Consider the following 144179-nt stretch of genomic DNA (forward strand, 5'->3'; position numbering starts at 1 on the left):
TATTTCTGTGGAATCTGAGAACAGATATTTCGGATCCCTTTGAAGACTATAGGGCCAAAGGAAATATCCTCCGATAACAAAGAGAAAGAAGCTTCCTGAGAAACTTCTTTGTGTTCTGTGAAATCATCTCACAGAGTTACAGCTTTCCCTTCAAGAAGCCTTTCGCTAAGACAGTTTTTGTGAAATTGGCCAAGTGATATTTGGAAGCCCCTAGAGGTCTATGGTGAAAAAGGAAATATCCTGAGATGAAATCTGGAAAGAAGCTTTGTGAGAAACTGCTTAGTGTTCTGTTAATTCATCTCACAGAGTTACATCTGTATTTCGTGGATCTCTTTGCTAGCCTTATTTCTGTGGAATCTGAGAACAGATATTTCGGATCCCTTTGAAGACTATAGGGCCAAAGGAAATATCCTCCGATAACAAAGAGAAAGAAGCTTTCTGAGAAAATTCTTTGTGTTCTGTGAAATCATCTCACAGAGTTACAGCTTTCCCCTGAAGAAGCCTTTCGCTAAGACAGTTCTTGTGGAATTGGCAAAGTGATATTTGGAAGCCCATAGAGGGCTATGGTGAAAAAGGAAATATCCTCAGATCAAATCTGGAAAGAAGCTTTCTGAGAAACTGCTCTGTGATGTGTGACTTCCACTCACAGAGTTACAACTGTATTTCGTGGATCTCTTTGCTAGCCTTATTTCTGTGGAATCTGAGAACAGATATTTCAGATCCCTTTGAAGACTAGAGGGCCAAAGGAAATATCCTCCGATAACAAAGAGAAAGAAGCTTTCTGAGAAACTTCTTTGTTTTCTGTGAAATCATCTCAGAGAGTTACAGCTTTCCCCCAAGAAGCCTTTCGCTAAGACAGTTCTTGTGGAATTGGCAACGTGATATTTGGAAGCCCATAGAGGGCTAGGGTGAAAAAGGAAATATCCTCAGATGAAATCTGGAAAGAAGCTTTCTGAGAAACTGCTTAGTGTTCTGTTAATTAATCTCAGAGAGTTACATCTGTATTTCCTGGATTTCTTGGCTAGCCTTATTTCTGTGGTATCTGAGAACAGATATTTCGGATCCCTTTGAAGACTATAGGGCCAAAGGAAATATCCTCCGATAACAAAGAGAAAGAAGCTCGCTGAGAAACTTCTTTGTGTTCTGTGAAATCATCTCTCAGAGTTACAGCTTTCCCCTCAAGAAGCCTTTCGCTAAGACAGGTCTTGTGGAATTGGCAAAGTGATATTTGGAAGCCCATAGAGGGCTATGGTGAAAAACAAATATCCTCAGATGAAATCTGGAAAGAAGCTTTCTGAGAATCTGCTCTGTGATGTGTGAGTTCCACTCACAGAGTTACATCTGTATTTCGTGGAACTCTTTGCTAGCCGTATTTCTGTGGAATCTGAGAACAGATATTCCGGATCCCTTTGAAGACTATAGGGCCAAAGGAAATATCCTCCAATAACAAAGAGAAAGAAGCTTTCTGAGAAACTTCTTTGTGTTCTGTGAAATCATCTCACAGAGTTACAGCTTTCTCCTCAAGAAGCCTTTCGCTAAGACAGTTCTTGTGGAATTGGTAAAGTGATATTTGGAAGCCCATAGAGGGCTATGGTGAAAAAGGAAATATCCTCAGATGAAATCTGGAAAGAAGCTCTGACAAAATGCTTAGTGTTCTGTTAATTCATCTCATAGAGTTACATCTCTATTCCGTGGCTGTCTTTGCTAGCCTTATTTCTGTGGAAAAAGAGTACAGATATTTGGATCCCTTTGAGGACTATAGGGCCAAAGGAAATATCCTCCGATAACAAAGAGAAAGAAGCTTTCTGAGAAACTTCTTTGTGTTCTGTGAAATCATCTCACAGAGTTACAGCTTTCCCCTCAATAAGCCCTTCGCTAAGACAGTTCTTGTGGAATTGGCAAAGTGATATTTGGAAGCCCTTAGAGGGCTATGGTGAAAAAGGAAATATCCTCAGATGAAATCTGGAAAGAAGCTTTCTTAGAAACTGCTCTGTGATGTGTGACTTCCACTCACAGAGTTACATCTGTATTTCGTGGATCTCTTTGCTAGCCTTATTTCTGTGGAATCTGAGAACAGATATTTCGGATCCCTTTGAAGACTACAGGGCCAAAGGAAATATCCGCCGATAACAAAGAGAAAGAAGCTTTCTGAGAAACTTCTTTGTGTTCTGTGAAATCATCTCACAGAGTTACAGCTTTCCCCTCAAGAAGCCTTTCGCTAAGACAGTTCTTGTGGAATTGGCAAAGTGATATTTGGAAGCCCATAGAAGGCTATGGTGAAAAAGGAAATATCCTCAGATGAAATCTGGAAAGAAGCTTTCTGAGAAACTGCTTAGTGTTCTGTTAATTCATCTCACAGAGTTACATCTGTATTTCCTGGATCTTTTTGGTAGCCTTATTTCTGTGGAATCTGAGAACAGATATTTCGGATACCTTTGAAGATTACAGGGTCAAAGGAAATATCCTCCGATAACAAAGAGAAAGAAGCTTTCTGAGAAACTTCTTTGTGTTCTGTGAAATCATCTCACAGAGTTACAGCTTTCCCCTCAAGAAGCCTTTCGCTAGAACAGTTCCTGTGGAATTGGCAAAGTGATATTTGTAAGCCAATAGAAGGCTATGGTGAAAAAGGAAATATCCTCAGATGAAATCTGGAAAGAAGCTTTCTGAGAATCTGCTTTGTGATGTCTGACTTCCTCTCACAGAGTTACATGTGTATTTCGTGGATCTCTATGCTAGCCTTATTTCTGTGGAATCTGAGGACAGATATTTCGGATCCCTTTGAAGACTATAGGGCCAAAGGAAATATCCTCCGATAACAAAGAGAAAGAAGCTTTCTGAGAAACTTCTTTGTGTTCTGTGAAATCGTCTCAGAGAGATACACCTTTCCCCCAAGAAGCCTTTCGCTAAGACAGTTCTTGTGGAATTGGCAAAGTGATATTTGGAAGCCCATAAAGGGCTAGGGTGAAAAAGGAAATATCCTCAGATGAAATCTGGAAAGAAGCTTTCTGAGAAACTGCTTAGTGTTGTGTTAATTCATTTCACAGAGAAAGAAGCTTTCTGAGAAACTTATTTGTGTTCTGTGAAATCATCTCACAGAGTTACAGCTTTCCCTTCAAGAAGCCTTTCGCTAAGACAGTTCTTGTGGAATTGGCAAAGTGATATTTGGAAGCCCATAGAGGGCTATGGTGAAAAAGGAAATATCCTCAGATGAAATCTGGAAAGAAGCTTTCTGAGAATCTGCTCTGTGATGTCTGACTTCCACTCAGAGAGTTACATCTGTATTTCGTGGATCTCTATGCTAGCCTTATTTCTGTGGAATCTGAGGACAGATATTTCGGATCCCTTTGAAGACTATAGGGCCAAAGGAAATATCCTCCGATAACAAAGAGAAAGAAGCCTTCTGAGAAACTTCTTTGTGTTCTGTGAAATCATCTCAGAGAGTTACAGCTTTCCCCCAAGAAGCCTTTCGCTAAGACAGTTCTTGTGGAATTGGCAAAGTGATATTTGGAAACCCATAAAGGGCTAGGGTGAAAAAGGAAATATCCTCAGATGAAATCTGGAAAGAAGCTTTCTGAGAAACTACTTAGTGTTGTGTTAATTCATTTCACAGAGTTACATCTCTATTTCGTGGATCTCTTTGCTAGCCTTATTTCTGTGGAATCTGAGATCAGATATTTTGGATCCCTTTGAAGACTATAGGGCCAAAGGAAATATCCTCCGGTAACAATGAGAAAGAAGCTCTCTGAGAAACTTCTTTGTGTTCTGTGAAATCATCTCACAGAGTTATAGCTTCGCCTTCAAGAAGCCTTTCGCTAAGACAGTTCTTGTGAAACTGACAAAGTGATATTTGGAAGCCCTTAGAGGGCTATGGTGAAAAAGGAAATGTCCTCAGATGAAATCTGGAAAGAAGATTTCTGAGAAACTGCTCTGTGATGTGTGACTTCCACTCACAGAGTTACATTTGTATTTCGTGGATCTCTTTGCTAGCCTTATTTCTGTGTAATCTGAGAACATATATTTCGGATCCCTTTGAAGACTACAGGGCCAAAGGAAATATCCTCCCATAACAAAGAGAAAGAAGCTTTCTGAGAAACTTCTTTGTGTTCTGTGAAATCATCTCACAGAGTTACAGCTTTCCCCTCAAGAAGCCTTTCGCTAAGACAGTTCTTGTGGAATTGGCAAAGTGATATTTGGAAGCCCATAGAGGGCTATGGTAAAAAAGGAAATATCCTCAGATGAAATCTGGAAAGAAGCTTTCTGAGAAACTGCTTAGTGTTCTGATAATTCACCTCACAGAGTTACATCTGTATTTCGTGGATCTCTTTGCTAGCCTTATTTCTGTGGAATCTGAGAACAGATATTTCGTATCCCTTTGAAGACTATATGGCCAAAGGAAATATCCTCCGATAACAAAGAGAAAGAAGCTTTCTGAGAAACTTCTTTGTGTTCTGTGAAATCATCTCACAGAGTTACAGCTTTCCCCTGAAGAAGCCTTTCGCTAAGACAGTTCTTGTGGAATTGGCAAAGTGATATTTGGAAACCCTTAGAGGGCTATGGTGAAAAAGGAAATATCCTCAGATGAAATCTGGAAAGAAGCTTTCTGAGAAACTGCTCTGTGATGTGTGACTTCCACTCACAGAGTTACATCTGTATTTCGTGGATCTCTTTGCTAGCCTTATTTCTGTGGAATCTGAGAACAGATATTTCGGATCCCTTTGAAGACTATAGGGCCAAAGGAAATATCCTCTGACAAGAAAGAGAAAGAAGCTTTCTGAGAAACTTCTTTGTGTTCTGTGAAATCATCTCACAGAGTTACATCGTTTCCCTCAAGATGCGTTTCGCTAAGACAGTTCTTGTGGAATTGGCAAAGTGATATTTGGAAGCCCATAGAGGGCTATTGTGAAAAAGGAAATATCCTCAGAAGAAATCTGGAAAGAAGCTTTCTGAGAAACTGCTGAGTGTTCTGTTAATTCATCTCACAGAGTTACATCTGTATTTCGTGGATCTCTTTGCTAGCCTTATTTCTGTGGAATCTGAGAACAGATATTTCGGATCCCTTTGAAGACTATAGGGCCAAAGGAAATATCCTCCGATAACAAAGAGAAAGAAGCTTCCTGAGAAACTTCTTTGTGTTCTGTGAAATCATCTCACAGAGTTACAGCTTTCCCTTCAAGAAGCCTTTCGCTAAGACAGTTTTTGTGAAATTGGCCAAGTGATATTTGGAAGCCCCTAGAGGGCTATGGTGAAAAAGGAAATATCCTGAGATGAAATCTGGAAAGAAGCTTTGTGAGAAACTGCTTAGTGTTCTGTTAATTCATCTCACAGAGTTACATCTGTATTTCGTGGATCTCTTTGCTAGCCTTATTTCTATGAAATCTGAGAACAGATATTTCGGATCCCTTTGAAGACTATAAGGCCGAAGGAAATATCCTCCGATAACAAAGAGAAAGAAGCTTGCTGAGAAACTTCTTTGTGTTCTGTGAAATCATCTCACAGAGTTAGAGCTTTCCCCTCAAGAAGCCTTTCGCTAAGACAGTTCTTGTGGAATTGGCAAAGTGATATTTGGAAGCCCTTAGAGGGCTATGGTGAAAAAAGAAATATCCTCAGATGAAATCTGGAAAGAAGCTTTCTGAGAAACTGCTTAGTGTTCTGTTAATTCATCTCACAGAGTTACATCTGTATTTCGAGGATCTCTTTGCTAGCCTTATTTCGGTGGAATCTGAGAACAGATATTTCGGATCCCTTTGAAGACTATAGGGCCAAAGGAAATATCCTCCGATAACAAAGAGAAAGAAGCTTTCTGAGAAACTTCTTTGTGTTCTGTGAAACCATCTCACAGAGTTACAGCTTTCCTTCAAGAAGCCTTTCGCTAAGACTGTTCTTGTGGAATTGGCAAAGTGATATTTGGAATCCCATAGAAGGCTATGGTGAAAAAGGAAATATCCTCAGATGAAATCTGGAAAAAAGCTTCTGAGAAACTGCTCTGTGATGTGTGACTTCCACTCACGGAGTTACAACTGTATTTCGTGTATCACTTTGCTAGCCTTATTTCTGTGGAATCTGAGGACAGATATTTCTGATCCCTTTGAAGACTATAGGGCCAAAGGAAATATCCTCCGATAACAAAGAGAAAGAAGCTTTCTGAGAAACTTCTTTGTGTTCTGTGAAATCATCTCAGAGAGTTACAGCTTTCCCCCAAGAAGCCTTTCGCTAAGACAGTTCTTGTGGAATTGGCAAAGTGATATTTGGAAGCCCTTATAGGGCTAGGTTGAAAAAGGAAATATCCTCAGATGAAATCTGGAAAGAATCTTTCTGAGAAACTGCTTAGTGTTCTGTTAATTCATCTCACAGAGTTACATCTCTATTTCGTGGATCTCTTTGCTAGCCTTATTTCTGTGGAATCTGAGAACAGATATTTCGGATCCCTTTGAAGACTATAGGGCCAAAGGAAATATCCTCCGATAACAAAGAGAAACAAGCTTTCTGAGAAACTTCTTTGTGTTCTGTGAAATCATCTCACAGAGTTACAGCTTTCCCCTCAAGAAGCCTTTCGCTAAGACAGTTCTTTTGGAATTGGCAAAGTGATATTTGGAAGCCCATAGCGGGCTATGGTGAAAAGGAAATATGATCAGATGAAATCTGGAAAGAAGCTTTCTGAGAAACTGCTTAGTGTTCTGTTAATTCATCTCACAGAGTTACATCTGTATTCCGTGGATCTCTTTGCTAGCCTTATTTCTGTGGAATCTGAGAACAGATATTTCGGATCCCTTTGAAGACTACAGGGCCAAAGGAAATATCCTCCGATAACAAAGAGAAAGAAGCTTTCTGGGAAACTTCTTTGTGTTCTGTGAAATCATCTCACAGAGTTACAGCTTTCCTCTCAAGAAGCCTTTCGCTAAGACAGTTCTTGTGGAATTGGCAAAGTGATATTTGGAAGCCCTTAGAGGGCTATGGTGAAAAAGGAAATATCCTCAGATGAAATCTGGAAAGAAGCTTTCTGAGAAACTGCTTAGTGTTCTGTTAATTCATCTCACAGAGTTACATCTGTATTCCGTGGATCTCTTTGCTAGCCTTATTTCTGTGGAATCTGAGAACAGATATTTCGGATCCCTTTGAAGACTATAGGGCCAAAGGAAATATCCTCCGATAACAAAGAGAAAGAAGCTTTCTGAGAAACATCTTTGTGTTCTGTGAAATCATCTCACTGAGTTACAGCTTTCCCCTCAAGAAGCCTTTCGCTAAGACAGTTCTTTTGGAATTGGCAATGTGATATTTGGAAGCCCATAGAGGGCTATGGTGAAAAGGAAATATCCTCAGATGAAATCTGGAAAGAAGCTTTCTGAGAAAGTGCTTAGTGTTCTGTTAATTCATCTCACAGAGTTTCATCTGTATTTCGAGGATCTCTTTGCTAGCCTTATTTCGGTGGAATCTGAGAACAGATATTTCGGATCCCTTTGAAGACTATAGGGCCAAAGGAAATTTCCTCCGATAACAAAGAGAAAGAAGCTTTCTGAGAAACTTCTTTGTGTTCTGTGAAATCATCTCACAGAGTTACATCTTTCCCCTAAAGAAGCCTTTCGCTAAGACACTTCTTGTGAAATTGGCAAAGTGATATTTGGAATCCCATAGAGGGCTATGGTGAAAAAGGAAATATCCTCAGATTAAATCTGGAAAGAAGCTTTCTGAAAAACTGCTCTGTGATGTGTGACTTCCACTCACAGAGTTACATCTGTATTTCGTGGATCTCTTTGCTAGCCTTATTTCTGTGGAATCTGAGGACAGATATTTCGGATCCCTTTGAAGACTATAGGGCCAAAGGAAATATCCTCCGATAACAAAGAGATAGAAGCTTTCTGAGAAACTTCGTTGTGTTCTGTGAAATCATCTCACAGAGTTACAGCTTTCCCCTCAAGAAGCCTTTCGCTAAGACAGTTCTTGTGGAATTGGCAAAGTGATATTTGGAAGCCCATAGAAGGCTATGGTGAAAAAGGAAATATCCTCAGATGAAATCTGGAAAGAAGCTTTCTGAGAAACTGCTGAGTGTTCTGTTAATTCATCTCACAGAGTTACATCTGTATTTCGTGGATCTTTTTGCTAGCCTTATTTCTGTGGAATCTGAGAACAGATATTTCGGATACCTTTGAAGACTACAGGGCCAAAGGAAATATCCTCCGATAACAAAGAGAAAGAAGCTTTCTGAGAAACTTCTTTGTGTTCTGTGAAATCATCTCACAGAGTTACAGCTTTCCCCTCAAGAAGCCTTTCGCTAGGACAGTTCCTGTGGAATTAGCAAAGTGATATTTGTAAGCCAATAGAAGGCTATGTTGAATAAGGAAATATCCTCAGATGAAATCTGGAAAGAAGCTTTCTGAGAATCTGCGTTGTGATGTCTGACTTCCTCTCACAGAGTTACATCTGTATTTCGAGGATCTCTATGCTAGCCTTATTTCTGTGGAATCTGAGGACAGATATTTCGGATCCCTTTGAAGACTATAGGGCCAAAGGAAATATCCTCCGATAACAAAGAGAAAGAAGCTTTCTGAGAAACTTCTTTGTGTTCTGTGAAATCATCTCAGATAGATACAGCTTTCCCCCAAGAAGCCTTTCGCTAAGACAGTTCTTGTGGAATTGGCAAAGTGATATTTGGAAGCCCATAAAGGGCTAGGGTGAAAAAGGAAATATCCTCAGATGAAATCTGGAAAGAAGCTTTCTGAGAAACTGCTTAGTGTTGTGTTAATTCATTTCACAGAGAAAGAAGCTTTCTGAGAAACTTATTTGTGTTCTGTGAAAAAATCTCACAGAGTTACAGCTTTCCCTTCAAGAAGCCTTTCGCTAAGACAGTTCTTGTGGAATTGGCAAAGTGATATTTGGAAGCCCATAGAGGGCTATGGTGAAAAAGGAAATATCCTCAGATGAAATCTGGAAAGAAGCTTTCTGAGAATCTGCTCTGTGATGTCTGACTTCCACTCAGAGAGTTACATCTGTATTTCGTGGATCTCTATGCTAGCCTTATTTCTGTGGAATCTGAGGACAGATATTTCGGATCCCTTTGAAGACTATAGGGCCAAAGGAAATATCCTCCGATAACAAAGAGAAAGAAGCCTTCTGAGAAACTTCTTTGTGTTCTGTGAAATCATCTCAGAGAGTTACAGCTTTCCCCCAAGAAGCCTTTCGCTAAGATAGTTCTTGTGGAATTGGCAAAGTGATATTTGGAAGCCCATAAAGGGCTAGGGTGAAAAAGGAAATATCCTCAGATGAAATCTGGAAAGAAGTTTTCTGAGAAACTGCTTAGTGTTGTGTTAATTCATTTCACAGAGTTACATCTCTATTTCGTGGATCTCTTTGCTAGCCTTATTTCTGTGGAATCTGAGTTCAGATATTTTGGATCCCTTTGAAGACTATAGGGCCAAAGGAAATATCCTCCGGTAACAATGAGAAAGAAGCTTTCTGAGAAACTTCTTTGTGTTCTTTGAAATCATCTCACAGAGTTATAGCTTTGCCTTCAAGAAGCCTTTCGCTAAGACAGTTCTTGTGAAATTGGCAAAGTGATATTTGGAAGCCCTTAGAGGGCTATGGTGAAAAAGGAAATATCCCCAGATGAAATCTGGAAAGAAGATTTCTGAGAAACTGCTCTGTGATGTGTGACTTGAACTCACAGAGTTACATTTGTATTTCATGGATCTCTTTGCTAGCCTTATTTCTTTGTAATCTGAGAACAGATATTTCGGATCCCTTTGAAGACTACAGGGCCAAAGGAAATATCCTCCCATAACAAAGAGAAAGAAGCTTTCTGAGAAACTTCTTTGTGTTCTGTGAAATCATCTCACAGAGTTACAGCTTTCCCCTCAAGAAGCCTTTCGCTAAGACAGTTCTTGTGGAATTGGCAAAGTGATATTTGGAAGCCCATAGAGGGCTATGGTGAAAAAGGAAATATCCTCAGATGAAATCTGGAAAGAAGCTTTCTGAGAAACTGCTTAGTGTTCTGTTAATTCATCTCACAGTGTTACATCTGTATTTCGTGCATCTCTTTGCTAGCCTTATTTCAGTGGAATCTGAGAACAGATATTTCGGATCCCTTTGAAGACTATAGGGCCAAAGGAAATATCCTCCGATAAAAAAGAGAAAGAAGCCTTCTGAGAAACTTCTTTATGTTCTGTGAAATCATCTCACAGAGTTACAGCTTTCCCCTCAAGAAGCCTTTTGCTAAGTCAGTTCTTGTGGAATTGGCAAAGTGATATTTGGAAGCCCATAGAGGGCTATGGTGAAAAAGGAAATATCCTCAGATGAAATCTGGAAAGAAGCTTTCTGAGAAACTGCTTAGTGTTCTGATAATTCATCTCACAGAGTTACATCTGTATTTCGTGGATCTCTTTGCTAGCCTTATTTCTGTGGAATCTGAGAACAGATATTTCGGATCCCTTTGGAGACTATAGGGCCAAAGGAAATATCCTCCGATAACAAAGAGAAAGAAGCTTTCTGAGAAACTTCTTTGTGTTCTGTGAAATCATCTCACAGAGTTACAGCTTTCCCCTCAAGAAGCCTTTCGCTAAGACAGTTCTTGTGGAATTGGCAAAGTGATATTTGGAAGCCCATAGAGGGCTATGGTGAAAAAGGAAATATCCTCAGATGAAATCTGGAAAGAAGCTTTCTGAGAAACTGCTTAGTGTTCCGTTAATTCATCTCACAGAGTTACATCTGTATTTCGTGTATCTCTTTGCTAGCCTTATTTCTGTGGAATCTGAGAAGAGATATTTCGGATCCTTTTGGAGACTAAAGGGCCAAAGGCAATATCCTCCGATAACAAAGAGAAAGAACCTTTCTGAGAAACTTCTTTGTGTTCTGTGAAATCATCTCACAGAGTTACAGCTTTCCCCTCAAGAAGCCTTTCGCTAAGACAGTTCCTGTGGAATTCGCAAAGTGATATTTGGAAGCCCATAGAGGGCTATGGTGAAAAGGAAATATCCTCAGATGAAATCTGGAAAGAAGCTTTCTGAGAAACTGCTTAGTGTACTGTGAATTCATCTCACAGAGTTACATCTGTATTTCGTGGATCTCTTTCCTAGCCTTATTTCTGGGGAATCTGAGAACAGATATTTCCGTTCGCTTTGGAGACTACAGGGCCAAAGTAAATATCCTCCGATAACAAAGAGAAAGAAGCTCTATGAGAAACTTCTTTTTGTTCCGTGAAATCACCTCACAGAGTTACAGCTTTCCCCCAAGAAGCCTTTCGCTAAGACAGTTCTTGTGGAATTGGCAAAGTGATATTTGGAAGCCCGTAGAGTGCTACGGTGAAAAAGGAAATATCCTCAGATGAAATCTGGAAAGAAGCTTTCTGAGAAACTGCTTAGTGTTCTGTTAATTCATCTCACAGAGTTACATCTGTATTTCGTGGATCTCTTTCCTAGCCTTATTTCTGTGGAATCTGAGAACAGATATTTCGGATCCCTTTGAAGACTATAGGGCCAGAGGAAATATCCTCCGATAACAAAGAGAAAGAAGTTTTCTGAGAAACTTCTTTGTGTTCTGTGAAATCATCTCACAGAGTTACAGCTTTCCCCTCAAGAAGCCTTTCGCTAAGACAGTTCTTGTGGAATTGGCAAAGTGATATTTGGAAGCCCATAGAGGGCTATGGTGAAAAACGAAATATCCTCAGATGAAATCTGGAAAGAAGCTTTCTGAGAAACTGCTTAGTGTTCTGTTAATTCATCTCACAGGGTTACATCTGTATTTCGTGGATCTCTTTGCTAGCCTTATTTCTGTGTAATCTGAGAACAGATATTTCGGATCCCTTTGGATACTATAGGGCCAAAGGAAATATCCTCCGATAACAAAGAGAAAGAAGCTTTCTGAGAAACTTCTTTGTGTTCTGTGAAATCATCTCACAGAGTTACAGCTTTCCCCTCAAGAAGCCTTTCGCTAAGACAGTTCCTGTGGAATTGGCAAAGTGATATTTGGAAGCCCATAGAGAGCAATGATGAAAAAGGAATTATCCTCAGATGAAACCTGGAAAGAATCTTTCTGAGAAATTGCTTAGTGTTCTGTTAATTCATCTCACAGAATTACATCTGCATTTCGTGGATCTGTTTGCTAGCCTTATTTCTGTGGAATCTGAGAACAGATATTTCAGATCTTTTTGGAGAATATAGGGCCAAAGGAAATATCCTCCGATAACAAAGAGAAAGAAGCTTTCTGAGAAACTTCTTTGTGTTTTGTGAAATCATCTCATAGAGTTACAGCTTTCCCCTCAAGAAGCCTTTCGTTAAGACAGTTCTTGTGGAATTGGCAAAGTGATATTTGGAAGCCCATGGAGGGCTATGTTGAAAGAGGAAATATCCTCAGATGAAATCTGGAAAGAAGCTTTCTGAGAAACTGCTCTGTGATGTCTGATTTCCACTCACAGAGTTACATCTGTTTTTCGTGGATCTGTTTGCTACCCTTATTTCTGTGGAATCTGAGAACAGATATTTCGGATCCCTTTGAAGACTATAGGGCCAAAGGAAATATCCTCCGATAACAAAGACAAAGAAGCTTTATGAGAAACTTCTTTGTGTTCTGTGAAATCATCTCACAGAGTTACAGCTCTCCCCTCAAGAAGCCTTTCGATAAGACAGTTCTTGTGGAATTGGCAAGGTGATATTTGGAAGCCCCTAGAGGGCTACGGTGAAAAAGGAAATATCCTCAGATGAAATCTGGAAAGAAGCGTTCTGAGAAACTGCTTAGTGTTCTGTTAATTCATCTCACAGAGTTATCTGTATTTCGTGGATCTCTTTGCTAGCCTTATTCCTGTGTAATCTGAGAACAGATATTTCGGATCCCTTTGAAGACTATAGGGCCAAAGGAAATATCATCCGATAACAAAGAGAAAGAAGCTTTCTGAGAAACTTCTTTGTGTTCTGTGAAATCATCTCACAGAGTTACAGCTTCCCCTCAAGAAGCCTTTCGCTAAGACAGTTCTTGTGGAATTGGCAAAGTGATATTTGGATGCCCATAGAGGGCTATGGTGAAAAAGGAAATATCCTCAGATGAAATCTGGAAAGAAACTTTCTGAGAAACTGCTCTGTGATGTTTGACTTCCACTCACAGAGTTACATCTGTATTTCGTGGATCTCTTGGCTAGCCTTATTTCTGTGGAATCTGAGAACAGATATTTCGGATCCCTTTGAAGACTCTAGGGCCAAAGGAAATATCCTCCGATAAAAAGAGAAAGAAGCTTTCTGAGAAACTTCTTTGTGTTCTGTGAAATCATCTCACAGAGTTACAGCTTTCCCCTCAAGAAGCCTTTCGCTGAGACAGTTCTTGTGGAATTGCCAAAGTGATATTTGGACGCCCATAGAGGGCTATGGAGAAAAAGGAAATATCCTCAGATGAAATCTGGAAAGAAGCTTTCTGAGAAACTGCTCTGTGATGTGTGACTTCCACTAACAGAGTTACATCTGTATTTCGTGGACCTCTTTGCTGGCCTTATTTCTGTGGAATCTGAGAACAGATATTTCGGATCCCGTTGAAGACTATAGGGCCAAACGAAATATCCTCCAATAACAAAGAGAAAGAAGCTTTCTGAGAAACTTCTTTGTGTTCTGTGAAGTCATCTCACAGAGTTACCCCTTTCCCCTCAAGAAGCCTTTCGCTAAGACAGTTCTTGTGGAATTGGCAACGTGATATTTGGAAGCCCATAGAGGGCTATGGTGAAAAAGGAAATATCCTCAGATGAAATCTGGAAAGAAGGTTTCTGAGAAACTGCTCTGTGATGTGTGACTTCCACTCACAGAGTTACCCCTGTATTTCGTGGATCTCTTTGCTAGCCTTATTTCTGTGTAATCCGAGAACAGATATTTCGGATCCCTTTGAAGACTATAGGGCCAAAGGAAATATCCTCCGATAACAAAGAGAAAGAAGCTTTCTGAGAAACTTCTTTGTGTTCGGTGAAATCATCTCACAGAGTTACAGCTTTCCCCTCAAGAAGCCTTTCGCTAAGACAGTTCTTGTGGAATTGGAAAAGTGATATTTGGAAGCCCATAGAGGGCTATGGTGAAAAAGGAAATATCCTCAGATGAAATCTGGAAAGAAGCTTTCTGAGAAACTGCTTAGTGTTCTGTTAATTCATCTCACAGAGTTACATCTGTATTTCGTGGATCTCTTTGCTAGCCTTATTTCTGTGGAATCTGAGAACAGATATTTCGGATCCCTTTGAAGACTATAGGACCAAAGGAAATATCCTCCGATAACAAAGAGAAAGAAGCTTTCTGAGAAACTTCTTTGTGTTCTGGGAAATCATCTCACAGAGTTACAGCTTTCCCCTCAAGAAGCCTTTCGCTAACACAGTTCTTGTGGAATTGGCAAAGTGATATTTGGAAGACCTTAGAGGGCTATGGTGAAAAAGGAAATATCCTCAGATGAAATCTGGAAAGAAGCTTTCTGAGAAACTGCTTAGTGTTCTGTTAATTCATCTCACAGAGTTACATCTGTATTTGGTGGATCTCTTTGCTAGCCTTATTTCTGTGGAATCTGAGAACAGATATTTCGGATCCCGTTAAAGACTATAAGGCCATGCGAAATATCCTCCAATAAAAAAGAGAAAGAAGCTTTCTGAGAAACTTCTTTGTGTTCTGTGAAATGATCTCACAGACTTACAGCTTTCCCCTCAAGAAGCCTTTTGCTAAGACAGTTCTTGTGGAATTGGCAAAGTGATATTTGGAAGCCCATAGAGGGCTATGGTGAACAAGGAAATATCCTCCGACGAAATCTGGAAAGAAGCTTTCTGAGAAACTGCTCTGTGATGTGTGAGTTCCACTCACAGAGTTACATCTGTATTTCGTGGATCTCTTTGCTAGCCTTATTTCTGTGGAATCTGAGAACAGTTATTTCGGATCCCTTTGAAGACTCTAGGGCCAAAGGAAATATCCTACGATAACAAAGAGAAAGAAGCTTTCTGAGAAACTTCTTTGTGTTCTGTGAAATCATCTCAAAGAGTTACAGCTTTCCCCTCAGGAAGTCTTTCGCTAAGACAGTTCTTGTGGAATTGGCAAAGTGATATTTGGAAGCCCATAGAGGGCTATGGTGAAAAAGGAAATATCCTCAGGTGAAATCTGGAAAGAAGCTTTCTGAGAAACTGCTCTATGATGTGTGACTTCCACTCACAGTGTTATATCTGTATTTCGTGGATCTCTTTGCTAGCCTTATTTCTGTGGAATCTGAGAACAGATATTTCGGATCCCTTTGAAGACTATAGGGCCAAAGGAAATATCCTCTGATAACAAAGAGAAAGAAGCTTTCTGAGAAACTTCTTTGTGTTCTGTGAAATCATCTCACAGAGTTACAGCTTTCCCCTCAAGAAGCCTTTCGCTAAGACAGTTCTTGTGGAATTGGCAAAGTGATATTTGGAAGCCCATAGAGGGCTATGGTGAAAAAGGAAATATCCTCAGATGAAATCTGGAAAGAAGCTTTCTGAGAAACTGCTTAGTGTTCTGTTAATTCATCTCACAGTGTTACATCTGTATTTCGTGGATGTCTTTGCTAGCCTTATTTCTGTGGAATCTGAGAACAGATATTTCGGATCCCTGTGGAGACTATATGGCCAAAGGAAATATCCTCCGATAACAAAGAGAAAGAAGCTTTCTGAGAAACTTCTTTGTGTTCTGTGAAATCATCTCACAGAGTTACAGCATTCTCCTCAAGAAGCTTTTCGCTAAGACAGTTCTTGTGGAATTCGTAAAGTGATATTTGGAAGCCCGTAGAGGGCTATGGTGAAAAAGGAAATATCCACAGATGAAATCTGGAAAGAAGCTTTCTGAGAAACTGCTTAGTGTTCTGTTAATTCATCTCACATAGTTACATCTGTATTTCCTGGATCACTTTGCATGCCTTATTTCTGTGGAATCTGAGAACAGATATTTCGGATCCCTTTGAAGACTACAGGGCCAAAGGAAATATCCTCCTGTAACAAAGAGAAAGAAGCCTTCTGAAAACTTCTTTCTGTTCTGTGAAATCATCTCACAAAGTTACAGCTTTCCCCTCAAGAAGCCTTTTCCTAAGTCAGTTCTTGTGGAATTGCAAAGTGATATTTGGAAGCCCATACAGGGCTATGGTGAAAAAGGAAATATCCTCAGAAGAAATCTGGAAAGAAGCTTTCTGAGAAACTCCTTAGTGTTCTGTTAATTCATCTCACAGAGTTACATCTGTATTTCGTGGATCTCTTTGCTAGCCCTATTTCTGTGGAATCTGAGAACAGATATTTCGGATCCCTTTGAAGACTACAGGGCCAAAGGAAATATCCTCCGATAACAAAGAGAAAGAAGCTTTCTGAGAAACTTCTTTGTGGTCTGTGAAATCATCTCCAGAGTTACAGCCTTACCCTCAAGAAGCCTTTTCCTAAGTCAGTTCTTGTGTAATCGGCAAAGTGATATTTGGAAGCCCATAGAGGTCTATGGTGTAAATGGAAATATACTCATGAAATCTGGAAAGAAGCTTTCTGAGAAACTGCTTAGTGTTCTGTTAATTCATCTCACAGAGTTATTTCTGTATTTCGTGGATCTCTTTGCTAGCCTTTTTTCTGTGGAATCTGAGAACAGATATTTCGGATCCCTTTGGAGAATATAGGGCCAAAGGAAATATCCTCCGATAACAAAGAGAAAGAAGCTTTCTGAGAAACTTCTTTGTGTTCTGTGAAATCATCTCACAGAGTTACAGCTTTCCCCTCAAGAAGCCTTTCGCTAAGACAGTTCCTGTGGAATTGGCAAAGTGATATTTGGAAGCCCGTAGAGAGCAATGATGAAAAAGGAATTATCCTCAGATGAAATCTGGAAAGAATCTTTCTGAGAAACTGCCTAGTGTTCTGTTAATTCATCTCACAGAATTACATCTGCATTTCGTGGATCTCCTTGCTAGCCTTATTTCTGTGGAATCTGAGAACAGATATTTCAGATCCCTTTGGAGACTATAGGGCCAAAGGAAATATCCTCCGATAACAAAGAGAAAGAAGCTTTCTGAGAAACTTCTTTGTGTTCTGTGAAATCATCTCATAGAGTTACAGCTTTCCCCTCAAGAAGCCTTTCGCTAAGACAGTTCTTGTGGAATTGGCAAAGTGATATTTGGAAGCCCATAGAGGGCTATGGTGAAAAAGGAAATATCCTCAGATGAAATCTGGAAAGAAGCTTTCTGAGAAACTGCTCTGTGATGTGTGACTTCCACTCACAGAGGTACATCTGTTTTTCGTGGATCTCTTTGCATGCCTTATTTCCGTGGAATCTGAGAACAGATATTTCGGATCCCTTTGAAGACTACAGGGCCAAAGGAAATATCCTCCGATAACAAAGAGAAAGAAGCTTTCTGAGAAACTTCTTTGTGGTCTGTGAAATCATCTCACAGAGTTACAGCCTTACCCTCAAGAAGCCTTTTCCTAAGTCAGTTCTTGTGGAATTGGCAAAGTGATATTTGGAAGCCCATAGTAGGCTACGGTGAAAATGGAAATATCCTCAGATGAAATCTGGAAAGAAGCTTTCTGAGAAACTGCTTAGTGTTCTGTTAATTCATCTCACAGAGTTACATCTGTATTTCGTGGATCTCTTTGCTAGCCTTATTCCTGTGGAATCTGAGAACAGATATTTCGGATCCCTTTGAAGACTATAGGGCCAAAGGAAATATCCTCCGATAACAAAGAGAAAGAAGTTTTCTGAGAAACTTCTTTGTGGTCTGTGAAATCATCTCACAGAGTTACAGCTTTCCCCTCAAGAAGCCTTTCGCTAAGACAGTTCTTGTGCAATTGGCAAAGTGATATTTGGAAGCCCATAGAGGGCTATGGTGAAAAAGGAAATATCCTCAGGTGATATCTGGAAAGAAGCTTTCTGAGAAACTGCTTAGTGTTCTGTTAATTCATCTCACAGAGCTACATCTGTATTTCGTGGATCTCTTTGCTAGCCTTATTTCTGTGGAATCTGAGAACAGATATTTCGGATCCCTTTGAAGACTATAGGGCCAAAGGAAATATCCTCCGATAACAAAGAGAAAGAAGCTTTCTGAGAAACATCTTTGTGTTCTGTGAAATCATCTCACAGAGTTACAGCTTTCCCCTCAAGAAGCCTTTCGCTAAGACAGTTCTTGTGGAATTGGCCAAGTGATATTTGGAAGCCCATAGAGGGCTATGGTGAAAAAGGAAATATCCTCAGATGAAATCTGGAAAGAAGCTTTCTGAGAAACTGCTCTGTGATGTGTGACTTCCACTCACAAAGTTACTTCTGTATTTCGTGGACCTGTTTGCTACCCTTATTTCTGTGGAATCTGAGAACAGATATTTCGGATCCCTTTGAAGACTATAGGGCCAAAGGAAATATCCTCCGATAACAAAGAGAAAGAAGCCTTCTGAGACACTTCTTTGTGTTCTGTGAAATCATTTAACAGAGTTACAGCTTTCCCCTCAAGAAGCCTTTTCCTAAGTCAGTTCTTGTGGAATTGCAAAGTGATATTTGGAAGCCCATACAGGGCTATGGTGAAAAAGGAAATATCCTCTAAAGAAATCTGGAAAGAAGCTTTCTGAGAAACTGCTTAGTGTTCTGTTAATTCATCTCACAGAGTTACATCTGTATTTCGTGGATCTCTTTGCTAGCCTTATTTCTGTGGAATCTGAGAACAGATATTTCGGATCCCTTTGAAGACTACAGGGCCAAAGGAAATATCCTCCGATAACAAAGAGAAAGAAGCTTTCTGAGAAACTTCTTTGTGGTCTGTGAAATCATCTCTCAGAGTTACAGCCTTACCCTCAAGAAGCCTTTTCCTAAGTCAGTTCTTGTGGAATTGACAAAGTGATATTTGGAAGCCCATAGAGGGCTATGGTGAAAATGGAAATATCCTCAGATGAAATCTGGAAAGAAGATTTCTGAGAAACTGCTTAGTGTTCTGTTAATTCATCTCACAGAGTTATTTCTGTATTTCGTGGATCTGTTTGCTAGCTTTATTTCTGTGGAATCTGAGAACAGATATTTCGGATCCCTTGAAGACTATAGGGCCAAAGGAAATATCCTCCGATAAAAAAGAGAAAGAAGCTTTCTGAGAAACTTCTTTGTGTTCTGTGAAATCATCTCCCAGAGTTACAGCTTTCCCCACAAGAAGCCTTTCACTAAGACAGTTCTTGTGGAATTGGCAAAGTGATATTTGGAAGCCCACAGAGGGCTATGTTGAAAAAGGAAATATCCTCAGATGAAATGTGGAAAGAAGCTTTCTGAGAAACTGCTCTGTGATGTGTGACTTCCACTCACAGAGTTACATCTGTGTTTCGTGGATCTCTTTGCTAGTCTTATTTCTGTGTAATCTGAGAACAGATATTTCGGATCCCTTTGAAGACTATAGGGCCAAAGGAAATATCCTCCGATAACAAAGAGAAAGAAGCTTTATGAGAAACTTCTTTGTGCTCTGTGAAATCATCTCACACAGTTACAGCTTTCCCCTCAAGAAGCCTTTCGCTAAGGCAGTTCTTGTGGAATTGGGAAAGTGATATTTGGAAGCCGATAGAGGGCTATGGTGAAAAAGGAAATATCCTCAGATGAAATCTGGAAAGAAGCTTTCTGAGAAACTGCTTAGTGTTCTGTTAATTCATCTCACAGAGTTACATCTGTATTTCGTGGATCTCTTTGCTAGCCTTATTTCTGTGGAATCTGAGAACAGATATTTCAGATCCCTTTGAAGACTATAAGGCCAAAGGAAATATCCTCCGATAACAAAGAGAAAGAAGCTTTCTGAGAAACTTCTTTGTGTTCTGTGAAATCATCTCACAGAGTTACAGCTTTCCCCTCAAGAAGCCTTTCGCTAAGACAGTTCTTGTGCAATTGGCAAAGTGATATTTGGAAGCCCATAGAGGGCTATGGTGAAAAAGGAAATATCCTCAGATGAAATCTGGAAAGAAGCTTTCTGAGAAACTGCTTAGTGTTCTGTTAATTCATCTCACAGAGTTACATCTGAATTTGGTGGATCTCTTTGCTAGCCTTATTTCTGTGGAATCTGAGAACAGATATTTCGGATCCTTTGAAGACTATAGGGCCAAAGGAAATATCCTCCGATAAAAAAGAGAAAGAAGCTTTCTGAGAAACTTCTTTGTGTTCTGTGAAATCATCTCACAGAGTTACAGCTTTCCCCTCAAGAAGCCTTTCGCTAAGACAGTTCTTGTGGAATTGGCAAAGTGATATTTGGAAGCTCATACAGGTCTATGGTGAAAAAGAAAATATCCTCAGATGAAATCTGGAAAGAAGCTTTCTGAGAAACTGCTCTGTGATGTGTGACTTCCACTCACAGAGTTACCCATGTATTTCGTGGATCACTTGGCTAGCCTTATTTCTGTGGAATCTGAGAACAGATATTTCGGATCCCTTGAAGACTATAGGGCCAAAGGAAATATCCTCCGATAACAAAGAGAAAGAAGCTTTCTGAGAAAATTCTTTGTGTTCTGTGAAATCATCTCACAGAGTTACAGCTTTCCCCTCAAGAAGCCTTTCGCTAAGACAGTTCTTGTGGAATTGGCAAAGTAATATTTGGAAGCTCATACAGGGCTATGGTGAAAAAGAAAATATCCTCAGATGAAATCTGGAAAGAAGCTTTCTGAGAAACTGCTCTGTGATGTGTGACTTCCACTCACAGAGTTACCCCTGTATTTCGTGAATCTCTTGGCTAGCCTTATTTCTGTGGAATCTGAGAACAGATATTTCGGATCCCTTGAAGACTATAGGGCCAAAGGAAATATCCTCCGATAACAAAGAGAAAGAAGCTTTCTAAGAAACTTCTTTGTGTTCTGTGAAATCATCTCACAGAGTTACAGCTTTCCCCTCAAGAAGCCTTTCGCTAAGACAGTTCTTGTGGAATTGGCAAAGTGATATTTGGAAGGCCATAGAGGGCTATGGTAAAAAAGGAAATATCCTCAGATGAAATCTGGAAAGAAGATTTCTGAGAAACTGCTTTGTGTTCTGTTAATTCATCCCACAGAATTATTTCTGTATTTCGTGGATCTCTTTGCTAGCTTTATTTCTGTGGAATCTGAGAACAGATATTTCGGATCCCTTTGAAGATTATAGGGCCAAAGGAAATATCCTCCGATAACAAAGAGAAAGAAGCTTTATGAGAAACTTCTTTGTGTTCTGTGAAATCATCTCACAGAGTTACAGCTTTCCCCTGAAGAAGCCTTTCACTAAGACAGTTCTTGTGGAATTGGCAAAGTGATATTTGGAAGCCCATAGAGTGCTACGGTGAAAAAGGAAATATCCTCAGATGAAATCTGGAAAGAAACTTTCTGAGAAACTGCTTAGTGTTCTGTTAATTCATCTCACAGAGTTATCTGTATTTCGTGGATCTCTTTGCTAGCCTTATTCCTGTGTAATCTGGGAACAGATATTTCGGATCCCTTTGAAGACTATAGGGCCAAAGGAAATATCCTCCGATAACAAAGAGAAAGAAGCTTTATGAGAAACTTCTTTGTGCTCTGTGAAATCATCTCACACAGTTACAGCTTTCCCCTCAAGAAGCCTTTCGCTAAGACAGTTCTTGTGGAAATTGCAAAGTGATATTTGGAAGCCCATAGAGGGCTATGGTGAAAAAGGAAATATCCTCAGATGAAATCTGGAAAGAAGCTTTCTGAGAAACTGCTTAGTGTTCTGTTAATTCATCTCACAGAGTTACATCTGTATTTCGTGGATCTCTTTGCTAGCCTTATGTCTGTGTAATCTGGGAACAGATATTTCGGATCCCTTTGAAGACTATAGGGCCAAAGGAAATATCCTCCGATAACAAAGAGAAAGAAGCTTTCTGAGAAACTTCTTTGTGTTCTTTGAAATCATCTCACAGAGTTACAGCTTTCCCCTCAAGAAGCCTTTCACTAAGACAGTTCTTGTGGAATTGGCAAAGTGATATTTGTATGCCCCTAGAGGGCTATGGTGAAAAAGGAAATATCCTCAGATGAAATCTGGAAAGAAGCTTTCTGAGAAACTGCTCTGTGATGTTTGACTTCCACTCACAGAGTTACATCTGTATTTCGTGGATCTCTTGGCTAGCCTTCTTTCTGTGGAATCTGAGAACAGATATTTCGGATCCCTTTGAAGACTCTAGGGCCAAAGGAAATATCCTCCGATAACAAAGAGAAAGAAGCTTTCTGAGAAACTTCTTTGTGTTCTGTGAAATCATCTCACAGAGTTACAGCTTTCCCCTCAAGAAGCCTTTCGCTAAGACAGTTCTTGTGGAATTGGCAAAGTGATATTTGGAAGCCCATAGAGGGCTATGGTGAAAAAGGAAATATCCTCAGATGAAATCTGGAAAGAAGCTTTCTGAGAAACTGCTCTGTGATGTGTGACTTCCACTCACAGAGTTACATCTGTATTTCGTGGATCTCTTGGCTAGCCTTCTTTCTGTGGAATGTGAGAACAGATATTTCGGATCCCTTTGAAGACTATAGGGCCAAAGGAAATATCCTCCGATAACAAAGAGAAAGAAGCTTTCTGAGAAACTTCTTTGTGTTCTGTGAAATCATCTCACAGAGTTACAGCTTTCCCCTCAAGAAGCCTTTCGCTAAGACAGTTCTTGTGGAATTGGCAAAGTGATATTTGGAAGCTCATACAGGGCTATGGGGAAAAAGAAAATATCCTCATATGAAATCTGGAAAGAAGCTTTCTGAGAAACTGCTCTATGATGTGTGACTTCCACTCACAGTGTTATATCTGTATTTCGTGGATCTCTTTGCTAGCCTTATTTCTGTGTAATCTGAGAACAGATATTTCGGATCCCTTTGGAGACTATAGGGCCAAAGGAAATATCCTCCGATAACAAGAGAAAGAAGCTTTATGAGAAACTTCTCTGTGTTCTGTGAAATCATCTCACAGAGTTACAGCTTTCCCTTCAAGAAGCCTTTCGCTAAGGCAGTTCTTGTGGAATTGGCAAAGTGATATTTGGAAGCCCTTAGAGGGCTATGGTGAAAATGGAAATATCCTCAGATGAAATCTGGAAAGAAGCTTTCTGAGAAACTGCTCTGTGATGTGTGACTTCCACTCACAGAGTTACATCTGTATTTCGTGGATCTCTTGGCTAGCCTGATTCCTGTGGAATCTGAGAACAGATATTTCGGATCCCTTGAAGACTATAGGGCCAAAGGAAATATCCTCCGATAACAAAGAGAAAGAAGCTTTCTGAGAAACTTCTTTGTGTTCTGTGAAGTCATATCACAGAGTTACAGCTTTCCCCTCAAGAAGCCTTTCGCGAAGACAGTTCTTGTGGAATTGGCAAAGTGATATTTGGAAGCCCATAGAGGGCTAAGGTGAAAAAGGAATTATCCTCAGATGAAATCTGGAAAGAAGCTTTCTGAGAAACTGCTCTGTGATGTGTGACTTCCACTCACAGGGTTACCCCTGTATTTCGTGGATCACTTGGCTAGCCTTATTTCTGTGGAATCTGAGAACAGATATTTCGGATCCTTGAAGACTATAGGGCCAAAGGAAATATCCTCCGATAACAAAGAGAAAGAAGCTTTCTGAGAAACTTCTTTGTGTTCTGTGAAATCATCTCACAGAGTTACAGCTTTCCCCTCAAGAAGCCTTTCGTTAAGACAGTTCTTGTGGAATTGGCAAAGTGATATTTGGACGCGCGTAGAGGGCTATGGTGAAAAAGGAAATATCCTCAGATGAAATCTGGAAAGAAGCTTTCTGAGAAACTGCTTAGTGTTCTGTTAATTCATCTCACAGAGTTACATCTGTATTTCGTGGATCCCTTTGCTAGCTTTATTTCTGTGGAATCTGAGAACAGATATTTCGGATCACTTTGAAGACTATAGGGCCAAAGGAAATATAATCCGATAACAAAGAGAAAGAAGCTTTCTGAGAAACTTCTTTGTGTTCTGGGAAATCATCTCACAGAGTTACAGCTTTCCCCTCAAGAAGCCTTTCGCTAAGACAGTTCTTGTGGAATTGGCAAAGTGATATTTGGAAGCCCTTAGAGGGCTATGGTGAAAAAGGAAATATCCTCAGATGAAATCTGGAAAGAAGCTTTCTGAGAAACTGCTTAGTGTTCTGTTAATTCATCTCACAGAGTTACATCTGTATTTGGTGGATCTCTTTGCTAGCCTTATTTCTGTGGAATCTGAGAACAGATATTTCGGATCCCTTTGAAGACTATAGGGCCAAAGGAAATATCCTCCGATAACAAAGAGAAAGAAGCTTTCTGAGAAACTTCTTTGTGTTCTGTGAAATCATCTCACAGAGTTACAGCTTTCCCCTCAAGAAGCCTTTCGCTAAGACAGTTCTTGTGGAATTGGCAAAGTGATATTTGGACGCCTGTAGAGGGCTATGGAGAAAAGGGAAATATCCTCAGATGAAATCTGGAAAGAAGCTTTCTGAGAAACTGCTCTGTGATGTGTGACTTCCACTCACAGAGTTACATCTGTATTTCTTGGATCTCTTTGCTGGCCTTATTTCTGTGGAATCAGAGAACAGATATTTCGGATCCCGTTGAAGACTATAGGGCCAAACGAAATATCCTCCAATAAAAAAGAGAAAGAAGCTTTCTGAGAAACTTCTTTGTGTTTTGTGAAGTCATCTCACAGAGTTACAGCTTTCCCCTCAAGAAGCCTTTCGCTAAGACAGTTCTTGTGGAATTGGCAAAGTGATATTTGGAAGCCCATAGAGGGCTATGTTGAAAAAGGAAATATCCTCCGACGAAATCTGGAAAGAAGCTTTCTGAGAAACTGCTCTATGATGTGTGACTTCCACTCACAGTGTTATATCTGTATTTCGTGGATCTCTTTGCTAGCCTTATTTCTGTGTAATCTGAGAACAGGTATTTCGGATCCCTTTGGAGACTATAGGGCCAAAGGAAATATCCTCCGATAACAAGAGAAAGAAGCTTTATGAGAAACTTCTTTGTGTTCTGTGAAATCATCTCACAGAGTTACAGCTTTCCCCTCAAGAAGCCTTTCGCTAAGACAGTTCTTGTGGAATTGGCAAAGTGATATTTGGAAGCCCTTAGAGGGCTATGGTGAAAATGGAAATATCCTCAGATGAAATCTGGAAAGAAGCTTTCTGAGAAACTGCTCTGTGATGTGTGACGTCCACTCACAGAGTTACATCTGTATTTCGTGGATCTCTTGGCTAGCCTGATTCCTGTGGAATCTGAGAACAGATATTTCGGATCCCTTGAAGACTATAGGGCCAAAGGAAATATCCTCCGATAACAAAGAGAAAGAAGCTTTCTGAGAAACTTCTTTGTGTTCTGTGAAGTCATATCACAGAGTTACCCCTTTCCCCTCAAGAAGCCTTTCGCTAAGACAGTTCTTGTGGAATTGGCAAAGTGAATTTTGGAAGCCCATAGAGGGCTAAGGTGAAAAAGGAAATATCCTCAGATGAAATCTGGAAAGAAGCTTTCTGAGAAACTGCTCTGTGATGTGTGACTTCCACTCACAGGGTTACCCCTGTATTTCGTGGATCACTTGGCTAGCCTTATTTCTGTGGAATCTGAGAACAGATATTTCGGATCCTTGAAGACTATAGGGGCAAAGGAAATATCCTCCGATAACAAAGAGAAAGAAGCTTTCTGAGAAACTTCTTTGTGTTCTGTGAAATCATCTCACAGAGTTACAGCTTTTCCCTCAAGAAGCCTTTCGCTAAGACAGTTCTTGTGGAATTGGCAAAGTGATATTTGGAAGCCCATAGCGGGCTATGGTGAAAAAGGAAATATCCTCAGATGAAATCTGGAAAGAAGATTTCTGAGAAACTGCTTAGTGTTCTGTTAATTCATCTCACAGAGTTACATCTGTATTTCGTGGATCTCTTTGCTAGCCTTATTTCTGTGGAATCTGAGAACAGATATTTCGGATCCCTTTGAGGACTATAGGGCCAAAGGAAATATCCTCCGATAACAAAGAGAAAGAAGGTTTCTGAGAAACTTCTTTGTGTTGTGTGAAATCATCTCACAGAATTACAGCTTTCCCCTCAAGAAGCCTTTCGCTAAGACAGTTCTTGTGGAATTGGCAAATTGATATTTGGAAGCCCATAGAGGGCTATGGTGAAAAAGGAAATATCCTCAGATGAAATCTGGAAAGAAGCTTTCTGAGAAACTGCTCTGTGATGTGTGACTTCCACTCACAGAGTTACCCCTGTATTTCGTGGATCACTTGGCTAGCCTTATTTCTGTGGAATCTGAGAACAGATATTTCGGATCCCTTTGATGACTATAGGGCCAAAGGAAATATCCTCCGATAACAAGGAGAAAGAAGCTTTCTGAGAAACTTCTTTGTGTTCTGTGAAATCATCTCACAGATTTACAGCTTTCCCCTCAAGAAGCCTTTCGCTAAGACAGTTCTTGTGGAATTGGCAAAGTGATATTTGGAAGCCCATAGCGGGCTATGGTGAAAAAGGAAATATCCTCAGATGAAATCTGGAAAGAAGCTTTCTGAGAGACTGCTCTGTGATGTGTGACTTCTACTCACAGAGTTACCCCTGTATTTCGTGGATCACTTGGCTAGCCTTATTTCTGTGGAATCTGAGAACAGATATTTCGGATCCCTTTGATGACTATAGGGCCAAAGGAAATATCCTCCGATAACAAGGAGAAAGAAGCTTTCTGAGAAACTTCTTTGTGTTCTGTGAAATCATCTCACAGATTTACAGCTTTCCCCTCAAGAAGCCTTTCGCTAAGACAGTTCTTGTGGAATTGGCAAAGTGATATTTGGAAGCCCATAGCGGGCTATGGTGAAAAAGGAAATATCCTCAGATGAAATCTGGAAAGAAGCTTTCTGAGAAACTGCTTAGTGTTCTGTTAATTCATCTCACAGAGTTACATCTGCATTTCGTGGATCTCTTTGCTAGCCTTATTTCTGTGGAATCTGAGAACAGATATTTCGGATCCCTTTGAAGACTATAGGGCCAAAGGAAATATCCTCCGATAACAAAGAGAAAGAAGCTTTCTGAGAAACTTCTTTGTGTTGTGTGAAATCATCTCACAGAGTTACAGCTTTCCCCTCAAGAAGCCTTTCGCTAAGACAGTTCTTGTGGAATTGGCAAAGTGATATTTGGAAGCTCATACAGGGCTATGGTGAAAAAGAAAATATCCTCAGATGAAATCTGGAAAGAAGCTTTCTGAGAAACTGCTCTGTGATGTGTGACTTCCACTCACAGAGTTACATCTGTATTTCGTGGATCTCTTGGCTAGCCTTATTCCTGTGGAATCTGAGAACAGATATTTCGGATCCCTTGAAGACTATAGGGCCAAAGGAAATATCCTCCGATAACAAAGAGAAAGAAACTTTCTGAGAAACTTCTTTGTGTTCTGTGAAGTCATCTCACAGAGTTACCCCTTTCCCCTCAAGAAGCCTTTCGCTAAGAAAGTTCTTGTGAAATTGGCAAAGTGATATTTGGAAGCCCACAGAGGGCTATGTTGAAAAAGGAAATATCCTCAGATGAAATCTGGAAAGAAGCTTTCTGAGAAACTGCCTAGTGTTCTGTTAATTCATCTCACAGAGTTACATCTGTATTTCGTGGATCTCTTTGCTAGCCTTACTTCTGTGTAATCTGAGAACAGATATTTCGGATCCCTTTGGAGACTATAGGGCCAAAGGAAATATCCTCCGTTAACAAAGAGAAAGAAGCTTTATGAGAAACTTCTTTGTGTTCTGTGAAATCATCTCACAGAGTTACAGCTTTCCCTTCAAGAAGCCTTTCGCTAAGGCAATTCTTGTGGAATTGGCAAAGTGATATTTGGAAGCCCTTAGAGGGCTATGGTGAAAAAGGAAATATCCTCAGATGAAATCTGGAAAGAAGCTTTGTGAGAAACTGCTCTGTGATGTGTGACTTCCACTCACAGAGTTACATCTGTATTTCGTGGATCTCTTGGCTAGCCTGATTCCTGTGGAATCTGAGAACAGATATTTCGGATCCCTTGAAGACTATAGGGCCAAAGGAAATATCCTCAGATAACAAAGAGAAAGAAGCTTTCTGAGAAACTTCTTTGTGTTCTGTGAAGTCATATCACAGAGTTACCCCTTTCCCCTCAAGAAGCCTTTCGCTAAGACAGTTCTTGTGGAATTGGCAAAGTGATATTTGGAAGCCCATAGAGGGCTATGGTGAAAAAGGAAATATCCTCAGATGAAATCTGGAAAGAAGCTTTCTGAGAAACTGCTCTGTGATGTGTGACTTCCACTCACAGGGTTACCCCTGTATTTCGTGGATCACTTGGCTAGCCTTATTTCTGTGGAATCTGAGAACAGATATTTCGGATCCTTGAAGACTATAGGGCCAAAGGAAATATCCTCCGATAACAAAGAGAAAGAAGCTTTCTGAGAAACTTCTTTGTGTTCTGTGAAATCATCTCACAGAGTTACAGTTTTTCCCTCAAGAAGCCTTTCGCTAAGACAGTTCTTGTGGAATTGGCAAAGTGATATTTGGAAGCCCATAGCGGGCTATGGTGAAAAAGGAAATATCCTCAGATGAAATCTGGAAAGAAGATTTCTGAGAAACTGCTTAGTGTTCTGTTAATTCATCTCACAGAGTTACATCTGTATTTCGTGGATCTCTTTGCTAGCCTTATTTCTGTGGAATCTGAGAACAGATATTTCGGATCCCTTTGAGGACTATAGGGCCAAAGGAAATATCCTCCGATAACAAAGAGAAAGAAGCTTTCTGAGAAACTTCTTTGTGTTCTGTGAAGTCATATCACAGAGTTACCCCTTTCCCCTCAAGAAGCCTTTCGCTAAGACAGTTCTTGTGGAATTGGCAAAGTGATATTTGGAAGCTCATACTGGGCTATGGTGAAAAAGAAAATATCCTCAGATGAAATCTGGAAAGAAGCTTTCTGAGAAACTGCTCTGTGATGTGTGACTTCCACTCACAGAGTTACATCTGTATTTCGTGGATCTCTTGGCTAGCCTTATTCCTGTGGAATCTGAGAACAGATATTTCGGATCCCTTGAAGACTATAGGGCCAAAGGAAATATCCTCCGATAACAAAGAGAAAGAAGCATTCTGAGAAACTTCTTTGTGTTCTGTGAAGTCATCTCACAGAGTTACCCCTTTCCCCTCAAGAATCCTTTCGCTAAGACAGTTCTTGTGGAATTGTCAAAGTGATATTTGGAAGCCCATAGAGGGCTATGGTGTAAAAGGAAATATCCTCAGATGAAATCTGGAAAGAAGCTTTCTGGAAACTGCTCTGTGATGTGTGACTTCCACTCACAGAGTTACCCCTGTATTTCGTGGATCACTTGGCTAGCCTTATTTCTGTGGAATCTGGGAACAGATATTTCGGATCCCTTGAAGACTATAGGGCCAAAGGAAATATCCTCCGATAACAAAGAGAAAGAAGCTTTCTGAGAAACTTCTTTGTGTTCTGTGAAATCATCTCACAGAGTTACAGCTTTCCCCTCAAGAAGCCTTTCGCTAAGACAGTTCTTGTGGAATTGGCAAAGTGATATTTGGAAGCCCATAGCGGGCTATGGTGAAAAAGGAAATATCCTCAGATGAAATCTGGAAAGAAGCTTTCTGAGAAACTGCTTAGTGTTCTGTTAATTCATCTCACAGAGTTACATCTGTATTTCGAGGATCTCTTTGCTAGCCTTATTTCTGTGGAATCTGAGAACAGATATTTCGGAACCCTTTGAAGACTATAGGGCCAAAGGAAATCTCCTCCGATAACAAAGAGAAAGAAGCTTTCTGAGAAACTTCTTTGTGTTCTGTGAAATCATCTCACTGAGTTACAGCTTTCCCCTCAAGAAGCCTTTCGCTAAGACAGTTCTTGTGGGATTGGCAAAGTGATATTTGGAAGCCCACAGAGGGCTATGTTGAAAAAGGAAATATCCTCAGATGAAATCTGGAAAGAAGCTTTCTGAGAAACTGCTTAGTGTTCTGTTAATTCATCTCACAGAGTTACATCTGTATTTCGTGGATCTCTTTGCTAGCCTTATTTCTGTGGAATCTGAGAACAGATATTTCGGATCCCTTTGGAGACTATAGGGCCAAAGGAAATATCCTCCGATAACAAAGAGAAAGAAGCTTTCTGAGAAACTTCTTTGTGTTCTGTGAAATCATCTCACAGAGTTACAGCTTTCCCCTCAAGAAGCCTTTCGCTAAGAGAGTTCCTGTGGAATTGGCAAAGTGATATTTGGAAGCCAATAGAGAGCAATGATGAAAAAGGAATTATCCTCAGATGAAATCTGGAAAGAATCTTTCTGAGAAACTGCTTAGTGTTCTGTTAATTCATCTCACAGAATTACATCTGCATTTCGTGGATCTCCTTGCTAGCCTTATTTCTGTGGAATCTGAGAACAGATATTTCAGATCCCTTTGGAGACTATAGGGCCAAAGGAAATATCCTCCGATAACAAAGAGAAAGAAGCTTTCTGAGAAACTTCTTTGTGTTCTGTGAAATCATCTCATAGAGTTACAGCTTTCCCCTCAAGAAGCCTTTCGCTAAGACAGTTCTTGTGGAATTGGCAAAGTGATATTTGGAAGCCCATAGAGGGCTATGGTGAAAGAGGAAATATCCTCAAATGTAATCTGGAAAGAAGCTTTCTGAGAAAATGCTCTGTGATGTGTGACTTCCACTCACAGAGTTACATCTGTTTTTCGTGGATCTCTTTGCATGCCTTATTTCTGTGGAATCTGAGAACAGATATTTCGGATCCCTTTGAAGACTACAGGGCCAAAGGAAATATCCTCCGATAACAAAGAGAAAGAAGCTTTCTGAGAAACTTCTTTGTGGTCTGTGAAATCATCTCACAGAGTTACACCCTTACCCTCAAGAAGCCTTTTCCTAAGTCCGTTCTTGTGGAATTGGCAAAGTGATATTTGGAAGCCCATAGAAGGCTACGGTGAAAATGGAAATATCCTGAGATGAAATCTGGAAAGAAGATTTCTGAGAAACTGCTTAGTGTTCTGTTAATTCATCTCACAGAGTTACATCTGTATTTCGTGGATCTCTTTGCTAGCCTTATTCCTGTGGAATCTGAAAACAGATATTTCGGATCCCTTTGAAGACTCTAGGGCCAAAGGAAATATCCTCCGATAACAAAGAGAAAGAAGCTTTCTGAGAAACTTCTTTGTGTTCTGTGAAATCATCTCAAAGTGTTACAGCTTTCCCCTCAGGAAGTCTTTCGCTAAGACAGTTCTTGTGGAATTGGCAAAGTGATATTTGGAAGCCCATAGAGGGCTATGGTGAAAAAGGAAATATCCTCAGATGAAATCTGGAAAGAAGCTTTCTGAGAAACTGCTCTATGATGTGTGACTTCCACTCACAGTGTTATATCTGTGTTTCGTGGATCTCTTTGCTAGCCTTATTTCTGTGGAATCTGAGAACAGATATTTCGGATCCCTTTGAAGACTATAGGGCCAAAGGAAATATCCTCCGATAACAAAGAGAAACAAGCTTTCTGAGAAACTTCTTTGTGTTCTGTGAAATCAACTCACAGAGTTACAGCTTTCCCCTCAAGAAGCCTTTCGCTAAGACAGTTCTTGTGGAATTGGCAAAGTGATATTTGGAAGCCCATAGCGGGCTATGGTGAAAAAGGAAATATCCTCAGATGAAATCTGGAAAGAAGCTTTCTGAGAAACTGCTTAGTGTTCTGTTAATTCATCTCACAGAGTTACATCTGTATTTCGTGGATCTCTTTGCTAGCCTTATTTCTGTGGAATCTGAGAACAGATATTTCAGATCCCTTTGAAGACTATAAGGCCAAAGGAAATATCCTCCGATAACAAAGAGAAAGAAGCTTTCTGAGAAACTCCTTTGTGTTCTGTGAAATCATCTCAGAGAGTTACAGCTTTCCCCTCAAGAAGCCTTTCGCTAAGACAGTTCTTGTGCAATTGGCAAAGTGATATTTGGAAGCCCATAGAGGGCTATGGTGAAAAAGGAAATATCCTCAGATGAAATCTGGAAAGAAGCTTTCTGAGAAACTGCTTAGTGTTCTGTTAATTCATCTCACAGAGTTACATCTGAATTTGGTGGATCTCTTTGCTAGCCTTATTTCTGTGGAATCTGAGAACAGATATTTCGGATACCTTTGAAGACTATAGGGCCAAAGGAAATATCCTCCGATAACAAAGAGAAAGAAGCTTTCTGAGAAACTTCTTTGTGTTGTGTGAAATCATCTCACAGAGTTACAGCTTTCCCCTCAAGAAGCCTTTCGCTAAGACAGTTCTTGTGGAATTGGCAAAGTGATATTTGGAAGCTCATACAGGGCTATGGTGAAAAAGAAAATATCCTCAGATGAAATCTGGAAAGAAGCTTTCTGAGAAACTGCTCTGTGATGTGTGACTTCCACTCACAGAGTTACATCTGTATTTCGTGGATCTCTTGGCTAGCCTTATTCCTGTGGAATCTGAGAACAGATATTTCGGATCCCTTGAAGACTATAGGGCCAAAGGAAATATCCTCCGATAACAAAGAGAAAGAAGCTTTCTGAGAAACTTCTTTGTGTTCTGTGAAGTCATATCACAGAGTTACCCCTTTCCCCTCAAGAAGCCTTTCGCTAAGACAGTTCTTGTGGAATTGGCAAAGTGATATTTGGAAGCCCATAGAGGGCTATGGTGAAAAAGGAAATATCCTCAGATGAAATCTGGAAAGAAGCTTTCTGAGAAACTGCTCTGTGATGTGCGACTTCCACTCACAGGGTTACCCCTGTGTTTCGTGGATCACTTGGCTAGCCTTATTTCTGTGGAATCTGAGAACAGATATTTCGGATTCTTGAAGACTATAGGGCCTAAGGAAATATCCTCCGATAAGAAAGAGAAAGAAGCTTTCTGAGAAACTTCTTTGTGTTCTGTGAAATCATCTCACAGAGTTACAGCTTTCCCCTCAAGAAGCCTTTCGCTAAGACAGTTCTTGTGGAATTGGCAAAGTGATATTTGGAAGCCCATAGCGGGCTATGGTGAAAAAGGAAATATCCTCAGATGAAATCTGGAAAGAAGCTTTCTGAGAAACTGCTTAGTGTTCTGTTAATTCATCTCACAGAGTTACATCTGTATTTCGTGGATCTCTTTGCTAGCCTTATTTCTGTTGAATCTGAGAACAGATATTTCGGATCCCTTTGAAGACTACAGGGCCAAAGAAAATATCCTCCGATAACAAAGAGAAAGAAGCTTTCTGAGAAACTTCTTTGTGGTCTGTGAAATCATCTCCAGAGTTACAGCCTTTCCCTCAAGAAGCCTTTTCCTAAGTCAGTTCTTGTGGAATTGGCAAAGTGATATTTGGAAGCCCATAGTGGGCTATGGTGAAAATGGAAATATCCTCAGATGAAATCTGGAAAGAAGCTTTCTGAGAAACTGCTTAGTGTTCTGTTAATTCATCTCACAGAGTTACATCTGTATTTCGTGGATCTCTTGGCTAGCCTTATTTCTGTGGAATCTGAGAACAGATATTTCGGATCCCTTTGGAGACTATAGGGCCAAAGGAAATATCCTCCGATAACAAAGAGAAAGAAGCTTTCTGAGAAACTTCTTTGTGTTCTGTGAAATCATCTCACAGAGTTACAGCTTTCCCCTTAAGAAGCCTTTCGCTAAGACAGTTCCTGTGGAATTGGCAAAGTGATATTTGGAAGCCCATAGAGAGCAATGATGAAAAAGGAATTATCCTCAGATGAAATCTGGAAAGAATCTTTCTGAGAAACTGCTTAGTGTTCTGTTAATTCATCTCACAGAATTACATCTGCATTTCGTGGATCTCCTTGCTAGCCTTATTTCTGTGGAATCTGAGAACAGATATTTCAGATCCCTTTGGAGACTATAGGGCCAAAGGAAATATCCTCCGCTAACAAAGAGAAAGAAGCTTTCTGAGAAACTTCTTTGTGTTCTGTGAAATCATCTCATAGAGTTACAGCTTTCCCCTCAAGAAGCCTTTCGCTAACACAGTTCTTGTGGAATTGGCAAAGTGATATTTGGAAGCCCATAGAGGGCTATGGTGAAAGAGGAAATATCCTCAAATGAAATCTGGAAAGAAGCTTTCTGAGAAACTGCTCTGTGATGTGTGACTTCCACTCACAGAGTTACATCTGTTTTTCGTGGATCTCTTTGCATGACTTATTTCTGTGGAATCTGAGAACAGATATTTCGGATCCCTTTGAAGACTACAGGGCCAAAGGAAATATCCTCCGATAACAAAGAGAAAGAAGCTTTCTGAGAAACTTCTTTGTGGTCTGTGAAATCATCTCACAGAGTTACACCCTTACCCTCAAGAAGCCTTTTCCTAAGTCCGTTCTTGTGGAATTGGCAAAGTGATATTTGGAAGCCCATAGAAGGCTACGGTGAAAATGGAAATATCCTCAGATGAAATCTGGAAAGAAGATTTCTGAGAAACTGCTTAGTGTTCTGTTAATTCATCTCACAGAGTTACATCTGTATTTCGTGGATCTCTTTGCTAGCCTTATTCCTGTGGATTCTGAGAACAGATATTTCGGATCCCTTTGAAGACTATAGGGCCAAAGGAAATATCCTCCGATAACAAAGAGAAAGAAGCTTTCTGAGAAACTTCTTTGTGGTCTGTGAAATCATCTCACAGAGTTACAGCTTTCCCCTCAAGAAGCCTTTCGCTAAGACAGTTCTTGTGGAATTGGCAAAGTGATATTTGGAAGCCCATAGAGGGCTATGGTGAAAAAGGAAATATCCTCAGGTGAAATCTGGAAAGAAGCTTTGTGAGAAACTGCTTAGTGTTCTGTTAATTCATCTCACAGAGTTACATCTGTATTTCGTGGATCTCTTTTCTAGCCTTATTTCTGTGGAATCTGAGAACAGATATTTTGGATCCCTTTGGAGACTTTAGGGCCAAAGGAAATATCCTCCGATAACAAAGAGAAAGAAGCTTTCTGAGAAACTTCTTTGTGTTCTGTGAAATCATCTCACAGAGTTACAGCTTTCCCCTCAAGAAGCCTTTCGCTAAGACAGTTCTTGTGGAATTGGCAAAGTGATATTTGGAAGCCCACAGAGGGCTATGGTGAAAAAGGAAATATCCTCAGATGAAATCTGGAAAGAAGCTTTCTGAGAAACTGCTCTGTGATGTGTGACTTCCACTCACAGAGTTACCCCTGTATTTCGTGGATCACTTGGCTAGCCTTATTTCTGTGGAATCTGAGAACAGATATTTTGGATCCCTTGAAGACTATAGGGCCAAAGGAAATATCCTCCGATAACAAAGAGAAAGAAGCTTTCTGAGAAACTTCTTTGTGTTCTGTGAAATCATCTCACAGAGTTACAGCTTTCCCTTCAAGAAGCCTTTCGCTAAGACAGTTCTTGTGGAATTGGCAAAGTGATATTTGGAAGCCCACAGAGGGCTATGTTGAAAAAGGAAATATCCTCAGATGAAATCTGGAAAGAAGCTTTCTGAGAAACTGCTTAGTGTTCTGTTAATTCATCTCACAGAGTTACATCTGTATTTCGTGGATCTCTTTGCTAGCCTTATTTCTGTGTAATCTGAGAACAGATATTTCGGATCCCTTTGGAGACTATCGGGCCAAAGGAAATATCCTCCGATAACAAAGAGAAAGAAGCTTTCTGAGAAACTTCTTTGTGTTCTGTGAAATCATCTCACAGAGTTACAGCTTTCCCCTCAAGAAGCCTTTCGCTAAGACAGTTCTTGTGGAATTGGCAAAGTGATATTTGGAAGCCCATAGAGGGCTATGGTGAAAAAGGAAATATCCTCAGAAGAAATCTGGAAAGAAGCTTTCTGAGAAACTGCTTAGTGTTCTCTTAATTCATCTCACAGAGTTACATCTGTATTTCGTGGATCTCTTTGCTAGCCTTATTTCTGTGGAATCTGAGAACAGATATTTCGGATCCCTTTGAAGACTATAGGGCCAAAGGAAATATCCTCCGATAACAAAGAGAAAGAAGCTTTCTGAGAAACTTCTTTGTGTTCTGTGAAATCATCTCACAGAGTTACAGCTTTCCCCTCAAGAAGCCTTTCGCTAAGACAGTTCTTGTGGAATTGGCAAAGTGATATTTGGAAGCCCTTAGAGTGCTATGGTGAAAAAGGAAATATCCTCAGATGAAATCTGGAAAGAAGCTTTCTGAGAAACTGCTTAGTGTTCTGTTAATTCATCTCACAGAGTTACATCTGTATTTGGTGGATCTCTTTGCAAGCCTTATTTCTGTGGAATCTGAGAACAGATATTTCGGATCCCTTTGAAGACTATAGGGCCAAAGGAAATATCCTCCGATAACAAAGAGAAAGAAGCTTTCTGAGAAACTTCTTTGTGTTCTGTGAAATCATCTCACAGAGTTACAGCTTTCCCCTCAAGAAGCCTTTCGCTAAGACAGTTCTTGTGGAATTGGCAAAGTGATATTTGGAAGCCCATAGAGGGCTATGGTTAAAAAGGAAATATCCTCCGACGAAATCTGGAAAGAAGCTTTCTGAGAAACTGCTCTGTGATGTGTGACTTCCACTCACAGAGTTACATCTGTATTTCGTGGATCTCTTTGCTAGCCTTATTTTTGTGGAATCTGAGAACAATTATTTCGGATCCCTTTGAAGACTCTAGGGCCAAAGGAAATATCCTCCGATAACAAAGAGAAAGAAGCTGTCTGAGAAACTTCTTTGTGTTCTGTGAAATCATCTCACAGAGTTACAGCTTTCCCCTCAGGAAGTCTTTCGCTAAGACAGTTCTTGTGGAATTGGCAAAGTGATATTTGGAAGCCCATAGAGGGCTATGGTGAAAAAGGAAATATCCTCAGATGAAATCTGGAAAGAAGTTTTCTGAGAAACTGCTCTATGATGTGTGACTTCCAATCACAGTGTTATATCTGTATTTCGTGGATCTCTTTTCTAGCCTTATTTCTGTGTAATCTGAGAACAGATATTTTGGATCCCTTTGAAGACTATAGGGCCAAAGGAAATATCCTCCGATAACAAAGAGAAAGAAGCTTTCTGAGAATCTTCTTTGTGTTCTGTGAAATCATCTCACAGAGTTACAGCTTTCCCCTCAAGAAGCCTTTCGCTAAGACAGTTCTTGTGGAATTGGCAAAGTGATATTTGGAAGCCCATAGAGGGCTATGGTGAAAAAGGAAATATCCTCAGATGAAATCTGGAAAGAAGCTTTCTGAGAAACTGCTTAGTGTTCTGTTAATTCATCTCACAGAGTTACATCTGTATTTGGTGGATCTCTTTGCTAGCCTTATTTCTGTGGAATCTGAGAACAGATATTTCGGATCCCTTTGAAGACTATAGGGCCAAAGGAAATATCCTCCGATAACAAAGAGAAAGAAGCTTTCTGAGAAACTTCTTTGTGTTCTGTGAAATCATCTCACAGAGTTACAGCTTTCCCCTCAAGAAGCCTTTCGCTAAGACAGTTCTTGTGGAATTGGCAAAGTGATATTTGGACGCCTGTAGAGGGCTATGGAGAAAAGGGAAATATCCTCAGATGAAATCTGGAAAGAAGCTTTCTGAGAAACTGCTCTGTGATGTGTGACTTCCACTCACAGAGTTACATCTGTATTTCTTGGATCTCTTTGCTGGCCTTATTTCTGTGGAATCAGAGAACAGATATTTCGGATCCCGTTGAAGACTATAGGGCCAAACGAAATATCCTCCAATAAAAAAGAGAAAGAAGCTTTCTGAGAAACTTCTTTGTGTTTTGTGAAGTCATCTCACAGAGTTACAGCTTTCCCCTCAAGAAGCCTTTCGCTAAGACAGTTCTTGTGGAATTGGCAAAGTGATATTTGGAAGCCCATAGAGGGCTATGTTGAAAAAGGAAATATCCTCCGACGAAATCTGGAAAGAAGCTTTCTGAGAAACTGCTCTATGATGTGTGACTTCCACTCACAGTGTTATATCTGTATTTCGTGGATCTCTTTGCTAGCCTTATTTCTGTGTAATCTGAGAACAGGTATTTCGGATCCCTTTGGAGACTATAGGGCCAAAGGAAATATCCTCCGATAACAAGAGAAAGAAGCTTTATGAGAAACTTCTTTGTGTTCTGTGAAATCATCTCACAGAGTTACAGCTTTCCCCTCAAGAAGCCTTTCGCTAAGACAGTTCTTGTGGAATTGGCAAAGTGATATTTGGAAGCCCTTAGAGGGCTATGGTGAAAATGGAAATATCCTCAGATGAAATCTGGAAAGAAGCTTTCTGAGAAACTGCTCTGTGATGTGTGACGTCCACTCACAGAGTTACATCTGTATTTCGTGGATCTCTTGGCTAGCCTGATTCCTGTGGAATCTGAGAACAGATATTTCGGATCCCTTGAAGACTATAGGGCCAAAGGAAATATCCTCCGATAACAAAGAGAAAGAAGCTTTCTGAGAAACTTCTTTGTGTTCTGTGAAGTCATATCACAGAGTTACCCCTTTCCCCTCAAGAAGCCTTTCGCTAAGACAGTTCTTGTGGAATTGGCAAAGTGAATTTTGGAAGCCCATAGAGGGCTAAGGTGAAAAAGGAAATATCCTCAGATGAAATCTGGAAAGAAGCTTTCTGAGAAACTGCTCTGTGATGTGTGACTTCCACTCACAGGGTTACCCCTGTATTTCGTGGATCACTTGGCTAGCCTTATTTCTGTGGAATCTGAGAACAGATATTTCGGATCCTTGAAGACTATAGGGGCAAAGGAAATATCCTCCGATAACAAAGAGAAAGAAGCTTTCTGAGAAACTTCTTTGTGTTCTGTGAAATCATCTCACAGAGTTACAGCTTTTCCCTCAAGAAGCCTTTCGCTAAGACAGTTCTTGTGGAATTGGCAAAGTGATATTTGGAAGCCCATAGCGGGCTATGGTGAAAAAGGAAATATCCTCAGATGAAATCTGGAAAGAAGATTTCTGAGAAACTGCTTAGTGTTCTGTTAATTCATCTCACAGAGTTACATCTGTATTTCGTGGATCTCTTTGCTAGCCTTATTTCTGTGGAATCTGAGAACAGATATTTCGGATCCCTTTGAGGACTATAGGGCCAAAGGAAATATCCTCCGATAACAAAGAGAAAGAAGGTTTCTGAGAAACTTCTTTGTGTTGTGTGAAATCATCTCACAGAATTACAGCTTTCCCCTCAAGAAGCCTTTCGCTAAGACAGTTCTTGTGGAATTGGCAAATTGATATTTGGAAGCCCATAGAGGGCTATGGTGAAAAAGGAAATATCCTCAGATGAAATCTGGAAAGAAGCTTTCTGAGAAACTGCTCTGTGATGTGTGACTTCCACTCACAGAGTTACCCCTGTATTTCGTGGATCACTTGGCTAGCCTTATTTCTGTGGAATCTGAGAACAGATATTTCGGATCCCTTTGATGACTATAGGGCCAAAGGAAATATCCTCCGATAACAAGGAGAAAGAAGCTTTCTGAGAAACTTCTTTGTGTTCTGTGAAATCATCTCACAGATTTACAGCTTTCCCCTCAAGAAGCCTTTCGCTAAGACAGTTCTTGTGGAATTGGCAAAGTGATATTTGGAAGCCCATAGCGGGCTATGGTGAAAAAGGAAATATCCTCAGATGAAATCTGGAAAGAAGCTTTCTGAGAGACTGCTCTGTGATGTGTGACTTCTACTCACAGAGTTACCCCTGTATTTCGTGGATCACTTGGCTAGCCTTATTTCTGTGGAATCTGAGAACAGATATTTCGGATCCCTTTGATGACTATAGGGCCAAAGGAAATATCCTCCGATAACAAGGAGAAAGAAGCTTTCTGAGAAACTTCTTTGTGTTCTGTGAAATCATCTCACAGATTTACAGCTTTCCCCTCAAGAAGCCTTTCGCTAAGACAGTTCTTGTGGAATTGGCAAAGTGATATTTGGAAGCCCATAGCGGGCTATGGTGAAAAAGGAAATATCCTCAGATGAAATCTGGAAAGAAGCTTTCTGAGAAACTGCTTAGTGTTCTGTTAATTCATCTCACAGAGTTACATCTGCATTTCGTGGATCTCTTTGCTAGCCTTATTTCTGTGGAATCTGAGAACAGATATTTCGGATCCCTTTGAAGACTATAGGGCCAAAGGAAATATCCTCCGATAACAAAGAGAAAGAAGCTTTCTGAGAAACTTCTTTGTGTTGTGTGAAATCATCTCACAGAGTTACAGCTTTCCCCTCAAGAAGCCTTTCGCTAAGACAGTTCTTGTGGAATTGGCAAAGTGATATTTGGAAGCTCATACAGGGCTATGGTGAAAAAGAAAATATCCTCAGATGAAATCTGGAAAGAAGCTTTCTGAGAAACTGCTCTGTGATGTGTGACTTCCACTCACAGAGTTACATCTGTATTTCGTGGATCTCTTGGCTAGCCTTATTCCTGTGGAATCTGAGAACAGATATTTCGGATCCCTTGAAGACTATAGGGCCAAAGGAAATATCCTCCGATAACAAAGAGAAAGAAACTTTCTGAGAAACTTCTTTGTGTTCTGTGAAGTCATCTCACAGAGTTACCCCTTTCCCCTCAAGAAGCCTTTCGCTAAGAAAGTTCTTGTGAAATTGGCAAAGTGATATTTGGAAGCCCACAGAGGGCTATGTTGAAAAAGGAAATATCCTCAGATGAAATCTGGAAAGAAGCTTTCTGAGAAACTGCCTAGTGTTCTGTTAATTCATCTCACAGAGTTACATCTGTATTTCGTGGATCTCTTTGCTAGCCTTACTTCTGTGTAATCTGAGAACAGATATTTCGGATCCCTTTGGAGACTATAGGGCCAAAGGAAATATCCTCCGTTAACAAAGAGAAAGAAGCTTTATGAGAAACTTCTTTGTGTTCTGTGAAATCATCTCACAGAGTTACAGCTTTCCCTTCAAGAAGCCTTTCGCTAAGGCAATTCTTGTGGAATTGGCAAAGTGATATTTGGAAGCCCTTAGAGGGCTATGGTGAAAAAGGAAATATCCTCAGATGAAATCTGGAAAGAAGCTTTGTGAGAAACTGCTCTGTGATGTGTGACTTCCACTCACAGAGTTACATCTGTATTTCGTGGATCTCTTGGCTAGCCTGATTCCTGTGGAATCTGAGAACAGATATTTCGGATCCCTTGAAGACTATAGGGCCAAAGGAAATATCCTCAGATAACAAAGAGAAAGAAGCTTTCTGAGAAACTTCTTTGTGTTCTGTGAAGTCATATCACAGAGTTACCCCTTTCCCCTCAAGAAGCCTTTCGCTAAGACAGTTCTTGTGGAATTGGCAAAGTGATATTTGGAAGCCCATAGAGGGCTATGGTGAAAAAGGAAATATCCTCAGATGAAATCTGGAAAGAAGCTTTCTGAGAAACTGCTCTGTGATGTGTGACTTCCACTCACAGGGTTACCCCTGTATTTCGTGGATCACTTGGCTAGCCTTATTTCTGTGGAATCTGAGAACAGATATTTCGGATCCTTGAAGACTATAGGGCCAAAGGAAATATCCTCCGATAACAAAGAGAAAGAAGCTTTCTGAGAAACTTCTTTGTGTTCTGTGAAATCATCTCACAGAGTTACAGTTTTTCCCTCAAGAAGCCTTTCGCTAAGACAGTTCTTGTGGAATTGGCAAAGTGATATTTGGAAGCCCATAGCGGGCTATGGTGAAAAAGGAAATATCCTCAGATGAAATCTGGAAAGAAGATTTCTGAGAAACTGCTTAGTGTTCTGTTAATTCATCTCACAGAGTTACATCTGTATTTCGTGGATCTCTTTGCTAGCCTTATTTCTGTGGAATCTGAGAACAGATATTTCGGATCCCTTTGAGGACTATAGGGCCAAAGGAAATATCCTCCGATAACAAAGAGAAAGAAGCTTTCTGAGAAACTTCTTTGTGTTCTGTGAAGTCATATCACAGAGTTACCCCTTTCCCCTCAAGAAGCCTTTCGCTAAGACAGTTCTTGTGGAATTGGCAAAGTGATATTTGGAAGCTCATACTGGGCTATGGTGAAAAAGAAAATATCCTCAGATGAAATCTGGAAAGAAGCTTTCTGAGAAACTGCTCTGTGATGTGTGACTTCCACTCACAGAGTTACATCTGTATTTCGTGGATCTCTTGGCTAGCCTTATTCCTGTGGAATCTGAGAACAGATATTTCGGATCCCTTGAAGACTATAGGGCCAAAGGAAATATCCTCCGATAACAAAGAGAAAGAAGCATTCTGAGAAACTTCTTTGTGTTCTGTGAAGTCATCTCACAGAGTTACCCCTTTCCCCTCAAGAATCCTTTCGCTAAGACAGTTCTTGTGGAATTGTCAAAGTGATATTTGGAAGCCCATAGAGGGCTATGGTGTAAAAGGAAATATCCTCAGATGAAATCTGGAAAGAAGCTTTCTGGAAACTGCTCTGTGATGTGTGACTTCCACTCACAGAGTTACCCCTGTATTTCGTGGATCACTTGGCTAGCCTTATTTCTGTGGAATCTGGGAACAGATATTTCGGATCCCTTGAAGACTATAGGGCCAAAGGAAATATCCTCCGATAACAAAGAGAAAGAAGCTTTCTGAGAAACTTCTTTGTGTTCTGTGAAATCATCTCACAGAGTTACAGCTTTCCCCTCAAGAAGCCTTTCGCTAAGACAGTTCTTGTGGAATTGGCAAAGTGATATTTGGAAGCCCATAGCGGGCTATGGTGAAAAAGGAAATATCCTCAGATGAAATCTGGAAAGAAGCTTTCTGAGAAACTGCTTAGTGTTCTGTTAATTCATCTCACAGAGTTACATCTGTATTTCGAGGATCTCTTTGCTAGCCTTATTTCTGTGGAATCTGAGAACAGATATTTCGGAACCCTTTGAAGACTATAGGGCCAAAGGAAATCTCCTCCGATAACAAAGAGAAAGAAGCTTTCTGAGAAACTTCTTTGTGTTCTGTGAAATCATCTCACTGAGTTACAGCTTTCCCCTCAAGAAGCCTTTCGCTAAGACAGTTCTTGTGGGATTGGCAAAGTGATATTTGGAAGCCCACAGAGGGCTATGTTGAAAAAGGAAATATCCTCAGATGAAATCTGGAAAGAAGCTTTCTGAGAAACTGCTTAGTGTTCTGTTAATTCATCTCACAGAGTTACATCTGTATTTCGTGGATCTCTTTGCTAGCCTTATTTCTGTGGAATCTGAGAACAGATATTTCGGATCCCTTTGGAGACTATAGGGCCAAAGGAAATATCCTCCGATAACAAAGAGAAAGAAGCTTTCTGAGAAACTTCTTTGTGTTCTGTGAAATCATCTCACAGAGTTACAGCTTTCCCCTCAAGAAGCCTTTCGCTAAGAGAGTTCCTGTGGAATTGGCAAAGTGATATTTGGAAGCCAATAGAGAGCAATGATGAAAAAGGAATTATCCTCAGATGAAATCTGGAAAGAATCTTTCTGAGAAACTGCTTAGTGTTCTGTTAATTCATCTCACAGAATTACATCTGCATTTCGTGGATCTCCTTGCTAGCCTTATTTCTGTGGAATCTGAGAACAGATATTTCAGATCCCTTTGGAGACTATAGGGCCAAAGGAAATATCCTCCGATAACAAAGAGAAAGAAGCTTTCTGAGAAACTTCTTTGTGTTCTGTGAAATCATCTCATAGAGTTACAGCTTTCCCCTCAAGAAGCCTTTCGCTAAGACAGTTCTTGTGGAATTGGCAAAGTGATATTTGGAAGCCCATAGAGGGCTATGGTGAAAGAGGAAATATCCTCAAATGTAATCTGGAAAGAAGCTTTCTGAGAAAATGCTCTGTGATGTGTGACTTCCACTCACAGAGTTACATCTGTTTTTCGTGGATCTCTTTGCATGCCTTATTTCTGTGGAATCTGAGAACAGATATTTCGGATCCCTTTGAAGACTACAGGGCCAAAGGAAATATCCTCCGATAACAAAGAGAAAGAAGCTTTCTGAGAAACTTCTTTGTGGTCTGTGAAATCATCTCACAGAGTTACACCCTTACCCTCAAGAAGCCTTTTCCTAAGTCCGTTCTTGTGGAATTGGCAAAGTGATATTTGGAAGCCCATAGAAGGCTACGGTGAAAATGGAAATATCCTGAGATGAAATCTGGAAAGAAGATTTCTGAGAAACTGCTTAGTGTTCTGTTAATTCATCTCACAGAGTTACATCTGTATTTCGTGGATCTCTTTGCTAGCCTTATTCCTGTGGAATCTGAAAACAGATATTTCGGATCCCTTTGAAGACTCTAGGGCCAAAGGAAATATCCTCCGATAACAAAGAGAAAGAAGCTTTCTGAGAAACTTCTTTGTGTTCTGTGAAATCATCTCAAAGTGTTACAGCTTTCCCCTCAGGAAGTCTTTCGCTAAGACAGTTCTTGTGGAATTAACAAAGTGATATTTGGAAGCCCATAGAGGGCTATGGTGAAAAAGGAAATATCCTCAGATGAAATCTGGAAAGAAGCTTTCTGAGAAACTGCTCTATGATGTGTGACTTCCACTCACAGTGTTATATCTGTGTTTCGTGGATCTCTTTGCTAGCCTTATTTCTGTGGAATCTGAGAACAGATATTTCGGATCCCTTTGAAGACTATAGGGCCAAAGGAAATATCCTCCGATAACAAAGAGAAACAAGCTTTCTGAGAAACTTCTTTGTGTTCTGTGAAATCAACTCACAGAGTTACAGCTTTCCCCTCAAGAAGCCTTTCGCTAAGACAGTTCTTGTGGAATTGGCAAAGTGATATTTGGAAGCCCATAGCGGGCTATGGTGAAAAAGGAAATATCCTCAGATGAAATCAGGAAAGAAGCTTTCTGAGAAACTGCTTAGTGTTCTGTTAATTCATCTCACAGAGTTACATCTGTATTTCGTGGATCTCTTTGCTAGCCTTATTTCTGTGGAATCTGAGAACAGATATTTCAGATCCCTTTGAAGACTATAAGGCCAAAGGAAATATCCTCCGATAACAAAGAGAAAGAAGCTTTCTGAGAAACTCCTTTGTGTTCTGTGAAATCATCTCAGAGAGTTACAGCTTTCCCCTCAAGAAGCCTTTCGCTAAGACAGTTCTTGTGCAATTGGCAAAGTGATATTTGGAAGCCCATAGAGGGCTATGGTGAAAAAGGAAATATCCTCAGATGAAATCTGGAAAGAAGCTTTCTGAGAAACTGCTTAGTGTTCTGTTAATTCATCTCACAGAGTTACATCTGAATTTGGTGGATCTCTTTGCTAGCCTTATTTCTGTGGAATCTGAGAACAGATATTTCGGATACCTTTGAAGACTATAGGGCCAAAGGAAATATCCTCCGATAACAAAGAGAAAGAAGCTTTCTGAGAAACTTCTTTGTGTTGTGTGAAATCATCTCACAGAGTTACAGCTTTCCCCTCAAGAAGCCTTTCGCTAAGACAGTTCTTGTGGAATTGGCAAAGTGATATTTGGAAGCTCATACAGGGCTATGGTGAAAAAGAAAATATCCTCAGATGAAATCTGGAAAGAAGCTTTCTGAGAAACTGCTCTGTGATGTGTGACTTCCACTCACAGAGTTACATCTGTATTTCGTGGATCTCTTGGCTAGCCTTATTCCTGTGGAATCTGAGAACAGATATTTCGGATCCCTTGAAGACTATAGGGCCAAAGGAAATATCCTCCGATAACAAAGAGAAAGAAGCTTTCTGAGAAACTTCTTTGTGTTCTGTGAAGTCATATCACAGAGTTACCCCTTTCCCCTCAAGAAGCCTTTCGCTAAGACAGTTCTTGTGGAATTGGCAAAGTGATATTTGGAAGCCCATAGAGGGCTATGGTGAAAAAGGAAATATCCTCAGATGAAATCTGGAAAGAAGCTTTCTGAGAAACTGCTCTGTGATGTGCGACTTCCACTCACAGGGTTACCCCTGTGTTTCGTGGATCACTTGGCTAGCCTTATTTCTGTGGAATCTGAGAACAGATATTTCGGATTCTTGAAGACTATAGGGCCTAAGGAAATATCCTCCGATAAGAAAGAGAAAGAAGCTTTCTGAGAAACTTCTTTGTGTTCTGTGAAATCATCTCACAGAGTTACAGCTTTCCCCTCAAGAAGCCTTTCGCTAAGACAGTTCTTGTGGAATTGGCAAAGTGATATTTGGAAGCCCATAGCGGGCTATGGTGAAAAAGGAAATATCCTCAGATGAAATCTGGAAAGAAGCTTTCTGAGAAACTGCTTAGTGTTCTGTTAATTCATCTCACAGAGTTACATCTGTATTTCGTGGATCTCTTTGCTAGCCTTATTTCTGTTGAATCTGAGAACAGATATTTCGGATCCCTTTGAAGACTACAGGGCCAAAGAAAATATCCTCCGATAACAAAGAGAAAGAAGCTTTCTGAGAAACTTCTTTGTGGTCTGTGAAATCATCTCCAGAGTTACAGCCTTTCCCTCAAGAAGCCTTTTCCTAAGTCAGTTCTTGTGGAATTGGCAAAGTGATATTTGGAAGCCCATAGTGGGCTATGGTGAAAATGGAAATATCCTCAGATGAAATCTGGAAAGAAGCTTTCTGAGAAACTGCTTAGTGTTCTGTTAATTCATCTCACAGAGTTACATCTGTATTTCGTGGATCTCTTGGCTAGCCTTATTTCTGTGGAATCTGAGAACAGATATTTCGGATCCCTTTGGAGACTATAGGGCCAAAGGAAATATCCTCCGATAACAAAGAGAAAGAAGCTTTCTGAGAAACTTCTTTGTGTTCTGTGAAATCATCTCACAGAGTTACAGCTTTCCCCTTAAGAAGCCTTTCGCTAAGACAGTTCCTGTGGAATTGGCAAAGTGATATTTGGAAGCCCATAGAGAGCAATGATGAAAAAGGAATTATCCTCAGATGAAATCTGGAAAGAATCTTTCTGAGAAACTGCTTAGTGTTCTGTTAATTCATCTCACAGAATTACATCTGCATTTCGTGGATCTCCTTGCTAGCCTTATTTCTGTGGAATCTGAGAACAGATATTTCAGATCCCTTTGGAGACTATAGGGCCAAAGGAAATATCCTCCGCTAACAAAGAGAAAGAAGCTTTCTGAGAAACTTCTTTGTGTTCTGTGAAATCATCTCATAGAGTTACAGCTTTCCCCTCAAGAAGCCTTTCGCTAACACAGTTCTTGTGGAATTGGCAAAGTGATATTTGGAAGCCCATAGAGGGCTATGGTGAAAGAGGAAATATCCTCAAATGAAATCTGGAAAGAAGCTTTCTGAGAAACTGCTCTGTGATGTGTGACTTCCACTCACAGAGTTACATCTGTTTTTCGTGGATCTCTTTGCATGACTTATTTCTGTGGAATCTGAGAACAGATATTTCGGATCCCTTTGAAGACTACAGGGCCAAAGGAAATATCCTCCGATAACAAAGAGAAAGAAGCTTTCTGAGAAACTTCTTTGTGGTCTGTGAAATCATCTCACAGAGTTACACCCTTACCCTCAAGAAGCCTTTTCCTAAGTCCGTTCTTGTGGAATTGGCAAAGTGATATTTGGAAGCCCATAGAAGGCTACGGTGAAAATGGAAATATCCTCAGATGAAATCTGGAAAGAAGATTTCTGAGAAACTGCTTAGTGTTCTGTTAATTCATCTCACAGAGTTACATCTGTATTTCGTGGATCTCTTTGCTAGCCTTATTCCTGTGGATTCTGAGAACAGATATTTCGGATCCCTTTGAAGACTATAGGGCCAAAGGAAATATCCTCCGATAACAAAGAGAAAGAAGCTTTCTGAGAAACTTCTTTGTGGTCTGTGAAATCATCTCACAGAGTTACAGCTTTCCCCTCAAGAAGCCTTTCGCTAAGACAGTTCTTGTGGAATTGGCAAAGTGATATTTGGAAGCCCATAGAGGGCTATGGTGAAAAAGGAAATATCCTCAGGTGAAATCTGGAAAGAAGCTTTGTGAGAAACTGCTTAGTGTTCTGTTAATTCATCTCACAGAGTTACATCTGTATTTCGTGGATCTCTTTTCTAGCCTTATTTCTGTGGAATCTGAGAACAGATATTTTGGATCCCTTTGGAGACTTTAGGGCCAAAGGAAATATCCTCCGATAACAAAGAGAAAGAAGCTTTCTGAGAAACTTCTTTGTGTTCTGTGAAATCATCTCACAGAGTTACAGCTTTCCCCTCAAGAAGCCTTTCGCTAAGACAGTTCTTGTGGAATTGGCAAAGTGATATTTGGAAGCCCACAGAGGGCTATGGTGAAAAAGGAAATATCCTCAGATGAAATCTGGAAAGAAGCTTTCTGAGAAACTGCTCTGTGATGTGTGACTTCCACTCACAGAGTTACCCCTGTATTTCGTGGATCACTTGGCTAGCCTTATTTCTGTGGAATCTGAGAACAGATATTTTGGATCCCTTGAAGACTATAGGGCCAAAGGAAATATCCTCCGATAACAAAGAGAAAGAAGCTTTCTGAGAAACTTCTTTGTGTTCTGTGAAATCATCTCACAGAGTTACAGCTTTCCCTTCAAGAAGCCTTTCGCTAAGACAGTTCTTGTGGAATTGGCAAAGTGATATTTGGAAGCCCACAGAGGGCTATGTTGAAAAAGGAAATATCCTCAGATGAAATCTGGAAAGAAGCTTTCTGAGAAACTGCTTAGTGTTCTGTTAATTCATCTCACAGAGTTACATCTGTATTTCGTGGATCTCTTTGCTAGCCTTATTTCTGTGTAATCTGAGAACAGATATTTCGGATCCCTTTGGAGACTATCGGGCCAAAGGAAATATCCTCCGATAACAAAGAGAAAGAAGCTTTCTGAGAAACTTCTTTGTGTTCTGTGAAATCATCTCACAGAGTTACAGCTTTCCCCTCAAGAAGCCTTTCGCTAAGACAGTTCTTGTGGAATTGGCAAAGTGATATTTGGAAGCCCATAGAGGGCTATGGTGAAAAAGGAAATATCCTCAGAAGAAATCTGGAAAGAAGCTTTCTGAGAAACTGCTTAGTGTTCTCTTAATTCATCTCACAGAGTTACATCTGTATTTCGTGGATCTCTTTGCTAGCCTTATTTCTGTGGAATCTGAGAACAGATATTTCGGATCCCTTTGAAGACTATAGGGCCAAAGGAAATATCCTCCGATAACAAAGAGAAAGAAGCTTTCTGAGAAACTTCTTTGTGTTCTGTGAAATCATCTCACAGAGTTACAGCTTTCCCCTCAAGAAGCCTTTCGCTAAGACAGTTCTTGTGGAATTGGCAAAGTGATATTTGGAAGCCCTTAGAGTGCTATGGTGAAAAAGGAAATATCCTCAGATGAAATCTGGAAAGAAGCTTTCTGAGAAACTGCTTAGTGTTCTGTTAATTCATCTCACAGAGTTACATCTGTATTTGGTGGATCTCTTTGCAAGCCTTATTTCTGTGGAATCTGAGAACAGATATTTCGGATCCCTTTGAAGACTATAGGGCCAAAGGAAATATCCTCCGATAACAAAGAGAAAGAAGCTTTCTGAGAAACTTCTTTGTGTTCTGTGAAATCATCTCACAGAGTTACAGCTTTCCCCTCAAGAAGCCTTTCGCTAAGACAGTTCTTGTGGAATTGGCAAAGTGATATTTGGAAGCCCATAGAGGGCTATGGTTAAAAAGGAAATATCCTCCGACGAAATCTGGAAAGAAGCTTTCTGAGAAACTGCTCTGTGATGTGTGACTTCCACTCACAGAGTTACATCTGTATTTCGTGGATCTCTTTGCTAGCCTTATTTTTGTGGAATCTGAGAACAATTATTTCGGATCCCTTTGAAGACTCTAGGGCCAAAGGAAATATCCTCCGATAACAAAGAGAAAGAAGCTGTCTGAGAAACTTCTTTGTGTTCTGTGAAATCATCTCACAGAGTTACAGCTTTCCCCTCAGGAAGTCTTTCGCTAAGACAGTTCTTGTGGAATTGGCAAAGTGATATTTGGAAGCCCATAGAGGGCTATGGTGAAAAAGGAAATATCCTCAGATGAAATCTGGAAAGAAGTTTTCTGAGAAACTGCTCTATGATGTGTGACTTCCAATCACAGTGTTATATCTGTATTTCGTGGATCTCTTTTCTAGCCTTATTTCTGTGTAATCTGAGAACAGATATTTTGGATCCCTTTGAAGACTATAGGGCCAAAGGAAATATCCTCCGATAACAAAGAGAAAGAAGCTTTCTGAGAATCTTCTTTGTGTTCTGTGAAATCATCTCACAGAGTTACAGCTTTCCCCTCAAGAAGCCTTTCGCTAAGACAGTTCTTGTGGAATTGGCAAAGTGATATTTGGAAGCCCATAGAGGGCTATGGTGAAAAAGGAAATATCCTCAGATGAAATCTGGAAAGAAGCTTTCTGAGAAACTGCTCTGTGATGTGTGACTTCCACTCACAGAGTTACTTCTGTATTTCGTGGACCTGTTTGCTACCCTTATTTCTGTGGAATCTGAGAACAGATATTTCGGATCCCTTGAAGACTATAGGGCCAAAGGCAATATCCTCCGATAACAAAGAGAAAGAAGCTTTCTGAGAAACTTCTTTGTGTTCTGTGAAGACATCTCACAGAGTTACATCTTTCCCCTCAAGAAGCCTTTCGCTAAGGCAGTTCTTGTGGAATTGGCAAAGTGATATTTGGAAGCCCATAGCGGGCTATGGTGAAAAAGGAAATATCCTCAGATGAAATCTGGAAAGAAGATTTCTGAGAAACTGCTTAGTGTTCTGTTAATTCATCTCACAGAGTTACATCTGTATTTCGTGGATCTCTTTGCTAGCCTTATTTCTGTGGAATCTGAGAACAGATATTTCGGATCCCTTTGAAGACTATAGGGCCAAAGGAAATATCCTCCGATAACAAAGAGAAAGAAGCTTTCTGAGAAACTTCTTTGTGTTGTGTGAAATCATCTCACAGAATTACAGCTTTCACCTCAAGAAGCCTTTCGCTAAGACAGTTCTTGTGGAATTGGCAAAGTGATATTTGGAAGCTCATACAGGGCCATGGTGAAAAAGAAAATATCCTCAGAAGAAATCTGGAAAGAAGCTTTCTGAGAAACTGCTCTGTGATGTGTGACTTCCACTCACAGAGTTACATCTGTATTTCGTGGATCTCTTGGCTAGCCTTATTCCTGTGGAATCTGAGAACAGATATTTCGGATCCCTAGAAGACTATAGGGCCAAAGGAAATATCCTCCGATAACAAAGAGAAAGAAGCTTTCTGAGAAACTTCTTTGTGTTCTGTGAAGTCATCTCACAGAGTTACCCCTTTCCCCTCAAGAAGCCTTTCGCTAAGACAGTTCTTGTGGAATTGCAAAGTGATATTTGGAAGCCCATAGAGGGCTATGGTGAAAAAGGAAATATCCTCAGATGAAATCTGGAAAGAAGCTTTCTGAGAAACTGCTCTGTAATGTGTGACTTCCACTCACAGAGTTACCCCTGTATTTCGTGGATCACTTGGCTAGCCTTATTTCTGTGGAATCTGAGAACAGATATTTCGGATCCCTTGAAGACTATAGGGCCAAAGGAAATATCCTCCGATAACAAAGAGAAAGAAGCTTTCTGAGAAACTTCTTTGTGTTCTGTGAAATCATCTCACAGAGTTACAGCTTTCCCCTCAAGAAGCCTTTCGCTAAGACAGTTCTTGTGGAATTGGCAAAGTGATATTTGGAAGCCCATAGCGGGCTATGGTGAAAAAGGAAATATCCTCAGATGAAATCTGGAAAGAAGTTTTCTGAGAAACTGCTTAGAGTTCTGTTAATTCATCTCACAGAGTTACATCTGTATTTCGTGGATCTCTTTGCTAGCCTTATTTCTGTGTAATCTGAGAACAGATATTTCGGATCCCTTTGAAGACTATAGGGCCAAAGGAAATATCCTCCGATAACAAAGAGAAAGAAGCTTTCTGAGAAACTTCTTTGTGTTCTGTGAAATCATCTCACAGAGTTACAGCTTTCCCCTCAAGAAGCCTTTCGCTAAGACAGTTCTTGTGGAATTGGCAAAGTGATATTTGGAAGCCCATAGCGGGCTATGGTGAAAAAGGAAATATCCTCAGATGAAATCTGGAAAGAAGCTTTCTGAGAAACTGCTTAGTGTTCTGTTAATTCATCTCACAGAGTTACATCTGTATTTCGTGGATCTCTTTGCTAGCCTTATTTCTGTTGAATCTGAGAACAGATATTTCGGATCCCTTTGAAGACTACAGGGCCAAAGAAAATATCCTCCGATAACAAAGAGAAAGAAGCTTTCTGAGAAACTTCTTTGTGGTCTGTGAAATCATCTCCAGAGTTACAGCCTTTCCCTCAAGAAGCCTTTTCCTAAGTCAGTTCTTGTGGAATTGGCAAAGTGATATTTGGAAGCCCATAGTGGGCTATGGTGAAAATGGAAATATCCTCAGATGAAATCTGGAAAGAAGCTTTCTGAGAAACTGCTTAGTGTTCTCTTAATTCATCTCACAGAGTTACATCTGTATTTCGTGGATCTCTTGGCTAGCCTTATTTCTGTGGAATCTGAGAACAGATATTTCGGATCCCTTTGGAGACTATAGGGCCAAAGGAAATATCCTCCGATAACAAAGAGAAAGAAGCTTTCTGAGAAACTTCTTTGTGTTCTGTGAAATCATCTCACAGAGTTACAGCTTTCCCCTTAAGAAGCCTTTCGCTAAGACAGTTCCTGTGGAATTGGCAAAGTGATATTTGGAAGCCCATAGAGAGCAATGATGAAAAAGGAATTATCCTCAGATGAAATCTGGAAAGAATCTTTCTGAGAAACTGCTTAGTGTTCTCTTAATTCATCTCACAGAATTACATCTGCATTTCGTGGATCTCCTTGCTAGCCTTATTTCTGTGGAATCTGAGAACAGATATTTCAGATCCCTTTGGAGACTATAGGGCCAAAGGAAATATCCTCCGCTAACAAAGAGAAAGAAGCTTTCTGAGAAACTTCTTTGTGTTCTGTGAAATCATCTCATAGAGTTACAGCTTTCCCCTCAAGAAGCCTTTCGCTAACACAGTTCTTGTGGAATTGGCAAAGTGATATTTGGAAGCCCATATAGGGCTATGGTGAAAGAGGAAATATCCTCAAATGAAATCTGGAAAGAAGCTTTCTGAGAAACTGCTCTGTGATGTGTGACTTCCACTCACAGAGTTACATCTGTTTTTCGTGGATCTCTTTGCATGACTTATTTCTGTGGAATCTGAGAACAGATATTTCGGATCCCTTTGAAGACTACAGGGCCAAAGGAAATATCCTCCGATAACAAAGAGAAAGAAGCTTTCTGAGAAACTTCTTTGTGGTCTGTGAAATCATCTCACAGAGTTACACCCTTACCCTCAAGAAGCCTTTTCCTAAGTCCGTTCTTGTGGAATTGGCAAAGTGATATTTGGAAGCCCATAGAAGGCTACGGTGAAAATGGAAATATCCTCAGATGAAATCTGGAAAGAAGATTTCTGAGAAACTGCTTAGTGTTCTGTTAATTCATCTCACAGAGTTACATCTGTATTTCGTGGATCTCTTTGCTAGCCTTATTCCTGTGGAATCTGAGAACAGATATTTCGGATCCCTTTGAAGACTATAGGGCCAAAGGAAATATCCTCCGATAACAAAGAGAAAGAAGCTTTCTGAGAAACTTCTTTGTGGTCTGTGAAATCATCTCACAGAGTTACAGCTTTCCCCTCAAGAAGCCTTTCGCTAAGACAGTTCTTGTGGAATTGGCAAAGTGATATTTGGAAGCCCATAGAGGGCTATGGTGAAAAAGGAAATATCCTCAGGTGAAATCTGGAAAGAAGCTTTGTGAGAAACTGCTTAGTGTTCTGTTAATTCATCTCACAGAGTTACATCTGTATTTCGTGGATCTCTTTTCTAGCCTTATTTCTGTGTAATCTGAGAACAGATATTTTGGATCCCTTTGGAGACTTTAGGGCCAAAGGAAATATCCTCCGATAACAAAGAGAAAGAAGCTTTCTGAGAAACTTCTTTGTGTTCTGTGAAATCATCTCACAGAGTTACAGCTTTCCCCTCAAGAAGCCTTTCGCTAAGACAGTTCTTGTGGAATTGGCAAAGTGATATTTGGAAGCCCATAGAGGGCTATGGTGAAAAAGGAAATATCCTCAGATGAAATCTGGAAAGAAGCTTTCTGAGAAACTGCTCTGTGATGTGTGACTTCCACTCACAGAGTTACCCCTGTATTTCGTGGATCACTTGGCTAGCCTTATTTCTGTGGAATCTGAGAACAGATATTTTGGATCCCTTGAAGACTATAGGGCCAAAGGAAATATCCTCCGATAACAAAGAGAAAGAAGCTTTCTGAGAAACTTCTTTGTGTTCTGTGAAATCATCTCACAGAGTTACAGCTTTCCCTTCAAGAAGCCTTTCGCTAAGACAGTTCTTGTGGAATTGGCAAAGTGATATTTGGAAGCCCACAGAGGGCTATGTTGAAAAAGGAAATATCCTCAGATGAAATCTGGAAAGAAGCTTTCTGAGAAACTGCTTAGTGTTCTGTTAATTCATCTCACAGAGTTACATCTGTATTTCGTGGATCTCTTTGCTAGCCTTATTTCTGTGTAATCTGAGAACAGATATTTCGGATCCCTTTGGAGACTATCGGGCCAAAGGAAATATCCTCCGATAACAAAGAGAAAGAAGCTTTCTGAGAAACTTCTTTGTGTTCTGTGAAATCATCTCACAGAGTTACAGCTTTCCCCTCAAGAAGCCTTTCGCTAAGACAGTTCTTGTGGAATTGGCAAAGTGATATTTGGAAGCCCATAGAGGGCTATGGTGAAAAAGGAAATATCCTCAGATGAAATCTGGAAAGAAGCTTTCTGAGAAACTGCTCAGTGTTCTCTTAATTCATCTCACAGAGTTACATCTGTATTTCGTGGATCTCTTTGCTAGCCTTATTTCTGTGGAATCTGAGAACAGATATTTCGGATCCCTTTGAAGACTATAGGGCCAAAGGAAATATCCTCCGATAACAAAGAGAAAGAAGCTTTCTGAGAAACTTCTTTGTGTTCTGTGAAATCATCTCACAGAGTTACAGCTTTCCCCTCAAGAAGCCTTTCGCTAAGACAGTTCTTGTGGAATTGGCAAAGTGATATTTGGAAGCCCTTAGAGTGCTATGGTGAAAAAGGAAATATCCTCAGATGAAATCTGGAAAGAAGCTTTCTGAGAAACTGCTTAGTGTTCTGTTAATTCATCTCACAGAGTTACATCTGTATTTGGTGGATTTCTTTGCTAGCCTTATTTCTGTGGAATCTGAGAACAGATATTTCGGATCCCTTTGAAGACTATAGGGCCAAAGGAAATATCCTCCGATAACAAAGAGAAAGAAGCTTTCTGAGAAACTTCTTTGTGTTCTGTGAAATCATCTCACAGAGTTACAGCTTTCCCCTCAAGAAGCCTTTCGCTAAGACAGTTCTTGTGGAATTGGCAAAGTGATATTTGGAAGCCCATAGAGGGCTATGGTTAAAAAGGAAATATCCTCCGACGAAATCTGGAAAGAAGCTTTCTGAGAAACTGCTCTGTGATGTGTGACTTCCACTCACAGAGTTACATCTGTATTTCGTGGATCTCTTTGCTAGCCTTATTTTTGTGGAATCTGAGAACAATTATTTCGGATCCCTTTGAAGACTCTAGGGCCAAAGGAAATATCCTCCGATAACAAAGAGAAAGAAGCTGTCTGAGAAACTTCTTTGTGTTCTGTGAAATCATCTCACAGCGTTACAGCTTTCCTCTCAAGAAGCCTTTCGCTAAGACAGTTCTTGTGGAATTGGCAAAGTGATATTTGGAAGCCCATAGAGGGCTATGGTGAAAAAGGAAATATCCTCAGATGAAATCTGGAAAGAAGTTTTCTGAGAAACTGCTCTATGATGTGTGACTTCCAATCACAGTGTTATATCTGTATTTCGTGGATCTCTTTTCTAGCCTTATTTCTGTGTAATCTGAGAACAGATATTTTGGATCCCTTTGAAGACTATAGGGACAAAGGAAATATCCTCCGATAACAAAGAGAAAGAAGCTTTCTGAGAATCTTCTTTGTGTTCTGTGAAATCATCTCACAGAGTTACAGCTTTCCCCTCAAGAAGCCTTTCGCTAAGACAGTTCTTGTGGAATTGGCAAAGTGATATTTGGAAGCCCATAGAGGGCTATGGTGAAAAAGGAAATATCCTCAGATGAAATCTGGAAAGAAGCTTTCTGAGAAACTGCTCTGTGATGTGTGACTTCCACTCACAGAGTTACTTCTGTATTTCGTGGACCTGTTTGCTACCCTTATTTCTGTGGAATCTGAGAACAGATATTTCGGATCCCTTGAAGACTATAGGGCCAAAGGAAATATCCTCCGATAACAAAGAGAAAGAAGCTTTCTGAGAAACTTCTTTGTGTTCTGTGAAGACATCTCACAGAGTTACATCTTTCCCCTCAAGAAGCCTTTCGCTAAGACAGTTCTTGTGGAATTGGCAAAGTGATATTTGGAAGCCCATAGCGGGCTATGGTGAAAAAGGAAATATCCTCAGATGAAATCTGGAAAGAAGATTTCTGAGAAACTGCTTAGTGTTCTGTTAATTCATCTCACAGAGTTACATCTGTATTTCGTGGATCTCTTTGCTAGCCTTATTTCTGTGGAATCTGAGAACAGATATTTCGGATCCCTTTGAAGACTATAGGGCCAAAGGAAATATCCTCCGATAACAAAGAGAAAGAAGCTTTCTGAGAAACTTCTTTGTGTTGTGTGAAATCATCTCACAGAATTACAGCTTTCACCTCAAGAAGCCTTTCGCTAAGACAGTTCTTGTGGAATTGGCAAAGTGATATTTGGAAGCTCATACAGGGCCATGGTGAAAAAGAAAATATCCTCAGAAGAAATCTGGAAAGAAGCTTTCTGAGAAACTGCTCTGTGATGTGTGACTTCCACTCACAGAGTTACATCTGTATTTCGTGGATCTCTTGGCTAGCCTTATTCCTGTGGAATCTGAGAACAGATATTTCGGATCCCTAGAAGACTATAGGGCCAAAGGAAATATCCTCCGATAACAAAGAGAAAGAAGCTTTCTGAGAAACTTCTTTGTGTTCTGTGAAGTCATCTCACAGAGTTACCCCTTTCCCCTCAAGAAGCCTTTCGCTAAGACAGTTCTTGTGGAATTGCAAAGTGATATTTGGAAGCCCATAGAGGGCTATGGTGAAAAAGGAAATATCCTCAGATGAAATCTGGAAAGAAGCTTTCTGAGAAACTGCTCTGTAATGTGTGACTTCCACTCACAGAGTTACCCCTGTATTTCGTGGATCACTTGGCTAGCCTTATTTCTGTGGAATCTGAGAACAGATATTTCGGATCCCTTGAAGACTATAGGGCCAAAGGAAATATCCTCCGATAACAAAGAGAAAGAAGCTTTCTGAGAAACTTCTTTGTGTTCTGTGAAATCATCTCACAGAGTTACAGCTTTCCCCTCAAGAAGCCTTTCGCTAAGACAGTTCTTGTGGAATTGGCAAAGTGATATTTGGAAGCCCATACCGGGCTATGGTGAAAAAGGAAATATCCTCAGATGAAATCTGGAAAGAAGTTTTCTGAGAAACTGCTTAGTGTTCTGTTAATTCATCTCACAGAGTTACATCTGTATTTCGTGGATCTCTTTGCTAGCCTTATTTCTGTGTAATCTGAGAACAGATATTTCGGATCCCTTTGAAGACTATAGGGCCAAAGGAAATATCCTCCGATAACAAAGAGAAAGAAGCTTTCTGAGAAACTTCTTTGTGTTCTGTGAAATCATCTCACAGAGTTACAGCTTTCCCCTCAAGAAGCCTTTCGCTAAGACAGTTCTTGTGGAATTGGCAAAGTGATATTTGGAAGCCCATAGAGGGCTATGGTGAAAAAGGAAATATCCTCAGATGAAATCTGGAAAGAAGCTTTCTGAGAAACTGCTTAGTGTTCTGTTAATTCATCTCACAGAGTTACATCTGTATTTCGTGGATCTCTTTGCTAGCCTTATTTCTGTGGAATCTGAGAAAAGATATTTAGGATCCCTGTGGAGACTATAGGGCCAAAGGAAATATCCTCCGATAACAAAGAGAAAGAAGCTTTCTGAGAAACTTCTTTGTGTTCTGTGAAATCATCTCACAGAGTTACAGCATTCTCCTCAAGAAGCTTTTCGCTAAGACAGTTCTTGTGGAATTCGTAAAGTGATATTTGGAAGCCCATAGAGGGCTATGGTGAAAAAGGAAATATCCACAGATGAAATCTGGAAAGAAGCTTTCTGAGAACCTGCTTAGTGTTCTGTTAATGCATCTCACATAGTTACATCTGTATTTCCTGGATCACTTTGCATGCCTTATTTCTGTGGAATCTGAGAACAGATATTTCGGATCCCTTTGAAGACTATAGGGCCAAAGGAAATGTCCTCCGATAACAAAGAGAAAGAAGCCTTCTGAGAAACTTCTTTGTGTTCTGTGAAATCACCTCACAGAGTTACAGCTTTCCCCTCAAGAAGCCTTTTCCTAAGTCAGTTCTTGTGGAATTGCAAAGTGATATTTGGAAGCCCATACAGGGCTATGGTGAAAAAGGAAATATCCTCAGAAGAAATCTGGAAAGAAGCTTTCTGAGAAACTCCTTAGTGTTCTGTTAATTCATCTCACAGAGTTACATCTGTATTTCGTGGATCTCTTTGCTAGCCTTATTTCTGTGGAATCTGAGAACAGATATTTCGGATCCCTTTGAAGACTACAGGGCCAAAGAAAATATACTCCGATAACAAAGAGAAAGAAGCTTTCTGAGAAACTTCTTTGTGGTCTGTGAAATCATCTCACAGAGTTACAGCCTTTCCCTCAAGAAGCCTTTTCCTAAGTCAGTTCTTGTGGAATTGGCAAAGTGATATTTGGAAGCCCATAGAGGGCTATGGTGAAAATGGAAATATCCTCATGAAATCTGGAAAGAAGCTTTCTGAGAAACTGCTTAGTATTCTGTTAATTCATCTCACAGAGTTATTTCTGTATTTCGTGGATCTCTTTGCTAGCCTTATTTCTGTGGAATCTGAGAACAGATATTTCGGATCCCTTTGAAGACTATAGGGCCAAAGGAAATATCCTCCGATAACAAAGAGAAAGAAGCTTTCTGAGAAACTTCTTTGTGTTCTGTGAAATCATCTCACAGAGTTACAGCTTTCCCCCCAGAAGCCTTTCGCTAAGACAGTTCTTGTGGAATTGGAAAAGTGATATTTGGAAGCCCATAGAGGGCTGTGGTGAAAAAGGAAATATCCTCAGATGAAATCTGGAAAGAAGCTTTCTGAGAAACTGCTTAGTGTTCTCTTAATTCATCTCACAGAGTTATATCTGTATTTCGTGGATCTCTTTGCTAGCCTTATTTCTGTGGAATCTGAGAACAGATATTTCGGATCCCTTTGGAGACTATAGGGCCAAAGGAAATATCCTCCGATAACAAAGAGAAAGAAGCTTTCTGAGAAACTTCTTTGTGTTCTGTGAAATCATCTCACAGAGTTACAGCTTTCCCCTCAAGAAGCCTTTCGCTAAGACAGTTCTTGTGGAATTGGCAAAGTGATATTTGGAAGCCCATAGAGGGCTATGTTGAAAAAGGAAATATCCTCAGATGAAATCTGGAAAGAAGCTTTCTGAGAAACTGCTCTGTGATGTGTGACTTCCACTCACAGAGTTACATCTGTACTTCGTGGATCTCTTTGCTAGCCTTATTTCTGTGGAATCTGAGAGCAGATATTTCTTATCCCATTTGAAGAGTATAGGGCCAAAGGAAATATCCTCCGATAACAAAGAGAAAGAAGCTTTCTGAGAAACTTCTTTGTGTTCTGTGAAATGATCTCACAGACTTACAGCTTTCCCCTCAAGAAGCCTTTCGCTAAGACAGTTCTTGTGGAATTGGCAAAGTGATATTTGGAAGCCCATAGAGGGCTATGGTGAAAAAGGAAATATCCTCCGACGAAATCTGGAAAGAAGCTTTCTGAGAAACTGCTCTATGATGTGTGACTTCCACTCACAGTGTTATATCTGTATTTCGTGGATCTCTTTGCTAGCCTTATTTCTTTGTAATCTGAGAACAGGTATTTCGTATCCCTTTGGAGACTATAGGGCCAAAGGAAATATCCTCCGATAACAAGAGAAAGAAGCTTTATGAGAAACTTCTTTGTGTTCTGTGAAATCATCTCACAGAGTTACAGCTTTCCCTTCAAGAAGCCTTTCGCTAAGGCAGTTCTTGTGGAATTGGCAAGGTGATATTTGGAAGCCCTTAGAGGGCTATGGTGAAAATGGAAATATCCTCAGATGAAATCTGGAAAGAAGCTTTCTGAGAAACTGCTCTGTGATGTGTGACTTCCACTCACAGGGTTACCCCTGTATTTCGTGGATCACTTGGCTAGCCTTATTTCTGTGGAATCTGAGAACAGATATTTCGGATCCTTGAAGTCTATAGGGCCAAAGGAAATATCCTCCGATAACAAAGAGAAAGAAGCTTTCTGAGAAACTTCTTTGTGTTCTGTGAAATCATCTCACAGAGTTACAGCTTTTCCCTCAAGAAGCCTTTCGCTAAGACAGTTCTTGTGGAATTGGCAATGTGATATTTGGAAGCCCATAGCGGGCTATGGTGAAAATGGAAATATCCTCAGATGAAATCTGGAAAGAAGATTTCTGAGAAACTGCTTAGTGTTCTGTTAATTCATCTCACAGAGTTACATCTGTATTTCGTGGATCTCTTTGCTAGCCTTATTTCTGTGGAATCTGAGAACAGATATTACGGATCCCTTTGAGGACTATAGGGCCAAAGGAAATATCCTCCGATAACAAAGAGAAAGAAGGTTTCTGAGAAACTTCTTTGTGTTGTGTGAAATCATCTCACAGAATTACAGCTTTCCCCTCAAGAAGCCTTTCGCTAAGACAGTTCTTGTGGAATTGGCAAATTGATATTTGGAAGCCCATAGAGGGCTATGGTGAAAAAGGAAATATCCTCAGATGAAATCTGGAAAGAAGCTTTCTGAGAAACTGCTCTGTGATGTGTGACTTCCACTCACAGAGTTACCCCTGTATTTCGTGGATCACTTGGCTAGCCTTATTTCTGTGGAATCTGAGAACAGATATTTCGGATCCCTTTGATGACTATAGGGCCAAAGGAAATATCCTCCGATAACAAGGAGAAAGAAGCTTTCTGAGAAACTTCTTTGTGTTCTGTGAAATCATCTCACAGATTTACAGCTTTCCCCTCAAGAAGCCTTTCGCTAAGACAGTTCTTGTGGATTTGGCAAAGTGATATTTGGAAGCCCATAGCGGGCTATGGTGAAAAAGGAAATATCCTCAGATGAAATCTGGAAAGAAGCTTTCTGAGAAACTGCTTAGTGTTCTGTTAATTCATCTCACAGAGTTACATCTGCATTTCGTGGATCTCTTTGCTAGCCTTATTTCTGTGGAATCTGAGAACAGATATTTCGGATCCCTTTGAAGACTATAGGGCCAAAGGAAATATCCTCCGATAACAAAGAGAAGGAAGCTTTCTGAGAAACTTCTTTGTGTTGTGTGAAATCATCTCACAGAGTTACAGCTTTCCCCTCAAGAAGCCTTTCGCTAAGACAGTTCTTGTGGAATTGGCAAAGCGATATTTGGAAGCTCATACAGGGCTATGGTGAAAAAGAAAATATCCTCAGATGAAATCTGGAAAGAATCTTTCTGAGAAACTGCTCTGTGATGTGTGACTTCCACTCACAGAGTTACATCTGTATTTCGTGGATCTCTTGGCTAGCCTTATTCCTGTGGAATCTGAGAACAGATATTTCGGATCCCTTGAAGACTATAGGGCCAAAGGAAATATCCTCCGATAACAAAGAGAAAGAAACTTTATGAGAAACTTCTTTGTGTTCTGTGAAGTCATCTCACAGAGTTACCCCTTTCCCCTCAAGAAGCCTTTCGGTAAGACAGTTCTTGTGGAATTGGCAAAGTGATATTTGGAAGCCCATAGAGGGCTATGGTGAAAAAGGAAATATCCTCAGATGAAATCTGGAAAGAAGCTTTCTGAGAAACTGCTCTGTGATGTGTGACTTCCACTCACAGAGTTACCCCTGTATTTCGTGGATCACTTGGCTAGCCTTATTTCTGTGGAATCTGAGAACAGATATTTCGGATCCCTTTGAAGACTACGGGGCCAAAGGAAATATCCTCCGATAACAAAGAGAAAGAAGCTTTCTGAGAAACTTCTTTGTGTTCTGTGAAATCATCTCACAGAGTTACAGCTTTCCCCTCAAGAAGCCTTTCGCTAAGACAGTTCTTGTGGATTTGGCAAAGTGATATTTGGAAGCCCATAGCGGGCTATGGTGAAAAAGGAAATATCCTCAGATGAAATCTGGAAAGAAGCTTTCTGAGAAACTGCTTAGTGTTCTGTTAATTCATCTCACAGAGTTACATCTGTATTTGGTGGATCTCTTTGCTAGCCTTATTTCTGTGGAATCTGAGAACAGATATTTCGGATCCCTTTGAAGACTATAGGGCCAAAGGAAATATCCTCCGATAACAAAGAGAAAGAAGCTTTCTGAGAAACTTCTTTGTGTTCTGTGAAATCATCTCACAGAGTTACAGCTTTCCCCTCAAGAAGCCTTTCGCTAAGACAGTTCTTGTGGAATTGGCAAAGTGATATTTGGACGCCCGTAGAGGGCTATGGAGAAAAGGGAAATATCCTCAGATGAAATCTGGAAAGAAGCTTTCTGAGAAAGTGCTCTGTGATGTGTGACTTCCACTCACAGAGTTACATCTGTATTTCTTGGATCTCTTTGCTGGCCTTATTTCTGTGGAATCAGAGAACAGATATTTCGGATACCGTTGAAGACTATAGGGCGAAACGAAATATCCTCCAATAAAAAAGAGAAAGAAGCTTTCTCAGAAACTTCTTTTTGTTTTGTGAAGTCATCTCACAGAGTTACAGCTTTCCCCTCAAGAAGCCTTTCGCTAAGACAGTTCTTGTGGAATTCGCAAAGTGATATTTGGAAGCCCATAGAGGGCTAAGGTGAAAAAGGAAATATCCTCAGATGAAATCTGGAAAGAAGCTTTCTGAGAAACTGCTCTGTGATGTGTGACTTCCACTCACAGGGTTACATCTGTACTTCGTGGATCTCTTTGCTAGCCTTATTTCTGTGGAATCTGAGAACAGATATTTCGGATCCCATTTGAAGAGTATAGGGCCAAAGGAAATATCCTCCGATAACAAAGAGAAAGAAGCTTTCTGAGAAACTTCTTTGTGTTCTGTGAAATGATCTCACAGACTTACAGCTTTCCCCTCAAGAAGCCTTTCGCTAAGACAGTTCTTGTGGAATTGGCAAAGTGATGTTTGGAAGCCCATAGAGGGCTATGGTGAAAAAGGAAATATCCTCCGACGAAATCTGGAAAGAAGCTTTCTGAGAAACTGCTCTGTGATGTGTGACTTCCACTCACAGTGTTATATCTGTATTTCGTGGATCTCTTTGCTAGCCTTATTTCTGTGGAATCTGAGAACAGATATTTCAGATCCCTTTGAAGACTATAGGGCCAAAGGAAATATACTCCGATAACAAAGAGAAAGAAGCTTTCTGAGAAACTTCTTTGTGTTCTGTGAAATCATCTCACAGAGTTACAGCTTTCCCCTCAAGAAGCCTTTCGCTAAGAAAGTTCTTGTGAAATTGGCAAAGTGATATTTGGAAGCCCACAGAGGGCTATGTTGAAAAAGGAAATATCCTCAGATGAAATCTGGAAAGAAGCTTTCTGAGAAACTGCTTAGTGTTCTGTTAATTCATCTCACAGAGTTACATCTGTATTTCGTGGATCTCTTTGCTAGCCTTACTTCTGTGTAATCTGAGAACAGATATTTCGGATCCCTTTGGAGACTATAGGGCCAAAGGAAATATCCTCCGATAACAAAGAGAAAGAAGCTTTCTGAGAAACTTCTTTGTGTTCTGTGAAGTCATATCACAGAGTTACCCCTTTCCCCTCAAGAAGCCTTTCGCTAAGACAGTTCTTGTGGAATTGGCAAAGTGATATTTGGAAGCCCATAGAGGGCTAAGGTGAAAAAGGAAATATCCTCAGATGAAATCTGGAAAGAAGCTTTCTGAGAAACTGCTCTGTGATGTGTGACTTCCACTCACAGGGTTACCCCTGTATTTCGTGGATCACTTGGCTAGCCTTATTGCTGTGGAATCTGAGAACAGATATTTCGGATCCTTGAAGACTATAGGGCCAAAGGAAATATCCTCCGATAACAAAGAGAAAGAAGCTTTCTGAGAAACTTCTTTGTGTTCTGTGAAATCATCTCACAGAGTTACAGCTTTTCCCTCAAGAAGCCTTTCGCTAAGACAGTTCTTGTGGAATTGGCAAAGTGATATTTGGAAGCCCATAGCGGGCTATGGTGAAAAAGGAAATATCCTCAGATGAAATCTGGAAAGAAGATTTCTGAGAAACTGCTTAGTGTTCTGTTAATTCATCTCACAGAGTTACATCTGTATTTCGTGGATCTCTTTGCTAGCCTTATTTCTGTGGAATCTGAGAACAGATATTTCGGATCCCTTTGAGGACTATAGGGCCAAAGGAAATATCCTCCGATAACAAAGAGAAAGAAGGTTTCTGAGAAACTTCTTTGTGTTCTGTGAAATCATCTCACAGAATTACAGCTTTCCCCTCAAGAAGCCTTTCGCTAAGACAGTTCTTGTGGAATTGGCAAAGTGATATTTGGACGCCCGTAGAGGGCTATGGAGAAAAGGGAAATATCCTCAGATGAAATCTGGAAAGAAGCTTTCTGAGAAACTGCTCTGTGATGTGTGACTTCCACTCACAGAGTTACATCTGTATTTCTTGGATCTCTTTGCTGGCCTTATTTCTGTGGAATCAGAGAACAGATATTTCGGATCCCGTTGAAGACTATAGGGCGAAACGAAATATCCTCCAATATAAAAGAGAAAGAAGCTTTCTGATTAACTTCTTTGTGTTTTGTGAAGTCATCTCACAGAGTTACAGCTTTCCCCTCAAGAAGCCTTTCGCTAAGACAGTTCTTGTGGAATTGGCAAAGTGATATTTGGAAGCCCATAGAGGGCTAAGGTGAAAAAAGAAATATCCTCAGATGAAATCTGGAAAGAAGCTTTCTGAGAAACTGCTCTGTGATGTGTGACTTCCACTCACAGGGTTACATCTGTACTTCGTGGATCTCTTTGCTAGCCTTATTTCTGTGGAATCTGAGAACAGATATTTCGGATCCCATTTGAAGAGTATAGGGCCAAAGGAAATATCCTCCGATAACAAAGAGAAAGAAGCTTTCTGAGAAACTTCTTTGTGTTCTGTGAAATGATCTCTCAGACTTACAGCTTTCCCCTCAAGAAGCCTTTCGCTAAGACAGTTCTTGTGGAATTGGCAAAGTGATGTTTGGAAGCCCATAGAGGGCTATGGTGAAAAAGGAAATATCCTCCGACGAAATCTGGAAAGAAGCTTTCTGAGAAACTGCTCTGTGATGTGTGACTTCCACTCACAGTGTTATATCTGTATTTCGTGGATCTCTTTGCTAGCCTTATTTCTGTGGAATCTGAGAACAGATATTTCAGATCCCTTTGAAGACTATAGGGCCAAAGGAAATATACTCCGATAACAAAGAGAAAGAAGCTTTCTGAGAAACTTCTTTGTGTTCTGTGAAATCATCTCACAGAGTTACAGCTTTCCCCTCAAGAAGCCTTTCGCTAAGAAAGTTCTTGTGAAATTGGCAAAGTGATATTTGGAAGCCCACAGAGGGCTATGTTGAAAAAGGAAATATCCTCAGATGAAATCTGGAAAGAAGCTTTCTGAGAAACTGCTTAGTGTTCTGTTAATTCATCTCACAGAGTTACATCTGTATTTCGTGGATCTCTTTGCTAGCCTTACTTCTGTGTAATCTGAGAACAGATATTTCGGATCCCTTTGGAGACTATAGGGCCAAAGGAAATATCCTCCGATAACAAAGAGAAAGAAGCTTTCTGAGAAACTTCTTTGTGTTCTGTGAAGTCATATCACAGAGTTACCCCTTTCCCCTCAAGAAGCCTTTCGCTAAGACAGTTCTTGTGGAATTGGCAAAGTGATATTTGGAAGCCCATAGAGGGCTAAGGTGAAAAAGGAAATATCCTCAGATGAAATCTGGAAAGAAGCTTTCTGAGAAACTGCTCTGTGATGTGTGACTTCCACTCACAGGGTTACCCCTGTATTTCGTGGATCACTTGGCTAGCCTTATTTCTGTGGAATCTGAGAACAGATATTTCGGATCCTTGAAGACTATAGGGCCAAAGGAAATATCCTCCGATAACAAAGAGAAAGAAGCTTTCTGAGAAACTTCTTTGTGTTCTGTGAAATCATCTCACAGAGTTACAGCTTTTCCCTCAAGAAGCCTTTCGCTAAGACAGTTCTTGTGGAATTGGCAAAGTGATATTTGGAAGCCCATAGCGGGCTATGGTGAAAAAGGAAATATCCTCAGATGAAATCTGGAAAGAAGATTTCTGAGAAACTGCTTAGTGTTCTGTTAATTCATCTCACAGAGTTACATCTGTATTTCGTGGATCTCTTTGCTAGCCTTATTTCTGTGGAATCTGAGAACAGATATTTCGGATCCCTTTGAGGACTATAGGGCCAAAGGAAATATCCTCCGATAACAAAGAGAAAGAAGCTTTCTGAGAAACTTCTTGGTGTTGTGTGAAATCATCTCACAGAATTACAGCTTTCCCCTCAAGAAGCCTTTCGCTAAGACAGTTCTTGTGGAATTGGCAAATTGATATTTGGAAGCCCATAGAGGGCTATGGTGAAAAAGGAAATATCCTCAGATGAAATCTGGAAAGAAGCTTTCTGAGAAACTGCTCTGTGATGTGTGACTTCCACTCACAGAGTTACCCCTGTATTTCGTGGATCACTTGGCTAGCCTTATTTCTGTGGAATCTGAGAACAGATATTTCGGATCCCTTTGATGACTATAGGGCCAAAGGAAATATCCTCCGATAACAAGGAGAAAGAAGCTTTCTGAGAAACTTCTTTGTGTTCTGTGAAATCATCTCACAGATTTACAGCTTTCCCCTCAAGAAGCCTTTCGCTAAGACAGTTCTTGTGGAATGGGCAAAGTGATATTTGGAAGCCCATAGCGGGCTATGGTGAAAAAGGAAATATCCTCAGATGAAATCTGGAAAGAAGCTTTCTGAGAAACTGCTTAGTGTTCTGTTAATTCATCTCACAGAGTTACATCTGCATTTCGTGGATCTCTTTGCTAGCCTTATTTCTGTGGAATCTGAGAACAGATATTTCGGATCCCTTTGAAGACTATAGGGCCAAAGGAAATATCCTCCGATAACAAAGAGAAAGAAGCTTTCTGAGAAACTTCTTTGTGTTGTGTGAAATCATCTCACAGAGTTACAGCTTTCCCCTCAAGAAGCCTTTCGCTAAGACAGTTCTTGTGGAATTGGCAAAGTGATATTTGGAAGCTCATACAGGGCTATGGTGAAAAAGAAAATATCCTCAGATGAAATCTGGAAAGAAGCTTTCTGTGAAACTGCTCGGTGATGTGTGACTTCCACTCACAGAGTTACATCTGTATTTCGTGGATCTCTTGGCTAGCCTTATTCCTGTGGAATCTGAGAACAGATATTTCGGATCCCTTGAAGACTATAGGGCCAAAGGAAATATCCTCCGATAACAAAGAGAAAGAAACTTTCTGAGAAACTTCTTTGTGTTCTGTGAAGTCATCTCACAGAGTTACCCCTTTCCCCTCAAGAAGCCTTTCGCTAAGACAGTTCTTGTGGAATTGGCAAAGTGATATTTGGAAGCCCATAGAGGGCTATGGTGAAAAAGGAAATATCCTCAGATGAAATCTGGAAAGAAGCTTTCTGAGAAACTGCTCTGTGATGTGTGACTTCCACTCACAGAGTTACCCCTGTATTTCGTGGATCACTTGGCTAGCCTTATTTCTGTGGAATCTGAGAACAGATATTTCGGATCCCTTTGAAGACTACGGGGCCAAAGGAAATATCCTCCGATAACAAAGAGAAAGAAGCTTTCTGAGAAACTTCTTTGTGTTCTGTGAAATCATCTCACAGAGTTACAGCTTTCCCCTCAAGAAGCCTTTCGCTAAGACAGTTCTTGTGGATTTGGCAAAGTGATATTTGGAAGCCCATAGCGGGCTATGGTGAAAAAGGAAATATCCTCAGATGAAATCTGGAAAGAAGATTTCTGAGAAACTGCTTAGTGTTCTGTTAATTCATCTCACAGAGTTACATCTGTATTTGGTGGATCTCTTTGCTAGCCTTATTTCTGTGGAATCTGAGAACAGATATTTCGGATCCCTTTGAAGACTATAGGGCCAAAGGAAATATCCTCCGATAACAAAGAGAAAGAAGCTTTCTGAGAAACTTCTTTGTGTTCTGTGAAATCATCTCACAGAGTTACAGCTTTCCCCTCAAGAAGCCTTTCGCTAAGACAGTTCTTGTGGAATTGGCAAAGTGATATTTGGACGCCCGTAGAGGGCTATGGAGAAAAGGGAAATATCCTCAGATGAAATCTGGAAAGAAGCTTTCTGAGAAACTGCTCTGTGATGTGTGACTTCCACTCACAGAGTTACATCTGTATTTCTTGGATATCTTTGCTGGCCTTATTTCTGTGGAATCAGAGAACAGATATTTCGGATCCCGTTGAAGACTATAGGGCGAAACGAAATATCCTCCAATAAAAAAGAGAAAGAAGCTTTCTGAGAAACTTCTTTGTGTTTTGTGAAGTCATCTCACAGAGTTACAGCTTTCCCCTCAAGAAGCCTTTCGCTAAGACAGTTCTTGTGGAATTGGCAAAGTGATATTTCGAAGCCCATAGAGGGCTAAGGTGAAAAAGGAAATATCCTCAGATGAAATCTGGAAAGAAGCTTTCTGAGAAACTGCTCTGTGATGTGTGACTTCCACTCACAGGGTTACATCTGTACTACGTGGATCTCTTTGCTAGCCTTATTTCTGTGGAATCTGAGAACAGATATTTCGGATCCCATTTGAAGAGTATAGGGCCAAAGGAAATATCCTCCGATAACAAAGAGAAAGAAGCTTTCTGAGAAACTTCTTTGTGTTCTGTGAAATGATCTCACAGACTTACAGCTTTCCCCTCAAGAAGCCTTTCGCTAAGACAGTTCTTGTGGAATTGGCAAAGTGATGTTTGGAAGCCCATAGAGGGCTAAGGTGAAAAAGGAAATATCCTCCGACGAAATCTGGAAAGAAGCTTTCTGAGAAACTGCTCTGTGATGTGTGACTTCCACTCACAGTGTTATATCTGTATTTCGTGGATCTCTTTGCTAGCCTTATTTCTGTGGAATCTGAGAACAGATATTTCAGATCCCTTTGAAGAATATAGGGCCAAAGGAAATATACTCCGATAACAAAGAGAAAGAAGCTTTCTGAGAAACTTCTTTGTGTTCTGTGAAATCATCTCACAGAGTTACAGCTTTCCCCTCAAGAAGCCTTTCGCTAAGAAAGTTCTTGTGAAATTGGCAAAGTGATATTTGGAAGCCCACAGAGGGCTATGTTGAAAAAGGAAATATCCTCAGATGAAATCTGGAAAGAAGCTTTCTGAGAAACTGATTAGTGTTCTGTTAATTCATCTCACAGAGTTACATCTGTATTTCGTGGATCTCTTTGCTAGCCTTACTTCTGTGTAATCTGAGAACAGATATTTCGGATCCCTTTGGAGACTATAGGGCCAAAGGAAATATCCTCCGATAACAAAGAGAAAGAAGCTTTATGAGAAACTTCTTTGTGTTCTGTGAAATCATCTCACAGAGTTACAGCTTTCCCTTCAAGAAGCCTTTCGCTAAGGCAATTCTTGTGGAATTGGCAAAGTGATATTTGGAAGCCCTTAGAGGGCTATGGTGAAAAAGGAAATATCCTCAGATGAAATCTGGAAAGAATCTTTCTTAGAAACTGCTTAGTGTTCTGTTAATTCATCTCACAGAGTTACATCTGTATTTCGTGGATCTCTTTGCTAGCCTTATTTCTGTGTAATCTGAGAACAGATATTTCGGATCCCTTTGGAGACTATAGGGCCAAAGGAAATATCCTCCGATAACAAAGAGAAAGAAGCTTTCTGAGAAACTTCTTTGTGTTCTGTGAAATCATCTCACAGAGTTACAGCTTTCCCTTCAAGAAGCCTTTCGCTAAGGCAGTTCTTGTGGAATTGGCAAAGTGATATTTGGAAGCCCTTAGAGGGCTATGGTGAAAAAGGAAATATCCTCAGATGAAATCTGGAAAGAAGCTTTCTGAGAAACTGCTCTGTGATGTGTGACTTCCACTCACAGAGTTACATCTGTATTTCGTGGATCTCTTGGCTAGCCTGATTCCTGTGGAATCTGAGAACAGATATTTCGGATCCCTTGAAGACTATAGGGCCAAAGGAAATATCCTCAGATAACAAAGAGAAAGAAGCTTTCTGAGAAACTTCTTTGTGTTCTGTGAAGTCATATCACAGAGTTACCCCTTTCCCCTCAAGAAGCCTTTCGCTAAGACAGTTCTTGTGGAATTGGCAAAGTGATATTTGGAAGCCCATAGAGGGCTATGGTGAAAAAGGAAATATCCTCAGATGAAATCTGGAAAGAAGCTTTCTGAGAAACTGCTCTGTGATGTGTGACTTCCACTCACAGGGTTACCCCTGTATTTCGTGGATCACTTGGCTAGCCTTATTTCTGTGGAATCTGAGAACAGATATTTCGGATCCTTGAAGACTATAGGGCCAAAGGAAATATCCTCCGATAACAAAGAGAAAGAAGCTTTCTGAGAAACTTCTTTGTGTTCTGTGAAATCATCTCACAGAGTTACAGCTTTTCCCTCAAGAAGCCTTTCGCTAAGACAGTTCTTGTGGAATTGGCAAAGTGATATTTGGAAGCCCATAGCGGGCTATGGTGAAAAAGGAAATATCCTCAGATGAAATCTGGAAAGAAGATTTCTGAGAAACTGCTTAGTGTTCTGTTAATTCATCTCACAGAGTTACATCTGTATTTCGTGGATCTCTTTGCTAGCCTTATTTCTGTGGAATCTGAGAACAGATATTTCGGATCCCTTTGAGGACTATAGGGCCAAAGGAAATATCCTCCGATAACAAAGAGAAAGAAGCTTTCTGAGAAACTTCTTTGTGTTCTGTGAAGTCATATCACAGAGTTACCCCTTTCCCCTCAAGAAGCCTTTCGCTAAGACAGTTCTTGTGGAATTGGCAAAGTGATATTTGGAAGCTCATACTGGGCTATGGTGAAAAAGAAAATATCCTCAGATGAAATCTGGAAAGAAGCTTTCTGAGAAACTGCTCTGTGATGTGTGACTTCCACTCACAGAGTTACATCTGTATTTCGTGGATCTCTTGGCTAGCCTTATTCCTGTGGAATCTGAGAACAGATATTTCGGATCCCTTGTAGACTATAGGGCCAAAGGAAATATCCTCCGATAACAAAGAGAAACAAGCATTCTGAGAAATTTCTTTGTGTTCTGTGAAGTCATCTCACAGAGTTACCCCTTTCCCCTCAAGAATCCTTTCGCTAAGACAGTTCTTGTGGAATTGTCAAAGTGATATTTGGAAGCCCATAGAGGGCTATGGTGTAAAAGGAAATATCCTCAGATGAAATCTGGAAAGAAGCTTTCTGAGAAACTGCTCTGTGATGTGTGACTTCCACTCACAGAGTTACCCCTGTATTTCGTGGATCACTTGGCTAGCCTTATTTCTGTGGAATCTGAGAACAGATATTTCGGATCCCTTGAAGACTATAGGGCCAAAGGAAATATCCTCCGATAACAAAGAGAAAGAAGCTTTCTGAGAAACTTCTTTGTGTTCTGTGAAATCATCTCACAGAGTTACAGCTTTCCCCTCAAGAAGCCTTTCGCTAAGACAGTTCTTGTGGAATTGGCAAAGTGATATTTGGAAGCCCATAGCGGGCTATGGTGAAAAAGGAAATATCCTCAGATGAAATCTGGAAAGAAGCTTTCTGAGAAACTGCTTAGTGTTCTGTTAATTCATCTCACAGAGTTACATCTGTATTTCGTGGATCTCTTTGCTAGCCTTATTTCTGTGGAATCTGAGAACAGATATTTCGGAACCCTTTGAAGACTATAGGGCCAAAGGAAATCTCCTCCGATAACAAAGAGAAAGAAGCTTTCTGAGAAACTTCTTTGTGTTCTGTGAAATCATCTCACTGAGTTACAGCTTTCCCCTCAAGAAGCCTTTCGCTAAGGCAGTTCTTGTGGGATTGGCAAAGTGATATTTGGAAGCCCACAGAGGGCTATGTTGAAAAAGGAAATATCCTCAGATGAAATCTGGAAAGAAGCTTTCTGAGAAACTGCTTAGTGTTCTGTTAATTCATCTCACAGAGTTACATCTGTATTTTGGGATCTCTTTGCTAGCCTTATTTCTGTGGAATCTGAGAACAGATATTTCGGATCCCTTTGAAGACTATAGGGCCAAAGGAAATATCCTCCGATAACAAAGAGAAAGAAGCTTTCTGAGAAACTTCTTTGTGTTCTGTGAAATCATCTCACAGAGTTACAGCTTTCCCCTCAAGAAGCCTTTCGCTAAGACAGTTCTTGTGGAATTGGCAAAGTGATATTTGGAAGCCCATAGAGGGCTATGGTGAAAAAGGAAATATCCTCAGATGAAATCTGGAAAGAAGCTTTCTGAGAAACTGCTTAGTGTTCTGTTAATTCATCTCACAGAGTTACATCTGTATTTCGTGGATCTCTTTGCTAGCCTTATTTCTGTGGAATCTGAGAACAGATATTTCGGATCCCTGTGGAGACTATAGGGCCAAAGGAAATATCCTCCGATAACAAAGAGAAAGAAGCTTTCTGAGAAACTTCTTTGTGTTCTGTGAAATCATCTCACAGAGTTACAGCATTCTCCTCAAGAAGCTTTTCGCTAAGACAGTTCTTGTGGAATTCGTAAAGTGATATTTGGAAGCCCATAGAGGGCTATGGTGAAAAAGGAAATATCCACAGATGAAATCTGGAAAGAAGCTTTCTGAGAAACTGCTTAGTGTTCTGTTAATGCATCTCACATAGTTACATCTGTATTTCCTGGATCACTTTGCATGCCTTATTTCTGTGGAATCTGAGAACAGATATTTCGGATCCCTTTGAAGACTATAGGGCCAAAGGAAATATCCTCCGATAACAAAGAGAAAGAAGCCTTCTGAGAAACTTCTTTGTGTTCTGTGAAATCATCTCACAGAGTTACAGCTTTCCCCTCAAGAAGCCTTTTCCTAAGTCAGTTCTTGTGGAATTGCAAAGTGATATTTGGAAGCCCATACAGGGCTATGGTGAAAAAGGAAATATCCTCAGAAGAAATCTGGAAAGAAGCTTTCTGAGAAACTCCTTAGTGTTCTGTTAATTCATCTCACAGAGTTACATCTGTATTTCGTGGATCTCTTTGCTAGCCTTATTTCTGTGGAATCTGAGAACAGATATTTCGGATCCCTTTGAAGACTACAGGGCCAAAGGAAATATCCTCCGATAACAAAGAGAAAGAAGCTTTCTGAGAAACTTCTTTGTGGTCTGTGAAATCATCTCCAGAGTTACAGCCTTTCCCTCAAGAAGCCTTTTCCTAAGTCAGTTCTTGTGGAATTGGCAAAGTGATATTTGGAAGCCCATAGAGGGCTATGGTGAAAATGGAAATATCCTCATGAAATCTGTAAAGAAGCTTTCTGAGAAACTGCTTAGTGTTCTGTTAATTCATCTCACAGAGTTATTTCTGTATTTCGTGGATCTCTTTGCTAGACTTATTTCTGTGGAATCTGAGAACAGATATTTCGGATCCCTTTGAAGACTATAGGGCCAAAGGAAATATCCTCCGATAACAAAGAGAAAGAAGCTTTCTGAAAAACTTCTTTGTGTTCTGTGAAATCATCTCACAGAGTTACAGCTTTCCCCTCAAGAAGCCTTTCGCTAAGACAGTTCTTGTGGAATTGGAAAAGTGATATTTGGAAGCCCATAGAGGGCTATGGTGAAAAAGGAAATATCCTCAGATGAAATCTGGAAAGAAGATTTCTGAGAAACTGCTTAGTGTTCTCTTAATTCATCTCACAGAGTTACATCTGTATTTCGTGGATCTCTTTGCTAGCCTCATTTCTGTGGAATCTGAGAACAGATATTTCAGATCCCTTTGGAGACTATAGGGCCAAAGGAAATATCCTCCGATAACAAAGAGAAAGAAGCTTTCTGAGAAACTTCTTTGTGTTCTGTGAAATCATCTCACAGAGTTACAGCTTTCCCCTCAAGAAGCCTTTCGCTAAGACAGTTCTTGTGGAATTGGCAAGGTGATATTTGGACGCCCGTAGAGGGCTATGGAGAAAAAGGAAATATCCTCAGATGAAATCTGGAAAGAAGCTTTCTGAGAAACTGCTCTGTGATGTGTGACTTCCACTCACAGAGTTACATCTGTATTTCGTGGATCTCTTTGCTGGACTTATTTCTGTGGAATCAGAGAACATATATTTCGGATCCCGTTGAAGATTATAGGGCCAAACGAAATATCCTCCAATAAAAAAGAGAAAGAAGCATTCTGAGAAACTTCTTTGTGTTTTGTGAAGTCATCTCACAGAGTTACAGCTTTCCCCTCAAGAAGCCTTTCGCTAAGACAGTTCTGGTGGAATTGGCAAAGTGATATTTGGAAGCCCATAGAGGGCTACGGTGAAAAAGGAAATATCCTCAGATGAAATCTGGAAAGAAGCTTTCTGAGAAACTGCTCTGTGATGTGTGACTTCCACTCACAGAGTTACATCTGTACTTCGTGGATCTCTTTGCTAGCCTTATTTCTGTGGAATCTGAGAACAGATATTTCGGATCCCTGTGGAGACTATAGGGCCAAAGGAAATATCCTCCGATAACAAAGAGAAAGAAGCTTTCTGAGAAACTTCTTTGTGTTCTGTGAAATCATCTCACAGAGTTACAGCATTCTCCTCAAGAAGCTTTTCGCTAAGACAGTTCTTGTGGAATTCGTAAAGTGATATTTGGAAGCCCATAGAGGGCTATGGTGAAAAAGGAAATATCCACAGATGAAATCTGGAAAGAAGCTTTCTGAGAAACTGCTTAGTGTTCTGTTAATGCATCTCACATAGTTACATCTGTATTTCCTGGATCACTTTGCATGCCTTATTTCTGTGGAATCTGAGAACAGATATTTCGGATCCCTTTGAAGACTATAGGGCCAAAGGAAATATCCTCCGATAACAAAGAGAAAGAAGCCTTCTGAGAAACTTCTTTGTGTTCTGTGAAATCATCTCACAGAGTTACAGCTTTCCCCTCAAGAAGCCTTTTCCTAAGTCAGTTCTTGTGGAATTGCAAAGTGATATTTGGAAGCCCATAGAGGGCTATGGTGAAAAAGGAAATATCCTCAGAAGAAATCTGGAAAGAAGCTTTCTGAGAAACTCCTTAGTGTTCTGTTAATTCATCTCACAGAGTTACATCTGTATTTCGTGGATCTCTTTGCTAGCCTTATTTCTGTGGAATCTGAGAACAGATATTTCGGATCCCTTTGAAGACTACAGGGCCAAAGGAAATATCCTCCGATAACAAAGAGAAAGAAGCTTTCTGAGAAACTTCTTTGTGGTCTGTGAAATCATCTCCAGAGTTACAGCCTTTCCCTCAAGAAGCCTTTTCCTAAGTCAGTTCTTGTGGAATTGGCAAAGTGATATTTGGAAGCCCATAGAGGGCTATGGTGAAAATGGAAATATCCTCATGAAATCTGTAAAGAAGCTTTCTGAGAAACTGCTTAGTGTTCTGTTAATTCATCTCACAGAGTTATTTCTGTATTTCGTGGATCTCTTTGCTAGACTTATTTCTGTGGAATCTGAGAACAGATATTTCGGATCCCTTTGAAGACTATAGGGCCAAAGGAAATATCCTCCGATAACAAAGAGAAAGAAGCTTTCTGAAAAACTTCTTAGTGTTCTGTGAAATCATCTCACAGAGTTACAGCTTTCCCCTCAAGAAGCCTTTCGCTAAGACAGTTCTTGTGGAATTGGAAAAGTGATATTTGGAAGCCCATAGAGGGCTATGGTGAAAAAGGAAATATCCTCAGATGAAATCTGGAAAGAAGATTTCTGAGAAACTGCTTAGTGTTCTCTTAATTCATCTCACAGAGTTACATCTGTATTTCGTGGATCTCTTTGCTAGCCTTATTTCTGTGGAATCTGAGAACAGATATTTCAGATCCCTTTGGAGACTATAGGGCCAAAGGAAATATCCTCCGATAACAAAGAGAAAGAAGCTTTCTGAGAAACTTCTTTGTGTTCTGTGAAATCATCTCACAGAGTTACAGCTTTCCCCTCAAGAAGCCTTTCGCTAAGACAGTTCTTGTGGAATTGGCAAGGTGATATTTGAACGCCCGTAGAGGGCTATGGAGAAAAAGGAAATATCCTCAGATGAAATCTGGAAAGAAGCTTTCTGAGAAACTGCTCTGTGATGTGTGACTTCCACTCACAGAGTTACATCTGTATTTCGTGGATCTCTTTGCTGGACTTATTTCTGTGGAATCAGAGAACATATATTTCGGATCCCGTTGAAGATTATAGGGCCAAACGAAATATCCTCCAATAAAAAAGAGAAAGAAGCATTCTGAGAAACTTCTTTGTGTTTTGTGAAGTCATCTCACAGAGTTACAGCTTTCCCCTCAAGAAGCCTTTCGCTAAGACAGTTCTAGTGGAATTGGCAAAGTGATATTTGGAAGCCCATAGAGGGCTACGGTGAAAAAGGAAATATCCTCAGATGAAATCTGGAAAGAAGCTTTCTGAGAAACTGCTCTGTGATGTGTGACTTCCACTCACAGAGTTACATCTGTACTTCGTGGATCTCTTTGCTAGCCTTATTTCTGTGGAATCTGAGAACAGATATTTCGGATCCCATTTGAAGACTATAGGGCCAAAGGAAATATCCTCCGATAACAAAGAGAAAGAAGCTTTCTGAGAAACTTCTTTGTGTTCTGTGAAATCATCTCACAGAGTTACAGCTTTCCCCTCAAGAAGCCTTTCGCTAAGACAGTTCTTGTGGAATTGGCAAAGTGATATTTGGACGCCCGTAGAGGGCTATGGAGAAAAGGGAAATATCCTCAGATGAAATCTGGAAAGAAGCTTTCTGAGAAACTGCTCTGTGATGTGTGACTTCCACTCACAGAGTTACATCTGTATTTCTTGGATATCTTTGCTGGCCTTATTTCTGTGGAATCAGAGAACAGATATTTCGGATCCCGTTGAAGACTATAGGGCGAAACGAAATATCCTCCAATAAAAAAGAGAAAGAAGCTTTCTGAGAAACTTCTTTGTGTTTTGTGAAGTCATCTCACAGAGTTACAGCTTTCCCCTCAAGAAGCCTTTCGCTAAGACAGTTCTTGTGGAATTGGCAAAGTGATATTTCGAAGCCCATAGAGGGCTAAGGTGAAAAAGGAAATATCCTCAGATGAAATCTGGAAAGAAGCTTTCTGAGAAACTGCTCTGTGATGTGTGACTTCCACTCACAGGGTTACATCTGTACTTCGTGGATCTCTTTGCTAGCCTTATTTCTGTGGAATCTGAGAACAGATATTTCGGATCCCATTTGAAGAGTATAGGGCCAAAGGAAATATCCTCCGATAACAAAGAGAAAGAAGCTTTCTGAGAAACTTCTTTGTGTTCTGTGAAATGATCTCACAGACTTACAGCTTTCCCCTCAAGAAGCCTTTCGCTAAGACAGTTCTTGTGGAATTGGCAAAGTGATGTTTGGAAGCCCATAGAGGGCTAAGGTGAAAAAGGAAATATCCTCCGACGAAATCTGGAAAGAAGCTTTCTGAGAAACTGCTCTGTGATGTGTGACTTCCACTCACAGTGTTATATCTGTATTTCGTGGATCTCTTTGCTAGCCTTATTTCTGTGGAATCTGAGAACAGATATTTCAGATCCCTTTGAAGAATATAGGGCCAAAGGAAATATACTCCGATAACAAAGAGAAAGAAGCTTTCTGAGAAACTTCTTTGTGTTCTGTGAAATCATCTCACAGAGTTACAGCTTTCCCCTCAAGAAGCCTTTCGCTAAGAAAGTTCTTGTGAAATTGGCAAAGTGATATTTGGAAGCCCACAGAGGGCTATGTTGAAAAAGGAAATATCCTCAGATGAAATCTGGAAAGAAGCTTTCTGAGAAACTGATTAGTGTTCTGTTAATTCATCTCACAGAGTTACATCTGTATTTCGTGGATCTCTTTGCTAGCCTTACTTCTGTGTAATCTGAGAACAGATATTTCGGATCCCTTTGGAGACTATAGGGCCAAAGGAAATATCCTCCGATAACAAAGAGAAAGAAGCTTTATGAGAAACTTCTTTGTGTTCTGTGAAATCATCTCACAGAGTTACAGCTTTCCCTTCAAGAAGCCTTTCGCTAAGGCAATTCTTGTGGAATTGGCAAAGTGATATTTGGAAGCCCTTAGAGGGCTATGGTGAAAAAGGAAATATCCTCAGGTGAAATCTGGAAAGAATCTTTCTTAGAAACTGCTTAGTGTTCTGTTAATTCATCTCACAGAGTTACATCTGTATTTCGTGGATCTCTTTGCTAGCCTTATTTCTGTGTAATCTGAGAACAGATATTTCGGATCCCTTTGGAGACTATAGGGCCAAAGGAAATATCCTCCGATAACAAAGAGAAAGAAGCTTTCTGAGAAACTTCTTTGTGTTCTGTGAAATCATCTCACAGAGTTACAGCTTTCCCTTCAAGAAGCCTTTCGCTAAGGCAGTTCTTGTGGAATTGGCAAAGTGATATTTGGAAGCCCTTAGAGGGCTATGGTGAAAAAGGAAATATCCTCAGATGAAATCTGGAAAGAAGCTTTCTGAGAAACTGCTCTGTGATGTGTGACTTCCACTCACAGAGTTACATCTGTATTTCGTGGATCTCTTGGCTAGCCTGATTCCTGTGGAATCTGAGAACAGATATTTCGGATCCCTTGAAGACTATAGGGCCAAAGGAAATATCCTCAGATAACAAAGAGAAAGAAGCTTTCTGAGAAACTTCTTTGTGTTCTGTGAAGTCATATCACAGAGTTACCCCTTTCCCCTCAAGAAGCCTTTCGCTAAGACAGTTCTTGTGGAATTGGCAAAGTGATATTTGGAAGCCCATAGAGGGCTATGGTGAAAAAGGAAATATCCTCAGATGAAATCTGGAAAGAAGCTTTCTGAGAAACTGCTCTGTGATGTGTGACTTCCACTCACAGGGTTACCCCTGTATTTCGTGGATCACTTGGCTAGCCTTATTTCTGTGGAATCTGAGAACAGATATTTCGGATCCTTGAAGACTATAGGGCCAAAGGAAATATCCTCCGATAACAAAGAGAAAGAAGCTTTCTGAGAAACTTCTTTGTGTTCTGTGAAATCATCTCACAGAGTTACAGCTTTTCCCTCAAGAAGCCTTTCGCTAAGACAGTTCTTGTGGAATTGGCAAAGTGATATTTGGAAGCCCATAGCGGGCTATGGTGAAAAAGGAAATATCCTCAGATGAAATCTGGAAAGAAGATTTCTGAGAAACTGCTTAGTGTTCTGTTAATTCATCTCACAGAGTTACATCTGTATTTCGTGGATCTCTTTGCTAGCCTTATTTCTGTGGAATCTGAGAACAGATATTTCGGATCCCTTTGAGGACTATAGGGCCAAAGGAAATATCCTCCGATAACAAAGAGAAAGAAGCTTTCTGAGAAACTTCTTTGTGTTCTGTGAAGTCATATCACAGAGTTACCCCTTTCCCCTCAAGAAGCCTTTCGCTAAGACAGTTCTTGTGGAATTGGCAAAGTGATATTTGGAAGCTCATACTGGGCTATGGTGAAAAAGAAAATATCCTCAGATGAAATCTGGAAAGAAGCTTTCTGAGAAACTGCTCTGTGATGTGTGACTTCCACTCACAGAGTTACATCTGTATTTCGTGGATCTCTTGGCTAGCCGTATTCCTGTGGAATCTGAGAACAGATATTTCGGATCCCTTGTAGACTATAGGGCCAAAGGAAATATCCTCCGATAACAAAGAGAAACAAGCATTCTGAGAAATTTCTTTGTGTTCTGTGAAGTCATCTCACAGAGTTACCCCTTTCCCCTCAAGAATCCTTTCGCTAAGACAGTTCTTGTGGAATTGTCAAAGTGATATTTGGAAGCCCATAGAGGGCTATGGTGTAAAAGGAAATATCCTCAGATGAAATCTGGAAAGAAGCTTTCTGAGAAACTGCTCTGTGATGTGTGACTTCCACTCACAGAGTTACCCCTGTATTTCGTGGATCACTTGGCTAGCCTTATTTCTGTGGAATCTGAGAACAGATATTTCGGATCCCTTGAAGACTATAGGGCCAAAGGAAATATCCTCCGATAACAAAGAGAAAGAAGCTTTCTGAGAAACTTCTTTGTGTTCTGTGAAATCATCTCACAGAGTTACAGCTTTCCCCTCAAGAAGCCTTTCGCTAAGACAGTTCTTGTGGAATTGGCAAAGTGATATTTGGAAGCCCATAGCGGGCTATGGTGAAAAAGGAAATATCCTCAGATGAAATCTGGAAAGAAGCTTTCTGAGAAACTGCTTAGTGTTCTGTTAATTCATCTCACAGAGTTACATCTGTATTTCGTGGATCTCTTTGATAGCCTTATTTCTGTGGAATCTGAGAACAGATATTTCGGAACCCTTTGAAGACTATAGGGCCAAAGGAAATCTCCTCCGATAACAAAGAGAAAGAAGCTTTCTGAGAAACTTCTTTGTGTTCTGTGAAATCATCTCACTGAGTTACAGCTTTCCCCTCAAGAAGCCTTTCGCTAAGGCAGTTCTTGTGGGATTGGCAAAGTGATATTTGGAAGCCCACAGAGGGCTATGTTGAAAAAGGAAATATCCTCAGATGAAATCTGGAAAGAAGCTTTCTGAGAAACTGCTTAGTGTTCTGTTAATTCATCTCACAGAGTTACATCTGTATTTTGGGATCTCTTTGCTAGCCTTATTTCTGTGGAATCTGAGAACAGATATTTCGGATCCCTTTGAAGACTATAGGGCCAAAGGAAATATCCTCCGATAACAAAGAGAAAGAAGCTTTCTGAGAAACTTCTTTGTGTTCTGTGAAATCATCTCACAGAGTTACAGCTTTCCCCTCAAGAAGCCTTTCGCTAAGACAGTTCTTGTGGAATTGGCAAAGTGATATTTGGAAGCCCATAGAGGGCTATGGTGAAAAAGGAAATATCCTCAGATGAAATCTGGAAAGAAGCTTTCTGAGAAACTGCTTAGTGTTCTGTTAATTCATCTCACATAGTTACATCTGTATTTCGTGGATCTCTTTGCTAGCCTTATTTCTGTGGAATCTGAGAACAGATATTTCGGATCCCTGTGGAGACTATAGGGCCAAAGGAAATATCCTCCGATAACAAAGAGAAAGAAGCTTTCTGAGAAACTTCTTTGTGTTCTGTGAAATCATCTCACAGAGTTACAGCATTCTCCTCAAGAAGCTTTTCGCTAAGACAGTTCTTGTGGAATTCGTAAAGTGATATTTGGAAGCCCATAGAGGGCTATGGTGAAAAAGGAAATATCCACAGATGAAATCTGGAAAGAAGCTTTCTGAGAAACTGCTTAGTGTTCTGTTAATGCATCTCACATAGTTACATCTGTATTTCCTGGATCACTTTGCATGCCTTATTTCTGTGGAATCTGAGAACAGATATTTCGGATCCCTTTGAAGACTATAGGGCCAAAGGAAATATCCTCCGATAACAAAGAGAAAGAAGCCTTCTGAGAAACTTCTTTGTGTTCTGTGAAATCATCTCACAGAGTTACAGCTTTCCCCTCAAGAAGCCTTTTCCTAAGTCAGTTCTTGTGGAATTGCAAAGTGATATTTGGAAGCCCATACAGGGCTATGGTGAAAAAGGAAATATCCTCAGAAGAAATCTGGAAAGAAGCTTTCTGAGAAACTCCTTAGTGTTCTGTTAATTCATCTCACAGAGTTACATCTGTATTTCGTGGATCTCTTTGCTAGCCTTATTTCTGTGGAATCTGAGAACAGATATTTCGGATCCCTTTGAAGACTACAGGGCCAAAGGAAATATCCTCCGATAACAAAGAGAAAGAAGCTTTCTGAGAAACTTCTTTGTGGTCTGTGAAATCATCTCCAGAGTTACAGCCTTTCCCTCAAGAAGCCTTTTCCTAAGTCAGTTCTTGTGGAATTGGCAAAGTGATATTTGGAAGCCCATAGAGGGCTACGGTGAAAATGGAAATATCCTCATGAAATCTGTAAAGAAGCTTTCTGAGAAACTGCTTAGTGTTCTGTTAATTCATCTCACAGAGTTATTTCTGTATTTCGTGGATCTCTTTGCTAGACTTATTTCTGTGGAATCTGAGAACAGATATTTCGGATCCCTTTGAAGACTATAGGGCCAAAGGAAATATCCTCCGATAACAAAGAGAAAGAAGCTTTCTGAAAAACTTCTTTGTGTTCTGTGAAATCATCTCACAGAGTTACAGCTTTCCCCTCAAGAAGCCTTTCGCTAAGACAGTTCTTGTGGAATTGGAAAAGTGATATTTGGAAGCCCATAGAGGGCTATGGTGAAAAAGGAAATATCCTCAGATGAAATCTGGAAAGAAGATTTCTGAGAAACTGCTTAGTGTTCTCTTAATTCATCTCACAGAGTTACATCTGTATTTCGTGGATCTCTTTGCTAGCCTTATTTCTGTGGAATCTGAGAACAGATATTTCAGATCCCTTTGGAGACTATAGGGCCAAAGGAAATATCCTCCGATAACAAAGAGAAAGAAGCTTTCTGAGAAACTTCTTTGTGTTCTGTGAAATCATCTCACAGAGTTACAGCATTCCCTTCAAGAAGCCTTTCGCTAAGACAGTTCCTGTGGAATTGGCAAAGTGATATTTGGAAGCCCATAGGGAGCAATGATGAAAAAGTAATTATCCTCAGATGAAATCTGGAAAGAATCTTTCTGAGAAACTGCTTAGTGTTCTGTTAATTCATCTCACAGAATTACATCTGCATTTCGTGGATCTCCTTGCTAGCCTTATTTCTGTGGAATCTGAGAACAGATATTTCAGATCCCTTTGGAGACTATAGGGCCAAAGGAAATATCCTCCGATTACAAAGAGAAAGAAGCTTTCTGAGAAACTTCTTTGTGTTCTGTGAAATCATCTCATAGAGTTACAGCTTTCCCCTCAAGAAGCCTTTCGCTAAGACAGTTCTTGTGGAATTGGCAAAGTGATATTTGGAAGCCCATAGATGGCTATGGTGAAAAAGGAAATATCCTCAGATGAAATCTGGAAAGAAGCTTTCTGAGAAACTGCTCTGTGATGTGTGACTTCCACTCACAGAGTTACATCTGTTTTTCGTGGATCTCTTTGCATGCCTTATTTCTGTGGAATCTGAGAACAGATATTTCGGATCCCTTTGAAGACTACAGGGCCAAAGGAAATATCCTCCGATAACAAAGAGAAAGAAGCTTTCTGAGAAACTTCTTTGTGTTCTGTGAAATCATCTCACAGAGTTACAGCTTTCCCCTCAAGAAGCCTTTCGCTAAGACAGTTCTTGTGGAATTGGCAAGGTGATATTTGGACGCCCGTAGAGGGCTATGGAGAAAAAGGAAATATCCTCAGATGAAATCTGGAAAGAAGCTTTCTGAGAAACTGCTCTGTGATGTGTGACTTCCACTCACAGAGTTACATCTGTATTTCGTGGATCTCTTTGCTGGACTTATTTCTGTGGAATCAGAGAACATATATTTCGGATCCCGTTGAAGATTATAGGGCCAAACGAAATATCCTCCAATAAAAAAGAGAAAGAAGCATTCTGAGAAACTTCTTTGTGTTTTGTGAAGTCATCTCACAGAGTTACAGCTTTCCCCTCAAGAAGCCTTTCGCTAAGACAGTTCTGGTGGAATTGGCAAAGTGATATTTGGAAGCCCATAGAGGGCTACGGTGAAAAAGGAAATATCCTCAGATGAAATCTGGAAAGAAGCTTTCTGAGAAACTGCTCTGTGATGTGTGACTTCCACTCACAGAGTTACATCTGTACTTCGTGGATCTCTTTGCTAGCCTTATTTCTGTGGAATCTGAGAACAGATATTTCGGATCCCATTTGAAGACTATAGGGCCAAAGGAAATATCCTCCGATAACAAAGAGAAAGAAGCTTTCTGAGAAACTTCTTTGTGTTCTGTGAAATCATCTCATAGAGTTACAGCTTTCCCCTCAAGAAGCCTTTCGCTAAGACAGTTCTTGTGGAATTGGAAAAGTGATATTTGGAAGCCCATAGAGGGCTATGGTGAAAGAGGAAATATCCTCAAATGAAATCTGGAAAGAAGCTTTCTGTGAAACTGCTCTGTGATGTGTGACTTCCACTCACAGAGTTACATCTGTATTTCGTGGATCTCTTTGCTAGCCTTATTTCTGTGGAATCTCAGAACAGATGTTTCTCATCCCTTTGAAGACTATAGGGCCAAAGGAAATATCCTCCGATAACAAAGAGAAAGAAGCTTTCTGAGAAACTTCTTTGTGGTCTGTGAAATCGTCTCCAGAGTTACAGCTTTCCCCTCAAGAAGCCTTTCGCTAAGACAGTTCTTGTGGAATTGGCAAAGTGATATTTGGAAGCCCATAGAGGGCTATGGTGAAAAAGGAAATATCCTCAGATGAAATCTGGAAAGAAGCTTTCTGAGAAACTGCTTAGTGTTCTGTTAATTCATCTCACAGAGTTACATCTGTATTTCGTGGATCTCTTTGCTAGCCTTATTTCTGTGGAATCTGAGAACAGATATTTCGGATCCCTTTGGAGACTATAGGGCCAAAGGAAATATCCTCCGATAACAAAGAGAAAGAAGCTTTCTGAGAAACTTCTTTGTGTTCTGTGAAATCATCTCACAGAGTTACAGCTTTCCCCTCAAGAAGCCTTTCGCTAAGAGAGTTCCTGTGGAATTGGCAAAGTGATATTTGGAAGCCCATAGAGAGCAATGATGAAAAAGGAATTATCCTCAGATGAAATCTGGAAAGAATCTTTCTGAGAAACTGCTTAGTGTTCTGTTAATTCATCTCACAGAATTACATCTGCATTTCGTGGATCTCCTTGCTAGCCTTATTTCTGTGGAATCTGAGAACAGATATTTCAGATCCCTTTGGAGACTATAGGGCCAAAGGAAATATCCTCCGATAAAAAAGAGAAAGAAGCTTTCTGAGAAACTTCTTTGTGTTCTGTGAAATCATCTCATAGAGTTACAGCTTTCCCCTCAAGAAGCCTTTCGCTAAGACAGTTCTTGTGGAATTGGCAAAGTGATATTTGGAAGCCCATAGAGGGCTATGGTGAAAGAGGAAATATCCTCAAATGTAATCTGGAAAGAAGCTTTCTGAGAAAATGCTCTGTGATGTGTGACTTCCACTCACAGAGTTACATCTGTTTTTCGTGGATCTCTTTGCATGCCTTATTTCTGTGGAATCTGAGAACAGATATTTCGGATCCCTTTGAAGACTACAGGGCCAAAGGAAATATCCTCCGATAACAAAGAGAAAGAAGCTTTCTGAGAAACTTCTTTGTGGTCTGTGAAATCATCTCACAGAGTTACACCCTTACCCTCAAGAAGCCTTTTCCTAAGTCCGTTCTTGTGGAATTGGCAAAGTGATATTTGGAAGCCCATAGAAGGCTACGGTGAAAATGGAAATATCCTGAGATGAAATCTGGAAAGAAGATTTCTGAGAAACTGCTTAGTGTTCTGTTAATTCATCTCACAGAGTTACATCTGTATTTCGTGGATCTCTTTGCTAGCCTTATTCCTGTGGAATCTGAAAACAGATATTTCGGATCCCTTTGAAGACTCTAGGGCCAAAAGAAATATCCTCCGATAACAAGGAGAAAGAAGCTTTCTGAGAAACTTCTTTGTGTTCTGTGAAATGATCTCAAAGAGTTACAGCTTTCCCCTCAGGAAGTCTTTCGCTAAGACAGTTCTTGTGGAATTGGCAAAGTTATATTTGGAAGCCCCTAGAGGGTTATGGTGAAAAAGGAAATATCCTCAGATGAAATCTGGAAAGAAGCTTTCTCAGAAACTGCTCTATGATGTGTGACTTCCACTCACAGTGTTATATCTGTATGTCGTGGATCTCTTTTCTAGCCTTATTTCTGTGGAATCTGAGAACAGATATTTCGGATCCCTTTGAAGACTACAGGGCCAAAGGAAATATCCTCCGATAACAAAGAGAAACAAGCTTTCTGAGAAACTTCTTTGTGTTCTGTGAAATCATCTCACAGAGTTACAGCTTTCCCCTCAAGAAGCCTTTCGCTAAGACAGTTCTTGTGGAATTGGCAAAGTGATATTTGGAAGCCCATAGCGGGCTATGGTGAAAAAGGAAATATCCTCAGATGAAATCTGGAAAGAAGCTTTCTGAGAAACTGCTTAGTGTTCTGTTAATTCATCTCACAGAGTTACATCTGTATTTCGTGGATCTCTTTGCTAGCCTTATTTCTGTGGAATCTGAGAACAGATATTTCAGATCCCTTTGAAGTCTATAAGGCCAAAGGAAATATCCTCCGATAACAAAGAGAAAGAAGCTTTCTGAGAAACTCCTTTGTGTTCTGTGAAATCATCTCAGAGAGTTACAGCTTTCCCCTCAAGAAGCCTTTCGCTAAGACAGTTCTTGTGCAATTGGCAAAGTGATATTTGGAAGCCCATAGAGGGCTATGGTGAAAAAGGAAATATCCTCAGATGAAATCTGGAAAGAAGCTTTCTGAGAAACTGCTTAGTGTTCTGTTAATTCATCTCACAGAGTTACATCTGAATTTGGTGGATCTCTTTGCTAGCCTTATTTCTGTGGAATCTGAGAACAGATATTTCGGATCCCTTTGAAGACTATAGGGCCAAAGGAAATATCCTCCGATAACAAAGAGAAAGAAGCTTTCTGAGAAACTTCTTTGTGTTGTGTGAAATCATCTCACAGAGTTACAGCTTTCCCCTCAAGAAGCCTTTCGCTAAGACAGTTCTTGTGGAATTGGCAAAGTGATATTTGGAAGCTCATACAGGGCTATGGTGAAAAAGAAAATATCCTCAGATGAAATCTGGAAAGAAGCTTTCTGAGAAACTGCTCTGTGATGTGTGACTTCCACTCACAGAGTTACATCTGTATTTCGTGGATCTCTTGGCTAGCCTTATTCCTGTGGAATCTGAGAACAGATATTTCGGATCCCTTGAAGACTATAGGGCCAAAGGAAATATCCTCCGATAACAAAGAGAAAGAAGCTTTCTGAGAAACTTCTTTGTGTTCTGTGAAGTCATATCACAGAGTTACCCCTTTCCCCTCAAGAAGCCTTTCGCTAAGACAGTTCTTGTGGAATTGGCAAAGTGATATTTGGAAGCCCATAGAGGGCTATGGTGAAAAAGGAAATATCCTCAGATGAAATCTGGAAAGAAGCTTTCTGAGAAACTGCTCTGTGATGTGTGACTTCCACTCACAGGGTTACCCCTGTATTTCGTGGATCACTTGGCTAGCCTTATTTCTGTGGAATCTGAGAACAGATATTTCGGATTCTTGAAGACTATAGGGCCAAAGGAAATATCCTCTGATAACAAAGAGAAAGAAGCTTTCTGAGAAACTTCTTTGTGTTCTGTGAAATCATCTCACAGAGTTACAGCTTTCCCCTCAAGAAGCCTTTCGCTAAGACAGTTCTTGTGGAATTGGCAAAGTGATATTTGGAAGCCCATAGCGGGCTATGGTGAAAAAGGAAATATCCTCAGATGAAATCTGGAAAGAAGCTTTCTGAGAAACTGCTTAGTGTTCTGTTAATTCATCTCACAGAGTTACATCTGTATTTCGTGGATCTCTTTGCTAGCCTTATTTCTGTGGAATCTGAGAACAGATATTTCGGGAACCCTTTGAAGACTATAGGGCCAAAGGAAATATCCTCCGATAACAAAGAGAAAGAAGCTTTCTGAGAAACTTCTTTGTGTTCTGTAAAATCATCTCACAGAGTTACAGCTTTCCCCTCAAGAAGCCTTTCGCTAAGACAGTTCTTGTGGAATTGGCAAAGTGATATTTGGAAGCCCACAGAGGGCTATGTTGAAAAAGGAAATATCCGCAGATGAAATCTGGAAAGAAGTTTTCTGAGAAACTGCTTAGTGTTCTGTTAATTCATCTCACAGAGTTACATCTGTATTTCGTGGATCTCTTTGCTAGCCTTATTTCTGTGTAATCTGAGAACAGATATTTCGGATCCCTTTGAAGACTATAGGGCCAAAGGAAATATCCTCCGATAACAAAGAGAAAGAAGCTTTCTGAGAAACTTCTTTGTGTTCTGTGAAATCATCTCACAGAGTTACAGCTTTCCCCTCAAGAAGCCTTTCGCTAAGACAGTTCTTGTGGAATTGGCAAAGTGATATTTGGAAGCCCGTAGAGGGCTATGGTGAAAAAGGAAATATCCTCAGATGAAATCTGGAAAGAAGCTTTCTGAGAAACTGCTTAGTGTTCTGTTAATTCATCTCACAGAGTTACATCTGTATTTCGTGGATCTCTTTGCTAGCCTTATTTCTGTGGAATCTGAGAACAGATATTTCGGATCCCTGTGGAGACTATAGGGCCAAAGGAAATATCCTCCGATAACAAAGAGAAAGAAGCTTTCTGAGAAACTTCTTTGTGTTCTGTGAAATCACCTCACAGAGTTACAGCTTTCCCCTCAAGAAGCCTTTTCCTAAGTCAGTTCTTGTGGAATTGCAAAGTGATATTTGGAAGCCCATAGAGGGCTATGGTGAAAAAGGAAATATCCTCAGAAGAAATCTGGAAAGAAGCTTTCTGAGAAACTCCTTAGTGTTCTGTTAATTCATCTCACAGAGTTACATCTGTATTTCGTGGATCTCTTTGCTAGCCTTATTTCTGTTGAATCTGAGAACAGATATTTCGGATCCCTTTGAAGACTACAGGGCCAAAGAAAATATCCTCCGATAACAAAGAGAAAGAAGCTTTCTGAGAAACTTCTTTGTGGTCTGTGAAATCATCTCCAGAGTTACAGCCTTTCCCTCAAGAAGCCTTTTCCTAAGTCAGTTCTTGTGGAATTGGCAAAGTGATATTTGGAAGCCCATAGTGGGCTATGGTGAAAATGGAAATATCCTCAGATGAAATCTGGAAAGAAGCTTTCTGAGAAACTGCTTAGTGTTCTCTTAATTCATCTCACAGAGTTACATCTGTATTTCGTGGATCTCTTGGCTAGCCTTATTTCTGTGGAATCTGAGAACAGATATTTCGGATCCCTTTGGAGACTATAGGGCCAAAGGAAATATCCTCCGATAACAAAGAGAAAGAAGCTTTCTGAGAAACTTCTTTGTGTTCTGTGAAATCATCTCACAGAGTTACAGCTTTCCCCTTAAGAAGCCTTTCGCTAAGACAGTTCCTGTGGAATTGGCAAAGTGATATTTGGAAGCCCATAGAGAGCAATGATGAAAAAGGAATTATCCTCAGATGAAATCTGGAAAGAATCTTTCTGAGAAACTGCTTAGTGTTCTGTTAATTCATCTCACAGAATTACATCTGCATTTCGTGGATCTCCTTGCTAGCCTTATTTCTGTGGAATCTGAGAACAGATATTTCAGATCCCTTTGGAGACTATAGGGCCAAAGGAAATATCCTCCGCTAACAAAGAGAAAGAAGCTTTCTGAGAAACTTCTTTGTGTTCTGTGAAATCATCTCATAGAGTTACAGCTTTCCCCTCAAGAAGCCTTTCGCTAACACAGTTCTTGTGGAATTGGCAAAGTGATATTTGGAAGCTCATAGAGGGCTATGGTGAAAGAGGAAATATCCTCAAATGAAATCTGGAAAGAAGCTTTCTGAGAAACTGCTCTGTGATGTGTGACTTCCACTCACAGAGTTACATCTGTTTTTCGTGGATCTCTTTGCATGACTTATTTCTGTGGAATCTGAGAACAGATATTTCGGATCCCTTTGAAGACTACAGGGCCAAAGGAAATATCCTCCGATAACAAAGAGAAAGAAGCTTTCTGAGAAACTTCTTTGTGGTCTGTGAAATCATCTCACAGAGTTACACCCTTACCCTCAAGAAGCCTTTTCCTAAGTCCGTTCTTGTGGAATTGGCAAAGTGATATTTGGAAGCCCATAGAAGGCTACGGTGAAAATGGAAATATCCTCAGATGAAATCTGGAAAGAAGATTTCTGAGAAACTGCTTAGTGTTCTGTTAATTCATCTCACAGAGTTACATCTGTATTTCGTGGATCTCTTTGCTAGCCTTATTCCTGTGGAATCTGAGAACAGATATTTCGGATCCCTTTGAAGACTATAGGGCCAAAGGAAATATCCTCCGATAACAAAGAGAAAGAAGCTTTCTGAGAAACTTCTTTGTGGTCTGTGAAATCATCTCACAGAGTTTCAGCTTTCCCCTCAAGAAGCCTTTCGCTAAGACAGTTCTTGTGGAATTGGCAAAGTGATATTTGGAAGCCCATAGAGGGCTATGGTGAAAAAGGAAATATCCTCAGGTGAAATCTGGAAAGAAGCTTTGTGAGAAACTGCTTAGTGTTCTGTTAATTCATCTCACAGAGTTACATCTGTATTTCGTGGATCTCTTTTCTAGCCTTATTTCTGTGTAATCTGAGAACAGATATTTTGGATCCCTTTGGAGACTATAGGGCCAAAGGAAATATCCTCCGATAACAAAGAGAAAGAAGCTTTCTGAGAAACTTCTTTGTGTTCTGTGAAATCATCTCACAGAGTTACAGCTTTCCCCTCAAGAAGCCTTTCGCTAAGACAGTTCTTGTGGAATTGGCAAAGTGATATTTGGAAGCCCATAGAGGGCTATGGTGAAAAAGGAAATATCCTCAGATGAAATCTGGAAAGAAGCTTTCTGAGAAACTGCTCTGTGATGTGTGACTTCCACTCACAGAGTTACCCCTGTATTTCGTGGATCACTTGGCTAGCCTTATTTCTGTGGAATCTGAGAACAGATATTTCGGATCCCTTGAAGACTATAGGGCCAAAGGAAATATCCTCCGATAACAAAGAGAAAGAAGCTTTCTGAGAAACTTCTTTGTGTTCTGTGAAATCATCTCACAGAGTTACAGCTTTCCCCTCAAGAAGCCTTTCGCTAAGACAGTTCTTGTGGAATTGGCAAAGTGATATTTGGAAGCCCACAGAGGGCTATGTTGAAAAAGGAAATATCCTCAGATGAAATCTGGAAAGAAGCTTTCTGAGAAACTGCTTAGTGTTCTGTTAATTCATCTCACAGAGTTGCATCTGTATTTCGTGGATCTCTTTGCTAGCCTTATTTCTGTGTAATCTGAGAACAGATATTTCGGATCCCTTTGGAGACTATCGGGCCAAAGGAAATATCCTCCGATAACAAAGAGAAAGAAGCTTTCTGAGAAACTTCTTTGTGTTCTGTGAAATCATCTCACAGAGTTACAGCTTTCCCCTCAAGAAGCCTTTCGCTAAGACAGTTCTTGTGGAATTGGCAAAGTGATATTTGGAAGCCCATAGAGGGCTATGGTGAAAAAGGAAATATCCTCAGATGAAATCTGGAAAGAAGCTTTCTGAGAAACTGCTTAGTGTTCTCTTAATTGATCTCACAGAGTTACATCTGTATTTCGTGGATCTCTTTGCTAGCCTTATTTCTTTGGAATCTGAGAACAGATATTTCGGATCCCTTTGAAGACTATAGGGCCAAAGGAAATATCCTCCGATAACAAAGAGAAAGAAGCTTTCTGAGAAACTTCTTTGTGTTCTGTGAAATCATCTCACAGAGTTACAGCTTTCCCCTCAAGAAGCCTTTCGCTAAGACAGTTCTTGTGGAATTGGCAAAGTGATATTTGGAAGCCCTTAGAGTGCTATGGTGAAAAAGGAAATATCCTCAGATGAAATCTGGAAAGAAGCTTTCTGAGAAACTGCTTAGTGTTCTGTTAATTCATCTCACAGAGTTACATCTGTATTTCGTGGATCTCTTTGCTAGCCTTATTTTTGTGGAATCTGAGAACAATTATTTCGGATCCCTTTGAAGACTCTAGGGCCAAAGGAAATATCCTCCGATAACAAAGAGAAAGAAGCTGTCTGAGAAACTTCTTTGTGTTCTGTGAAATCATCTCACAGAGTTACAGCTTTCCCCTCAAGAAGCCTTTCGCTAAGACAGTTCTTGTGGAATTGGCAAAGTGATATTTGGAAGCCCATAGAGGGCTATGGTTAAAAAGGAAATATCCTCCGACGAAATCTGGAAAGAAGCTTTTTGAGAAACTGCTCTGTGATGTGTGACTTCCACTCACAGAGTTACATCTGTATTTCGTGGATCTCTTTGCTAGCCTTATTTTTGTGGAATCTGAGAACAATTATTTCGGATCCCTTTGAAGACTCTAGGGCCAAAGGAAATATCCTCCGATAACAAAGAGAAAGAAGCTGTCTGAGAAACTTCTTTGTGTTCTGTGAAATCATCTCACAGAGTTACAGCTTTCCCCTCAGGAAGTCTTTCGCTAAGACAGTTCTTGTGGAATTGGCAAAGTGATATTTGGAAGCCCATAGAGGGCTATGGTGAAAAAGGAAATATCCTCAGATGAAATCTGGAAAGAAGTTTTCTGAGAAACTGCTCTATGATGTGTGACTTCCACTCACAGTGTTATATCTGTATTTCGTGGATCTCTTTTCTAGCCTTATTTCTGTGTAATCTGAGAACAGATATTTTGGATCCCTTTGAAGACTATAGGGCCAAAGGAAATATCCTCCGATAACAAAGAGAAAGAAGCTTTCTGAGAATCTTCTTTGTGTTCTGTGAAATCATCTCACAGAGTTACAGCTTTCCCCTCAAGAAGCCTTTCGCTAAGACAGTTCTTGTGGAATTGGCAAAGTGATATTTGGAAGCCCATAGAGGGCTATGGTGAAAAAGGAAATATCCTCAGATGAAATCTGGAAAGAAGCTTTCTGAGAAACTGCTCTGTGATGTGTGACTTCCACTCACAGAGTTACTTCTGTATTTCGTGGATCTCTTGGCTAGCCTTATTCCTGTGGAATCTGAGAACAGATATTTCGGATCCCTAGAAGACTATAGGGCCAAAGGAAATATCCTCCGATAACAAAGAGAAAGAAGCTTTCTGAGAAACTTCTTTGTGTTCTGTGAAGTCATCTCACAGAGTTACCCCTTTCCCCTCAAGAAGCCTTTCGCTAAGACAGTTCTTGTGGAATTGCAAAGTGATATTTGGAAGCCCATAGAGGGCTATGGTGAAAAAGGAAATATCCTCAGAAGAAATCTGGAAAGAAGCTTTCTGAGAAACTCCTTAGTGTTCTGTTAATTCATCTCACAGAGTTACATCTGTATTTCGTGGATCTCTTTGCTAGCCTTATTTCTGTGGAATCTGAGAACAGATATTTCGGATCCCTTTGAAGACTACAGGGCCAAAGAAAATATACTCCGATAACAAAGAGAAAGAAGCTTTCTGAGAAACTTCTTTGTGGTCTGTGAAATCATCTCACAGAGTTACAGCCTTTCCCTCAAGAAGCCTTTTCCTAAGTCAGTTCTTGTGGAATTGGCAAAGTGATATTTGGAAGCCCATAGAGGGCTATGGTGAAAATGGAAATATCCTCATGAAATCTGGAAAGAAGCTTTCTGAGAAACTGCTTAGTATTCTGTTAATTCATCTCACAGAGTTATTTCTGTATTTCGTGGATCTCTTTGCTAGCCTTATTTCTCTGGAATCTGAGAACAGATATTTCGGATCCCTTTGAAGACTATAGGGCCAAAGGAAATATCCTCCGATAACAAAGAGAAAGAAGCTTTCTGAGAAACTTCTTTGTGTTCTGTGAAATCATCTCACAGAGTTACAGCTTTCCCCCCAGAAGCCTTTCGCTAAGACAGTTCTTGTGGAATTGGAAAAGTGATATTTGGAAGCCCATAGAGGGCTGTGGTGAAAAAGGAAATATCCTCAGATGAAATCTGGAAAGAAGCTTTCTGAGAAACTGCTTAGTGTTCTCTTAATTCATCTCACAGAGTTATATCTGTATTTCGTGGATCTCTTTGCTCGCCTTATTTCTGTGGAATCTGAGAACAGATATTTCGGATCCCTTTGGAGACTATAGGGCCAAAGGAAATATCCTCCGATAACAAAGAGAAAGAAGCTTTCTGAGAAACTTCTTTGTGTTCTGTGAAATCATCTCACAGAGTTACAGCTTTCCCCTCAAGAAGCCTTTCGCTAAGACAGTTCCTGTGGAATTGGCAAAGTGATATTTGGAAGCCCATAGAGAGCAATGATGAAAAAGGAATTATCCTCAAATGAAATCTGGAAAGAAGCTTTCTGAGAAACTGCTCTGTGATGTGTGACTTCCACTCACAGAGTTACATCTGTTTTTCGTGGATCTCTTTGCATGCCTTTTTTCTGTGGAATCTGAGAACAGATATTTCGGATCCCTTTGAAGACTACAGGGCCAAAGGAAATATCCTCCGATAACAAAGAGAAAGAAGCTTTCTGAGAAACTTCTTTGTGTTCTGTGAAATCATCTCACAGAGTTACAGCATTCTCCTCAAGAAGCTTTTCGCTAAGACAGTTCTTGTGGAATTCGTAAAGTGATATTTGGAAGCCCATAGAGGGCTATGGTGAAAAAGGAAATATCCACAGATGAAATCTGGAAAGAAGCTTTCTGAGAAACTGCTTAGTGTTCTGTTAATGCATCTCACATAGTTACATCTGTATTTCCTGGATCACTTTGCATGCCTTATTTCTGTGGAATCTGAGAACAGATATTTCGGATCCCTTTGAAGACTATAGGGCCAAAGGAAATATCCTCCGATAACAAAGAGAAAGAAGCCTTCTGAGAAACTTCTTTGTGTTCTGTGAAATCATCTCACAGAGTTACAGCTTTCCCCTCAAGAAGCCTTTTCCTAAGTCAGTTCTTGTGGAATTGCAAAGTGATATTTGGAAGCCCATACAGGGCTATGGTGAAAAAGGAAATATCCTCAGATGAAATCTGGAAAGAAGCTTTCTGAGAAACTGCTTAGTGTTCTCTTAATTCATCTCACAGAGTTACATCTGTATTTCGTGGATCTCTTGGCTAGCCTTATTTCTGTGGAATCTGAGAACAGATATTTCGGATCCCTTTGGAGACTATAGGGCCAAAGGAAATATCCTCCGATAACAAAGAGAAAGAAGCTTTCTGAGAAACTTCTTTGTGTTCTGTGAAATCATCTCACAGAGTTACAGCTTTCCCCTTAAGAAGCCTTTCGCTAAGACAGTTCCTGTGGAATTGGCAAAGTGATATTTGGAAGCCCATAGAGAGCAATGATGAAAAAGGAATTATCCTCAGATGAAATCTGGAAAGAATCTTTCTGAGAAACTGCTTAGTGTTCTGTTAATTCATCTCACAGAATTACATCTGCATTTCGTGGATCTCCTTGCTAGCCTTATTTCTGTGGAATCTGAGAACAGATATTTCAGATCCCTTTGGAGACTATAGGGCCAAAGGAAATATCCTCCGCTAACAAAGAGAAAGAAGCTTTCTGAGAAACTTCTTTGTGTTCTGTGAAATCATCTCATAGAGTTACAGCTTTCCCCTCAAGAAGCCTTTCGCTAACACAGTTCTTGTGGAATTGGCAAAGTGATATTTGGAAGCTCATAGAGGGCTATGGTGAAAGAGGAAATATCCTCAAATGAAATCTGGAAAGAAGCTTTCTGAGAAACTGCTCTGTGATGTGTGACTTCCACTCACAGAGTTACATCTGTTTTTCGTGGATCTCTTTGCATGACTTATTTCTGTGGAATCTGAGAACAGATATTTCGGATCCCTTTGAAGACTACAGGGCCAAAGGAAATATCCTCCGATAACAAAGAGAAAGAAGCTTTCTGAGAAACTTCTTTGTGGTCTGTGAAATCATCTCACAGAGTTACACCCTTACCCTCAAGAAGCCTTTTCCTAAGTCCGTTCTTGTGGAATTGGCAAAGTGATATTTGGAAGCCCATAGAAGGCTACGGTGAAAATGGAAATATCCTCAGATGAAATCTGGAAAGAAGATTTCTGAGAAACTGCTTAGTGTTCTGTTAATTCATCTCACAGAGTTACATCTGTATTTCGTGGATCTCTTTGCTAGCCTTATTCCTGTGGAATCTGAGAACAGATATTTCGGATCCCTTTGAAGACTATAGGGCCAAAGGAAATATCCTCCGATAACAAAGAGAAAGAAGCTTTCTGAGAAACTTCTTTGTGGTCTGTGAAATCATCTCACAGAGTTTCAGCTTTCCCCTCAAGAAGCCTTTCGCTAAGACAGTTCTTGTGGAATTGGCAAAGTGATATTTGGAAGCCCATAGAGGGCTATGGTGAAAAAGGAAATATCCTCAGGTGAAATCTGGAAAGAAGCTTTGTGAGAAACTGCTTAGTGTTCTGTTAATTCATCTCACAGAGTTACATCTGTATTTCGTGGATCTCTTTTCTAGCCTTATTTCTGTGTAATCTGAGAACAGATATTTTGGATCCCTTTGGAGACTATAGGGCCAAAGGAAATATCCTCCGATAACAAAGAGAAAGAAGCTTTCTGAGAAACTTCTTTGTGTTCTGTGAAATCATCTCACAGAGTTACAGCTTTCCCCTCAAGAAGCCTTTCGCTAAGACAGTTCTTGTGGAATTGGCAAAGTGATATTTGGAAGCCCATAGAGGGCTATGGTGAAAAAGGAAATATCCTCAGATGAAATCTGGAAAGAAGCTTTCTGAGAAACTGCTCTGTGATGTGTGACTTCCACTCACAGAGTTACCCCTGTATTTCGTGGATCACTTGGCTAGCCTTATTTCTGTGGAATCTGAGAACAGATATTTCGGATCCCTTGAAGACTATAGGGCCAAAGGAAATATCCTCCGATAACAAAGAGAAAGAAGCTTTCTGAGAAACTTCTTTGTGTTCTGTGAAATCATCTCACAGAGTTACAGCTTTCCCCTCAAGAAGCCTTTCGCTAAGACAGTTCTTGTGGAATTGGCAAAGTGATATTTGGAAGCCCACAGAGGGCTATGTTGAAAAAGGAAATATCCTCAGATGAAATCTGGAAAGAAGCTTTCTGAGAAACTGCTTAGTGTTCTGTTAATTCATCTCACAGAGTTGCATCTGTATTTCGTGGATCTCTTTGCTAGCCTTATTTCTGTGTAATCTGAGAACAGATATTTCGGATCCCTTTGGAGACTATCGGGCCAAAGGAAATATCCTCCGATAACAAAGAGAAAGAAGCTTTCTGAGAAACTTCTTTGTGTTCTGTGAAATCATCTCACAGAGTTACAGCTTTCCCCTCAAGAAGCCTTTCGCTAAGACAGTTCTTGTGGAATTGGCAAAGTGATATTTGGAAGCCCATAGAGGGCTATGGTGAAAAAGGAAATATCCTCAGATGAAATCTGGAAAGAAGCTTTCTGAGAAACTGCTTAGTGTTCTCTTAATTGATCTCACAGAGTTACATCTGTATTTCGTGGATCTCTTTGCTAGCCTTATTTCTGTGGAATCTGAGAACAGATATTTCGGATCCCTTTGAAGACTATAGGGCCAAAGGAAATATCCTCCGATAACAAAGAGAAAGAAGCTTTCTGAGAAACTTCTTTGTGTTCTGTGAAATCATCTCACAGAGTTACAGCTTTCCCCTCAAGAAGCCTTTCGCTAAGACAGTTCTTGTGGAATTGGCAAAGTGATATTTGGAAGCCCTTAGAGTGCTATGGTGAAAAAGGAAATATCCTCAGATGAAATCTGGAAAGAAGCTTTCTGAGAAACTGCTTAGTGTTCTGTTAATTCATCTCACAGAGTTACATCTGTATTTCGTGGATCTCTTTGCTAGCCTTATTTTTGTGGAATCTGAGAACAATTATTTCGGATCCCTTTGAAGACTCTAGGGCCAAAGGAAATATCCTCCGATAACAAAGAGAAAGAAGCTGTCTGAGAAACTTCTTTGTGTTCTGTGAAATCATCTCACAGAGTTACAGCTTTCCCCTCAAGAAGCCTTTCGCTAAGACAGTTCTTGTGGAATTGGCAAAGTGATATTTGGAAGCCCATAGAGGGCTATGGTTAAAAAGGAAATATCCTCCGACGAAATCTGGAAAGAAGCTTTTTGAGAAACTGCTCTGTGATGTGTGACTTCCACTCACAGAGTTACATCTGTATTTCGTGGATCTCTTTGCTAGCCTTATTTTTGTGGAATCTGAGAACAATTATTTCGGATCCCTTTGAAGACTCTAGGGCCAAAGGAAATATCCTCCGATAACAAAGAGAAAGAAGCTGTCTGAGAAACTTCTTTGTGTTCTGTGAAATCATCTCACAGAGTTACAGCTTTCCCCTCAGGAAGTCTTTCGCTAAGACAGTTCTTGTGGAATTGGCAAAGTGATATTTGGAAGCCCATAGAGGGCTATGGTGAAAAAGGAAATATCCTCAGATGAAATCTGGAAAGAAGTTTTCTGAGAAACTGCTCTATGATGTGTGACTTCCACTCACAGTGTTATATCTGTATTTCGTGGATCTCTTTTCTAGCCTTATTTCTGTGTAATCTGAGAACAGATATTTTGGATCCCTTTGAAGACTATAGGGCCAAAGGAAATATCCTCCGATAACAAAGAGAAAGAAGCTTTCTGAGAATCTTCTTTGTGTTCTGTGAAATCATCTCACAGAGTTACAGCTTTCCCCTCAAGAAGCCTTTCGCTAAGACAGTTCTTGTGGAATTGGCAAAGTGATATTTGGAAGCCCATAGAGGGCTATGGTGAAAAAGGAAATATCCTCAGATGAAATCTGGAAAGAAGCTTTCTGAGAAACTGCTCTGTGATGTGTGACTTCCACTCACAGAGTTACTTCTGTATTTCGTGGATCTCTTGGCTAGCCTTATTCCTGTGGAATCTGAGAACAGATATTTCGGATCCCTAGAAGACTATAGGGCCAAAGGAAATATCCTCCGATAACAAAGAGAAAGAAGCTTTCTGAGAAACTTCTTTGTGTTCTGTGAAGTCATCTCACAGAGTTACCCCTTTCCCCTCAAGAAGCCTTTCGCTAAGACAGTTCTTGTGGAATTGCAAAGTGATATTTGGAAGCCCATAGAGGGCTATGGTGAAAAAGGAAATATCCTCAGAAGAAATCTGGAAAGAAGCTTTCTGAGAAACTCCTTAGTGTTCTGTTAATTCATCTCACAGAGTTACATCTGTATTTCGTGGATCTCTTTGCTAGCCTTATTTCTGTGGAATCTGAGAACAGATATTTCGGATCCCTTTGAAGACTACAGGGCCAAAGAAAATATACTCCGATAACAAAGAGAAAGAAGCTTTCTGAGAAACTTCTTTGTGGTCTGTGAAATCATCTCACAGAGTTACAGCCTTTCCCTCAAGAAGCCTTTTCCTAAGTCAGTTCTTGTGGAATTGGCAAAGTGATATTTGGAAGCCCATAGAGGGCTATGGTGAAAATGGAAATATCCTCATGAAATCTGGAAAGAAGCTTTCTGAGAAACTGCTTAGTATTCTGTTAATTCATCTCACAGAGTTATTTCTGTATTTCGTGGATCTCTTTGCTAGCCTTATTTCTCTGGAATCTGAGAACAGATATTTCGGATCCCTTTGAAGACTATAGGGCCAAAGGAAATATCCTCCGATAACAAAGAGAAAGAAGCTTTCTGAGAAACTTCTTTGTGTTCTGTGAAATCATCTCACAGAGTTACAGCTTTCCCCCCAGAAGCCTTTCGCTAAGACAGTTCTTGTGGAATTGGAAAAGTGATATTTGGAAGCCCATAGAGGGCTGTGGTGAAAAAGGAAATATCCTCAGATGAAATCTGGAAAGAAGCTTTCTGAGAAACTGCTTAGTGTTCTCTTAATTCATCTCACAGAGTTATATCTGTATTTCGTGGATCTCTTTGCTCGCCTTATTTCTGTGGAATCTGAGAACAGATATTTCGGATCCCTTTGGAGACTATAGGGCCAAAGGAAATATCCTCCGATAACAAAGAGAAAGAAGCTTTCTGAGAAACTTCTTTGTGTTCTGTGAAATCATCTCACAGAGTTACAGCTTTCCCCTCAAGAAGCCTTTCGCTAAGACAGTTCCTGTGGAATTGGCAAAGTGATATTTGGAAGCCCATAGAGAGCAATGATGAAAAAGGAATTATCCTCAAATGAAATCTGGAAAGAAGCTTTCTGAGAAACTGCTCTGTGATGTGTGACTTCCACTCACAGAGTTACATCTGTTTTTCGTGGATCTCTTTGCATGCCTTTTTTCTGTGGAATCTGAGAACAGATATTTCGGATCCCTTTGAAGACTACAGGGCCAAAGGAAATATCCTCCGATAACAAAGAGAAAGAAGCTCTCTGAGAAACTTCTTTGTGTTCTGTGAAATCATCTCACAGAGTTACAGCATTCTCCTCAAGAAGCTTTTCGCTAAGACAGTTCTTGTGGAATTCGTAAAGTGATATTTGGAAGCCCATAGAGGGCTATGGTGAAAAAGGAAATATCCACAGATGAAATCTGGAAAGAAGCTTTCTGAGAAACTGCTTAGTGTTCTGTTAATGCATCTCACATAGTTACATCTGTATTTCCTGGATCACTTTGCATGCCTTATTTCTGTGGAATCTGAGAACAGATATTTCGGATCCCTTTGAAGACTATAGGGCCAAAGGAAATATCCTCCGATAACAAAGAGAAAGAAGCCTTCTGAGAAACTTCTTTGTGTTCTGTGAAATCATCTCACAGAGTTACAGCTTTCCCCTCAAGAAGCCTTTTCCTAAGTCAGTTCTTGTGGAATTGCAAAGTGATATTTGGAAGCCCATACAGGGCTATGGTGAAAAAGGAAATATCCTCAGAAGAAATCTGGAAAGAAGCTTTCTGAGAAACTCCTTAGTGTTCTGTTAATTCATCTCACAGAGTTACATCTGTATTTCGTGGATCTCTTTGCTAGCCTTATTTCTGTGGAATCTGAGAACAGATATTTCGGATCCCTTTGAAGACTACAGGGCCAAAGGAAATATCCTCCGATAACAAAGAGAAAGAAGCTTTCTGAGAAACTTCTTTGTGGTCTGTGAAATCATCTCCAGAGTTACAGCCTTTCCCTCAAGAAGCCTTTTCCTAAGTCAGTTCTTGTGGAATTGGCAAAGTGATATTTGGAAGCCCATAGAGGGCTATGGTGAAAATGGAAATATCCTCATGAAATCTGTAAAGAAGCTTTCTGAGAAACTGCTTAGTGTTCTGTTAATTCATCTCACAGAGTTATTTCTGTATTTCGTGGATCTCTTTGCTAGACTTATTTCTGTGGAATCTGAGAACAGATATTTCGGATCCCTTTGAAGACTATAGGGCCAAAGGAAATATCCTCCGATAACAAAGAGAAAGAAGCTTTCTGAAAAACTTCTTTGTGTTCTGTGAAATCATCTCACAGAGTTACAGCTTTCCCCTCAAGAAGCCTTTCGCTAAGACAGTTCTTGTGGAATTGGAAAAGTGATATTTGGAAGCCCATAGAGGGCTATGGTGAAAAAGGAAATATCCTCAGATGAAATCTGGAAAGAAGATTTCTGAGAAACTGCTTAGTGTTCTCTTAATTCATCTCACAGAGTTACATCTGTATTTCGTGGATCTCTTTGCTAGCCTTATTTCTGTGGAATCTGAGAACAGATATTTCAGATCCCTTTGGAGACTATAGGGCCAAAGGAAATATCCTCCGATAACAAAGAGAAAGAAGCTTTCTGAGAAACTTCTTTGTGTTCTGTGAAATCATCTCACAGAGTTACAGCTTTCCCTTCAAGAAGCCTTTCGCTAAGACAGTTCCTGTGGAATTGGCAAAGTGATATTTGGAAGCCCATAGGGAGCAATGATGAAAAAGTAATTATCCTCAGATGAAATCTGGAAAGAATCTTTCTGAGAAACTTCTTAGTGTTCTGTTAATTCATCTCACAGAATTACATCTGCATTTCGTGGATCTCCTTGCTAGCCTTATTTCTGTGGAATCTGAGAACAGATATTTCAGATCCCTTTGGAGACTATAGGGCCAAAGGAAATATCCTCCGATTACAAAGAGAAAGAAGCTTTCTGAGAAACTTCTTTGTGTTCTGTGAAATCATCTCATAGAGTTACAGCTTTCCCCTCAAGAAGCCTTTCGCTAAGACAGTTCTTGTGGAATTGGCAAAGTGATATTTGGAAGCCCATAGATGGCTATGGTGAAAAAGGAAATATCCTCAGATGAAATCTGGAAAGAAGCTTTCTGAGAAACTGCTCTGTGATGTGTGACTTCCACTCACAGAGTTACATCTGTTTTTCGTGGATCTCTTTGCATGCCTTATTTCTGTGGAATCTGAGAACAGATATTTCGGATCCCTTTGAAGACTACAGGGCCAAAGGAAATATCCTCCGATAACAAAGAGAAAGAAGCTTTCTGAGAAACTTCTTTGTGTTCTGTGAAATCATCTCACAGAGTTACAGCTTTCCCCTCAAGAAGCCTTTCGCTAAGACAGTTCTTGTGGAATTGGCAAGGTGATATTTGGACGCCCGTAGAGGGCTATGGAGAAAAAGGAAATATCCTCAGATGAAATCTGGAAAGAAGCTTTCTGAGAAACTGCTCTGTGATGTGTGACTTCCACTCACAGAGTTACATCTGTATTTCGTGGATCTCTTTGCTGGACTTATTTCTGTGGAATCAGAGAACATATATTTCGGATCCCGTTGAAGATTATAGGGCCAAACGAAATATCCTCCAATAAAAAAGAGAAAGAAGCATTCTGAGAAACTTCTTTGTGTTTTGTGAAGTCATCTCACAGAGTTACAGCTTTCCCCTCAAGAAGCCTTTCGCTAAGACAGTTCTGGTGGAATTGGCAAAGTGATATTTGGAAGCCCATAGAGGGCTACGGTGAAAAAGGAAATATCCTCAGATGAAATCTGGAAAGAAGCTTTCTGAGAAACTGCTCTGTGATGTGTGACTTCCACTCACAGAGTTACATCTGTACTTCGTGGATCTCTTTGCTAGCCTTATTTCTGTGGAATCTGAGAACAGATATTTCGGATCCCATTTGAAGACTATAGGGCCAAAGGAAATATCCTCCGATAACAAAGAGAAAGAAGCTTTCTGAGAAACTTCTTTGTGTTCTGTGAAATCATCTCATAGAGTTACAGCTTTCCCCTCAAGAAGCCTTTCGCTAAGACAGTTCTTGTGGAATTGGAAAAGTGATATTTGGAAGCCCATAGAGGGCTATGGTGAAAGAGGAAATATCCTCAAATGAAATCTGGAAAGAAGCTTTCTGTGAAACTGCTCTGTGATGTGTGACTTCCACTCACAGAGTTACATCTGTATTTCGTGGATCTCTTTGCTAGCCTTATTTCTGTGGAATCTCAGAACAGATGTTTCTCATCCCTTTGAAGACTATAGGGCCAAAGGAAATATCCTCCGATAACAAAGAGAAAGAAGCTTTCTGAGAAACTTCTTTGTGGTCTGTGAAATCATCTCCAGAGTTACAGCTTTCCCCTCAAGAAGCCTTTCGCTAAGACAGTTCTTGTGGAATTGGCAAAGTGATATTTGGAAGCCCATAGAGGGCTATGGTGAAAAAGGAAATATCCTCAGATGAAATCTGGAAAGAAGCTTTCTGAGAAACTGCTTAGTGTTCTGTTAATTCATCTCACAGAGTTACATCTGTATTTCGTGGATCTCTTTGCTAGCCTTATTTCTGTGGAATCTGAGAACAGATATTTCGGATCCCTTTGGAGACTATAGGGCCAAAGGAAATATCCTCCGATAACAAAGAGAAAGAAGCTTTCTGAGAAACTTCTTTGTGTTCTGTGAAATCATCTCACAGAGTTACAGCTTTCCCCTCAAGAAGCCTTTCGCTAAGAGAGTTCCTGTGGAATTGGCAAAGTGATATTTGGAAGCCCATAGAGAGCAATGATGAAAAAGGAATTATCCTCAGATGAAATCTGGAAAGAATCTTTCTGAGAAACTGCTTAGTGTTCTGTTAATTCATCTCACAGAATTACATCTGCATTTCGTGGATCTCCTTGCTAGCCTTATTTCTGTGGAATCTGAGAACAGATATTTCAGATCCCTTTGGAGACTATAGGGCCAAAGGAAATATCCTCCGATAAAAAAGAGAAAGAAGCTTTCTGAGAAACTTCTTTGTGTTCTGTGAAATCATCTCATAGAGTTACAGCTTTCCCCTCAAGAAGCCTTTCGCTAAGACAGTTCTTGTGGAATTGGCAAAGTGATATTTGGAAGCCCATAGAGGGCTATGGTGAAAGAGGAAATATCCTCAAATGTAATCTGGAAAGAAGCTTTCTGAGAAAATGCTCTGTGATGTGTGACTTCCACTCACAGAGTTACATCTGTTTTTCGTGGATCTCTTTGCATGCCTTATTTCTGTGGAATCTGAGAACAGATATTTCGGATCCCTTTGAAGACTACAGGGCCAAAGGAAATATCCTCCGATAACAAAGAGAAAGAAGCTTTCTGAGAAACTTCTTTGTGGTCTGTGAAATCATCTCACAGAGTTACACCCTTACCCTCAAGAAGCCTTTTCCTAAGTCCGTTCTTGTGGAATTGGCAAAGTGATATTTGGAAGCCCATAGAAGGCTACGGTGAAAATGGAAATATCCTGAGATGAAATCTGGAAAGAAGATTTCTGAGAAACTGCTTAGTGTTCTGTTAATTCATCTCACAGAGTTACATCTGTATTTCGTGGATCTCTTTGCTAGCCTTATTCCTGTGGAATCTGAAAACAGATATTTCGGATCCCTTTGAAGACTCTAGGGCCAAAAGAAATATCCTCCGATAACAAGGAGAAAGAAGCTTTCTGAGAAACTTCTTTGTGTTCTGTGAAATCATCTCAAAGAGTTACAGCTTTCCCCTCAGGAAGTCTTTCGCTAAGACAGTTCTTGTGGAATTGGCAAAGTGATATTTGGAAGCCCCTAGAGGGCTATGGTGAAAAAGGAAATATCCTCAGATGAAATCTGGAAAGAAGCTTTCTCAGAAACTGCTCTATGATGTGTGACTTCCACTCACAGTGTTATATCTGTATGTCGTGGATCTCTTTGCTAGCCTTATTTCTGTGGAATCTGAGAACAGATATTTCGGATCCCTTTGAAGACTATAGGGCCAAAGGAAATATCCTCCGATAACAAAGAGAAACAAGCTTTCTGAGAAACTTCTTTGTGTTCTGTGAAATCATCTCACAGAGTTACAGCTTTCCCCTCAAGAAGCCTTTCGCTAAGACAGTTCTTGTGGAATTGGCAAAGTGATATTTGGAAGCCCATAGCGGGCTATGGTGAAAAAGGAAATATCCTCAGATGAAATCTGGAAAGAAGCTTTCTGAGAAACTGCTTAGTGTTCTGTTAATTCATCTCACAGAGTTACATCTGTATTTCGTGGATCTCTTTGCTAGCCTTATTTCTGTGGAATCTGAGAACAGATATTTCAGATCCCTTTGAAGACTATAAGGCCAAAGGAAATATCCTCCGATAACAAAGAGAAAGAAGCTTTCTGAGAAACTCCTTTGTGTTCTGTGAAATCATCTCACAGAGTTACAGCTTTCCCCTCAAGAAGCCTTTCGCTAAGACAGTTCTTGTGCAATTGGCAAAGTGATATTTGGAAGCCCATAGAGGGCTATGGTGAAAAAGGAAATATCCTCAGATGAAATCTGGAAAGAAGCTTTCTGAGAAACTGCTTAGTGTTCTGTTAATTCATCTCACAGAGTTACATCTGAATTTGGTGGATCTCTTTGCTAGCCTTATTTCTGTGGAATCTGAGAACAGATATTTCGGATCCCTTTGAAGACTATAGGGCCAAAGGAAATATCCTCCGATAACAAAGAGAAAGAAGCTTTCTGAGAAACTTCTTTGTGTTGTGTGAAATCATCTCACAGAGTTACAGCTTTCCCCTCAAGAAGCCTTTCGCTAAGACAGTTCTTGTGGAATTGGCAAAGTGATATTTGGAAGCTCATACAGGGCTATGGTGAAAAAGAAAATATCCTCAGATGAAATCTGGAAAGAAGCTTTCTGAGAAACTGCTCTGTGATGTGTGACTTCCACTCACAGAGTTACATCTGTATTTCGTGGATCTCTTGGCTAGCCTTATTCCTGTGGAATCTGAGAACAGATATTTCGGATCCCTTGAAGACTATAGGGCCAAAGGAAATATCCTCCGATAACAAAGAGAAAGAAGCTTTCTGAGAAACTTCTTTGTGTTCTGTGAAGTCATATCACAGAGTTACCCCTTTCCCCTCAAGAAGCCTTTCGCTAAGACAGTTCTTGTGGAATTGGCAAAGTGATATTTGGAAGCCCATAGAGGGCTATGGTGAAAAAGGAAATATCCTCAGATGAAATCTGGAAAGAAGCTTTCTGAGAAACTGCTCTGTGATGTGTGACTTCCACTCACAGGGTTACCCCTGTATTTCGTGGATCACTTGGCTAGCCTTATTTCTGTGGAATCTGAGAACAGATATTTCGGATTCTTGAAGACTATAGGGCCAAAGGAAATATCCTCCGATAACAAAGAGAAAGAAGCTTTCTGAGAAACTTCTTTGTGTTCTGTGAAATCATCTCACAGAGTTACAGCTTTCCCCTCAAGAAGCCTTTCGCTAAGACAGTTCTTGTGGAATTGGCAAAGTGATATTTGGAAGCCCATAGAGGGCTATGGTGAAAAAGGAAATATCCTCAGATGAAATCTGGAAAGAAGCTTTCTGAGAAACTGCTCTGTGATGTGTGACTTCCACTCACAGAGTTACTTCTGTATTTCGTGGATCTCTTGGCTAGCCTTATTCCTGTGGAATCTGAGAACAGATATTTCGGATCCCTAGAAGACTATAGGGCCAAAGGAAATATCCTCCGATAACAAAGAGAAAGAAGCTTTCTGAGAAACTTCTTTGTGTTCTGTGAAGTCATCTCACAGAGTTACCCCTTTCCCCTCAAGAAGCCTTTCGCTAAGACAGTTCTTGTGGAATTGCAAAGTGATATTTGGAAGCCCATAGAGGGCTATGGTGAAAAAGGAAATATCCTCAGAAGAAATCTGGAAAGAAGCTTTCTGAGAAACTCCTTAGTGTTCTGTTAATTCATCTCACAGAGTTACATCTGTATTTCGTGGATCTCTTTGCTAGCCTTATTTCTGTGGAATCTGAGAACAGATATTTCGGATCCCTTTGAAGACTACAGGGCCAAAGAAAATATACTCCGATAACAAAGAGAAAGAAGCTTTCTGAGAAACTTCTTTGTGGTCTGTGAAATCATCTCACAGAGTTACAGCCTTTCCCTCAAGAAGCCTTTTCCTAAGTCAGTTCTTGTGGAATTGGCAAAGTGATATTTGGAAGCCCATAGAGGGCTATGGTGAAAATGGAAATATCCTCATGAAATCTGGAAAGAAGCTTTCTGAGAAACTGCTTAGTATTCTGTTAATTCATCTCACAGAGTTATTTCTGTATTTCGTGGATCTCTTTGCTAGCCTTATTTCTCTGGAATCTGAGAACAGATATTTCGGATCCCTTTGAAGACTATAGGGCCAAAGGAAATATCCTCCGATAACAAAGAGAAAGAAGCTTTCTGAGAAACTTCTTTGTGTTCTGTGAAATCATCTCACAGAGTTACAGCTTTCCCCCCAGAAGCCTTTCGCTAAGACAGTTCTTGTGGAATTGGAAAAGTGATATTTGGAAGCCCATAGAGGGCTGTGGTGAAAAAGGAAATATCCTCAGATGAAATCTGGAAAGAAGCTTTCTGAGAAACTGCTTAGTGTTCTCTTAATTCATCTCACAGAGTTATATCTGTATTTCGTGGATCTCTTTGCTCGCCTTATTTCTGTGGAATCTGAGAACAGATATTTCGGATCCCTTTGGAGACTATAGGGCCAAAGGAAATATCCTCCGATAACAAAGAGAAAGAAGCTTTCTGAGAAACTTCTTTGTGTTCTGTGAAATCATCTCACAGAGTTACAGCTTTCCCCTCAAGAAGCCTTTCGCTAAGACAGTTCCTATGGAATTGGCAAAGTGATATTTGGAAGCCCATAGAGAGCAATGATGAAAAAGGAATTATCCTCAAATGAAATCTGGAAAGAAGCTTTCTGAGAAACTGCTCTGTGATGTGTGACTTCCACTCACAGAGTTACATCTGTTTTTCGTGGATCTCTTTGCATGCCTTTTTTCTGTGGAATCTGAGAACAGATATTTCGGATCCCTTTGAAGACTACAGGGCCAAAGGAAATATCCTCCGATAACAAAGAGAAAGAAGCTTTCTGAGAAACTTCTTTGTGTTCTGTGAAATCATCTCACAGAGTTACAGCATTCTCCTCAAGAAGCTTTTCGCTAAGACAGTTCTTGTGGAATTCGTAAAGTGATATTTGGAAGCCCATAGAGGGCTATGGTGAAAAAGGAAATATCCACAGATGAAATCTGGAAAGAAGCTTTCTGAGAAACTGCTTAGTGTTCTGTTAATGCATCTCACATAGTTACATCTGTATTTCCTGGATCACTTTGCATGCCTTATTTCTGTGGAATCTGAGAACAGATATTTCGGATCCCTTTGAAGACTATAGGGCCAAAGGAAATATCCTCCGATAACAAAGAGAAAGAAGCCTTCTGAGAAACTTCTTTGTGTTCTGTGAAATCATCTCACAGAGTTACAGCTTTCCCCTCAAGAAGCCTTTTCCTAAGTCAGTTCTTGTGGAATTGCAAAGTGATATTTGGAAGCCCATACAGGGCTATGGTGAAAAAGGAAATATCCTCAGAAGAAATCTGGAAAGAAGCTTTCTGAGAAACTCCTTAGTGTTCTGTTAATTCATCTCACAGAGTTACATCTGTATTTCGTGGATCTCTTTGCTAGCCTTATTTCTGTGGAATCTGAGAACAGATATTTCGGATCCCTTTGAAGACTACAGGGCCAAAGGAAATATCCTCCGATAACAAAGAGAAAGAAGCTTTCTGAGAAACTTCTTTGTGGTCTGTGAAATCATCTCCAGAGTTACAGCCTTTCCCTCAAGAAGCCTTTTCCTAAGTCAGTTCTTGTGGAATTGGCAAAGTGATATTTGGAAGCCCATAGAGGGCTATGGTGAAAATGGAAATATCCTCATGAAATCTGTAAAGAAGCTTTCTGAGAAACTGCTTAGTGTTCTGTTAATTCATCTCACAGAGTTATTTCTGTATTTCGTGGATCTCTTTGCTAGACTTATTTCTGTGGAATCTGAGAACAGATATTTCGGATCCCTTTGAAGACTATAGGGCCAAAGGAAATATCCTCCGATAACAAAGAGAAAGAAGCTTTCTGAAAAACTTCTTTGTGTTCTGTGAAATCATCTCACAGAGTTACAGCTTTCCCCTCAAGAAGCCTTTCGCTAAGACAGTTCTTGTGGAATTGGAAAAGTGATATTTGGAAGCCCATAGAGGGCTATGGTGAAAAAGGAAATATCCTCAGATGAAATCTGGAAAGAAGATTTCTGAGAAACTGCTTAGTGTTCTCTTAATTCATCTCACAGAGTTACATCTGTATTTCGTGGATCTCTTTGCTAGCCTTATTTCTGTGGAATCTGAGAACAGATATTTCAGATCCCTTTGGAGACTATAGGGCCAAAGGAAATATCCTCCGATAACAAAGAGAAAGAAGCTTTCTGAGAAACTTCTTTGTGTTCTGTGAAATCATCTCACAGAGTTACAGCTTTCCCTTCAAGAAGCCTTTCGCTAAGACAGTTCCTGTGGAATTGGCAAAGTGATATTTGGAAGCCCATAGGGAGCAATGATGAAAAAGTAATTATCCTCAGATGAAATCTGGAAAGAATCTTTCTGAGAAACTTCTTAGTGTTCTGTTAATTCATCTCACAGAATTACATCTGCATTTCGTGGATCTCCTTGCTAGCCTTATTTCTGTGGAATCTGAGAACAGATATTTCAGATCCCTTTGGAGACTATAGGGCCAAAGGAAATATCCTCCGATTACAAAGAGAAAGAAGCTTTCTGAGAAACTTCTTTGTGTTCTGTGAAATCATCTCATAGAGTTACAGCTTTCCCCTCAAGAAGCCTTTCGCTAAGACAGTTCTTGTGGAATTGGCAAAGTGATATTTGGAAGCCCATAGATGGCTATGGTGAAAAAGGAAATATCCTCAGATGAAATCTGGAAAGAAGCTTTCTGAGAAACTGCTCTGTGATGTGTGACTTCCACTCACAGAGTTACATCTGTTTTTCGTGGATCTCTTTGCATGCCTTATTTCTGTGGAATCTGAGAACAGATATTTCGGATCCCTTTGAAGACTACAGGGCCAAAGGAAATATCCTCCGATAACAAAGAGAAAGAAGCTTTCTGAGAAACTTCTTTGTGTTCTGTGAAATCATCTCACAGAGTTACAGCTTTCCCCTCAAGAAGCCTTTCGCTAAGACAGTTCTTGTGGAATTGGCAAGGTGATATTTGGACGCCCGTAGAGGGCTATGGAGAAAAAGGAAATATCCTCAGATGAAATCTGGAAAGAAGCTTTCTGAGTAACTGCTCTGTGATGTGTGACTTCCACTCACAGAGTTACATCTGTATTTCGTGGATCTCTTTGCTGGACTTATTTCTGTGGAATCAGAGAACATATATTTCGGATCCCGTTGAAGATTATAGGGCCAAACGAAATATCCTCCAATAAAAAAGAGAAAGAAGCATTCTGAGAAACTTCTTTGTGTTTTGTGAAGTCATCTCACAGAGTTACAGCTTTCCCCTCAAGAAGCCTTTCGCTAAGACAGTTCTGGTGGAATTGGCAAAGTGATATTTGGAAGCCCATAGAGGGCTACGGTGAAAAAGGAAATATCCTCAGATGAAATCTGGAAAGAAGCTTTCTGAGAAACTGCTCTGTGATGTGTGACTTCCACTCACAGAGTTACATCTGTACTTCGTGGATCTCTTTGCTAGCCTTATTTCTGTGGAATCTGAGAACAGATATTTCGGATCCCATTTGAAGACTATAGGGCCAAAGGAAATATCCTCCGATAACAAAGAGAAAGAAGCTTTCTGAGAAACTTCTTTGTGTTCTGTGAAATCATCTCATAGAGTTACAGCTTTCCCCTCAAGAAGCCTTTCGCTAAGACAGTTCTTGTGGAATTGGAAAAGTGATATTTGGAAGCCCATAGAGGGCTATGGTGAAAGAGGAAATATCCTCAAATGAAATCTGGAAAGAAGCTTTCTGTGAAACTGCTCTGTGATGTGTGACTTCCACTCACAGAGTTACATCTGTATTTCGTGGATCTCTTTGCTAGCCTTATTTCTGTGGAATCTCAGAACAGATGTTTCTCATCCCTTTGAAGACTATAGGGCCAAAGGAAATATCCTCCGATAACAAAGAGAAAGAAGCTTTCTGAGAAACTTCTTTGTGGTCTGTGAAATCATCTCCAGAGTTACAGCTTTCCCCTCAAGAAGCCTTTCGCTAAGACAGTTCTTGTGGAATTGGCAAAGTGATATTTGGAAGCCCATAGAGGGCTATGGTGAAAAAGGAAATATCCTCAGATGAAATCTGGAAAGAAGCTTTCTGAGAAACTGCTTAGTGTTCTGTTAATTCATCTCACAGAGTTACATCTGTATTTCGTGGATCTCTTTGCTAGCCTTATTTCTGTGGAATCTGAGAACAGATATTTCGGATCCCTTTGGAGACTATAGGGCCAAAGGAAATATCCTCCGATAACAAAGAGAAAGAAGCTTTCTGAGAAACTTCTTTGTGTTCTGTGAAATCATCTCACAGAGTTACAGCTTTCCCCTCAAGAAGCCTTTCGCTAAGAGAGTTCCTGTGGAATTGGCAAAGTGATATTTGGAAGCCCATAGAGAGCAATGATGAAAAAGGAATTATCCTCAGATGAAATCTGGAAAGAATCTTTCTGAGAAACTGCTTAGTGTTCTGTTAATTCATCTCACAGAATTACATCTGCATTTCGTGGATCTCCTTGCTAGCCTTATTTCTGTGGAATCTGAGAACAGATATTTCAGATCCCTTTGGAGACTATAGGGCCAAAGGAAATATCCTCCGATAAAAAAGAGAAAGAAGCTTTCTGAGAAACTTCTTTGTGTTCTGTGAAATCATCTCATAGAGTTACAGCTTTCCCCTCAAGAAGCCTTTCGCTAAGACAGTTCTTGTGGAATTGGCAAAGTGATATTTGGAAGCCCATAGAGGGCTATGGTGAAAGAGGAAATATCCTCAAATGTAATCTGGAAAGAAGCTTTCTGAGAAAATGCTCTGTGATGTGTGACTTCCACTCACAGAGTTACATCTGTTTTTCGTGGATCTCTTTGCATGCCTTATTTCTGTGGAATCTGAGAACAGATATTTCGGATCCCTTTGAAGACTACAGGGCCAAAGGAAATATCCTCCGATAACAAAGAGAAAGAAGCTTTCTGAGAAACTTCTTTGTGGTCTGTGAAATCATCTCACAGAGTTACACCCTTACCCTCAAGAAGCCTTTTCCTAAGTCCGTTCTTGTGGAATTGGCAAAGTGATATTTGGAAGCCCATAGAAGGCTACGGTGAAAATGGAAATATCCTGAGATGAAATCTGGAAAGAAGATTTCTGAGAAACTGCTTAGTGTTCTGTTAATTCATCTCACAGAGTTACATCTGTATTTCGTGGATCTCTTTGCTAGCCTTATTCCTGTGGAATCTGAAAACAGATATTTCGGATCCCTTTGAAGACTCTAGGGCCAAAAGAAATATCCTCCGATAACAAGGAGAAAGAAGCTTTCTGAGAAACTTCTTTGTGTACTGTGAAATCATCTCAAAGAGTTACAGCTTTCCCCTCAGGAAGTCTTTCGCTAAGACAGTTCTTGTGGAATTGGCAAAGTGATATTTGGAAGCCCCTAGAGGGCTATGGTGAAAAAGGAAATATCCTCAGATGAAATCTGGAAAGAAGCTTTCTCAGAAACTGCTCTATGATGTGTGACTTCCACTCACAGTGTTATATCTGTATGTCGTGGATCTCTTTGCTAGCCTTATTTCTGTGGAATCTGAGAACAGATATTTCGGATCCCTTTGAAGACTATAGGGCCAAAGGAAATATCCTCCCATAACAAAGAGAAACAAGCTTTCTGAGAAACTTCTTTGTGTTCTGTGAAATCATCTCACAGAGTTACAGCTTTCCCCTCAAGAAGCCTTTCGCTAAGACAGTTCTTGTGGAATTGGCAAAGTGATATTTGGAAGCCCATAGCGGGCTATGGTGAAAAAGGAAATATCCTCAGATGAAATCTGGAAAGAAGCTTTCTGAGAAACTGCTTAGTGTTCTGTTAATTCATCTCACAGAGTTACATCTGTATTTCGTGGATCTCTTTGCTAGCCTTATTTCTGTGGAATCTGAGAACAGATATTTCAGATCCCTTTGAAGACTATAAGGCCAAAGGAAATATCCTCCGATAACAAAGAGAAAGAAGCTTTCTGAGAAACTCCTTTGTGTTCTGTGAAATCATCTCACAGAGTTACAGCTTTCCCCTCAAGAAGCCTTTCGCTAAGACAGTTCTTGTGCAATTGGCAAAGTGATATTTGGAAGCCCATAGAGGGCTATGGTGAAAAAGGAAATATCCTCAGATGAAATCTGGAAAGAAGCTTTCTGAGAAACTGCTTAGTGTTCTGTTAATTCATCTCACAGAGTTACATCTGAATTTGGTGGATCTCTTTGCTAGCCTTATTTCTGTGGAATCTGAGAACAGATATTTCGGATCCCTTTGAAGACTATAGGGCCAAAGGAAATATCCTCCGATAACAAAGAGAAAGAAGCTTTCTGAGAAACTTCTTTGTGTTGTGTGAAATCATCTCACAGAGTTACAGCTTTCCCCTCAAGAAGCCTTTCGCTAAGACAGTTCTTGTGGAATTGGCAAAGTGATATTTGGAAGCTCATACAGGGCTATGGTGAAAAAGAAAATATCCTCAGATGAAATCTGGAAAGAAGCTTTCTGAGAAACTGCTCTGTGATGTGTGACTTCCACTCACAGAGTTACATCTGTATTTCGTGGATCTCTTGGCTAGCCTTATTCCTGTGGAATCTGAGAACAGATATTTCGGATCCCTTGAAGACTATAGGGCCAAAGGAAATATCCTCCGATAACAAAGAGAAAGAAGCTTTCTGAGAAACTTCTTTGTGTTCTGTGAAGTCATATCACAGAGTTACCCCTTTCCCCTCAAGAAGCCTTTCGCTAAGACAGTTCTTGTGGAATTGGCAAAGTGATATTTGGAAGCCCATAGAGGGCTATGGTGAAAAAGGAAATATCCTCAGATGAAATCTGGAAAGAAGCTTTCTGAGAAACTGCTTAGTGTTCTGTTAATTCATCTCACAGAGTTACATCTGTATTTCGTGGATCTCTTTGCTAGCCTTATTTCTGTGGAATCTGAGAACAGATATTTCGGATCCCTTTGGAGACTATAGGGCCAAAGGAAATATCCTCCGATAACAAAGAGAAAGAAGCTTTCTGAGAAACTTCTTTGTGTTCTGTGAAATCATCTCACAGAGTTACAGCTTTCCCCTCAAGAAGCCTTTCGCTAAGAGAGTTCCTGTGGAATTGGCAAAGTGATATTTGGAAGCCCATAGAGAGCAATGATGAAAAAGGAATTATCCTCAGATGAAATCTGGAAAGAATCTTTCTGAGAAACTGCTTAGTGTTCTGTTAATTCATCTCACAGAATTACATCTGCATTTCGTGGATCTCCTTGCTAGCCTTATTTCTGTGGAATCTGAGAACAGATATTTCAGATCCCTTTGGAGACTATAGGGCCAAAGGAAATATCCTCCGATAAAAAAGAGAAAGAAGCTTTCTGAGAAACTTCTTTGTGTTCTGTGAAATCATCTCATAGAGTTACAGCTTTCCCCTCAAGAAGCCTTTCGCTAAGACAGTTCTTGTGGAATTGGCAAAGTGATATTTGGAAGCCCATAGAGGGCTATGGTGAAAGAGGAAATATCCTCAAATGTAATCTGGAAAGAAGCTTTCTGAGAAAATGCTCTGTGATGTGTGACTTCCACTCACAGAGTTACATCTGTTTTTCGTGGATCTCTTTGCATGCCTTATTTCTGTGGAATCTGAGAACAGATATTTCGGATCCCTTTGAAGACTACAGGGCCAAAGGAAATATCCTCCGATAACAAAGAGAAAGAAGCTTTCTGAGAAACTTCTTTGTGGTCTGTGAAATCATCTCACAGAGTTACACCCTTACCCTCAAGAAGCCTTTTCCTAAGTCCGTTCTTGTGGAATTGGCAAAGTGATATTTGGAAGCCCATAGAAGGCTACGGTGAAAATGGAAATATCCTGAGATGAAATCTGGAAAGAAGATTTCTGAGAAACTGCTTAGTGTTCTGTTAATTCATCTCACAGAGTTACATCTGTATTTCGTGGATCTCTTTGCTAGCCTTATTCCTGTGGAATCTGAAAACAGATATTTCGGATCCCTTTGAAGACTCTAGGGCCAAAAGAAATATCCTCCGATAACAAGGAGAAAGAAGCTTTCTGAGAAACTTCTTTGTGTTCTGTGAAATCATCTCAAAGAGTTACAGCTTTCCCCTCAGGAAGTCTTTCGCTAAGACAGTTCTTGTGGAATTGGCAAAGTGATATTTGGAAGCCCCTAGAGGGCTATGGTGAAAAAGGAAATATCCTCAGATGAAATCTGGAAAGAAGCTTTCTCAGAAACTGCTCTATGATGTGTGACTTCCACTCACAGTGTTATATCTGTATGTCGTGGATCTCTTTGCTAGCCTTATTTCTGTGGAATCTGAGAACAGATATTTCGGATCCCTTTGAAGACTATAGGGCCAAAGGAAATATCCTCCGATAACAAAGAGAAACAAGCTTTCTGAGAAACTTCTTTGTGTTCTGTGAAATCATCTCACAGAGTTACAGCTTTCCCCTCAAGAAGCCTTTCGCTAAGACAGTTCTTGTGGAATTGGCAAAGTGATATTTGGAAGCCCATAGCGGGCTATGGTGAAAAAGGAAATATCCTCAGATGAAATCTGGAAAGAAGCTTTCTGAGAAACTGCTTAGTGTTCTGTTAATTCATCTCACAGAGTTACATCTGTATTTCGTGGATCTCTTTGCTAGCCTTATTTCTGTGGAATCTGAGAACAGATATTTCAGATCCCTTTGAAGACTATAAGGCCAAAGGAAATATCCTCCGATAACAAAGAGAAAGAAGCTTTCTGAGAAACTCCTTTGTGTTCTGTGAAATCATCTCACAGAGTTACAGCTTTCCCCTCAAGAAGCCTTTCGCTAAGACAGTTCTTGTGCAATTGGCAAAGTGATATTTGGAAGCCCATAGAGGGCTATGGTGAAAAAGGAAATATCCTCAGATGAAATCTGGAAAGAAGCTTTCTGAGAAACTGCTTAGTGTTCTGTTAATTCATCTCACAGAGTTACATCTGAATTTGGTGGATCTCTTTGCTAGCCTTATTTCTGTGGAATCTGAGAACAGATATTTCGGATCCCTTTGAAGACTATAGGGCCAAAGGAAATATCCTCCGATAACAAAGAGAAAGAAGCTTTCTGAGAAACTTCTTTGTGTTGTGTGAAATCATCTCACAGAGTTACAGCTTTCCCCTCAAGAAGCCTTTCGCTAAGACAGTTCTTGTGGAATTGGCAAAGTGATATTTGGAAGCTCATACAGGGCTATGGTGAAAAAGAAAATATCCTCAGATGAAATCTGGAAAGAAGCTTTCTGAGAAACTGCTCTGTGATGTGTGACTTCCACTCACAGAGTTACATCTGTATTTCGTGGATCTCTTGGCTAGCCTTATTCCTGTGGAATCTGAGAACAGATATTTCGGATCCCTTGAAGACTATAGGGCCAAAGGAAATATCCTCCGATAACAAAGAGAAAGAAGCTTTCTGAGAAACTTCTTTGTGTTCTGTGAAGTCATATCACAGAGTTACCCCTTTCCCCTCAAGAAGCCTTTCGCTAAGACAGTTCTTGTGGAATTGGCAAAGTGATATTTGGAAGCCCATAGAGGGCTATGGTGAAAAAGGAAATATCCTCAGATGAAATCTGGAAAGAAGCTTTCTGAGAAACTGCTCTGTGATGTGTGACTTCCACTCACAGGGTTACCCCTGTATTTCTTGGATCACTTGGCTAGCCTTATTTCTGTGGAATCTGAGAACAGATATTTCGGATTCTTGAAGACTATAGGGCCAAAGGAAATATCCTCCGATAACAAAGAGAAAGAAGCTTTCTGAGAAACTTCTTTGTGTTCTGTGAAATCATCTCACAGAGTTACAGCTTTCCCCTCAAGAAGCCTTTCGCTAAGACAGTTCTTGTGGAATTGGCAAAGTGATATTTGGAAGCCCATAGAGGGCTATGGTGAAAAAGGAAATATCCTCAGATGAAATCTGGAAAGAAGCTTTCTGAGAAACTGCTCTGTGATGTGTGACTTCCACTCACAGAGTTACTTCTGTATTTCGTGGATCTCTTGGCTAGCCTTATTCCTGTGGAATCTGAGAACAGATATTTCGGATCCCTAGAAGACTATAGGGCCAAAGGAAATATCCTCCGATAACAAAGAGAAAGAAGCTTTCTGAGAAACTTCTTTGTGTTCTGTGAAGTCATCTCACAGAGTTACCCCTTTCCCCTCAAGAAGCCTTTCGCTAAGACAGTTCTTGTGGAATTGCAAAGTGATATTTGGAAGCCCATAGAGGGCTATGGTGAAAAAGGAAATATCCTCAGAAGAAATCTGGAAAGAAGCTTTCTGAGAAACTCCTTAGTGTTCTGTTAATTCATCTCACAGAGTTACATCTGTATTTCGTGGATCTCTTTGCTAGCCTTATTTCTGTGGAATCTGAGAACAGATATTTCGGATCCCTTTGAAGACTACAGGGCCAAAGAAAATATACTCCGATAACAAAGAGAAAGAAGCTTTCTGAGAAACTTCTTTGTGGTCTGTGAAATCATCTCACAGAGTTACAGCCTTTCCCTCAAGAAGCCTTTTCCTAAGTCAGTTCTTGTGGAATTGGCAAAGTGATATTTGGAAGCCCATAGAGGGCTATGGTGAAAATGGAAATATCCTCATGAAATCTGGAAAGAAGCTTTCTGAGAAACTGCTTAGTATTCTGTTAATTCATCTCACAGAGTTATTTCTGTATTTCGTGGATCTCTTTGCTAGCCTTATTTCTCTGGAATCTGAGAACAGATATTTCGGATCCCTTTGAAGACTATAGGGCCAAAGGAAATATCCTCCGATAACAAAGAGAAAGAAGCTTTCTGAGAAACTTCTTTGTGTTCTGTGAAATCATCTCACAGAGTTACAGCTTTCCCCCCAGAAGCCTTTCGCTAAGACAGTTCTTGTGGAATTGGAAAAGTGATATTTGGAAGCCCATAGAGGGCTGTGGTGAAAAAGGAAATATCCTCAGATGAAATCTGGAAAGAAGCTTTCTGAGAAACTGCTTAGTGTTCTCTTAATTCATCTCACAGAGTTATATCTGTATTTCGTGGATCTCTTTGCTCGCCTTATTTCTGTGGAATCTGAGAACAGATATTTCGGATCCCTTTGGAGACTATAGGGCCAAAGGAAATATCCTCCGATAACAAAGAGAAAGAAGCTTTCTGAGAAACTTCTTTGTGTTCTGTGAAATCATCTCACAGAGTTACAGCTTTCCCCTCAAGAAGCCTTTCGCTAAGACAGTTCCTGTGGAATTGGCAAAGTGATATTTGGAAGCCCATAGAGAGCAATGATGAAAAAGGAATTATCCTCAAATGAAATCTGGAAAGAAGCTTTCTGAGAAACTGCTCTGTGATGTGTGACTTCCACTCACAGAGTTACATCTGTTTTTCGTGGATCTCTTTGCATGCCTTTTTTCTGTGGAATCTGAGAACAGATATTTCGGATCCCTTTGAAGACTACAGGGCCAAAGGAAATATCCTCCGATAACAAAGAGAAAGAAGCTTTCTGAGAAACTTCTTTGTGTTCTGTGAAATCATCTCACAGAGTTACAGCATTCTCCTCAAGAAGCTTTTCGCTAAGACAGTTCTTGTGGAATTCGTAAAGTGATATTTGGAAGCCCATAGAGGGCTATGGTGAAAAAGGAAATATCCACAGATGAAATCTGGAAAGAAGCTTTCTGAGAAACTGCTTAGTGTTCTGTTAATGCATCTCACATAGTTACATCTGTATTTCCTGGATCACTTTGCATGCCTTATTTCTGTGGAATCTGAGAACAGATATTTCGGATCCCTTTGAAGACTATTGGGCCAAAGGAAATATCCTCCGATAACAAAGAGAAAGAAGCCTTCTGAGAAACTTCTTTGTGTTCTGTGAAATCATCTCACAGAGTTACAGCTTTCCCCTCAAGAAGCCTTTTCCTAAGTCAGTTCTTGTGGAATTGCAAAGTGATATTTGGAAGCCCATACAGGGCTATGGTGAAAAAGGAAATATCCTCAGAAGAAATCTGGAAAGAAGCTTTCTGAGAAACTCCTTAGTGTTCTGTTAATTCATCTCACAGAGTTACATCTGTATTTCGTGGATCTCTTTGCTAGCCTTATTTCTGTGGAATCTGAGAACAGATATTTCGGATCCCTTTGAAGACTACAGGGCCAAAGGAAATATCCTCCGATAACAAAGAGAAAGAAGCTTTCTGAGAAACTTCTTTGTGGTCTGTGAAATCATCTCCAGAGTTACAGCCTTTCCCTCAAGAAGCCTTTTCCTAAGTCAGTTCTTGTGGAATTGGCAAAGTGATATTTGGAAGCCCATAGAGGGCTATGGTGAAAATGGAAATATCCTCATGAAATCTGTAAAGAAGCTTTCTGAGAAACTGCTTAGTGTTCTGTTAATTCATCTCACAGAGTTATTTCTGTATTTCGTGGATCTCTTTGCTAGACTTATTTCTGTGGAATCTGAGAACAGATATTTCGGATCCCTTTGAAGACTATAGGGCCAAAGGAAATATCCTCCGATAACAAAGAGAAAGAAGCTTTCTGAAAAACTTCTTTGTGTTCTGTGAAATCATCTCACAGAGTTACAGCTTTCCCCTCAAGAAGCCTTTCGCTAAGACAGTTCTTGTGGAATTGGAAAAGTGATATTTGGAAGCCCATAGAGGGCTATGGTGAAAAAGGAAATATCCTCAGATGAAATCTGGAAAGAAGATTTCTGAGAAACTGCTTAGTGTTCTCTTAATTCATCTCACAGAGTTACATCTGTATTTCGTGGATCTCTTTGCTAGCCTTATTTCTGTGGAATCTGAGAACAGATATTTCAGATCCCTTTGGAGACTATAGGGCCAAAGGAAATATCCTCCGATAACAAAGAGAAAGAAGCTTTCTGAGAAACTTCTTTGTGTTCTGTGAAATCATCTCACAGAGTTACAGCTTTCCCTTCAAGAAGCCTTTCGCTAAGACAGTTCCTGTGGAATTGGCAAAGTGATATTTGGAAGCCCATAGGGAGCAATGATGAAAAAGTAATTATCCTCAGATGAAATCTGGAAAGAATCTTTCTGAGAAACTTCTTAGTGTTCTGTTAATTCATCTCACAGAATTACATCTGCATTTCGTGGATCTCCTTGCTAGCCTTATTTCTGTGGAATCTGAGAACAGATATTTCAGATCCCTTTGGAGACTATAGGGCCAAAGGAAATATCCTCCGATTACAAAGAGAAAGAAGCTTTCTGAGAAACTTCTTTGTGTTCTGTGAAATCATCTCATAGAGTTACAGCTTTCCCCTCAAGAAGCCTTTCGCTAAGACAGTTCTTGTGGAATTGGCAAAGTGATATTTGGAAGCCCATAGATGGCTATGGTGAAAAAGGAAATATCCTCAGATGAAATCTGGAAAGAAGCTTTCTGAGAAACTGCTCTGTGATGTGTGACTTCCACTCACAGAGTTACATCTGTTTTTCGTGGATCTCTTTGCATGCCTTATTTCTGTGGAATCTGAGAACAGATATTTCGGATCCCTTTGAAGACTACAGGGCCAAAGGAAATATCCTCCGATAACAAAGAGAAAGAAGCTTTCTGAGAAACTTCTTTGTGTTCTGTGAAATCATCTCACAGAGTTACAGCTTTCCCCTCAAGAAGCCTTTCGCTAAGACAGTTCTTGTGGAATTGGCAAGGTGATATTTGGACGCCCGTAGAGGGCTATGGAGAAAAAGGAAATATCCTCAGATGAAATCTGGAAAGAAGCTTTCTGAGAAACTGCTCTGTGATGTGTGACTTCCACTCACAGAGTTACATCTGTATTTCGTGGATCTCTTTGCTGGACTTATTTCTGTGGAATCAGAGAACATATATTTCGGATCCCGTTGAAGATTATAGGGCCAAACGAAATATCCTCCAATAAAAAAGAGAAAGAAGCATTCTGAGAAACTTCTTTGTGTTTTGTGAAGTCATCTCACAGAGTTACAGCTTTCCCCTCAAGAAGCCTTTCGCTAAGACAGTTCTGGTGGAATTGGCAAAGTGATATTTGGAAGCCCATAGAGGGCTACGGTGAAAAAGGAAATATCCTCAGATGAAATCTGGAAAGAAGCTTTCTGAGAAACTGCTCTGTGATGTGTGACTTCCACTCACAGAGTTACATCTGTACTTCGTGGATCTCTTTGCTAGCCTTATTTCTGTGGAATCTGAGAACAGATATTTCGGATCCCATTTGAAGACTATAGGGCCAAAGGAAATATCCTCCGATAACAAAGAGAAAGAAGCTTTCTGAGAAACTTCTTTGTGTTCTGTGAAATCATCTCATAGAGTTACAGCTTTCCCCTCAAGAAGCCTTTCGCTAAGACAGTTCTTGTGGAATTGGAAAAGTGATATTTGGAAGCCCATAGAGGGCTATGGTGAAAGAGGAAATATCCTCAAATGAAATCTGGAAAGAAGCTTTCTGTGAAACTGCTCTGTGATGTGTGACTTCCACTCACAGAGTTACATCTGTATTTCGTGGATCTCTTTGCTAGCCTTATTTCTGTGGAATCTCAGAACAGATGTTTCTCATCCCTTTGAAGACTATAGGGCCAAAGGAAATATCCTCCGATAACAAAGAGAAAGAAGCTTTCTGAGAAACTTCTTTGTGGTCTGTGAAATCATCTCCAGAGTTACAGCTTTCCCCTCAAGAAGCCTTTCGCTAAGACAGTTCTTGTGGAATTGGCAAAGTGATATTTGGAAGCCCATAGAGGGCTATGGTGAAAAAGGAAATATCCTCAGATGAAATCTGGAAAGAAGCTTTCTGAGAAACTGCTTAGTGTTCTGTTAATTCATCTCACAGAGTTACATCTGTATTTCGTGGATCTCTTTGCTAGCCTTATTTCTGTGGAATCTGAGAACAGATATTTCGGATCCCTTTGGAGACTATAGGGCCAAAGGAAATATCCTCCGATAACAAAGAGAAAGAAGCTTTCTGAGAAACTTCTTTGTGTTCTGTGAAATCATCTCACAGAGTTACAGCTTTCCCCTCAAGAAGCCTTTCGCTAAGAGAGTTCCTGTGGAATTGGCAAAGTGATATTTGGAAGCCCATAGAGAGCAATGATGAAAAAGGAATTATCCTCAGATGAAATCTGGAAAGAATCTTTCTGAGAAACTGCTTAGTGTTCTGTTAATTCATCTCACAGAATTACATCTGCATTTCGTGGATCTCCTTGCTAGCCTTATTTCTGTGGAATCTGAGAACAGATATTTCAGATCCCTTTGGAGACTATAGGGCCAAAGGAAATATCCTCCGATAAAAAAGAGAAAGAAGCTTTCTGAGAAACTTCTTTGTGTTCTGTGAAATCATCTCATAGAGTTACAGCTTTCCCCTCAAGAAGCCTTTCGCTAAGACAGTTCTTGTGGAATTGGCAAAGTGATATTTGGAAGCCCATAGAGGGCTATGGTGAAAGAGGAAATATCCTCAAATGTAATCTGGAAAGAAGCTTTCTGAGAAAATGCTCTGTGATGTGTGACTTCCACTCACAGAGTTACATCTGTTTTTCGTGGATCTCTTTGCATGCCTTATTTCTGTGGAATCTGAGAACAGATATTTCGGATCCCTTTGAAGACTACAGGGCCAAAGGAAATATCCTCCGATAACAAAGAGAAAGAAGCTTTCTGAGAAACTTCTTTGTGGTCTGTGAAATCATCTCACAGAGTTACACCCTTACCCTCAAGAAGCCTTTTCCTAAGTCCGTTCTTGTGGAATTGGCAAAGTGATATTTGGAAGCCCATAGAAGGCTACGGTGAAAATGGAAATATCCTGAGATGAAATCTGGAAAGAAGATTTCTGAGAAACTGCTTAGTGTTCTGTTAATTCATCTCACAGAGTTACATCTGTATTTCGTGGATCTCTTTGCTAGCCTTATTCCTGTGGAATCTGAAAACAGATATTTCGGATCCCTTTGAAGACTCTAGGGCCAAAAGAAATATCCTCCGATAACAAGGAGAAAGAAGCTTTCTGAGAAACTTCTTTGTGTACTGTGAAATCATCTCAAAGAGTTACAGCTTTCCCCTCAGGAAGTCTTTCGCTAAGACAGTTATTGTGGAATTGGCAAAGTGATATTTGGAAGCCCCTAGAGGGCTATGGTGAAAAAGGAAATATCCTCAGATGAAATCTGGAAAGAAGCTTTCTCAGAAACTGCTCTATGATGTGTGACTTCCACTCACAGTGTTATATCTGTATGTCGTGGATCTCTTTGCTAGCCTTATTTCTGTGGAATCTGAGAACAGATATTTCGGATCCCTTTGAAGACTATAGGGCCAAAGGAAATATCCTCCCATAACAAAGAGAAACAAGCTTTCTGAGAAACTTCTTTGTGTTCTGTGAAATCATCTCACAGAGTTACAGCTTTCCCCTCAAGAAGCCTTTCGCTAAGACAGTTCTTGTGGAATTGGCAAAGTGATATTTGGAAGCCCATAGCGGGCTATGGTGAAAAAGGAAATATCCTCAGATGAAATCTGGAAAGAAGCTTTCTGAGAAACTGCTTAGTGTTCTGTTAATTCATCTCACAGAGTTACATCTGTATTTCGTGGATCTCTTTGCTAGCCTTATTTCTGTGGAATCTGAGAACAGATATTTCAGATCCCTTTGAAGACTATAAGGCCAAAGGAAATATCCTCCGATAACAAAGAGAAAGAAGCTTTCTGAGAAACTCCTTTGTGTTCTGTGAAATCATCTCACAGAGTTACAGCTTTCCCCTCAAGAAGCCTTTCGCTAAGACAGTTCTTGTGCAATTGGCAAAGTGATATTTGGAAGCCCATAGAGGGCTATGGTGAAAAAGGAAATATCCTCAGATGAAATCTGGAAAGAAGCTTTCTGAGAAACTGCTTAGTGTTCTGTTAATTCATCTCACAGAGTTACATCTGAATTTGGTGGATCTCTTTGCTAGCCTTATTTCTGTGGAATCTGAGAACAGATATTTCGGATCCCTTTGAAGACTATAGGGCCAAAGGAAATATCCTCCGATAACAAAGAGAAAGAAGCTTTCTGAGAAACTTCTTTGTGTTGTGTGAAATCATCTCACAGAGTTACAGCTTTCCCCTCAAGAAGCCTTTCGCTAAGACAGTTCTTGTGGAATTGGCAAAGTGATATTTGGAAGCTCATACAGGGCTATGGTGAAAAAGAAAATATCCTCAGATGAAATCTGGAAAGAAGCTTTCTGAGAAACTGCTCTGTGATGTGTGACTTCCACTCACAGAGTTACATCTGTATTTCGTGGATCTCTTGGCTAGCCTTATTCCTGTGGAATCTGAGAACAGATATTTCGGATCCCTTGAAGACTATAGGGCCAAAGGAAATATCCTCCGATAACAAAGAGAAAGAAGCTTTCTGAGAAACTTCTTTGTGTTCTGTGAAGTCATATCACAGAGTTACCCCTTTCCCCTCAAGAAGCCTTTCGCTAAGACAGTTCTTGTGGAATTGGCAAAGTGATATTTGGAAGCCCATAGAGGGCTATGGTGAAAAAGGAAATATCCTCAGATGAAATCTGGAAAGAAGCTTTCTGAGAAACTGCTCTGTGATGTGTGACTTCCACTCACAGGGTTACCCCTGTATTTCGTGGATCACTTGGCTAGCCTTATTTCTGTGGAATCTGAGAACAGATATTTCGGATTCTTGAAGACTATAGGGCCAAAGGAAATATCCTCCGATAACAAAGAGAAAGAAGCTTTCTGAGAAACTTCTTTGTGTTCTGTGAAATCATCTCACAGAGTTACAGCTTTCCCCTCAAGAAGCCTTTCGCTAAGACAGTTCTTGTGGAATTGGCAAAGTGATATTTGGAAGCCCATAGCGGGCTATGGTGAAAAAGGAAATATCCTCAGATGAAATCTGGAAAGAAGCTTTCTGAGAAACTGCTTAGTGTTCTGTTAATTCATCTCACAGAGTTACATCTGTATTTCGTGGATCTCTTTGCTAGCCTTATTTCTGTGGAATCTGAGAACAGATATTTCGGGAACCCTTTGAAGACTATAGGGCCAAAGGAAATATCCTCCGATAACAAAGAGAAAGAAGCTTTCTGAGAAACTTCTTTGTGTTCTGTAAAATCATCTCACAGAGTTACAGCTTTCCCCTCAAGAAGCCTTTCGCTAAGACAGTTCTTGTGGAATTGGCAAAGTGATATTTGGAAGCCCACAGAGGGCTATGTTGAAAAAGGAAATATCCGCAGATGAAATCTGGAAAGAAGTTTTCTGAGAAACTGCTTAGTGTTCTGTTAATTCATCTCACAGAGTTACATCTGTATTTCGTGGATCTCTTTGCTAGCCTTATTTCTGTGTAATCTGAGAACAGATATTTCGGATCCCTTTGAAGACTATAGGGCCAAAGGAAATATCCTCCGATAACAAAGAGAAAGAAGCTTTCTGAGAAACTTCTTTGTGTTCTGTGAAATCATCTCACAGAGTTACAGCTTTCCCCTCAAGAAGCCTTTCGCTAAGACAGTTCTTGTGGAATTGGCAAAGTGATATTTGGAAGCCCGTAGAGGGCTATGGTGAAAAAGGAAATATCCTCAGATGAAATCTGGAAAGAAGCTTTCTGAGAAACTGCTTAGTGTTCTGTTAATTCATCTCACAGAGTTACATCTGTATTTCGTGGATCTCTTTGCTAGCCTTATTTCTGTGGAATCTGAGAACAGATATTTCGGATCCCTGTGGAGACTATAGGGCCAAAGGAAATATCCTCCGATAACAAAGAGAAAGAAGCTTTCTGAGAAACTTCTTTGTGTTCTGTGAAATCACCTCACAGAGTTACAGCTTTCCCCTCAAGAAGCCTTTTCCTAAGTCAGTTCTTGTGGAATTGCAAAGTGATATTTGGAAGCCCATAGAGGGCTATGGTGAAAAAGGAAATATCCTCAGAAGAAATCTGGAAAGAAGCTTTCTGAGAAACTCCTTAGTGTTCTGTTAATTCATCTCACAGAGTTACATCTGTATTTCGTGGATCTCTTTGCTAGCCTTATTTCTGTTGAATCTGAGAACAGATATTTCGGATCCCTTTGAAGACTACAGGGCCAAAGAAAATATCCTCCGATAACAAAGAGAAAGAAGCTTTCTGAGAAACTTCTTTGTGGTCTGTGAAATCATCTCCAGAGTTACAGCCTTTCCCTCAAGAAGCCTTTTCCTAAGTCAGTTCTTGTGGAATTGGCAAAGTGATATTTGGAAGCCCATAGTGGGCTATGGTGAAAATGGAAATATCCTCAGATGAAATCTGGAAAGAAGCTTTCTGAGAAACTGCTTAGTGTTCTCTTAATTCATCTCACAGAGTTACATCTGTATTTCGTGGATCTCTTGGCTAGCCTTATTTCTGTGGAATCTGAGAACAGATATTTCGGATCCCTTTGGAGACTATAGGGCCAAAGGAAATATCCTCCGATAACAAAGAGAAAGAAGCTTTCTGAGAAACTTCTTTGTGTTCTGTGAAATCATCTCACAGAGTTACAGCTTTCCCCTTAAGAAGCCTTTCGCTAAGACAGTTCCTGTGGAATTGGCAAAGTGATATTTGGAAGCCCATAGAGAGCAATGATGAAAAAGGAATTATCCTCAGATGAAATCTGGAAAGAATCTTTCTGAGAAACTGCTTAGTGTTCTGTTAATTCATCTCACAGAATTACATCTGCATTTCGTGGATCTCCTTGCTAGCCTTATTTCTGTGGAATCTGAGAACAGATATTTCAGATCCCTTTGGAGACTATAGGGCCAAAGGAAATATCCTCCGCTAACAAAGAGAAAGAAGCTTTCTGAGAAACTTCTTTGTGTTCTGTGAAATCATCTCATAGAGTTACAGCTTTCCCCTCAAGAAGCCTTTCGCTAACACAGTTCTTGTGGAATTGGCAAAGTGATATTTGGAAGCTCATAGAGGGCTATGGTGAAAGAGGAAATATCCTCAAATGAAATCTGGAAAGAAGCTTTCTGAGAAACTGCTCTGTGATGTGTGACTTCCACTCACAGAGTTACATCTGTTTTTCGTGGATCTCTTTGCATGACTTATTTCTGTGGAATCTGAGAACAGATATTTCGGATCCCTTTGAAGACTACAGGGCCAAAGGAAATATCCTCCGATAACAAAGAGAAAGAAGCTTTCTGAGAAACTTCTTTGTGGTCTGTGAAATCATCTCACAGAGTTACACCCTTACCCTCAAGAAGCCTTTTCCTAAGTCCGTTCTTGTGGAATTGGCAAAGTGATATTTGGAAGCCCATAGAAGGCTACGGTGAAAATGGAAATATCCTCAGATGAAATCTGGAAAGAAGATTTCTGAGAAACTGCTTAGTGTTCTGTTAATTCATCTCACAGAGTTACATCTGTATTTCGTGGATCTCTTTGCTAGCCTTATTCCTGTGGAATCTGAGAACAGATATTTCGGATCCCTTTGAAGACTATAGGGCCAAAGGAAATATCCTCCGATAACAAAGAGAAAGAAGCTTTCTGAGAAACTTCTTTGTGGTCTGTGAAATCATCTCACAGAGTTACAGCTTTCCCCTCAAGAAGCCTTTCGCTAAGACAGTTCTTGTGGAATTGGCAAAGTGATATTTGGAAGCCCATAGAGGGCTATGGTGAAAAAGGAAATATCCTCAGGTGAAATCTGGAAAGAAGCTTTGTGAGAAACTGCTTAGTGTTCTGTTAATTCATCTCACAGAGTTACATCTGTATTTCGTGGATCTCTTTTCTAGCCTTATTTCTGTGTAATCTGAGAACAGATATTTTGGATCCCTTTGGAGACTATAGGGCCAAAGGAAATATCCTCCGATAACAAAGAGAAAGAAGCTTTCTGAGAAACTTCTTTGTGTTCTGTGAAATCATCTCACAGAGTTACAGCTTTCCCCTCAAGAAGCCTTTCGCTAAGACAGTTCTTGTGGAATTGGCAAAGTGATATTTGGAAGCCCATAGAGGGCTATGGTGAAAAAGGAAATATCCTCAGATGAAATCTGGAAAGAAGCTTTCTGAGAAACTGCTCTGTGATGTGTGACTTCCACTCACAGAGTTACCCCTGTATTTCGTGGATCACTTGGCTAGCCTTATTTCTGTGGAATCTGAGAACAGATATTTCGGATCCCTTGAAGACTATAGGGCCAAAGGAAATATCCTCCGATAACAAAGAGAAAGAAGCTTTCTGAGAAACTTCTTTGTGTTCTGTGAAATCATCTCACAGAGTTACAGCTTTCCCCTCAAGAAGCCTTTCGCTAAGACAGTTCTTGTGGAATTGGCAAAGTGATATTTGGAAGCCCACAGAGGGCTATGTTGAAAAAGGAAATATCCTCAGATGAAATCTGGAAAGAAGCTTTCTGAGAAACTGCTTAGTGTTCTGTTAATTCATCTCACAGAGTTGCATCTGTATTTCGTGGATCTCTTTGCTAGCCTTATTTCTGTGTAATCTGAGAACAGATATTTCGGATCCCTTTGGAGACTATCGGGCCAAAGGAAATATCCTCCGATAACAAAGAGAAAGAAGCTTTCTGAGAAACTTCTTTGTGTTCTGTGAAATCATCTCACAGAGTTACAGCTTTCCCCTCAAGAAGCCTTTCGCTAAGACAGTTCTTGTGGAATTGGCAAAGTGATATTTGGAAGCCCATAGAGGGCTATGGTGAAAAAGGAAATATCCTCAGATGAAATCTGGAAAGAAGCTTTCTGAGAAACTGCTTAGTGTTCTCTTAATTGATCTCACAGAGTTACATCTGTATTTCGTGGATCTCTTTGCTAGCCTTATTTCTGTGGAATCTGAGAACAGATATTTCGGATCCCTTTGAAGACTATAGGGCCAAAGGAAATATCCTCCGATAACAAAGAGAAAGAAGCTTTCTGAGAAACTTCTTTGTGTTCTGTGAAATCATCTCACAGAGTTACAGCTTTCCCCTCAAGAAGCCTTTCGCTAAGACAGTTCTTGTGGAATTGGCAAAGTGATATTTGGAAGCCCTTAGAGTGCTATGGTGAAAAAGGAAATATCCTCAGATGAAATCTGGAAAGAAGCTTTCTGAGAAACTGCTTAGTGTTCTGTTAATTCATCTCACAGAGTTACATCTGTATTTCGTGGATCTCTTTGCTAGCCTTATTTTTGTGGAATCTGAGAACAATTATTTCGGATCCCTTTGAAGACTCTAGGGCCAAAGGAAATATCCTCCGATAACAAAGAGAAAGAAGCTGTCTGAGAAACTTCTTTGTGTTCTGTGAAATCATCTCACAGAGTTACAGCTTTCCCCTCAAGAAGCCTTTCGCTAAGACAGTTCTTGTGGAATTGGCAAAGTGATATTTGGAAGCCCATAGAGGGCTATGGTTAAAAAGGAAATATCCTCCGACGAAATCTGGAAAGAAGCTTTCTGAGAAACTGCTCTGTGATGTGTGACTTCCACTCACAGAGTTACATCTGTATTTCGTGGATCTCTTTGCTAGCCTTATTTTTGTGGAATCTGAGAACAATTATTTCGGATCCCTTTGAAGACTCTAGGGCCAAAGGAAATATCCTCCGATAACAAAGAGAAAGAAGCTGTCTGAGAAACTTCTTTGTGTTCTGTGAAATCATCTCACAGAGTTACAGCTTTCCCCTCAGGAAGTCTTTCGCTAAGACAGTTCTTGTGGAATTGGCAAAGTGATATTTGGAAGCCCATAGAGGGCTATGGTGAAAAAGGAAATATCCTCAGATGAAATCTGGAAAGAAGTTTTCTGAGAAACTGCTCTATGATGTGTGACTTCCACTCACAGTGTTATATCTGTATTTCGTGGATCTCTTTTCTAGCCTTATTTCTGTGTAATCTGAGAACAGATATTTTGGATCCCTTTGAAGACTATAGGGCCAAAGGAAATATCCTCCGATAACAAAGAGAAAGAAGCTTTCTGAGAATCTTCTTTGTGTTCTGTGAAATCATCTCACAGAGTTACAGCTTTCCCCTCAAGAAGCCTTTCGCTAAGACAGTTCTTGTGGAATTGGCAAAGTGATATTTGGAAGCCCATAGAGGGCTATGGTGAAAAAGGAAATATCCTCAGATGAAATCTGGAAAGAAGCTTTCTGAGAAACTGCTCTGTGATGTGTGACTTCCACTCACAGAGTTACTTCTGTATTTCGTGGATCTCTTGGCTAGCCTTATTCCTGTGGAATCTGAGAACAGATATTTCGGATCCCTAGAAGACTATAGGGCCAAAGGAAATATCCTCCGATAACAAAGAGAAAGAAGCTTTCTGAGAAACTTCTTTGTGTTCTGTGAAGTCATCTCACAGAGTTACCCCTTTCCCCTCAAGAAGCCTTTCGCTAAGACAGTTCTTGTGGAATTGCAAAGTGATATTTGGAAGCCCATAGAGGGCTATGGTGAAAAAGGAAATATCCTCAGAAGAAATCTGGAAAGAAGCTTTCTGAGAAACTCCTTAGTGTTCTGTTAATTCATCTCACAGAGTTACATCTGTATTTCGTGGATCTCTTTGCTAGCCTTATTTCTGTGGAATCTGAGAACAGATATTTCGGATCCCTTTGAAGACTACAGGGCCAAAGAAAATATACTCCGATAACAAAGAGAAAGAAGCTTTCTGAGAAACTTCTTTGTGGTCTGTGAAATCATCTCACAGAGTTACAGCCTTTCCCTCAAGAAGCCTTTTCCTAAGTCAGTTCTTGTGGAATTGGCAAAGTGATATTTGGAAGCCCATAGAGGGCTATGGTGAAAATGGAAATATCCTCATGAAATCTGGAAAGAAGCTTTCTGAGAAACTGCTTAGTATTCTGTTAATTCATCTCACAGAGTTATTTCTGTATTTCCTGGATCTCTTTGCTAGCCTTATTTCTCTGGAATCTGAGAACAGATATTTCGGATCCCTTTGAAGACTATAGGGCCAAACGAAATATCCTCCGATAACAAAGAGAAAGAAGCTTTCTGAGAAACTTCTTTGTGTTCTGTGAAATCATCTCACAGAGTTACAGCTTTCCCCCCAGAAGCCTTTCGCTAAGACAGTTCTTGTGGAATTGGAAAAGTGATATTTGGAAGCCCATAGAGGGCTGTGGTGAAAAAGGAAATATCCTCAGATGAAATCTGGAAAGAAGCTTTCTGAGAAACTGCTTAGTGTTCTCTTAATTCATCTCACAGAGTTATATCTGTATTTCGTGGATCTCTTTGCTCGCCTTATTTCTGTGGAATCTGAGAACAGATATTTCGGATCCCTTTGGAGACTATAGGGCCAAAGGAAATATCCTCCGATAACAAAGAGAAAGAAGCTTTCTGAGAAACTTCTTTGTGTTCTGTGAAATCATCTCACAGAGTTACAGCTTTCCCCTCAAGAAGCCTTTCGCTAAGACAGTTCCTGTGGAATTGGCAAAGTGATATTTGGAAGCCCATAGAGAGCAATGATGAAAAAGGAATTATCCTCAAATGAAATCTGGAAAGAAGCTTTCTGAGAAACTGCTCTGTGATGTGTGACTTCCACTCACAGAGTTACATCTGTTTTTCGTGGATCTCTTTGCATGCCTTTTTTCTGTGGAATCTGAGAACAGATATTTCGGATCCCTTTGAAGACTACAGGGCCAAAGGAAATATCCTCAGATAACAAAGAGAAAGAAGCTTTCTGAGAAACTTCTTTGTGGTCTGTGAAATCATCTCACAGAGTTACACCCTTACCCTCAAGAAGCCTTTTCCTAAGTCCGTTCTTGTGGAATTGGCAAAGTGATATTTGGAAGCCCATAGAAGGCTACGGTGAAAATGGAAATATCCTCAGATGAAATCTGGAAGGAAGATTTCTGAGAAACTGCTTAGTGTTCTGTTAATTCATCTCACAGAGTTACATCTGTATTTCGTGGATCTCTTTGCTAGCCTTATTCCTGTGGAATCTGAGAACAGATATTTCGGATCCCTTTGAAGACTATAGGGCCAAAGGAAATATCCTCCGATAACAAAGAGAAAGAAGTTTTCTGAGAAACTTCTTTGTGGTCTGTGAAATCATCTCACAGAGTTACAGCTTTCTCCTCAAGAAGCCTTTCGCTAAGACAGTTCTTGTGGAATTGGCAAAGTGATATTTGGAAGCCCATAGAGGGCTATGGTGAAAAAGGAAATATACTCAGATGAAATCTGGAAAGAAGCTTTCTGAGAAACTGCTCTGTGATGTGTGACTTCCACTCACAGAGTTACCCCTGTATTTCGTGGATCACTTGGCTAGCCTTATTTCTGTGGAATCTGAGAACAGATATTTCGGATCCCTTGAAGACTATAGGGCCAAAGGAAATATCCTCCGATAACAAAGAGAAAGAAGCTTTCTGAGAAACTTCTTTGTGTTCTGTGAAATCATCTCACAGAGTTACAGCTTTCCCCTAAGAAGCCTTTCGCTAAGACAGTTCTTGTGGAATTGGCAAAGTGATATTTGGAAGCCCGTAGCGGGCTATGGTGAAAAAGGAAATATCCTCAGATGAAATCTGGAAAGAAGCTTTTTGAGAAACTGCTTAGTGTTCTGTTAATTCGTCTCACAGAGTTACATCTCTATTTCGTGGATCTCTTTGCTAGCCTTATTTCTGTGGAATCTCAGAACAGATATTTCGGAACCCTTTGAAGACTATAGGGCCAAAGGAAATATTCTCCGATAACAAAGAGAAAGAAGCTTTCTGAGAAACTTCTTTGTGTTCTGTGAAATCATCTCACAGAGTTACAGCTTTCCCCTCAAGAAGCCTTTCGCTAAGACAGTTCTTGTGGAATTGGCAAAGTGATATTTGGAAGCCCACAGAGGGCTATGTTGAAAAAGGAAATATCCTCAGATGAAATCTGGAAAGAAGCTTTCTGAGAAACTGCTTAGTGTTCTGTTAATTCATCTCACAGAGTTACATCTGTATTTCGTGTTACTCTTTGCTAGCCTTATTTCTGTGTAATCTGAGAACAGATATTTCGGATCCCTTTGGAGACTATCGGGCCAAAGGAAATATCCTCCGATAACAAAGAGAAAGAAGCTTTCTGAGAAACTTCTTTGTGTTCTTTGAAATCATCTCACAGAGTTACAGCTTTCCCCTGAAGAAGCCTTTCGCTAAGACAGTTCTTGTGGAATTGGCAAAGTGATATTTGGAAGCCCATAGAGGGCTATGGTGAAAAAGGAAATTTCCTCAGATGAAATCTGGAAAGAAGCTTTCTGAGAAACTGCTCTGTGATGTGTGACTTCCACTCACAGAGTTACTTCTGTATTTCGTGGACCTGTTTGCTACCCTTATTTCTGTGGAATCTGAGAACAGATATTTCGGATCCCTTGAAGACTATAGGGCCAAAGGAAATATCCTCCGATAACAAAGAGAAAGAAGCTTTCTGAGAAACTTCTTTGTGTTCTGTGAAGTCATCTCACAGAGTTACCCCTTTCCCCTCAAGAAGCCTTTCGCTAAGACAGTTCTTGTGGAATTGGCAAAGTGATATTTGGAAGCCCATAGAGGGCTATGGTGAAAAAGGAAATATCCTCAGATGAAATCTGGAAAGAAGCTTTCTGAGAAACTGCTCTGTGATGTGTGACTTCCACTCACAGAGTTACCCCTGTATTTCGTGGATCACTTGGCTAGCCTTATTTCTGTGGAATCTGTGAACAGATATTTCGGATCCCTTGAAGACTATAGGGCCAAAGGAAATATCCTCCGATAACAAAGAGAAAGAAGCTTTCTGAGAAACTTCTTTGTGTTCTGTGAAATCATCTCACAGAGTTACAGCTTTCCCCTCAAGAAGCCTTTCGCTAAGACAGTTCTTGTGGAATTGGCAAAGTGATATTTGGAAGCCCATAGCGGGCTATGGTGAAAAAGGAAATATCCTCAGATGAAATCTGGAAAGAAGCTTTCTGAGAAACTGCTTAGTGTTCTGTTAATTCATCTCACAGAGTTACATCTCTATTTCGTGGATCTCTTTGCTAGCCTTATTTCTGTGGAATCTCAGAACAGATATTTCGGAACCCTTTGAAGACTATAGGGCCAAAGGAAATATTCTCCGATAACAAAGAGAAAGAAGCTTTCTGAAAAACTTCTTTGTGTTCTGTGAAATCATCTCACAGAGTTACAGCTTTCCCCTCAAGAAGCCTTTCGCTAAGACAGTTCTTGTGGAATTGGCAAAGTGATATTTGGAAGCCCATAGAGGGCTATGGTGAAAAAGGAAATATCCTCCGACGAAATCTGGAAAAAAGCTTTCTGAGAAACTGCTCTGTGATGTGTGACTTCCACTCACAGAGTTACATCTGTATTTCGTGGATCTCTTTGCTAGCCTTATTTCTATGGAATCTGAGAACAATTATTTCGGATCCCTTTGAAGACTCTAGCGCCAAAGGAAATATCCTCCGATAACAAAGAGAAAGAAGCTTTCTGAGAAACTTCTTTGTGTTCTGTGAAATCATCTCACAGAGTTACAGCTTTCCCCTCAGGAAGTCTTTCGCTAAGACAATTCTTGTGGAATTGGCAAAGTGATATTTGGAAGCCCATAGAGGGCTATGGTGAAAAAGGAAATATCCTCAGATGAAATCTGGAAAGAAGCTTTCTGAGAAACTGCTCTATGATGTGTGACTTCCACTCACAGTGTTATATCTGTATTTCGTGGATCTCTTTGCTAGCCTTATTTCTGTGGAATCTGAGAACAGATATTTCGGATCCCTTTGAAGACTATAGGGCCAAAGGAAATATCCTCCGATAACAAAGAGAAAGAAGCTTTCTGAGAAACTTCTTTGTGGTCTGTGAAATCATCTCCAGAGTTACAGCCTTACCCTCAAGAAGCCTTTTCCTAAGTCAGTTCTTGTGGAATTGGCAAAGTGATATTTGGAAGCCCATAGAGGGCTATGGTGAAAATGGAAATATCATCATGAAATCTGGAAAGAAGCTTTCTGAGAAACTTCTTTGTGTTCTGTGAAATCATCTCACAGAGTTACAGCTTTCCCCTCAAGAAGCCTTTCGCTAAGACAGTTCTTGTGGAATCGGCAAAGTGATATTTGGAAGCCCATAGAGGGCTATGGTGAAAAAGGAAATATCCTCAGATGAAATCTGGAAAGAAGCTTTCTGAGAAACTGCTCTGTGATGTGTGACTTCCACTCACAGAGTTACTTCTGTATTTCGTGGACCTGTTTGCTACCCTTATTTCTGTGGAATCTGAGAACAGATATTTCGGATCCCTTGAAGACTATAGGGCCAAAGGAAATATCCTCCGATAACAAAGAGAAAGAAGCTTTCTGAGAAACTTCTTTGTGTTCTGTGAAGTCATCTCACAGAGTTACCCCTTTCCCCTAAAGAAGCCTTTCGCTAATACAGTTCTTGTGGAATTGGCAAAGTGATATTTGGAAGCCCATAGAGGGCTATGGTGAAAAAGGAAATATCCTCAGATGAAATCTGGAAAGAAGCTTTCTGAGAAACTGCTCTGTGATGTGTGACTTCCACTCACAGTGTTATATCTGTATTTCGTGGATCTCTTTTCTAGCCTTATTTCTGTGTAATCTGAGAACAGATATTTTGGATCCCTTTGAAGACTATAGGGCCAAAGGAAATATCCTCCGATAACAAAGAGAAAGAAGCTTTCTGAGAAACTTCTTTGTGTTCTGTGAAATCATCTCACAGAGTTACAGCTTTCCCCTCAAGAAGCCTTTCGCTAAGACAGTTCTTGTGGAATTGGCAAAGTGATATTTGGAAGCCCTTAGAGGGCTATGGTGAAAAAGGAAATATCCTCAGATGAAATCTGGAAAGAAGCTTTCTGAGAAACTGCTCTGTGATGTGTGACTTCCACTCACAGAGTTACTTCTGTATTTCGTGGACCTGTTTGCTACCCTTATTTCTGTGGAATCTGAGAACAGATATTTCGGATCCCTTGAAGACTATAGGGCCAAAGGAAATATCCTCCGATAACAAAGAGAAAGAAGCTTTCTGAGAAACTTCTTTGTGTTCTGTGAAGTCATCTCACAGAGTTACCCCTTTCCCCTCAAGAAGCCTTTCGCTAAGACAGTTCTTGTGGAATTGGCAAAGTGATATTTGGAAGCCCATAGAGGGCTATGGTGAAAAAGGAAATATCCTCAGATGAAATCTGGAAAGAAGATTTCTGAGAAACTGCTCTGTGATGTGACTTCCACTCACAGAGTTACCCCTGTATTTCGTGGATCACTTGGCTAGCCTTATTTCTGTGGAATCTGAGAACAGATATTTCGGATCCCTTGAAGACTATAGGGCCAAAGGAAATATCCTCCGATAACAAAGAGAAAGAAGCTTTCTGAGAAACTTCTTTGTGTTCTGTGAAATCATCTCACAGAGTTACAGCTTTCCCCTCAAGAAGCCTTTCGCTAAGACAGTTCTTGTGGAATTGGCAAAGTGATATTTGGAAGCCCATAGAGGGCTATGGTGAAAAAGGAAATATCCTCAGATGAAATCTGGAAAGAAGCTTTCTGAGAAACTGCTCTGTGATGTGTGACTTCCACTCACAGAGTTACATCTGTATTTCTTGGATCTCTTGGCTAGCCTTATTTCTGTGGAATCTGAGAACAGATATTTCGGATCCCTTTGAAGACTATAGGACCAAAGTAAACACCCTCCGATAACAAAGAGAAAGAAGCTTTCTGAGAAACTACTTTGTGTTCTGTGAAATCATCTCACAAAGTTACAGCTTTCCCCTCAAGAAGCCTTTCGCTAAGACAGTTCTTTAAGAATTGGCAACGTGATATTTGTAAGCCCATAGAGGGCTATGGTGAAAAAGGAAATATCCTCAGATGAAATCTGGCATGAAGCTTTCTGAGAAACTGCTTTGTGTTCTGTTCATTCATCTCACAGAGTTCCATGTGTATTTCGGGGATCTCTTTGCTAGCCTTATTTCTGTGGAATCTGAGAACAGATATTTCGGATCCCTTTTAAGACTATAGGGCCAAAGGAAACATCCTCCGATAACAAAGAGAAAGAAGCTTTCTGAGAAACTTCTTTGTGTTCTGTGAAATCATCTCACAGAGTTACAGCTTTCCCCTCAAGAAGCCTTTCGCTAAGACAGTTCTTGTGGAATTGGCACAGTGATATTTGGAAGCCCATACAGTGCTATGGTGAAAAAGGAAATATCCTCAGATGAAATCTGGAAAGAAGCTTTCTGAGAAACTGCTCTGTGATGTGCGACTTCCACTCACAGAGTTACATCTGTATTTCGTGGATCTCTTGGCTACCCTTATTTCTGTGGAATCTGAGAACAGATATTTCGGATCCCTTTGAAGACTATAGGGCCAATGGAAATAACCTCCGATAACAAAGAGAAAGAAGCTTTCTGAGAAACTTCTTTGTGTTCCGTGAAATCATCTCACAGAGTTACAGCTTTCCCCTCAAGAAGCCTTTCGCTAAGACAGTTCTTGTGGAATTGGCAAAGTGATATTTGGAAGCCCATAGATGGCTATGGTGAAAAAGGAAATATCCTCAGATGAAATCTGGAAAGAAGCTTTCTGAGAAACTGCTCTGTGATGTGTGACTTCCACTCACAGTGTTATATCTGTATTTCGTGGATCTCTTTTCTAGCCTTATTTCTGTGTAATCTGAGAACAGATATTTTGGATCCCTTTGAAGACTATAGGGCCAAAGGAAATATCCTCCGATAACAAAGAGAAAGAAGCTTTCTGAGAAACTTCTTGTGTTCTGTGAAATCATCTCACAGAGTTACAGCTTTCCCCTCAAGAAGCCTTTCGCTAAGACAGTTCTTGTGGAATTGGCAAAGTGATATTTGGAAGCCCTTAGAGGGCTATGGTGAAAAAGGAAATATCCTCAGATGAAATCTGGAAAGAAGCTTTCTGAGAAACTGCTCTGTGATGTGTGACTTCCACTCACAGAGTTACTTCTGTATTTCGTGGACCTGTTTGCTACCCTTATTTCTGTGGAATCTGAGAACAGATATTTCGGATCCCTTGAAGACTATAGGGCCAAAGGAAATATCCTCCGATAACAAAGAGAAAGAAGCTTTCTGAGAAACTTCTTTGTGTTCTGTGAAGTCATCTCACAGAGTTACCCCTTTCCCCTCAAGAAGCCTTTCGCTAAGACAGTTCTTGTGGAATTGGCAAAGTGATATTTGGAAGCCCATAGAGGGCTATGGTGAAAAAGGAAATATCCTCAGATGAAATCTGGAAAGAAGCTTTCTGAGAAACTGCTCTGTGATGTGTGACTTCCACTCACAGAGTTACCCCTGTATTTCGTGGATCACTTGGCTAGCCTTATTTCTGTGGAATCTGAGAACAGATATTTCGGATCCCTTGAAGACTATAGGGCCAAAGGAAATATCCTCCGATAACAAAGAGAAAGAAGCTTTCTGAGAAACTTCTTTGTGTTCTGTGAAATCATCTCACAGAGTTACAGCTTTCCCCTCAAGAAGCCTTTCGCTAAGACAGTTCTTGTGGAATTGGCAAAGTGATATTTGGAAGCCCATAGAGGGCTATGGTGAAAAAGGAAATATCCTCAGATGAAATCTGGAAAGAAGCTTTCTGAGAAACTGCTCTGTGATGTGTGACTTCCACTCACAGAGTTACATCTGTATTTCGTGGATCTCTTGGCTAGCCTTATTTCTGTGGAATCTGAGAACAGATATTTCGGATCCCTTTGAAGACTATAGGTCCAAAGTAAACACCCTCCGATAACAAAGAGAAAGAAGCTTTCTGAGAAACTACTTTGTGTTCTGTGAAATCATCTCACAAAGTTACAGCTTTCCCCTCAAGAAGCCTTTCGCTAAGACAGTTCTTTAAGAATTGGCAACGTGATATTTGTAAGCCCATAGAGGGCTATGGTGAAAAAGGAAATATCCTCAGATGAAATCTGGCATGAAGCTTTCTGAGAAACTGCTTTGTGTTCTGTTCATTCATCTCACAGAGTTCCATGTGTATTTCGGGGATCTCTTTGCTAGCCTTATTTCTGTGGAATCTGAGAACAGATATTTCGGATCCCTTTTAAGACTATAGGGCCAAAGGAAACATCCTCCGATAACAAAGAGAAAGAAGCTTTCTGAGAAACTTCTTTGTGTTCTGTGAAATCATCTCACAGAGTTACAGCTTTCCCCTCAAGAAGCCTTTCGCTAAGACAGTTCTTGTGGAATTGGCACAGTGATATTTGGAAGCCCATACAGTGCTATGGTGAAAAAGGAAATATCCTCAGATGAAATCTGGAAAGAAGCTTTCTGAGAAACTGCTCTGTGATGCGCGACTTCCACTCACAGAGTTACATCTGTATTTCGTGGATCTCTTGGCTACCCTTATTTCTGTGGAATCTGAGAACAGATATTTCGGATCCCTTTGAAGACTATAGGGCCAATGAAAATAACCTCCGATAACAAAGAGAAAGAAGCTTTCTGAGAAACTTCTTTGTGTTCCGTGAAATCATCTCACAGAGTTACAGCTTTCCCCTCAAGAAGCCTTTCGCTAAGACAGTTCTTGTGGTATTGGCAAAGCGATATTTGGAAGCCCATAGAGGGCTATGGTGAAAAAGGAAATATCCTCAGATGAAATCTGTAAAGAAGCTTTCTGAGAAACCGCTTAGTGTTCTGTTAATTCATCTCACCGAGTTACATCTGTATTTCGTGGATCTCTTTGCCAGCCTTATTTCTGTGGAATCTGAGAACAGATATTTCGGATCCCTTTGAACACTATAGGGCCAGAGGAAATATACTCCGATAACAAAGAGAAAGAAGCTTTCTGAGAAACTTCTTTGTGTTCTGTGAAATCATCTCACAGAGTTACAGCTTTCCCCTCAAGAAGCCTTCCGCTAAGACAGTTCTTGTGGAATTGGCAAAGTGATATTTGGAAGCCCATAGAGGGCTAAGGTGAAAAAGGAAATATCCTCAGATGAAATCTGGAAAGAAGCTTTCTGAGAAACTGCTCTGTGATGTGTGACTTCCACTCACAGAGTTACATCTGTATTTAGTGGATCTCTTGTCTAGCCTTATTTCTGTGGAATCTGAGAACAGATATTTCGGAACCCTTTGAAGACTATAGGGCCAAAGGAAATATCCTCCGATAACAAAGAGAAAGAAGCTTTCTGAGAAACTTCTTTGTGTTCTGTGAAATCATCTCACAGAATTACAGCTTTCCTTTCAAGAAGACTTTCGCTAAGACAGTTCTTGTGGAATTGGCAAAGTGATATTTGGAAGCCCATAGAGGGCAATGGTGAAAAAGGCAATATCCTCAGATGAAATATGGAAAGAAGCTTTCTGAGAAACTGCTTAGTGTTCTGTTAATTCATCTCACCGAGTTACATCTGTATTTCGTGGATCTCTTTGCTAGCCTTACTTCTGTGGAATCTGAGAACAGATATTTCGGATCCCTTTGAAGACTATAGGGAAAAAGGAAATATCCTCCGATAACAAAGAGAAAGAAGCTTTCCGAGAAACTTCTTTGTGTTCTGTGAAATCATCTCACAGAGTTACAGCTTTCTTCTCAAGAAGCCTTTCGCTAAGACAGTTCTTGTGGAATTGGCAAAGTGATATTTGGAAGCCCATAGAGGGCTATGGTGAAAAAGGAAATATCCTCAGACGAAATCTGGAAAGAAGCTTTCGGAGAAACTGCTTAGTGTTCTGTTAATTCATCTCACAGAGTTACATCTGTATTTCGTGGATCTCTTGGCTACCCTTATTTCTGTGGAATCTGAGAACAGATATTTCGGATCCCTTTGAAGACTATAGGGCCAAAGGAAAAATCCTCCGATAACAAAGAGAAAGAAGATTTCTGAGAAACTTCTTTGTGTTCTGTGAAATCATCTCACAGAGTTACAGCTTTCCCCTCAAGAAGCCTTTCGCTAAGATAGTTCTTGTGGAATTGGCAAAGTGATATTTGGAAGCCCATAGAGGGCTATGGTGAAAGAGGAAGTATCCACAGATGAAATCTGGAAAGAAGATTTCTGAGAAACTGCTCTGTGATGTCTGACTTCCACTCACAGAGTTACATCTGTATTTCGTGGATCTCTTTGCTAGCCTTATTTCTGTGGAATCTGAGAACGGATATTTCGGATCCCTATGAAGACTATAGGTCCAATGGAAACACCCTCCGATAACAAAGAGAAAGAAGCTTTCTGAGAAACTCCTTTGTGTTCTGTGAAATCATCTCACAGAGTTACAGCTTTCCCGTCAAGAAGCCTTTCGCTAAGACAGTTCTTGTGGAATTGGCAAAGTGATATTTGGAAGCCCATAGAAGGCTATGGTGAAAAAGGAATTATCCTCAGATGAAATCTGGAAAGAAGCTTTCTGAGAAACTGCTCTGTGATGTGTGACTTCCACACACAGAGTTACATCTGTATTTCGTGGATCTCTTTGCTAGCCTTATTTCTGTGGAATCTGAGAACATATATTTCGGATCCCTTTGGAGACTATAGGGCCAAAGAAATATCCTCCGATAACAAAGAGAAAGAAGCTTTCTGAGAACCTTCTTTGTGTTCTGTGAAATCATCTCACAGAGTTACAGCTTTCCCTCAAGAAGCCTTTCGCTAAGACAGTTCTTGTGGAATTGGCAAAGTGATATTTGTAAGCCCATAGAGGGCTATGGTGAAAAAGGAAATATCCACAGATGAAGTCTGGAAAGAAGCTTTCTGAGAAACTGCTTAATGTTCTGTTAATTCATCTCACAGAGTTACATGTGTATTTCGGGGATCTCTTTGCTAGCCTTATTCCTGTGGAATCTGAGAACAGATATTTCGGATCTCTTTGAAGAGTATAGGGCCAAAGGAAATATCCTCCGATAACAAAGAGAAAGAAGCTTTCTGAGAAACTTCTTTGTGTTCTGTGAAATCATCTCACAGAGTTACAGCTTTCCCCTCAAGAAGCCTTTCGCTAAGACAGTTCTTGTGGAATTGGCAAAGTGATATTTGGAAGCCCATGGAGGGCTATGGTGAAAAAGGAAATATCCTCAGATGAAATCTGGAAAGAAGCTTTCTGAGAAACTGCTTAGTGTTCTGTTAATTCATCTCACAGAGTTACATCTGTATTTCGTGGATCTCTTTGCTAGCCTTATTTCTGTGGAATCCGAGAACAGATATTTCGGATCCCTTTGAAGACTATAGGGCCAAAGGAAATATCCTCCGATAACAAAGAGAAAGAAGCTTTCTGAGAAACTTCTTTGTGTTCTGTGAAATCATCTCACAGAGTTACAGCTTTCCCCTCAAGAAGCCTTTCGCTAAGACAGTTCTTGTGGAATTCGCAAAGTGATATTTGGAAGCCCATAGAGGGCTATGGTGAAAAAGGAATTGTCCTCAGATGAAATCTGGAAAGAAGCTTTCTGAGAAACTGCTCTGTGATGTGTGACTGCCACTCACAGAGTTACATCTGTATTTCGTGGATATCTTTGGTAGCCTTATTTCTGTGGAATCTGAGAACAGATATTTCGGATCCCTTTGCAGACTATAGGGCCAAAGGAAATATCCTCCGATAACAAAGAGAAAGAAGCTTTCTGAGAAACTTCTTTGTGTTCTCTGAAATCATCTCACAAAGTTACAGCTTTCCCCTCAAGAAACCTTTCGCTAAGACAGTTCTTGTGGAATTGGCAAAGTGATATTTGGAAGCCCATAGAGGGCTATGGTGAAAAAGGAAATATACTCAGATGAAATCTGGAAGGAAGTTTTCTGAGAAACTGCTCTGTGATGTGTGACTTCCACTCACAGAGTTACATCTGTATTTCGTGCATCTCATTGCTAGCCTTTTTTCTATGGAATCTGAGAACAGATATTTCAGAACCCTTTGAAGATATATGGCCAAAGGAAATATCCTCCGATAACAAAGAGAAAGAAGCTTTCTGAGAAACTTCTTTGTGTTCTGTGAAATCATCTCACAGAGTTACAGCTTTCCCCTCAACAAGCCTTTCGCTAAGACAGTTCTAGTGGGATTGGCAAAGTGATATTTGGAGGCCCATAGAGGGCTATGGTGAAAAAGGAAATATCCTCAGATGCAATCTGGAAAGAAGCTTTCTGAGAAACTGCTTAGTGTTCTGTTAATTCATCTCACAGATTTACATCAGTATTTCGTGGATCTCTTTTCTAGCCTTATTTCCGTGGAATCTGAGAACAGATATTTCGGATCCCTTTGAAGACTATAGGGCCAAAGGAAATATCCTCCGATGACAAAGAGAAAGAAGCTTTCTGAGAAACTTCTTTGTGTTCTGTGAAATCATCTCACAGAGTTACAGCTTTCCCCACAAGAAGCCTTTCGCTAAGTCAGTTCTTGTGGAATTGGCAAAGTGATATTTGGAAGCCCATAGAGGGCTATGGTGAAAAAGGAAATATCCTCAGATGAAATCTGGAAATAAGCTTTCTGAGAAACTACTTAGTGTTCTGTTAATTCATCTCACAGAGTTACATCTGTATTTCGTGGATCTCTTTGCTAGCCTTATTTCTGTGGAATCTGAGAACAGATATTTCGGATCCCTTTGAAGACTATAGGGCCAAAGGAAATATCCTCCGATAACAAAGAGAAAGAAGCTTTCTGAGAAACTTCCTTGTGTTCTGTGAAATCATCTCACAGAGTTACAGCTTTCCCCTCAAGAAGCCTTTCGCTAAGACAGTTCTTGTGGAATTGGCAAAGTGATATTTGGAAGCCCATAGAGGGCTATGGTGAAAGAGGAAGTATCCACAGATGAAATCTGGAAAGATGATTTCTGAGAAACTGCTCTGTGATGTCTGACTTCCACTCACAGAGTTACATCTGTATTTCGTGGATCTCTTTGCTAGCCTTATTTCTGTGGAATCTGAGAACGGATATTTCGGATCCCTTTGAAGACTATAGGTCCAATGGAAACACCCTCCGATAACAAAGAGAAAGAAGCTTTCTAAGAAACTTCTTTGTGTTCTGTAAAATCATCTCACAAAGTTACAGCTTTCCCCTCAAGAAGCCTTTCGCTAAGACAGTTCTTGAAGAATTGGCAACGTGATATTTGTAAGCCCATAGAGGGCTATGGTGAAAAAGGAAATATCCTCAGATGAAATCTGGCATGAAGCTTTCTGAGAAACTGCTTTGTGTTCTGTTCATTCATCTCACAGAGTTACATGTGTATTTCGGGGATCTCTTTGCTAGCCTTATTTCTGTGGAATCTGAGAACAGATATTTCGGATCCCTTTGAAGACTATAGGGCCAAAGGAGACATCCTCCGATAACAAAGAGAAAGAAGCTTTCTGAGAAACTTCTTTGTGTTCTGTGAAATCATCTCACAGAGTTACAGCTTTCCACTCAAGAAGCCTTTCGCTAAGACAGTTCTTGTGGAATTGGCAAAGTGATATTTGGAAGCCCATAGAGCTATGGTGAAAAAGGAAATATCCTCAGATGAAATCTGGAAACAAGCTTTCTGAGAAACTGCTTAGTGTTCTGTTAATTCACCTCACGGAGTTACATCTGTATTTCGTGGATCTCTTTGCTAGCATTATTTCTGTGGAATCTGAAAACTGATA

Source organism: Macaca mulatta, chromosome 4 (assembly GCF_049350105.2).
Source record: "Macaca mulatta isolate MMU2019108-1 chromosome 4, T2T-MMU8v2.0, whole genome shotgun sequence".
NCBI classification, from domain to species: domain Eukaryota; kingdom Metazoa; phylum Chordata; class Mammalia; order Primates; family Cercopithecidae; genus Macaca; species Macaca mulatta.